The sequence below is a fragment of the Cryptomeria japonica genome, chromosome 11 (assembly GCF_030272615.1).
Source record: "Cryptomeria japonica chromosome 11, Sugi_1.0, whole genome shotgun sequence".
NCBI classification, from domain to species: Eukaryota; Viridiplantae; Streptophyta; class Pinopsida; order Cupressales; family Cupressaceae; genus Cryptomeria; species Cryptomeria japonica.
Window position 1 is genome coordinate 642,674,226 of NC_081415.1, and position 107,075 is coordinate 642,781,300.

A 107,075-nucleotide genomic window follows, 5' to 3' on the forward strand; every position below is an offset into this window, starting at 1 on the left:
ATATAGCAAGTTAATACAAGCAACTTGATATAATGGATCAAGTTGACCTGAGTATTGCTTACGGAACAGACAAGGATTATCTCCGTTCATGCATGACTTGGATCGTCCTCCTTGATCCTAGGCTGATCATATCCTGAGACAAGTGCATACCATACTAAGAAATAAAAACCTTTATCCAAATTGGATGAGGAGGAACCAAAGAATGAGCATTGTACCTGTAAACAAACAGTATATACATAAAGAATAAAGAATATGGATCCTTGGTAATGGTTCATGTCCATATGGTTGAGGTATACGCTGTAGTCAGCAAGTCGTAATGATCTAGAACTGTAGTTTTGCCTATGATCACGTAGCTTGGTGATCTTCCCATGTAGACACCATTAGTACATGCCCCAGAACTTCATCGGAAGTAATGCACAAATGATACAAAACAATGCTGAAAAATCTCGATATAAATAAACAAACAATTGTACTCACAAATTAACCAAGTATTTGATAGCTTAACATAATTTTCTTGTCAAATAAAATGTCACTTTTTGTCTTTGTTTTGGTAAGAAAGGATGCATCCTTGTTGAAGACAGTTTTTGGATTGTTGATGTTGATTGTTTTGGTCAAGTGATAAATGGTCATCGTGTGAGTATTTCGTCAATGTTTGTTTTGTATCTACTTGAATGAATATGTACAAGGTGTTGCCATGTTTTTGTGTGATTTTCGATGGTTTTTTGATGTTTTTGGATTTTGTGTAATAGTTTTTGAATGTTTTTGGATTTTGTGAGTCATTTTTGAATGTTTTTGGATTTTGCGAGACATTTTTGAATGTTTGTGCCAATGAATCACCGGTAATGTAGAATCCACTTCCATCATCTAGATTGTAAGGGCATTGCCCCCAAGTTGGACATGATTTATGAAAAAGCGGGATGCCAGATGCATGAAGTACTTTCTTGGATTACAGATCAAATAACAAGCCATGGTTAGATGGATGGATGTGTGTATGTATGAATGTGATCGCAACGAGCCTGAAAGATACTGGAGCCATTGCCTTTACGAGTGACGCCTGTTTGCCAGGTTTTCGCCATTGCACTTACCCAAGGTGCCACTGGAGTGGTTGTTCACCGTTTGGATGCATGATTTTTATTTACTTTTTTGAATGTTTTTGTATTTTCTTTAGGACATTTTTCTGAATGTTTTTGGTGTTTTCTGATATGCAGGGTTCACCTTAGGTATAAAACCGTTTGAGGTGCATGCTATTGATTGGATCTGCAAGCGGTTCTCCTTCTGATGTAGCCAACTGATATGCCCCGGACCCGAACACAGCAGTGACAACATATGGGCCCAACCAATTTGATTCAAACTTGCCTTGATGTTCTCTGTTTGGTTGGTTGCGAGGATTTTCTCGAAGAACAATATCACCTACCTCAAATGTACGAGATCTAACTCAGTGATTGTAGCTTCTACTCATGCGCTGCTGATAGGCTTTGAGGTGATTGTATGCAGCTTGTCGCTTCTCATCAAGTAACTCCAAGTCCTGAAGGCGTGAGACTCTGTATGCTTCATCATCGATGAGATTATGCAAGGAAAATCGTAATGATGGTATCTCAACCTCAATAGGTAAGATAGCTTCTGCACCATAGACCAATGAATAAGGAGTTGCACCTGTAGGGGTTCGAATGCTAGTTCGATATGCCCATAGCGCTGGATTTAGTTGAACATGCCAATCACGGCCGGCATCATTGACTGTCTTCTTTAGGATCCTCAATATGTTTTTATTGGATGCTTCGGCCTGACCATTGCCTTGTGGGTAATAGGGGGTGGAAAAGCGATGTTGGATATGAAATTTCTCACAGAGCTCACGGACATCCTGATTTTTGAAAGGAAGACCGTTATCTGTGATGATGGACATGGGTACACCATACCGGCAGATGATGTAGTTGAGGATGAATGAGGCGATCTGCTTGCCAGTGACTTGGGTAAGTGGAACAACTTCGATCCACTTTGTGAAGTATTCGGTAGCGGTAATAATGAATTTATGGCCATTGGATGAAGATGGATGAATCTTACCCACAAGGTCAAGGCCCCATTGACAAAAAGGCCATGGTGTTGTGATTGGTTGCAGTTCCTGGGCTGGTGCATGTATCAGGTCGCCATGAACTTGACATTTCTTACATTTCCTGATAAAGTGTAAAGCGGAAAATCGCGATCGAACCCTAGTTGTTCTCCCCTCTTCCAACTCCGAGGAGAGAGAAGGGAGGTTTGCTAGGATTCGATGGTTTTCACTTAGGGGAGAGACTTTACATTCAAAAGAGGGGTTGAAACTCATAAGATCCAATCCCACACAATGTAAGATTGGATGCTAAATGAATTTCAAGGGTTAGGAAAGCAAGGCTACCCTCTTTTGTAAAGAATGTGCATAGGAGAATTAAGCTAAGCATGCATAGAAAGTGATAAAGATTCGCTTATAAATTGAGATAGGAATATAGTATGAAGCTGCGGACCTGGAATTAGCAGTAAAATGTCGATACGGCGCTGTCTTGCAAATTTGAGCAAAAGTTGTCGGGACGATGGCGCCCGGCGCCACGGTCCTCCGAAAAATCCGTCAAACGAAGGGGGATCGGTTCGTCTCTGCACAAGGATTCCAGATCTTCAATTTCAGCCGCGTACCTGCAACCTACACACAGAAAAGCGAAGATGATTGGGGGGTTAGGGATTAGGGGTTTGCCTTTAGGTCAAACCCCGGTTTTGGAATTAACCAAGAAATGAGCAAGAGCTGTAAATGTAAATGACTGTAAAACAAGTACTAATACCTTGTTCTAAGGATGTTTGTATCCTTATGTGCAAAGGTATAGATGTTGTATGTTGTATGTTGTATGTAACATGTAGTATATGATCTCCTCTTCAATGGTTGAATCCTTGACTTGAATGCAACACTTAGCCTTGAATGGAGACTTAGAAGGAATGCTTGAATGCTTGAGTATAGTTTCCACGCTTTTCACATATATCCTCCTCATACCAAATGAGAGAGAAAAATGTAGTTTATATACTTGTCATTTAGGGCTGATAGACTGATTTTCCCGACCTTAGGCCGACCAGGAAAGTTAATTCCCAAATTGCAAACAAAAAGACCCGAGCCCCTTAGGAGACCGGGCCCAAAATAGGACCCAGGGACCAGGGCGCTGGGCGCCATGGTCCTGGGGCCCAGGGGCGCCATGGTCCTGGGGCCCAGGGGCGCCCTGGTCCTGAAGGACCAGGGCGCTGGGCGCTCTGGTCCCACCTCCCGGGACAGCAGGGTGCAAGGAGGTTCAGGCCAGGGTGCTTGAAAAATGCAGTTTTAAGTGTCGTGAGCAAGTTTTGGGGTCTCCATTCAGGTTACGTGTTGCGTCGCCATCGTGAAGACCGAAATGCAGTCGAAATTGCAAGTGTCGCAATTTTAGGACGCTACACAAAGTAGTAGGAATCCTTTTCCATAGATGGCCAATAGTATCCAGCTCGCATGATCTTCTTGGCTAGTGATGGACCACTTGAGTGAGTCCCGCAAATTCCTTCATGTGCCTCTTCCAAAACCTTTGTTATCTCATCCTGTTCCAGACATCGAAGGAGAGTACCATCAAGACCGCGTCGGTATAGGGTTTCGGCAATAATGGTATATCGAGCAGTTTGGCGAATGAAGGTTTTACGTTGGTTATTTGATTGGTCGGGAGGAAGGGTGTGATCGCGGAGATAGGTGTAGAACTCACCGTACCATGGGGATTCGGAACCGACAAGGCGACATATCTTTTCGGATTCAGGGATATCATAAGCGGGGATCCAAAGTTGTTCTACCAAGAACTCGTAGCGTGTTGAATTTTGTGGAAGATCTAAGAGAGATGCGATGGTAGCCATAGTGTCAACAGCTCGATTCTGATCTCTTGGTATCTGCTCAAAAGTGATAGTAGTAAATGATGTCTTTAGAGTGTCCACCATTTGCTTATATGGCATGAGTTTATCATCTTTGGTCTGATATTCATCTGTTGCTTGTCGAATGACTAGTTGGGAATAGCCATATACTTGTAGTTCTTGTAATTTCCATTGTACGGCTAACCTGAGTCCTGTGATCAAGGCCTCATACTCTGCTATGTTGTTTGTGCATGGAAATGTGAGCCTGTAAGACTTCGGGATGCTGTCACCTTGAGGTGTGATAAACAAAAATGTCTGCCCCTGAGCCGTGCCTAGTGTATGAACCATCAAAATATAGTTTCCATGGTTGTACTTCTGTGATCATGAATATCTCTTCATCTGGAAAATTGGAAATAAGAGGATGATCGCCTGTGAGTGGTGCATCGGCCAACTGATCTGCAATAACCTGACCTTTGATAGCTTTACGGTCTACATACTCGATGTCAAATTCACTTAGAATCATCACCCATTTGGCCAAGCGGCCTGTCAATGCTGCTTTGCTGAGTAAATACTTGAGTGGATCAATCTTTGCGATGAGTTGTACCTTGTGCGTCAACAGATAGTGCCTCAATTTAGTGGCTGCTAAGATTACTGCTAGGCAAGCTCGCTCAATAGGTGTGTAATTGAGTTCATAGCCCACCAGTGTGCGAGAGATGTAGTAAACAGCACACTCTTTGCCTTCTGCATCATGTTGTGCCAATAATACACCTAATGCTGTATTTGTTGCTGAGATATAGAGTAACAATGGTCTACTTGGATCTGGTGGCATCAGCAATGGTGGATTCATGAGATAGTCTTTAAGCGCCTGAAATGATTGTTGGCATTTGTCATCCCACCGAAAGCGGATGTTCTTGTGTAGCAGATGTGTAAATGGGTGACACTTATTAGCCAATTGTGCAATGAATCTTCAGATGGATTAAAGCCATCCTTGTAGTGTCCTTAGTTGACTGATATTCTTTAGAGGTGGCATGTCCATGATTGCTTTTACCTTTGCTGGGTCGACCTCAATACCTTTGCTTGAGACAATGTATCCTAGAAGCTTCCCGAAGGTCACTCCAAAGACACGTTTCTTTGGGTTGAGTCGAACATGGTATTGTTCCAATCTATCAAAGATTTTATCTAAGATGTGGAGATGTCCTTCTCTAGTGAGTGATTTTGCTAGTAAGTCATCCACATAATCTTCCATCATGGTATGCATCATGTCATGGAAGATGGTGGTCATTGCCCTTTGATAGGTTGCTCCTGCATTCTTGAGACCAAAAGGCATTACATTCCAGCAATATGTGCCCCATGGACATGTGAAGGTTGTCTTATGTTGATCTTCTGGTGCGATCTTTATCTGATTGTATCCTGAAAAGCCATCCATGAGTGAAAGCATGGCATGTCCTGCCGTTAGATCCACTATGATGTCGATATTTGGTAGGGGGAAGTCATCCTTAGGACATGCCTTATTCAGATCTCTGAAGTCAGTACAAATGTGGATGCCCCCTTTTGGTTTGCCGACAGGCACAATATTGGAGATCCATTCTGCATAATCAATCGGCCTAATGAAACCAACATCGAGGAGTTTCTTGAGTTCTGTTTTTACTAGCACTGCAATCTGGGGATGCATCTTACGAAGCTTCTGCTTGACAGGTTTGGCTCCTTCTGCTACTGTGAGGTGATGCATGACTAAATCCGGATCAAGCCCAGGCATGTCTGCATATGACCATGCAAAGTTGATCTGGCGCTGCTGGAAGAACTCGATAAATTTAGGCTGTTCCTCTGGAGTGAGAAGAGATGCCAGATGTATGATATGAGGATTTTCAGGAGTCCCCACATTGTATTCTTTGGTTTCCTCGATAAGAATCGTTGATCGTTCCTGCTGTGCATTAGCAGGGAGAATGTCAAACCCTTCATCCTCAGGCGCCTCAGAGAGGTTTTCACCGTTGGATGCGCTCTTTCTTTTTACTGTTGTCGGATCAAACAGTGCCACAGTGTGGTTTTCACTGGAAGATCCATGTTTTAATGTTATATTTTTGCAGCTGAAGGGTTTGGCATCCGCCCCGAAGTATGCTGCGCTATTAAGTTGAATGGCAAATCTAGCTTTGTGATCCCCGCTTGGTAGATTATCCCGTAATTCCAAAAAGTCAATGATAGCCTTATCATTTTGGAAGAGGTCAAGACATGGAGGATTTGATTGGTTCCATTCGATGAGTTCAGGGTGGATAATGGGCATTACTTCATCGATTAGGTTAAGTGCGGGAGATGTATCAGTGAGGGTTAAGACGTTCACCAAATGATGCCCTCCTAAATGGCACAAGGTTAGTCTATGATCAAGTAACACAAAAACACACAAACATTAGTGTTAGTCAATCTAAAACTAAACATATGAAGGCATACCAAAAGAGACATGCTAATACATCTAATAAGTAGAACAAAGATCATGAGACATCTCCAACTGCCTCTTAGCATGGCCTTAGCTTCTTCTCCCTTGTTCCTCTCCTCTCCAAGTTCCAAAATAGTGTAGCTCTCAGCAGCTTTTTGCACTATGGATGCTTATGGAGGATTGAGATTTGTAGTATAGCTCTAAATGATGAAATAAAAAGCTAATACTAATGCTAAAATGATGTATTTTAACCAAAATGATAAGATGTTAGATTTCTTATGCTAAAAATGCTCTCTAAAATGTCTATAGTCTAAATGCATACAAGTTTTCAGGATCTGGTTTATGAAGGAATGGGCTCTATTTATAGGAAAAATGGAGCAATGGATGGTCAGGATTGAAGGGTTTAATCAAGGGTCAAGCTTGAAAGTTGGGGATCCATGTGCACAATTTGTACCAATGAAATGGTGGCAAGTGTCAACATAGGGTTGGGTTGAAAGAAGGGGTTGGAGGCATTGAATGCCTGAGAAGACTTCATAGTTATCTAAAGGCTAAGGGTCAAGTCTAAATTAAGATTACCCATTGGATTAAGAGTTAATCCAAGGATAAACCTTTGTGCAAATGATTAAGAGATAATCATGGTCAAAGCATTAAAGGCTTGATGAGACCCTTGGGTTGGGTAGAGGTTGAGTCAAAACAAATGTTTTAACCATGTAGGAGGGTTTGGGTTAACCATTAATGGTTTTTGAAGACTTTGTGGATTAAGTGGTTGAAGGTTGGAAGCCTTCAAAGGTTATCCAAGACTTTGAGACATTTAGTGGTTGAAGGTTGAAAGCCTTTAATGGTTATCAAAGACTTTTAGGCTTTGAGAAGTGACTTCCCTTTGCTTAGGAATGTGACAATAATTAGGGGATGGATTAGGCTAATTAGGAAGGGGTTAGAAGAATCTAGAAGGGGATTAGATTTTGCAAGTGGATTTGGTGGGTGAGGGAAAATAGAATTTTATTAAAATAAAAATTCATTTATTTCAATAAATGTGTGCAAGTTGCATTTGTAGGAAAATGCAAGTGGGGTGGGGATAATGATTTAAATAAATGTTTTATTTAATTTATTTAAAAGAGGAAAAGTGAATTTAATTAAATAAATAGATTTTATTTATTTAATTTGAATGGAATTTGATTTAATGAATTAATTAAAATAAATTGAATAATTTATTTAATTAATAGAAGAATGTTTGGGGATGAATTAATTAAATATTAATTTAATTAACTGATGGCTAGTAGATTTTTAATCAAATAAATAGTGAATATTTATTTAATTAAGCTGGACAGATTTGTGTGACTACAGTATTAACTTTACAATCAACAACATATGTAGGATATCAAAACAATCTAAACATCATGATCTCATCATTGTCTAACTCGGTAATAGTTGCCCATTGAATAACTTATTTCTCCCCTTATTCATCACAATCTTTCTGTGTCTTTTACCGACATCTTTATACTCACCAAATCATACTTCTTAAGATATGGCAACATCATACTGAATTAGAAAATCAATTTCTTGACATCAATGACAAAATAATAATATTAAGACAATAAACATCCTTAATCAGTTATATCCATAATCATCAACAACCTTCTCAATATCCTTATTGAAATGCCAACAATCTCTTATTGTCTGTTATAATGCCAACAATCTCCCCCTTTGGCATTGATGGCAAAACCAATTGATTTGACCTAATTGATTTGGATTCAAATTGCTGAACTGCTGAAATGCTCTCCCCCTATCATCAGTCTTCTCTCCCATACATTAGTCTTCTCCCCCTTTCTTCAGTCTTCTCCCCCTTTGACAACAATGCCAAAAAGTAAAGAACTAAAACAGAATTTCTTCCTGTATGAAATGATTTCCTGCTGTTATGTGTCAACATAGTCTCAATCAAAGCATTTTGTCTTCAATTCTTGTTCCCTGTTATTGTTTCCTGCACACCTTTAGAAAACATCTTAAAGTGTGTAAATCAACATCAATCCACACATAATATTCTGTAGATTCATTGAATTGATGCTTTCACCGAACTTGGTTAGTGAGTAGAAGATAGGGGTAGGACCCCTAACTTACTTCTGAAATACTCAAAAGTGTCCCTTGGTAGTGGTTTGGTGAAGATATCTGCTATTTGTTCCTTTGTGCTAACATACTCCAACACCACTTTCTTCTCTTGAGCTTCTTCTCTAAAATAATGATATTTGATAGAGACGTGTTTTGTCTTAGAGTGCATAACAGGATTCTTTGAAATGTTAATGGCACTAGTATTGTCACAGAATATAGTTACTGGCTTGGTAACTTTCTCATTTATACCATCCAATAGTTGTTTGATCCATGCTATATTGGTACAATTCAATGTTGTAGCAACATATTCAGCTTCTGTTGTTGACTGTAAAACACGTCCTTGTTTCTGTGCTAATCCAACTCACTAGTCTTTCTCCTAAAAAGAAAGCTCCTCCACTTGTGTTTTTTCTGTCATCAATGTTGTCTGCCCAATCAACATTAGTATAAACTTTTAAATCAAATTCATTTCCTTTCTGATATACTAAGCCATAATCCTCAGTGCCTTTCAAGTATCTGAAAATTCTCTTGATTGTTGTCATGTGTGTTTCCTTGGGATCTGCAGAGAATCTTGCAACTATACCTACTGCATGTGCTATGTCTGGTCTGCTGTGAACAACATATTGTAGCTTTCCAATCATGGATCGGTAAACTGTCTCATCAATAGATGCAGATTCATCATTCTTTGATAATTTACAGTTGGTAGTCATAGGAGTACTTACTGGTTTTGAATCCTCCATTCCAAATTTCTTCAAGATTTCCTTTATGTACTTGGATTGAGTAATGAAAATCTGATTTTTCATTTGCAGTATCTGAAAACCTATAAAATACTTTATCTCATTGATTAATAACATCTCAAATTCTTTGCTCATTTCATTTCCAAAGTTCTTGCATAAAGAGTCATTTCCACAAAATATAATATCATCAACAAATATGGCTGAGATCAGTATTCCATTTTCATCATTCTTCATGTACATATTGTTGTTTTCACTTGTCCTTATAAAACCAATCTTGATTAAATAAGAGTGCAATCTTTCATACCATGCTCTAGGTGCTTATTTCAGACCATATAAGGCTTTGTTCAATTTACATACCTGATCTTTATTCTTGTCTTCAACAAATCCTTCGGGTTGTTCAATAAAAACTTCTTCTTCTAATATGCCATTCAGAAATGCAGATTTGACATCCATTTGATATACCTTGAATTTTTTGTAAGCAGCATATGCCAATAATGTTCTTACTCCTTCAAGTCTTGCTACAGGTGCAAAAGTCTCACCATAATCAATTCCTTCTTCTTGAGCATAACCTTTGCAAACTAGTCTTGCTTTATTTCGAATGACCTCACCTTTTTCATTCAGCTTATTTCTAAAAATCCACTTTGTACCGATTACATTTTTGTCCTTCAGTCTTGGGATTAGTGTCCATGTGTCATTCTTCTTGATTTGATCAATCTCTTCTGTCATAGCATTTATCCAATCTTCACTGTTAAATGCCTCTTTTACTATCCTCGGTTCAAATTCAAATATCAGACATGTGTTCTATCTCAGTTTGTTCCTTGTCATCACTGGATCATCCTTATCTCCTATAATCTAACTTGATGCATGATGTCTTCTGACATACTTGGCTAATACAGGCTGGGTAGGCTCTGTATGATCTTCTTCATCACTCGATAACTGGATATTCTCTTCATTTTCTTCAATAGTTCTCTCGGTAAGACTTGTCGATTGAACATAGACAAATTCATCATAATCTTATGGTTCCTTGGAATTTCCTTCATAATTTCTTTCTGCAAATTCATCAATTTTCATATTTGCACTTTCTACTATTTTGTTAGATGACTTGATCAAACATTTAAATGCTTTGCTTCTAGAGGAATATCCTAGAAATGTTCCTTCTTCACTTTTCTGATCAAACTTTCCATTTCTATCATCTGTGTACATAGCATCTACTTCCAAAGATTTTGAAATAACTTACATTAGGTTTCTTGTCATACCAGATTTCATATGGTGTCTTCAAAGTTCCTTTCTTCAGTTGTACTCGGTTTAGGGTGTAAACTGTTGTGCTTATTGCTTCTCTCTAAAATGTTTGTGGCACTTTCTTTTCAATCATTAAGGCTCTGGCACAATCCACAATAGATCTGTTTCTTCTCTCAGCTATCCCATTTTGTTGTGGAGTTCTCGGTGCAGAGACTTGTCTTTTTATACCATGATCATTGCAAAATAAGTTGAACTCATCAGATGTGAACTCTCCTCCTCTATCTGATCTAAGACATTTCAGTTGTCTTCCTGTTTCATTTTCAACTCTTGCCTTGTACCATTTAAACATTTGAAAAGCTTCTGATTTTTCTTTTAAAAACATGACTGACATCATCCTTGAATAATCATCCACAAATAATATGAAATATTTATCACCATAATAACTTTGAACTTTCATAGGACCACAAAGATCAGTGTGCACAAGATCTAAAATTCCCTTAGAAGTGTAAGACTTACTTGTAAAGCTTGATCTTGTCATCTTACCCATCTGGCATCCTCGACACGTAGCATTCTTAGGTTTTTCAAGACTCGGTGGACCTCTTACACAGTGCTTCTTACTTATTTTGATCAAATTATCAAAATTTACATGACAAAACCTTTTATGCCATAACTAGGTATCATCTATCTTTGCATATAGACACTTATTCTGAGTTGAGTCAAGGTAAAATGTGTTACCTTTTGTTTGTGTCCCGGTAGCAGATAACTTTCCATTCTTGTCATGAACTTTGACAATTCCTTTATGAAATTCTATTCGGTATCCTGTATTGTTTAGCTGTGCTACACTCAACAAATTGTATTTCAAACCTTCAACCCAATAAACATCATTACATTTAGCACTGTCAAGAAGTGTTGTGGATCCTTTACCTTTTACCGGACATGGTGCATCATTACCAAATCTTACATAACCTCCATCATAATCTTCTAACATAACAAACTTGTGTTTATCACTTGTCATGTGATGTGAGCATCCACTATCTATGATCCAAGAATCATTAGTATTTATGTGAGATATTAGGGCTTTTTCTTCATATCTTTCTTCATCTGATCCATCTTTGATAGCCACATAAACTACTTCCTCTGTATCAGTTTCATCTGATTTATCATCATTAGATTCCTCATCAGCTATTAAGTATGACTTTCTATCTCTTCTTCTGAAGTCTCAGTGTCCTCTGTAATGATTATCTTTCTGTTTGTCATCTCGGTAATCTCTCTTTTCAGTAGCATCTTTGTCATGACAGTTAGAAGCCATATGTCCTATCTTATCACAATTGAAACATTTCAAAGGTAGTTTTCCTTTATACTTATCTTTGCCTCTCGGTAACCTTCTGGCTAATAGTGCTTCAAACTCTTCTTGCTTTCTGATTTCCTCATACAGTTTGTGTACTTCTTCCATGTTCTTACGAAATATTTCACTTGCTCCACTGGAATCTCCTTTAGAGTACTTACTCATTCTATCATTGTAATCATTAGATTCACCAAGATGAAAAGAATTAAATGCAGATTCAACTTTATTTACCGATGACCCACTATTATCAAAACTACTTAACTCAAATGCATGTAGCTTACCAATAGTAGCATCCAAAGAAACTGGCATATTGGGTACATACCTTAATTCATTGATTGCAGAGACTCGGATTGCATAAGCTGGTAGAAGGGTTCTTAACAACTTACTTGTTATATCCTTTTCTTCAATAGTTCCACCTGCTCCTTTGATTTGATTGACAATCTCCTTTAGTCTTGTACTGTACTGGGTTATGTTCTCACCTTCATTCATTCTCATAGATTCAAGTTGTCCTCTTAGACTATCCACTTTTGCTCTTTGAACATGTTCATCACCGCCATACACAGATATGAGCTTGTCCCACATTGTCTTAACATCATTGCAGCCTTCTAGATCATTAAACTCTGAGTCAGTCAATGCAGATGTAATCTCAATCATTGCTTGGATATGTTCTTGCTTTGTCTTTATCTCTTCCATTGTCAATGGATAGGTGCTAGGTGTAATGAAATCATTCTCTAGATAATATACAACATATTTTCCAACTCCTAATAGGTGCAGCTTCATCCTTTTCTGCCATGTAGAGAAACTTGACTTGTTCAACTTCGGTGCATCCCTCTTATACATCTTTGGATCTTTGCCTCAAGTACCTTTAAACTTTTCTTCTCGAGTCCAAAGCTCTGATACCAATTGATAGTTCTGATGTACAAATCCAATAGCCAACAAGATGAGAGGGGGGGGGGGGGGGGGGGGTGAATCATACAAACTTAATCTTCCATAAAAACAACAGATTCAACATCGGTAACATATACTTCAATAATATAACCAAAACTGCTAAACATGCAAACTCATAAGCATATAAACATCATAACGCTCATAACACCAGATTTAACGTGGAAACCCAAATAGGGAAAAACCAATGTGGGATTTCAGACCCACTAAGAAATATACTTTTCTAGAGTATGCTCGGTTAAAAGCAAATCCTGTTAAAGATTACAAACACATTGCTAGATGTGACCCGGTTAAGGGATTTCCCTCAGATCTATTAGGATCTTCACCTTGTTAGAGGTGACCTTGTTAAAGGATTTCAAACACTCAATTAGAATGTCACCTTGCTAGAGGGTTTTACAAATAAGACTGTTAAGTCCACTCGGTTAAGAGATTTTCTGTCACTTCACAAAATAACAATAATACAAATCTATCTGCAACTTCACATCTAGAATGCTAAAGCAGATTCTTATTTGCTCGATACAATATAGGACTTATCTTGTCCCTCTGTTGGGCTCTATACTCTATTATTCAAACAAGTCTTCAAGCTTCTGTGCTCGGTAATCACTATGTAGCATCCCTGTGCATACACTTGCCCGCATACATTGTTTATCAACAGTTCCTTATTTATAAACAATTTGTCAACCACTTAAACTCTTTGATCACATATCCCATGATCAATCATAGCCATCAGATCTTCAAACTTGACCAGGTTCAATGTATCCTTCGATCTGAAAATGTTTTACCCCGCCTTGGAACTTGCATACATTTCTTGGAACTTGTGCTAGGGTATTGCTGTTCAATATGAGTTGTAGATCTTCCTGCCGATTTTCCTTTGCCATAGATTCTTTAACAAACTTCATGCACGACATACCAATCATTTAATCAGTTCCAACTCATCAGCTTCCTTCATTAAATAATGCTTATATTCATTCAATGCATTCTATTATTACTCGGTTGCAACTTGGTAAATACTAAACTTCACTCGGTAGACATCCTGTCTTCATTAACCGATAGCGATAACCTTAGGGTTTACTGACTAGGTTCTTTGCTCGGTAACATAGTATAGTATTAACCTTACAATCAACAACATATGTAGGATATCAAAACAATCTAAACATCATGATCTCATCATTGTCTAACTCGGTAATAGTTGCCCATTGAATAACTTATTTCTCCCCTTATTCATCACAATCTTTCTATGTCTTTTACCGATATCTTTATACTCACCAAATCATACTTCTTAAGATATGGCAACATCATACTGAATTAGAAAATCAATTTCTTGACATCAATGACAAAATAATAATATTAAGACAGTAAACATCCTTAATCAGTTATATCCATAATCATCAACAACCTTCTCAATATCCTTATTGAAATGCCAACAATCTCTTATTGTCTGTTATAATGCCAACAGGTCCTCCTTAGGACCATGGTGTGGCACCCTGGTCCTCCTTAGGATAGGGGCGCCATGCCCTTGTCCTCCTTCTTTGTGTGGCCCCAAAATGGGTCCATCCGACCCTTAGATCTAATTTGCTTCTCGAGGACTTAAAACCTTCGACGTCGGCCTTCAGTGAGATGAAATTAATTCTCCTAGGCAAGTATAAAAGGGGATCTAGTCCTCTCATTTGGCATAAGGATAAGAAGAAAAATTCAAGCAAAAAGTCTTCATCAAGCATTCAAGTCTTCAAGAATCCATCAAGTTCTCTTCTTCATGTGCCTTCTTCATTCATCCATTGGAGCAACATTACAACATTCATTTGCAAGCATGTGTGTGTGTTAGGGTTTTGTCATGTTACATGCCATTTCATGCAACACTTGTGATTACCTTCAAGAAGCAAAGCAATCATCATCAACAAATTGCAGATCTACAAGGTATACACTTCCATTATTTACATTTTAGCATTTGCAATTACTTTCTTTCAAGGTTGATTCCTCAACTGAGGTTTGACTGAGGCAAACCCCTATCCACAACCATTCTCCCCTTCTTTTCTATGTGTGGGTTGTAGGTGCGCAGTTGTATTTTCAGATTTGGAGTCCATTTATAGAGGCGAAAAAACACTTTTCATTTCACGGATTTTTCAGACAACCATGTACACTTTCACCGCGGTCCCGACAAATTTTATCCAAATTTGTAGGGAAGATCCGTATCAGTCCAACTAGCTCAGATCCAAAGTTATAGCGTGATCCCAAACTGATAGCTCCTCATTTCACTCATTTTCTCTCTCTTTTCTACATAATAAAAAAGTCAACTTTCCAATTTACAAAAGAGGGTAAATCACACTTCAACCCTTGCAATCCACTTGGAATTCACATCCTTGTATCTCTTGGATTTGGATCTAGTGGATTCAAGCCCCTCTTTTGAATGTAAAGTTCTCCCAAGTGAAAAACCATCCTAGTGACTTCCTTTCTCTCTCCTAGGTGGGAAGTCACTAGGGTTCAATTTTCCACTTTACATTTTGGTGAACTTGATGTCTTACACATTAATTCTGATTTCTCATTATTAGATTTGATTAATTGCAATTTGGATTTCAAATTTTCATTTCCAAGTTTCATCTATTTGCCAATTTTAGAGGTTAATTGCATAAAAACCCTAATTTTTCATTTTGAGCAAATTAAGCTTGTGAAGTGCAACTTTTTAATTGTTTGTTTTAGATCTAATTTTCATCTCAAAATTGCAATTCAAATCTGCCTTTTTATTCTGAAAATTCAGTGGTTAAATAATAAAACCCTATTTTTTAAAGATATTTCTATTTTTTTTTACCTTTGATTGCAAATTTGACTGATCTAAACATCCCCAAATCAACTGCTTTTTTGGATTCTGCAATAATATCATAATACCTATTATCCCTAAAAAATTTGAAAAAGTTGGTCAGACCGTGTGCACTTTCGCCATGGTCCTTGGCTTTTTTTCCGAAATTTCGGTAGATTGTTATGACTGTATTTAATAACCTAAATCCAGAAGATTGACTGATTTTGTTGATTTTTTTATCCCTCTAAACTTGAAAATACCTCCAAAATTCAAAATTTCAAGTTTTAAGATTTTTTTTTAAATTAAGAGGTTAATTACAATCTGCCCTGATTTTAAATTTTTTGTTTTTGTTGATTTTAAAATTAAGTGGTATCCCCTTGGCCCTAATTTTAAAATTTCAATTTTCTTTGATTTATTATAAAATTATTTTTGGAAATTATGTCATTTTCTCCCTCCAACAAAGTTCAAATTGTTTAATCATTATTTTATTTAATTTTGCATTATTCAATTTTTGTAAGCTCGTGTTCCCATAATTCAAATTTCAAATTTCAAATTTGCAATTCAAATTCCATTTTCCCTCCTTTAGTCAATTTTATATGCATGTATGGGGTAAAAATTATTAAATGACATGTGAGTTTCTTGTTTGATCATAAGTGCGTATGGAGTTCTTATCTTATTTTGCTAATTCAATTTCAAATTACTTTAAAGATATTCATGATGTTCCCTTTCACGCATATGATGATAATTTAGTTCTCCCTTCCATTCATATCTATGATTTACCCTCTCCCAAATTTGATCTCATTAATGAGGGCACATTGGTGCAAAAAGGGAATATGGACACTTTTTCAAAGATCTCCCTCCTAAAGATGAATCTTTGGAGAATTGTGTTTCTTCTTCTCCTAAAAAGTACCTCCCTCGTAAGGATTATTTGGTGCAAGAGGATGCTATTATGGCTACTTATCCTAGTGATATTGTACCTTCTTTTCATGATCTTCCCTATAGGGATGAAACATTCATTACATATGATAGTCCCTTTCCTAGTCATAAAGATGCCTTAGAACAAGAAGATGAAATTATTAGCAATTTTCTTGATTCTCTTCTTTCTCAAGATGTATCCTTGGATAAAAAAGAACCTAGTCAAGTCAATACCATCCATGCTTCTAGTTATGAGATGCCTAGACCTAACAAACCTCATAATATCCTAAACGTTGCAAAATACATATGTAAAAGAGATGTTATGGAGAGACAACTAGAACAAAAATATGGGTCCAAAATACATCAAACATTTAATGCTTTTGTCAAAAAGAAAGATCCTATTATTATTCTCACTTCTCTTTCTTCCCCCCATCGCCCTAAGAATGACACTGATAAGAATCTTATTGAGAATCTCCATGGTATCTTAGCAAGGATCTCCCATTGGGACTTGATTCAAACTCCCCCTTCATACCATACGTTGATCCAATAAGCCTTTGATAAAGTGGTTCCCCATCATTCTTCTAAACCAAATGATATCACATTCTCACAAGATGAATTGCCTTCGATAGAGGTTACAAATAGAGATGATCCCGTTATGATTACTTCTTGCATTTATGAACAAAAGATAAGAGGTACTCTAGTTGATAATGGGCCAACTCTTAACATTTGTTGTGTTGACTTATTAGATAAGATAAATTGGGATTATTCTTTTATTCAAATCGATCATCTTTGTGTGCATGGATTTGATAATGTTCCTAGAGAGTCGCTTGGTATAGTCATATTACCTATTAAAGTAGGGCATGTGACTTTGCCTACTCCTATTCATGTCATGCCCAACCATCTTAATTATAACCTTCTTCTAGGTAGACTGTGGATTCATGATATGAAAGTAGTCCCTTCTACCCTTCATCGCACAATCAAATTCATATATAACAATGAACTTCACTCAATAAAGGTTGATTCTAGTCCTTATAATTTTACTTATGACGAAGTGGGATATGTTCCCCCCTTTAGTACTATGATTCCTTCGGCAACACTATCTCCTATCAACGATGCTTCTAAAAAAAGGAATTGGGGTACAAGAGACTTTACACCCTCCTCCAATGGATACATGACCTCTCAATCTAAGATTGAAGCCTTCACGAAGCCTTTTGTGTCTTTTATCCAAGCTTCTAAACCAATTTCCACTTCTCCTAACACATGTCTTGGTAAGAGCAAATACAATGGACGAGTTCCAATATATGTGCAACAAAGTCTTGAAAGTCATGAGAAATCACATTTTCCTTTGTCAACATCTTCTTCTCCATTGTCTTGTAAATCCACGCCTTCTCGTTCTAATTTTGAGTTACGACAAGAAAATGTGTTGACCGATCTTCTAAATTCCAACTTAATATCTCCTCTTTGTCCTAAACGAAGAAGAAAACATAAACAACATTCTCAAAATTCTTTTTTTTGTAAATATCATCAAATCCATGGCCATTCTACTAATGAGTGTCAAGCTTTGAAAACAAAAATATAACATTTAATTGATTTGGGCATCATAGAAATAACATCTAACAATGAATGGCATGTTCATTGGGATCATTTAAAATAACATTCATGTTCCTATTATGTTGCTCCTCACTATGTGACATTGTTAGCCTACTTCTTGGGGGCTCTTTGTCATTCATGGTGGTACAATTTCAGGTGCAATCATACTTAGTGAGTAACGCAATAGTCTATTTATTCTTGCCTCTATGCTTGGGGGGCAATAATATTCCCTTTCTTCTTTCTCAAGTTTCACTATTTTCTTTATGAAGTGCATTATTCATAACCTTGATGTCCTTTCTTGCATGGAGTTTTCCTTCATGTGAGCTCATGTTTGTTCCATAAGTGGGGTCTTCCCCTTGCTTGAAACAACGTCTATTATGAACAATCTCTCCTCAAAGAACTTTTGTGAACCTTCTTCTTCCCCTTTCTCTCTCTTTGAAAATTACCTCTTCTATTATGTTATTCATAACTTGATGTCCTTTCTTGAATGGAGTTATCCTTCACGCGATTGCATGTCTGTTCCTTGGTTAGGATGTATTCCTTGCTTGAGATGGTATGTATTTTATGAGTAATATCTCTCTAGAAGTTATGTAATTCTTCTCGTTGTCCTACACTTGAAAGGCAGTGATCTCTCTCCCTCTCTCTTTCTCTGAGGTTCCACTTTTCCCTATTGTGCGGATGGTGTGAGTTTTATTACTTGATGTCACTCCTTGTCCGTAATTTTTGGTTGTTTGCTCAAGGATTCTCTCCTATACAAGAGGTGCAACTCTTTGACTACAACCTCTTTCACACGTGGTAATGTAAATCTATAATAAATCCACCCATCCTCCATAGGGCTAAAGGTGCTTCATCCTTCATCAAGAATCTCTTTACCCTAGCAATAGGATGAAGGATCGAATTCTTGTTCTCTCCTTTGCATTGTTCTAGAAGACATTATATTTGTCTAAGACAACTTCTCTTGGAGGAAGATTCCTTTTGAACAAAGATCTCTTCTCCTCCAAGGATATCCTTTACCCTTACAACACGATATCTCTTTTCAACTATCTTATCCTTGCTTGAAGAGTATTCCCTCTTTTGCTTGGATTTATGACATTGTTGCATAGCGGATATCTTATTTGTGATGAAGGTAGGTGTCCTTGTTCTACTTTCCTTAAGATATCAACATCAATCTATGTTGACATCTCAAGGGGGGGGCACACACACTGCTCCTTTATACTATACTTCTCTTGTGCATTGTACAATGGGAAATTCTTGGAACTAGAGCACAAAATCTTAGAGCAAGATGTCATCACTTTTCTTTTGTACAGTGGGTCATTCTTGGAACAAGAGCACACTCTTAGAGCAAGATGACATCACTTTTCTCTTATGCGGGGTGATTATTCTCAGGAACTAGAGCACAGACTCTTAGAGCAGGATGTCACACCTTTCTTGACACTTTTATACAAGTTGTAGCATACTTGGGCATAGACTCCTATGAAGCACTTCAAACCTCACTTGCACACACACGCATGAGGTTTGAGTGGAACTAACAGTGTTCTCAATCTCCTCCCTTGCATGGATCACCCAGACAGACTCTGGGGGCTAGACTTCCATGTACTTCTCTCCATGGATCACCCAGTTCTAGGGGCGAGATGTCCATGGATTCTCTCTTCTTCGCCTTTCTTCTCATGGATCACCAAAGTGCGTGTTCGTGTCCTCTCTCTCCTTCCTCTCATGAACCCATAGTTTTACTATTGATGGTTCATGGACGATGTCATCTTTTCTCTTTTATGTGATTATATGTGTTCATGAGGTGACATTTTATGTTTCAAGAATGATATTAGTTGATTGAGATATTTTTCATTTCGAGGTCTCTTCGACTAGTTGACTTGAGGTCTTAAGATATTAGCTTTAGTTGCATGCCTTTTTATGTGCACTTGCATATGTTTGAGTGAGTTAAGATCCTAAGATTGGGGGCTTGGTTCCTCAAGATTAGTGACATCTTATACTCCTTGTGATCTTGCTCTGCATCTCTCAGCTTCATCTCTCTCTTTCTTCTCCTTTGTCGACAATATTCACATAAGTCATACTCTCGCTAAAGTGGGGGCTAAATGAAGTATCATAAAATTGAACCCCTTGTAATTTTGACCATGTTTTAGGCCCTTTACCTTGGTGAAATCATCTCCTATGCTTGATCAGGACCCATTTATGCCTCCACCATGGAATTGGGCCTCATTTCTACACTTTGGAACTTGTTTAGACCTTGTTTTGGGGCCCGAAAATGGGTAGGACCATGGCATGGCGCCCTGGTCCTCCTTAGGACCATGACTTGGCACCATGGTAGGACCATGGAGTGGTACCCTGGTCCCCCTTAGGACAGGGGCACCACGTCCTTGTCCTCCCTCTTTGTGTGGCCCCAAAATGGATCCATCTGACCCTTGGACCTAATTTGCTTCTCGGGACTTAAATCCTTCGATGTCGGCCTTCAGTGAGATGAAATTAATTCCCCTAGGCAAGTATAATATGGGATCTAGTCCTCTCATTTGGTATAAGGATAAGAAGCAAAATTCAAGCGAAAGATCTTCATCAAGCATTCAAGTCTTCAAGAATCCATCAAGTTCTCTTCTTCATGTGTCTTATTCATTCATCCATTGGAGCAACATTACAATATTCATTTGCAAGCATGTGTGTGCGTGTTAGGGTTTTGTCATGTTATGTGCCATTTCATGCAACACTTGTGATTACCTTCAAGAAGCAAAGCAATCTTCATCAACAAATTGCAGATCTACAAGGTATACACTTCCATTATTTACATTTCAGCATTTGCAATTACTTTCTTTCAAGGTTGATTCCTCATCTGGGGTATAACTGAGGCAAACCCCTATCCACAACCCTTCTCCCCTTCTTTTCTATGTGTAGGTTGCAGGTGCGCGACTGTATTTTTAGATTTGGACTCCATTTACAGAGACAAAAAAACACTTTTCGTTTTGCGGATTTTTCGGAGGACCATGTACACTTTCGCCACGGTCCCAACAACTTTTCTCAAATTTGCAGGGCAGATCCGTATCAGTCCGATTAGCTTAGATCCGAAGTTACAACGCGATTCCGAACTGGTAGCTCCTCATTTCACTCATTTTCTCTCTCTTTTCCGCATAATCAACAAGTCAACTTTCCAAATTACAGAAGAGGGTAAATCACACTTCAACCCTTGCAATCCACTTGGAATTCACATCCTTGTCTCTCTTGAATTTGGATCTGGTGGATTCAAGCCCTTCTTTTGAATGTAAAGTTCTCCCAAGTGAAAAACCATCCTATTGACTTCCTTTCTCTCTCCTAGGTGGGAAGTCACTAGGGTTCAATTTTTCACTTTACATATATATAGAAATATATATAAAGAAACCCAACATATATCGAGGCTTTCATTTATTAATTTATTAATTTTTATTTATTTTGATTGGTAGAAATTGTTTTGTTAATAATAAGCCGGGTTTTAATCCTGGCCCAAACCAGGTGGGGCTACAAATAGAGAGCCACCTCCCCAAAGTACAAAGTACCAAAGATCCAAGACCCATCAACAGGTCAAAAATACTAGATCATCCACTAACTCCACTAGAAACAAGAGGATGAATTGATTGAAAAAGCGACGAGACATCCTTCATTGCTATCATGTTCTTCTTCTCAAGCACCTTTATCCACCCCTCTTCCTCCTCAATAACACCCTGAGGCACCTTGACAGATTTACTAGAAAATGCCATAATACCCTGCCTTTCACCAAGTGAAACATCATGACTACCTCCCTCGGTAGAAACACCAACAGGTTCATTGTTTATAAATACATGCATCAACTCTCCTGGTTCCTTATCCACCCTACCTAACTTTTTCTTCTCAGGTTTATCAATAACCATCATGGCCGTAGCCTGGCTTGGCTTAACCTTAGCTCTATTGCCATCGTCCTTCCCAAAATGCCCTTCCTGAATGATACCATCTTCCTTATCCACAAAATAACGATGGGGAGAGGCCTCCCTCCACCAAGAAGCCACATCCTTTGATTTCTACTCGGCACAATTAGCTGCCAAGTGACTAGTTTGAAAGCATCTTCTACATCTAAAAGGGATATTCTCATAATCTACTGACTGCACCCAAACACCGTTTGCAAGCTTCAAAGATATGTCAGCAAGAGGAGCAATTGAGCAATCCATCTCAACTAAAATGCATGCATACGTGGTATGTAAGTAATCCAAAGAGCCCTCATCCACCCCCAGAAACTTACCTACAGTGTTACTAATAACTTTGAAACAAGCTTCAAACCAAAACTGTAGAGACAAATTAGGTAACCTTACCCAAACTGGAATTTTATCAAAGGCCTTTGTCGTAGGGTTAAAGACATGATACCTAGGTTTTAATAAGAACATATGCTTCTCATCCCACCACCATAACTATTCACACATAATTTTCTTCTTGTCTAGTTCATTGTCAAAAACCACCACAAAAAAGCCTCGAGCACTCGGGTAAATTTGCACATCACCTTTCAAAATGGGCTTCCAATAATCTGTAATCCATTTGTGTAGTTCGGACAAACTTGGCCAAACACCATGAAAATGCCCAATCAACCCCATCTCTGCAAAATAAAGTTCATTCTCCTTCACTTCTTCAAAGATCTCGACATCAAAACCCACCAATGGCCTGTTAGGGTCTGGACCAGTCTAAAAAATAGGGAACATAGAAACCCCTCTGTCACTGCTTCCTGAACTATCAAGCCCCTTGCACACCCTATTAACCAGAGTTGAGCGACTGCCTTTCCGCAGCAACATTTTCCAACCATACAAATCCTGCTTAAACAGAGAGGCGAACTTTGCATTCCCACCATGCGATCCATTCCTAACAGCAAGGGAGGCACCGTCCGTACCATTGGAAAAACACCCCGAAGCTCGCCCAAAGCCCTTAGCCTGCACGGGGAAAACAAAAGTCGCTCTTGTAGAAACCCTAACAGTCGCCAGAAAAACCTTTGTCTGCATCGTGCCTCTCCTCGCTTCAATAGTCTCCTTATTAAATTAATTTTTAAGTAAAAATGAAAGCCCCGATATCTCTCGCCTTTCTTTATATATATAAAATAGGAACCGAAATCCAAACCTTAAGATAATTTCTATAATGTTCCCACATTATGTAGTAACTAAATCTTCATTATTTCGAAGGTTTTCAATAGATAAAATGAATCTCTATACAAATTTTAAACGAGATACAACAATTTATATTTACTATTACAAAATATAAAGATTCATATAAATTTAATAATCCATCTTTTGTTTGTTTCCATCTTGTTATTAGGAAATCAAATACCTATAATCTCATTCAATTTACGAAAACCTGATTCTAAGCCAAAAAGTTCTTTAGTTAAAAACCCTACACATTTACATGCAACACCAGAACAGTTCGAGCGCCATTCTGCAACGCTAATATTTTTCGTCGCTGACGACTGACGCGGAGGGGAGGGTTTCTCAGAGGAAAGAACCCATTAACAAGATGGAAACAACGGCAGATTCAGCTGCGGCCCAGTCACCCATTTCACCTGCACAACCACAAGCAGAAGCTCCCAGCAAAAAGTCAGTCTAAGCCTCCCTGAAGAGTTCTTTTAAAGATTATACATTTTATTCACTATCTGGTTGCAAACATATCATGTTAGAATGTTTTCTGATTTTAACTGTCTTGAATTGATTTTACTTTTTCAGCGCTTTAAAGAGGGAATTAAAACTAAAGCAGAAGGAGGAAGAGAGGCTCCGCAAGGAAGAGGAGAAGAAGAAGAAGGTAATGCTCTGCTTTTTATTTATTGACGGCAATGATTATTAATTGTTTGATATGTGTAGCATTAGGCTATAAATTAGCTTTGCAGAGGTAATGCGCTGCATTTTTTTTTGACGGCAATGCTTGTTAGTTGTTTGATTTGTGTATTATTAGGTGAAAAATTAGCTTTGCAGGGTATTTTCATTTTTTGGACGAAATGCGGTTCGCCTTCCTTAAATATTTAAGCTCTCCAATTTGTTTTGGGTTGGATTTAGGGTTTTAGAGTCTCTATTGCGCTTAAGTCGGGTTTTGTAGTTTGACGGAGTTAATCTCAGGACCATAGACAATTTGAGGATTGAAAAGTTTTTACCAGTGTTGAATGGTAGCTGAATCTTTTTAGTTCAAAAAATAGGAAGTGTATGCACTGCAACACATTCTCAGGAGAACATAGAGTTTACAATAATTATATGCATATTTTTAGGTTCTGGTACATTTTATATAAAAGACTTAGGTGAATGTTCTGGAAAATCTGATTAAGTGAAAAATTAACTAATGGTGAAAAAATGCCCACAAAAATACTCTGCCTAGGACCTCAGAAAACATGATAGGCTATAAAAATGAATAACAGTGTACGATCTAATACACGCATCCATGCATTTCATGGGATAGATTTGATATGTATCTTCTTTCATGAAATCCTCATAAGTCCTCTAAGCCTCTTTTTTCTTCCTACAGAATATTCGGACTCTGGTTTACTCGATTGAGTTATAGATTGGCACTTACTTCTCATGTTACACCTTTTCTATCTGCCTACACAAGGCGTTATTTGCTGAGTTTGGTCATGAGATCAATATTAAATACCCGGGTATAAATTTTCTGCCGTACTACATAAGCTCTGGTTTGATATTTGGATTGGTCTTGACATCATAAATCAGGGTTACGGATTTATCATTTTTTTGTTATTGCCTGGATTGGTCATGAAATCAAAACTCAGGGTTTCAGAGTTTGGAAAAATTGTGAGGTAAATGGAAAGAAATTCTTAGCCGAATTCTATAATAGGGATCTCATATTTAAAATTAAAACAGGCTTGTGAATTCACCGTGAAAGAAGAAGCAACTTGCACCTTTATTTATTGAAATTTGAATTCCATTGTAAAATAAATTTATCCATTGATAAAAGTTCTTTATTCTTATTTCTATTTTTGTCTCTTCAATCATATTCTTATTGTCTATCTCTATTTTTTCAAAGGCTATCTTCTTGTTTTATAAGACTGAGAAATTTTTTCTAGCTGTGCTAATTTCAAGATGCTTTTGCATCATTAATGCAGGCTGCATCTGCCCAGAGTGTGAATGCACAGAAACATCAAGCCCTGGACCACGAAGAGGAAGACATGGATCCTACGGTTTGTATCAAACTCTGGAAACTAACAATTGTTGTGTCATTCTACTTACAAAACACCGTAAAACTGTAGTGTCCAGCAGATACACATAAAACACCAGAAAGCAGCCAGAACATTTTGTTCTGTTTTGTTTTAATTGAGTAAACCATTAAAAAATTTGAGGGAAAACATGACCCACAGGGTCTGTATCCTATTAATGCAATTAAAGGTTCGAATTTTAAATTAACTTCTTTTACTTGGATATTTGAAATGCTTACTGTTGAAAAAATTGTACAATATATATTGGAATCTTTACAATAACGGTGGAGAATGGCTTTTATGAAGGAAAGATGAGATTGATCAGATTAAACAAGCTGTAGAATGAAGTGTTGAACTAATTGCACAATATTTGTCAAAATCTTTGAATCTTGGTGGAGAATAACTTATGTGAAGTAAAAAGAAATATGATGAAATTAAGCAAGCAGCCCTAGCATTTCCATGGAGAGGAGCTAACATGGTTACCTCTGTGAATGCTTCTGAGAGGTTTTAGGGGAGAACCTTAGTTGATTTTTGCAGAAGTTAGAATTACTTACCAAACTGAAATATATTTTTTCTATGCAGCAATACCGCGAAAACAGATTGAAAGTTTTGGCTGCACTGAAAAGTACTGGAGAGAATCCTTATCCACATAAGTTTCCACCTGAGCCTTCTGCTGCTCTATTACCAATTCCTGACTTCATAAAAGAGTATCAGAATATAAGCAAAGGACAACATCTTGATAATGTAGAAGTGTATATAGCTGGTTGGTGGAGTTGCAATTCTCATCTTTGTCATCCTTTCTTTTGTCATCGTCACTGCCAATCTTGATGAGAATTTCTGTGGGTATTTTTAACAGTTCTTTTTCTATTTTAGGGAGGATAATGAGTAAGAGGAGCTCAGGAACAAAGCTGAACTTCTACGATTTGCATGCTGATGGAGCAAAAGTGCAGGTTATGGCGGATTTAAGGTACTTATGGTTTATTAAATTATTGTAGGCGTTATTTTTTTTTTTGGTTAGTGCTTCTGATTTTATTTTATAGGATAAACAGAGTTTCATACTCCACAAAAACCTTGTATCTTTCTCTAAATGTAGAAACAATTTGAATAGATGGTCTATTGCATATTATATATGTTCTTCCGTAATATTAAGTGAGAGCTTCTATTGGGGCCTTACCCGTGAATAACATGGTTATGCATACGTTTGGAAAATACCATAAAAAAGACTCATGCTTCTTTGATCCCAATAAAACATTAAATAAAGACAATTTGAGACAACTTACAAAGTAACTGAGCCTAAGCTCTCTATCTGAGATATATCAAATGTGGATAGGCCAGAAAATCCTAATCAAAGACAAAAGAGAGACTAAACAACTGAATGATCCAAACCTACTAGACACACAGGTATATAAACTTAACTCTAGCCAGAGAAGATAAGGACAAGAATTAAAAACCCAAATGTAGCAAAAATTAAAAAAAAGATAAGGAAAAGTTTCCATTACAATTCACAGAAGAAAAGCACTGAGGTAAGTGCAGTTGCCAATCTTCATAGGTTTAGGAGAAGAAAATAATCATATGGCTTAAGACCTAATTTGCCAAGACAAGCGTGCAGTTGCTGATGTGAAGAAGTTTTATTAAAAATTAAACTCTTCTCTTATTGTACTGACTACTCTGAATCAGACTGCACAGCAGCTGCTGCCCCCTTTGAATTGAATCCTGCTCATCCAAAAAGGAAACACCTTTTTTTCCCCCTGTCAAAGGACAATAAGCTTACCATCCTTAGACCTAGAAGAAGTTGCAGGACAGCCAGAAATGAAGCCACCCTGCCATCTGACAGAAAGTAGTTAGGGTATCTCCATGTGAAATTCTCATTAGGAATGCCCTTTTCAGAACCCACTTCTGTGAATGAAGGTTCCAGGAAGATTTGAAGGTAGGGAGATGAAGGACAAGCATCAGAAACGTTCTCCTAATCTGACATCTGAAACATTGAAAATGAAGATTTTTATAGCCAATGTACTGGAACCAAGAATTGCTTTCAGACGAGACTCGGATGTTATTACAGATTGGATTGACTGCATAAGATTTGACATCAGGATGAGTTTACAAACCTTATAAAGCTTTGATGCCCTTGTGTCTTTGGGTGAGGCTTGCATGCTACGCTTTTGTTGCTGCTCTTGGTCCCATAGGCTGCTTTGGTTTTGTGGACGTTATTAATATCTTTCATTCATTCATTCATTACAAATATCTAAATGCATGCACAACTTGACAAACCTCTGATGATGTCCAACCTGTTAAAATAATATTAATATCTTCTATAATGGTCATCTTCTATTTTTAGTGGTCATCTTCTATTTTAAGTTGTTGACTTATCTAGCTTGTTAAGTTAGCTTTTTATTATGTAATTAGCTTTTAAGCTTTATTTAGCATTTAGCTTTTTAGTTATAATTAGCTTTTAAGCTTTATTTAGCATTTAGCTTTTTCTTTTTAGTTATTTAGCTTTCACGCTTAATTTAGCGTTTAGCTCTTTAATCTTTTACTTTAATGTTATGTTCTAATTATAGAACATCGTCTTGTAACCTCTATATATACGTGTGCATATCGTTCAATGTAATTATCCGATTATTGAATCATTCATTCAATTTATTTTTCATGGTATCAAAGCGGGTTGATGGGATTCTTTAAAGTTTGGCGAATTTTTAATAAAATTTTGAAGGCTTTTTGAGGGTTTCTGGTTTGTGGGCAAATTTCTTTGTGCTGGGCAGTAGTCCATGTTTTTTTAGGGTTCTGCAGATTTTCGGGCCTGCAACCTCGAGTTTTTTTTTTGCAGATTGAAAATTTACCTAGGGTTTCTGCAATTTTCGATTAGGGTTTTGACCTTTCAGTTCAAGTTGAAATTTTATTCTGGTTGCAGATTCTTGGTGGGTTTTTTGAGACCTCAACTGGGGTTGTCGTCAGATTTTTCGAGGTGCATTGTCTTTTGTGCCTCGATTTGTGAGTCGTCATATCTGCATTCTGATTTCAAATTCTTGATGGGTTTTTCGAGAGCTTTTCTGGGTTGGTCTCAAATTTTTATGGGTGCCTCGTTTTCCATGCCTCAAATTTTGTGCCAGCGAATTTGCCTTGGAATTTAAAAACAGTCAGCGATTTCTGCTAATTCTGTGGACATCGGGGATTTTGGCGTTTTCTGGGCGCCGTTTATGTTGTACATCCGACCTAGGGTTTCTGCCCCTATTTTTTTTTTTTGGAAAAAAATCGTCAATATTTTTCTGTTTTTTTTTACAAACAATCAGAGGTATTTTTATATTTTCTGCAAATTATTTTTATTTTCTGATTATTTTCAGGAAAAATTTCAGGTCTTAAGTTTGTAGAAAATTTTAATTTTTGGGTTTCTTCCAAACCTCGAAATTCGCACCTTAGAATTTGTGCTAGAATTCTTCTCCAGGGTTTCAGATTTTTTGTGCAGTTGCTTCTATTTTGATTTTTGAATCAGATTCTTCTGTCTCATGCTTTCACTAGGTTGACCTTATTCAACCTCCATTTTTGTGATGGCATCTTTGACCAACATCATGTTGGAACACAGTCAAAAGTTCAACAGCTGTCACAACACCTGGAAATAGTGCATGTTCACGATATCTGAGTATCGTTACCTTTATCAGATTGATTTAGGCCAGACCTTGTCTTACAGGTCCTAGGGTTTTCACGATTTTTTCTTGAAAAATTGTCTGTCGGTTTTTGATTTCTTCCACAAAAAATCATGGGAGGGTTTTTATGATTTTTTCCTCAAATATTGTTCGCAGGGTTTATAATTTTCCCTTAAAAATTATTTCATCTTTAGTCCATGATATTCGCGTAAGATTTCATTTATCTGGGTTTTACCCTTTTTTTCCACAAAAACATGATTTGTTGTAACCTCACATTTCTTGGTTTTCACATTTTTTTCCTCAAAAATTGTTTGCAGGGTTTCGATTTTTTTTTCCTTAAAAATTGCTATCTGTCATTCGCAAAGCTTGTGTGGGATTTCTAGGTTTTCACGATTTTTTCTTCGAAAGTTGTTTGCTGGTTTTTACGATTTTCTCCTCAAAAATCATCTGTAACACACAAAGTTCTCTGGTTTTGATCAATTTTTCTCCTAAAAAATCGAGCTTTGTTGCAGTCAGTTTGGGTCACACCTGTCAGGGTGTACATCTGCAACCGTGGTATCTTGCAGTCAGTTTTGGAGTTGGTACTCTTCTGCAAAAAGGTTTGCTGATTTTTTCCTCAAAATCATTGTTTCAGGCTTCCGTAATTCGTGTGTGCCAGATCTCTAATTCGCGTGAAGGCTACATTTGCTTGGATGGCTTTTGGTACTCTTGGTCATTTACATTCTGGAGATCCTGGGAGGGTCTCCATAGTAGCAAAGTGTGTTTTCTGTAGGGTATTGAGTACGATGACCATTAGGGAGGGTGTTAAAATAATATTAATATCTTCTATAACGGTCATCTTCTATTTTTAGTGGTCATCTTCTATTTTAAGTTGTCGACTTATTTAGTTTGTTAAGTTAGCTTTTTATTATGTAATTAGCTTTTAAGCTTTATTTAGCATTTAGCTTTTTAGTTAATTAGCTTTTAAGCTTAATTTAGCTCACACTTAATTTAGCGTTTAGCTCTTTAATCTTTTACTTTAACGTTATATTCTAATTATAGAACATCGTCTTGTAACCTCTATATATACGTGTGTATATCGTTCAATGTAATTATCCGTTTATTGAATCATTCATTCAATTTATTTTTCACAACCAACTCTGGATCAATCCTCACAATATGTAATTAGCTTTTAAGCTTTATTTAGCATTTAGCTTTTTAGTTAATTAGCTTTTAAGCTTAATTTAGCTCACACTTAATTTAGCGTTTAGCTCTTTAATCTTTTACTTTAACGTTATGTTCTAATTATAGAACACCGTCTTGTAACCTCTATATATACGTGTGTATATCGTTCAATGTAATTATCCGTTTATTGAATCATTCATTCAATTTATTTTTCACAACCAACTCTGGATCAATCCTCACAATCTTGCCAGCTGTCTCATTCAGCAATATAAATAAACAATCATTCTGCTTAACTAGCAAAATATTATAAAAACAAGTCCACACTTATCTTGTAGAGCAATTCCTATAAAAAAGGCTTCCAATGGCCCAAAAACAGCTTAAATATGCATCTAAATCAAGGGCCATTATTCCACACAAGTTTCCACTCTTCAACAGCTGTAAACTGTATTTTAAAATTTCTTCACATGGTTAAAAGAACATATTAAGGAAAATCCAACCAGTTTTCTTTCATCCAATGCTCTATCGCTGATTGGACTATTACCATGAAACCAACATATTAGAGAGCAGAGTCTGTGCGGTTTAGAAAATTGTTCTGTGCAGCCCATCAAGATATGCAGGTATATGACTCCAAGAGAGAAATGTTCCAATGGAGAGGTAGAACCCGTTGAGAGATTCCCTTTCCAGTAGAAACCCTGTATTGTTGCTGAGCCTTACAGCTTGCAGAATCCACTCAGTCAGTGAATCCCTTCTAGATATCTGCTGTGGCTGCTCTTGAAAAGCATAAGAAGGAGCCTAAGACAAACTCTGAGAAGCCAAACCTTTCAGCTGTGAAAGACAGAAAACCCCACATTGATGGTATGGGTTGGAGGCATTACTGCAAACCAGCTTCTCCCTTTCATTATGGTCCTTCTCCTTGTGATATGATGAAGAAACTGCTGCTACACTGTCAGATGTGAAGGCTGTAAAAATCCTTCTTGCAAAATGGGGCAACCTCTATTCTTGTCATAACGAGCACAGCGTAACCATGAATGGCATCACCTTCAAGCCAATCATCGTGCAGAGGTTTGGTATGTGATGGCTAAAATTCCAATCTTTTTTTATATTATAGAATACTTTCGCTTGAATATAATTGCAGAGAACTTTTATGATGGAATGCTTTCGCTTGATTGAGGTTCTTACTTCTTATTATCTTCAATGCACTTTTCTCTTTTTGGAAATGAGATTCTTTTGTAAGAGTAAAATAACTCTAGGTATCATATAGTAAAGTGGTACTGCAAATATCCAGTTGAAAGTCTTCCATAAATCTTCAAAGCCACATTGATCCTTCAAGAGCTACTTTTGTATTTTGGGCTTTTTATTAAAAAAACATAGAAGATAGCTTTTGTTAAAAGTATTACACCATCCATGTAAGATCATCTGTATCATTTATTATGAAGACATAGTCTAGGTAGATGTCCTATAAGATGAAACCACCAGCATAGTCAGTAACACAATAATCAAATAAAGTTGATTGTTGATGTAGAAGAAATATTTTTAATATGCATTTGTCAATTGCCAATGAGCATATAGTGTTCATAAATCTAGAATATAGTCAATTTGATCATAAATAAATTGATGATCATTAATGAGGAGATCATTTGAGATTTCCATGAACTTAAATATGAATAATTTTTCATGTTTTTTTTAAGGAAAAGAAGAAACAATCTTGATATATAGCAATGATCCATAACGAATTTAAGCAAGGGGTGAGCTGTCCTTTCCAAGTTTGCTCCCTCACATAATTTTTTTTTTTTTGCTCCTCACCGCTCTTGCACTTGCAGGACTTCAATCACACTCTTTCGCTCCTTCATTCCCTCTTTGCCACGCTCTGGGGACATCCTTGTTCTTGGAACGTGGGGTACTATATAGAAACCATGTATAATAAATCATTACAATAGAAAAAATAAAAAGCTATCCTAACCTGAAAGCAACCACCCTAACTACACGAACAACATAAAACATGAAAGAAAACAACTCTTTACACCTTTCATTCTACATACATTCTAAACTCCATTGCTGGTCATTGGTCAAGATAACACTTCCAGTTGCTCCATTTTGGGGCAATTGCAGGTTTTACAACCTTGGGTGTCAAATACCACTTGGGTAGATGGCTTTACCATGTATGAATTTTCTAACAAGATCTTTTTTGGCTTTACCATGTATGAATTTTCTAACAAGATCTTTTTTATGTTCAACATCAATTATCCCTTGGGACGCTGTTTGAGAATAATGTATGTGACAATGATCAGGCTTCATGGTACATAATTGTGGTCAGCTCAATTGCCTAATGGATAAGGCACTAGTTTGGTATTCTACTTCAAAGGTCGATCTTCATGTACTGTCAAGTTATACAGTGCTCTTATCGTCTTGTTAAAGAGGTTAAGTGTGCTTAGGAATGTCTTATTATTTACTTTGTCACTAAACGGGGCCAATTTTGAATTATATTTATCTTTGTATATAGTAAGATTTACTTAATTTTTCTTAGAATTAAATGTGTGCAAAGACGTTTTATACATAGAGCAAGGACGTGAAAAATTGTAATTTGTAATTGTGGTTGTAATTAGAGAAAAAGGTGGAGAATTAGTTTTTTAGATGTTAGAAGTCTTTTCAAGAGCTGCTTGGGTTTGAAGTTTGTGTCAAATAGACTCTTCTCCTTTTTGATGGTACAGCTTTATAATTTTCTTATCAACGTTAATGAAATGCATTTTTACTTCTAGTGTTGGTCATAAATGGATGTGGTAATCTTCCTTTGTACAAAATTGTGATTTTCAGCTCATTGAATATAATTTAATCATATTGAATAATTTATTTTCTGCTGCATATCATTTTATCTCTCTTATCTTTTTATACTTTGTGATGCTAGGGTTTGAGATGTTGAGCTTGGTATTGCTTGGACGTTGCTGGATCTGGTGAAAACTATGTTTTTATTAGATTTCAGCTGATCCATCATGCAAATCGTTCTATGAAGTTTTAGCTGACTCATTATGCAAATTATTTAACCATTTCCATTTCCATTAGGGAGGAGGTGCTTTTGATTTGCTCTATTTTTTTCTTTTATCAGTTATCCAGGTGTTTTGAATATTCTGTTCATCTAGGGTTTCACCTTATCTCTTTTTCTGCTGTTTTCCCATTCTTTGGTGCTTTTTTGGAAAACGTATACAAAACTACAAACCTCCCATCATATGTGGGAGCCAACCTCTCAAATATAGAGGGAAATTATTAAAAGTGATTCTTTCATATTTTTTATGAAATTCATTGTTATTGATTGAGCGAGTCACTCAATTTTTCAGAGGTTTGAGGTGACTATTAAAAATGTCGACATACCTTTATGGCCAAGGATCTATTCACCTGCAACCTCTTGCCTTCAAATCGCAATTACAGATATGTGCTTTTTAGTTCTAGTTAAATTTCTTTAACCACCTTAACTTTTATAATTTATTATTTGTAAATTTGTAAAATAAATTAATAATTATAATTTTTTGTTGGCTGTTTTGACTCTTAATTAGCTGCAATTTCGGAATTTCCGCTTCTGATAAATGGAACTGTTGTACATATTATTTTATTCACTCAGAAACGTGTAGCTGGTTGGCAGTGAATAAAGGGAGAGGAGATTGTCTATGTCCATTGCAAGCTGGCTCTCATCTCACACATGCAAGTCAACTACAAGGAGGGGGCATCGGAGCATTGGGATGTAGTGCTAAAGCATACTAATTTGAATGCTTCCTTTGCACAGTTTCCTTTACTCTTGATTAATGATGAGGGGCATGAGGTTCCTACATTAAACATGTATAACACAGCTAGTGGAAGTGCATTGGTGTTGCTTGTTCGAATGGGTTAATTGAGGATGTTGATGCTCTCAATGAAGAGTAATTTGAAGGTTTATCTTGCATTTTCCATGTGTAGTTATACAATCTTGATGTACTTTGACAGCCAACTATTATTCTATTTTGAACATATGTTATAAAGATGAATTGTTTTGATTTATTGTTTAAGATTTGATTTTGAATAATCAATTGCAATTGTGTTTTGTGGTTAGCTTTTGATGTGGCACAAGGATGGGGGGTTTTGTCAAACAACCCATTCAGGCTGCCATAGACCACACGAATCTTCATAACACAATTTGCAAGCATATGCAATTGAAATTTAATTTAACAACTTAGACTTGTTTTTAAACAATTTTTAAACCCATATTGTGAAAACCAGATCTTTATTTAAATAGAAAATAGTAAATATCATTACAATTTTTTTTATTTTGGCACTACAAAATCAAAACTAACTCAAATCAGCTTGCAAATGTACCTTTGAATCCTTTGCAACCCTCAGTTTTGGCGTTGGGATCTTCCTCTGCAATCTCTTTCGCGATCTCATTTCTGAAACCTTTCATTAGATTTTCTCCTCTTCCACACTTGGGCATTGGATTTATCCATGCTTGGACTACAATTTTATCTATTAAACAGTTGCAGTAATGTTGTTTTTCCCTCCTTAATGCATTTTTCAAAATTTGGCAGAAGCAATCAATTTTTGTAACCTCTGTCTTTGTAATTCCTCTTGCCAATAACTCCCAGCATGCTTGACACCCAAAAAATGGCTCCTTGACATACATGGGTGTTGCAATCCCCTTCAAGGCCAATATTCAATATCCCAACATTCAATTTTCAAATTTTATCATTTTTCTTTTTTTTACATATCAAAATTTGCATTTTATAAATCATCAAATTACAATGTTTGGGCCAACAAATAAAATGTCAGTTACAATAATTTAACCCCATTTTTCACCTTAGGATAAAATTAATGCTATAAAATGCCCAGCCAAATGAATAAATAAGTTTTCTTATGCTCCGAGGGTGCCCAGAAGCTGACTGCAGCTGAAAATCACAAACAAAAAACAACATAAAATAAATTAAAATTTGGTAATGCAAGATTGCCATACACCCCTGGATGCTTCTGCTTTAGTTTTGCATGTTTTTTGCAAGTTATAGGTGTTTTTTAATACTTTTTATGCTTTATATATTTGTTTGTATGACCATACCTAAATGGTGGTAAACCTGGGTAACTTTTATTTTTGTTGATCTGCCATACCTGAATTCCAAACCCAAACTCGATCCATAATTTAAGTTCAAAGCATGTTTTAACTGTTGCCCAACTTTATTGACCATGCAGAAGTTTTTGTATTGAGATAATTGTATGCATTTTTTTAAAACATACTTCCATTGCTTGTTATCTGTTCAGTGATCATTATGTCATGTATTATCAGCTTGCTTTGTCTTTTTCAACTTGGAGGTGCCAAATATACTGCTGAGAAGTCAACCAGAGCATATCGGATTGATTAAGCTTTTGCTATTATGAATAGACAAAGAATGGATTTAGGGTTCATATGTCCTAGAAAATGTTTGTTAGCTCATATTTTTAGGTCATCTACGGTTCATCTGTTTCATCTCAGGGATATGGGAGATTCCAATATGGGATATCTTATATTTCAAACAGCATTGATTTTTGTTCAGTGAAATATTTTTCTCAAGCATTTGATTTGATTGTGAATTCAATCTTGAGATTGAAAGTTCTATCTTCTAATTCATCTTAGCACTGCATATAGCTGTTCTTTTTGCATTGACATGCATAACCTGTTATTGCTTTTCAGAAATTCAGGATTGGAAGAGGCTGAATTTGTTAAGCATCATGCTGGTGTAAAGCGTGGTGATATTGTCGGTATTCGTGGCTTTCCAGGTGTGTGGATCTCCTTACATAATTGATCACTATTCCTTACATAATTGATCACTATTGTTTGAGACATATATTCAGTTTGAATTTCCATCATTGGAATAAATTTTCTGTGCCTATGTGAAAAGATTAGACAACATTAAAGTAAGGCTTCTGCTTTAGTGACAAAATGTGATAGCAGTATTACAATTACAGCTTATCACATTTTCAATGCAAGGAACAATAACAACATGGCATTTATATACTTTGCAGTTGCACAGACGATTTATTTTCAAATTACAGATTTATGTTCTAGTCTTTGTTTTTTCAACATGGTTCAATGCATAATGCTTTTTATTGACCTGAACATTTTTGTCAGGCAAATTTGCTATCTGGTGTATTTAAACAAGGCTGGAGTAAATATTAACAATAAACCCTATGTAATTTGAAGGCATACTTTTGTAGCGTTCAGAGTCATTCAATTTTAATTTGTCAGTAACACAAGTTTAGGGCATGCTAGAATTTATTTTGGAGATGCTTTTGGCGTTGAAAGCATTTTTCCAAGTTTCATATAGTTCGTTCACCTTAGATTTATTTACATTATTTTAATATACACAAGTTTTGTACTTGTTTGATCAATTTTAAAGTCTACAAACCTGAGCTGTCAATATAACAACGACTGATTTTTTTAACACCTTAGAATCCGTATCTAATTGCTCGCACAATAGGCTCAATGAAGGAGCAAACATATCTACAAGTTCAAACAAGTTACAAAATTAAAATCTTAATAAACAAGTTAATAACATTAATAAATTATTAAATCAACTTTTAAAAAATTAAATAATAAAATCAGCAATTTTCTTACATCATTATTGACCATCAGTCATCATCAAGGATTTTTTGTTTCACCCTTCTTCCTTCCAGTGTGCTTGTGTCTTGCTATCTAGCCCACTTTGCATTGACCACCATTAATTGTAAAGCCTCTTGGACCTCAAGTATCCTCTCTAACAAAATGATGTAGTTGGCACATCTAGTGTCCATGGGCTTGAGCAATTCCTTCCTTGAAAATGTCCTGAACAAAGCAAGTGATGTAGATGGTTGGAAATGAACATCTGCAGATATCTAGCCTCTGACACCACTGCCTTCACCTGATCTATCTTCGCGATGTCCTTCAAAGTGTTGTCCAATACGCGAACACAACAATGGGGTCTAAAAAATGTACTCATAAGCACCCTCCACCATCAAGCCAGTTAACATACACACATGGGCTGAATCGGGCACTACCTGTACACCATTAGAGGTTTCAATCTCTTCTATGGTATCTTTCAAAATTTGAAATTGGAAGGTTGCATCTTTCCTTTCCCCGAACAATCAATAGCTTGAAGAAAATAAGAACTAGTTGAACTTGTGACAATAATATTCGATGAGTGGCCGATGTTTGATATTGGTCCCACCCATCCATGATGATGGAGTATCCATCCTTTATCCAAGTTTATCTCATATCTTCCATCAGCACACTCATCTTGGAATATTCTCTATCAAGGAGGGTGGTGCATAGCTTATGTTTTGCAGGTGGAAAAAATGAAGGATCAACAATTATCACATCTTTGAATATTTGTTTAAAATATGGTGAGCATGCCACATGCAATGGTATGGCATGAGCATAAAAAAACTTAGCAATAGATGAATCAGCCACATCTCGTACTTGTGTATTAAACATAGTTGCAACATTAGTAGTTTTCTTATTTCCTCTAGTAGAAGTAGAAGTAGAAGTAGAACCCTTTCTCCCATGAAATCCAACATCCACGAATCCTGTAGGCTCAATCTCTCCAATGAAATTCTTTGCTTTTTTGACTACCCCTCTATATGCAATCTAGTTGCCTCAATCTCTTCAGCTGGAGTTATAGCTTCACAACCTTTCACCCCTTTACCACCTATCCACAAAAGATGACATCAACTTGTGTTGCGGATTGCAATAGAGGTTTCTTGGTGTTAAATGGGTCTTTTGCATAGGTTTTGAGGAGTTTGGAAGGAAATTCAAATGGGTTTGAACTAGCTGGCTTTGGTACACTCCCACTCCTTGAAGGACCTCTAGTGGCTGCCATACTTCTAGGTCTACTTCTTTCTTCCATTTGAATCTCAACCAGGTCTTCTACTTTCTTCCATTTGAATCCCAACCTCCTCATTATCATTAGTTGCACATTATCTCATTATTTTTGTTGATTAAGAATTTTAAAGAAAGCTGGAAGTTCAAATAAAATGAAAAATAAACTCACAATGACCTCCTTATGTGTTAAAATATTTGAATTTTTTTGAAAAATGCAAAACAAATTGAAAAAGCAAAAGTATAATGAAAAACCTACCTCTAATATAGTCGATTTGATGCCCCAATCTCGCAATCAACTGGTGTTCTTCTCTTGCCCCTTAAACACAAGTTTGCAAATGTCAAAATGAAAATGATTTTTTTCTTTTTGGTTGTTTTGATAAGTGAAATAGGTTTAGGTTTTCTTTGAAGAGGTGGGGGATCCTTGTGGTCCACCCATCCCTTTTTTTGAAACATGGTCGGGCCGTATGGGATAGCTACCTTTTCTTGTGCATTTTTCGGGATGCCATCAATTTTTGGGGCTAATAGGGGATGGCGATGTTTCTGAGGTGTCCCAGAGTCGCCAAAATGTTCCTTGTAGGGGCCAAGGCTAAAAACATAGGGGTCTCGTCCCCAGGAAGCATTGCTTTATATTTATGTATGGAACCTGTGTGAATATTGATTGTTGTGACTGGAGTTTTTTCTTCTCCATTTTGCTCACTTCTTTGATCATAAGGATTATTGTATATACTTGGTTAATTGTAAGGGTCATTCATTTTAGTCATTGGCATTTTTGTATGTTGATTTCCTGTATTATACACAGTATGAGGTATGAAATATTGGGAAGTATTGAAATTTTACAGTAGTATTTAGTATGTATTTTCCCGATTTTCTTGATTCCTGATATAATATCATACAAAGTGTTTTAGTGTGATTCTATTGATAATAGTCTTGGTAAACTGGATTGTTGATGTTGTGCTACAGGAAAAAGTAAAATGGGTGAGCTTAGTATATTTCCAAGGTCTTTCACGGTTCTATCACCTTGTTTACACATGATGCCAAGACAAAGAGTTCAGGAGAGGGTTAAGGATGATCGTTCTCAGGAAAAGGTTAAATGATTACTCAAAGGATATCATTACATACAAATCAAGAACCTTTCCCTCCCATATCTAATGTTTTTTTATCAACATGCAGGAAAGTGAGGGAGATAAAATTATTGGTACATGGGTTGCTGGTCAGACCAGAAACCCTGAAAAATATGTCCTGAAAGATCAGGTATCTTAGGTCTTTTTATGTGAATGTGCTTGAATAGCTGTCATTGGCGAAATTTTTTTAAGCACACGTTTCATAATCACACTGCTATAGATTGTTTCTTATGAGCTAGTAGGTTGTTGGAATGTCATGCATTCCGATTTCTTATTATTTTGTTTGGCATCTCATTGGTAGTCCCTGAAAATCAAAAAATATTGTTCTATGTTCTGATTGATCCACGTAAAGAGAACTACAAAAGTCTCACTGTTCTTGAAAATTGCATTGGTCTGGTGACCTGTGGCTTGATTATTTTGAAATTTTGAGTGACAGGAAACAAGATATCGGCAACGTTATCTAGATTTGATGGTTAATTCAGAGGTTAGAGATATATTTAGAACAAGATCAAAGATAATATCTTATGTACGGCAGTTTCTTGACAGGCTCGACTTTCTGGAGGTAGTGATCTTGTCTTTTTTTCTTGTATTAGTTATGAATTTTTAATTTATTTCAGTATTGTTATGTATAGCTTGATTTTGCTGCCTTAAGCTAAATTTGATATACAGGTGGAGACACCAATGATGAATATGATAGCCGGTGGAGCTGCTGCAAGGCCGTTTGTTACTCACCATAATGACCTTAATATGAGGTTATACATGCGTATTGCTCCAGAGCTTTACCTGAAACAACTTATTGTGGGTGGCTTGGATCGAGTATATGAAATCGGAAAGCAATTTCGAAATGAGGGCATAGATTTGACTCATAACCCTGAGTTTACCACCTGTGAATTTTACATGGCTTATGCGGACTATAATAACTTGATGGAACTCACAGAGCAAATGCTGTCTGGTTAGGACAACAATGTTTATTATCAAACTTACCATCAATTTTATGGTTTTTTGATATTATTTTCTTCACCATTTTGAACATGACAAGTAGGGACTTGTCAGTTTCTACTTTCATAAACAATCAAATCTTCAATATCTCCAGATTTATTGTTTCTTGCTTCCCATGTTTCCAGGAATGGTCAAGGAGTTAACTGGTGGTTATAAAATCAAATATCATGCTAATGGTGTGGATAAGGATCCCATAGAAATTGATTTCACTCCTCCTTTCAGGTGATTTTTTGATTGTGATATTATCTAATGGTTTGTTTTGTGGTATATATTCTTGTTATCGTTTAGACTATTTACTTGAGATGATTTGATAGCTTTGAAGTAAGTCTGTATAGTTTACATCTTTATTTTAATTTCAGGAGGATAGATATGATCAAGGGGTTAGAAGAGGTTGCGTGTCTCAACATTCCTAAAGACTTGTCATCCGATGAGGCAGCTAAGTATCTTATAGCTGCTTGTGAGAAGTTTGATGTGAAATGCCCCCCGCCACTAACAACGACTCGTTTGCTTGACAAGGTTAGATGATGCATTGAATATAATCTTCTGAAGGTTGCATGATTTTTATTCAGATTCTGGTCTTGCTATTTCTGTGTCATGTTTTTCCTTTCTTGTTTCCAACTTTTATTTTATGGTGATGATGAATACAACTATTCAAATAGTTATATGGTTTTTTCCAAATTAGTATATAGAGAAGCTTGTAGGTGCGTATTATAAAGCTTCTGCTTCTATACCAGGCCATTAAATAGTTTGGAATTTTCTTAGCATTTTCTTTTTGTAAACTAAGAAGAGTAGAACTATAATGTATTATGTAAGTAAATGGTATATCTGGTGTTTGTTAGCTATATATCACAATGTAATTTTCCTTTTCAAGTGGTTGTTTTTCTGACACACTGCCTTTTCCTTATGTAGTAGACACTGAATTTCATAGTGGTTTGTTAGATTTGAACAAAGAAAATTAAATACTCATTCAGAAAAGAATGATTTCTGCAAATGTTTTGTATCAATACTCATGAAAAGCTACGCTTTAGGAAGTTTTAGGCATGGTTGGACGCAAATATAGTTTTCTCTGTATTTTGGAATGTTTTGGAGAACTGCTTGATTTTGGGGAACATGGGGCACAGGCTGAAAAAAACAAGTAAATTGTTAATGTTCAGCTCATAATAAAATATAAGAATGAATTGACAGAAATTAACTAATCATACTGCAAAGCCTTACCTGTCTTTCATAATGAAGAAAATAAGAAAATTTTCAAATCAGATATCCTGTGCAAGCCAAAAAATCATCAGAAATAGATTAATCAATTCATTAATGCGGTCCCATAGAATTTTAGGGCGAGTTAATTAATCAGTCCATTAGCTTCCTCCCACCCACCCCTAGGGTGAGAAATGAATTAATAAACCTGCTATAATAAGGGCTAGAATCTTGCAGGGCCATAGAACTGTAGGGCCCTTCCTTATTCTAGCGTATTCCTGCCCCCCCGCCGCCCAAGCTATAGTTCTATGTTCTAAAGGGCTGGGGTCTATCCATAGAAAGAGTAGGGCCACATAGAATAGTAGGGCTAGCGAGCTGATTCCCCCTACTATTCTATGAGTCTATGGGCATGCCCTACAATTCTATGGAACTGATTAATTAACTGAGGGCATTAGCCTGCCTTTAGAATAGTAGGGGGCATCAGTTCATTAATGACTCCCCAGCCGGGCCCCCCCCCTCCACTCGATAGTTGCTAGCCTTCCCCCCAGCCGACTCTGTCGAAGAGCCAAATTAGAATAGTAGGGGGCTAGAGTAACAATTATGGTTGCGAATAAGCTATAATAAGGGCTAGCGAGGTTGGGGGGATCTATAGTTGATCTTAGTTAAGGGTTGGGTGGGAACTATAGTTGAGATAGTTGGGTGCAGATTATAGATGCATTTAGTGAAGACATGACGTGCGTGGGGTGTCAACCTATATGAAACGGCAGGGGTGGAAGCAACTAAAAATCCCTCCCATTGACCCATAGATTAAAATTACAATTCAGCAATTAAAATGATCAAAATCCATAACATCAGAGCATATTACTTTAATGAAAGTGTGTTTAGAGATCCCTTATATGGGGATGCCATCTCCTTGATATGTTCATTGTGGTTTGCTGACATTGGGATATGTTCTTACATCCGTAAGGCACTGGAAAGGAAGGATGAAATATACCAGTGTAGAAAATAATACAAATCTCCTAGTGACCCAATCTACAGCAGAGAACTTACAACCGCTAATCTAATTTTCAGATTAATATATTGACTCATAAAATAATGCCCACAGAAAGTAATCAGCTTTCTTGATTCATATCATGAATTTGATTCACATACAGTCTCATAGTGAACGGATACTTATTGTTTATGAACAGTAGAATATACAAAACCATTATAACATTTTTTTCACTTCAGATTATCCAGTTAACAGCCAATAATATTATCACCATTCTAACATATAAAATACAATAATATCCTTAGAATAGTTTCTACAATGCCCATTGGTGCGAAGAGCAGCAGCAATGGTATTCTCTGAATGTGCCTCTTGTATTGTCTCTTAATGAATGGCTTTGCTGATGTCGGCAGACATACAGCAAAGTCTGCACTGAGTAAATGCAGATAAGGCACTCTTAAAATTGCACCTGTGATCGCTTTCCTTCGCTTTATAATTCACTAACACTTGGAATAGTGAAAGACAGAAAGTAAACTTGCTAAAACTAAGTAGATGACCATTACACGCTAAATATTACAATATTACTTTAATACCCTCCCTTAATGGTCATTCTACTAACTAGCCTACAAAAGACTTGACATAATCTGCAGGTCATTTGGCCACGAATGCATAGAAGGCTGACTCCTCTTCAAAACGGTTCATGCCGAGACCCTCCCTAGTTGGACTTTTGATCAGCCAACCGCTTTGTGTAGAACTTCTTCACATGACCAAGTTTACCAACCGTTGAGTGCCTTTCAACATGATGTTGGGTAAGAAGCCATCCCTCCCATTATCCATAGACATGGAAACCAAGATAAAATGCAACTTAAAGATTTTTGTTGATAAAATATCAGCAAAAAACTCAAACCTACGGTTTGTCCAAAAATTGTCAAAAAACTGTTGTAAGACAGCACCATGATTTTGTGGAAAATTTGTTAAACCCTCAATGCGATGCTGAAATCACACGGTTTTGTAAAAAAACGGCAAAAATCACAATATTTCTCTCCAAAAAACCTTTCTGTGATTTCTCCCAAAATGAAATCCTTCAAACTTCTGGAAATAAATCCGAGGTAATGAAACCACAAATTAAAATTTCATCAAACGGTTACCTCTGCTTTGATACCATGGAATGATAATTCGTTATTTACAAAGGAGATGAAAACTCCTTAAATAGAGAGTACAACCAATGTTCCTACAAAACGGTAAATATTACAATAGCACTTTAATAAATAGTAGTTATGACACAGTGGCAAGTAGATATGAAGCAGATAACAATGGACTCAGTGGGGGTGGCGTCCTGCCCAGGGTCATTTTCGAAGCTTTTTGTCTTAGAAAAGCAGAGAAATGCGTTGGATTCCCAAATAAGAGATGCATAGCTACCCACAACAGCTCCTATACAAATCTGTTCCTTCTTATGTCAGCTTCAAAAGGATAAGTGCCTTAAGAGGAAACTGTCACTAACAAGACAGGTAGGCTTATAGGGCTGACTTGACAAAATTATTTAGTAATTGCATTTATTTATAATTATTATTTATTTAAATTAAGAGCAAATAAAGGGGCCGACAGAGATTTAATTGGGGACTTCACAGTTCGCCTGTCCCATTTGTTGCTTATCCTCAAGCAACTTCAGATTTGGATCCACTCCTTCCCACATTACATCGTATGTGTCCTCATCGGAGACTATCTCTATATAGTGTATTTGTCCCTTCCCAAACACTTGTGCCCTAGTTGCCATGGTTCTTTGTATTAGAATATCCTTATTTCTATTATTTAATGGTTAATTATGTAAGATATTGTAAATATTAGGAGTTTCCTTTCTTGCTTCAGTTATCGGTTGTTTCTAACTAGAAACATCGATCTTTGTAATTCAATTTAATGATCTTCTCGATCATTTGTAAATAGTAAATACAACATAATTTACCAAATACTTCAGCGTATTATGGTATCAGAGCCAGAATAATTAAAAAAAATTCGTCAAAAACTTTTCTCAAAAATTTTTGAAAGAATTTTCTGAAAAGTTTTTCTGTTAGTCGGATTTTTTTTTTATTTGTATTTTTTAAATTTCTGTCGTCCTTGGCTCCAGTTTATGAGTTTTCGTGGGCAATATGTGGATTTTTTTCGTCCATCTGCTTCTAATGTGATTTGTTGTTGTGATTATTTTTCACGACTTGTGTTCATCATTTTTTGCGTTTGAAATTGTGCATGTGTGACACGATTTTGCAATGTTTCGACGTCGATGTATGTGCGGCCTTTGTTTGCACGCGATTTCTTTTTTGCGCGACCTCTCTCTGCGTGCTTGGCTTCTTCCCGCACAACGATTGTGTCCTCTCAGCTCATTCGCGACCTGTTCTGTTCAAACAATGTCGACCGATAGGAGGGTTTTCTCCATTTTTTCCCAGCACGAAAACTCCTGCCCTCGCACAATCTGTCTTCTCTTTCACTCGCGAATGGCCTGATGCTTTATGCAGTTTTTTCTTGTTTGCGTTGAACTCTGTATCAACGCTCGTCGGCTAGGGTTTTGTCTCACCCTTTGTGTTTTCTGATGGGAGTTCTTGGAGCCTGTTTCGTGGGTTCAGTCTGCTGCCTAGGGTTTCTCAGACTTCGGCCAAGGTTTTGAACATACATCCTCAATTAGAATTTTTTTTTGATTTCAGATTCGCTCTGGGTTATTTGAAAGCTCAGTTGGGTCGCTGTCATAATTTTTTTGGTCTTCCATAGTTCATACATTGGGATCTGTGCTCGAAAATTTTCCCATTTTGCCTCAAAATCAGTGCATACTTTTTGCCTTAGTTTTCTTGCACGCATCACGTTTACGCGATTACATGCATTGATATCTCTTGCCTCAATATTCGTGCCATCATTTGGTTAACCAACTTTATCATCAGTTTTTCCGGATGGCATCTTTGACGAATATTTTGCTCGAGGGGGGTCAGAAATTCAACGACGAAAATTGTAACACTTGGAAATAGCGGATGCTCACAATTTTCGAGTATTGTGTTATGGATCGGTTGGTTCTTGGAAAAGTCTCACGTCCCACTGCAACCTGTCCTGATTAGACAAAGTTTGATGAACAGAATAGTGAGGGTGTCATGCTCATCAATCTTTTAGTGACTGATGATCAACTTCCTCAGATTCCTTTCGGCAAAACACCTATCGAGATATGGGAGCATCTCAAGACGCTGCATGAGACGTCTAATAAGAGCAGAGCCTTCTTTCTGAAAAATATGCTCTTCTCTATTCTCATGAGTGAAGAAAATCCCTTCAGGATCATCTCAATTAGATCAAGGAAATCCATGACCAGTTGGAAGCCATCGATCGACAGATGGAGGAGGACATGGTCATGATCACTTTGAAGAGCTTACCAAAGTCCTACGAGCATTTTGTCGAAACACTCAACATCACTTCTACCAGTGTTGATGTGAAGTTCGCTGATCTTTGCACTAAACTTCTATAGCAGGATTGGTGGAAGCAACAGTTCGGTAGCAGTACAAGCTCATCCTCTACAAAACAAGCATTTGTTGCCAAATCCTTTTAGAAGGATAAAGGCAAATCTCAGTCTTGTCAGTCTTCTCAACAAAAACCCTTTGCTCCGTCATCAAAAGTCTCAAAGAAAAAGAATGTTTGGTGCAATTACTGCCATAAGTATGGCCATATGAAAGTTGAGTGCCGTAAACGCTTGGCTGTACAGGCTAGGCAAATGTAGCGGAGCACACTGAGCAGAGTGAGTCTGCCTTTTACGCCTTCATGGCTAAAAGACTTGCAGACCATGTCAAATCTTCTGCCTGGTATATTGATTCAAGTGCATCTCGCCACTTCACTCATCGCCGAGATTGGCTCACTAATTTTCAGCCTTACTCAGATTTAGTCATTTTTGGAGGCAGGGAAGAGTACACAGTTGTCGGAAAGGGCAACATGCAAATTCAGTCTTGAAGGAGGAAATTAATTTTCCTTGATGTGTACTATGTTGTAGGAATGGAACTCAACCTCCTCTCAGTCAGTCAAATTCTAAGACATTCTCCTCGGCTCAATGTGACCTTCAGCTCACATCAGTGCAATATCTATCATTGATCGGGAGACTCAAACAACTGTTGCCGTGGGTCTTGAGGATCATGGTCTTTTCAGACTAGTTGACTCAGGGATTCTCAGGAGCTTGCCATGGCAGCCAAATGCTCCTTTGTTAGTACACTCTGGCATTGTTGGGTGAATATTTTTTCACTAGCGTACTAATGACAAAATATATGATTCACACACAGCTATGTTGAGAAATTAATCTCTGCTCTCATCAAGGGGAGGTTCCCTTTGAAATTTCTTCTCTAATTAATAAGAAATCAAAATCTGTGGGTTGGTGTTGGGCATATAACTCTTTTTTTTTCTCAGTCTATGTATTCTCCCTCTACCTTGTTACAATTCCTCTATCTCTTTAGATACTTAAAGAAAAGAACAATGAATCTAACAAACTACACTAAAACTTACGATCAAGTAGCACAAAGTCTCCCTTGAATGTAATACTAACTCAAACTGATTATTACAAATAATTAGAAACCTAACTTGCAGCTCAAAGTCTTCAAATATAAATTCCTAATCCTTTAAACTACAAGCAACTGTAGTAATACAAAGCCTACTACTAATCACTCAATTATCAGAAGATTTTCCAAATATGCTAGGAGCACACAATCTATTTGCACGATTCAAGAGCTCTTTTACCCACATAACAATATCTCCAATATCAAAGAAGTAAAGAACATATACAAGTCATGGACATAAGAACATTAACTTATATAAACAATTTCCTTGACACAACACAAAGTTTGAGATCAAACAAAATTGCTTTCTTTATTTGCTTGATAGAATTTTCACAACAAAAGCTCAAAGTCTTAGTTGAGGCAAAAATTCTACAGAGTTTTGCTTAGCATGAAAAAGATCAATATTTACAAATGAGGTCCTCCTTAAATAAGAAAAGAATGGAGAAAAATGTGGGCACAGTTGACTAATTCAACTGCACAGTCCCACTTTACTACAACTACAACATAAGGAAAATGTGCAACTGCAAGAAAACTAGCAGCATCTAATGATGCAATTGCATAAAAAGAAAAAGCTAAAAGGGGCCGCTTTGTCCATCTTTCTCCTCCTCGTTCGATTTATGGAATTCTTCGAACTTAGTCAGGATGGCTTTCATCTCTGCTTCGTCCGGCATTGGGGTAGAACTTGTGATCACACGAACACGGGAAATTGCATCTTCAATCTTTACCTGTTTCTTTTCCCATCCTTCAGCATGGATGCAAGGACTTCAAAACTGACCTGGATCTCCAATAGCTTATCAAATGTATCAAGTGAGAAATCCTATCTCGTGCAGTGATCCATTAAGAAAAGGAATTCTTGTGTGATAGCTTCACCAGTAACGAGATTCTGATTGCTATCATATAGATAACAAGGAAGATCGGCAACTTTGGCAAAAATGAGATCAATCTCGTCATCACCTTCTTTCTTCTCTCGGTCCAGCTCCATAATCATCAACCTCATTGTCTCTTGCTTATGAGACAATAATGACAAAATCTGGATATATTTTTCCCTCGTAGGAATTACTTTATTTTCAACCAGGACATCTATTCTGAAGTCCTCCATCTTGCTCCAAAAGGTCATACTTTTCTCAACTTCCTCAATCTCTTGCGATAATGAAGTTTTGAGTCCTTGCACTTGACTTTGGATTACTTCAAATTCCGCCAATAGTCCAACTGTTGAACTCAAAAGATGAGAGCTTTCTGACCTTAGCCGTGAAATCCACTCATCCATCACTCGGCCCTTGGCTCCTACCTGTTCAATTTTCTTTAGAGCTTCAGTATCCATTGAGGATCCTATGGGCTCAACTTCCTGAGAAGATTGTGTGACCTTTAGAAGAACATTGGTCAATTGTTCACATTTCTGCTTTAATTCGTTCTTCTCATCCCTCCCTTGATCAAATCTTCGTAACAAAGAGTTGAAGGTTGTCCGAGAATCCAACTTAACACTCTCATGTGTTTCCACCCCGAGCTCTATGGTTTGCATGGTGTAATCCTTAGGTCGTATTGATCTTTTTCATGCTAAGCAAAACTCTATAGAATTTTTTCCTCAACTAAGACTTTGAGCTTTTGTTGTGAAAATTCTATCAAGCAAATTAAGAAAGCAATTTTGTTTGATCTCAAACTTTGCGTTGTGTCAAAGAAATTGTTTATATAAGTTAATGTTCTTATGTCCATGATTTGAATATGTTCTTTACTTCTTTGATATTGGAGATATTGTTATGTGGGTAAAAGAGCTCTTGAATCGTGCAAGTAGACTGTGTGGTCCTAGCATATTTGGGAAATCTTCTAATAATTGAGTGATTAGTGGTAGGCTTTGTATTACTGCAGTTACTTGTAGTTTAAAGGATTATGAATTTATATTTGAAGACTTTGAGTTGCAAGTTAAGTTTCTAATTATTTGTAATAATCAGTTTGAGTTAGTATTACATTCAAGGGAGACTTTGTGCTACTTGATAGTAAGTTTTAGTTTAGTTTGTTAGATTCGTTGTTCTTTCCTTTAAGTATCTAAAGAGATAGAGGAATTGTAACAAGGTAGAGGGAGAATACACAGACTCAGAAAAAAGAGAGTTATATGCCCAACACCAACCCACAGATTTTGATTTCTTATTAATTAGAGAAGAAATTTCAAAGGGAACCTCCCCTTGATGAGAGGAGAGATTAATTTCTCAACATAGCTGTGTGTGAATCATATATTTTGTCATTGGTACTCTGGTGACAAAATATTCACCCAACAGGCATCAACGGTATGGGCACTTAAATATGCACGATCTTTTTCAGCTTGTTTGTGAAGATCTTGTCATCAGATTGCAAGAGATCCAAACCCATAACCTTGGAGTTTGCATAGCATGTCAGGCTAGGAAACAACATTGGACTCCCTCTTCAGATGGCGACTCCTGGAGAGCTTCTAAGGTACTTCAACTGGTCCATGCTGATATTTTTGGACCTATGGCTACTCCTTCTGTTACTGGGTCCAGGTATTTTCTACTTTTTGTTGATGATTTTAGTAGAAAAATGTGGGTGTATTTTCTTCATCAGAAATTAGAAATGTTTTGCTGTGTTTTAGAAGTTCAAAGCATTAGTAGAAAAAGAGTTTGGTAATCCTATTATTACTCTTCGGTCTGATAATGGGGGAGAATTCTGTTCTTCTACTTTCTCTCATTTCTGTGAACATGGCATCAAGCGCCAACTCACTACACCCTACATCCCTCAGCAAAATGGTGTCGTTGAGCGGAGAAACCGCACGATTACCGAAATGGCGCGGTCTATGCTTAAACACAAGAGTGTTCCAAAGAAATTTTGGGCTGAAGCAGTTAACATTGCAGTCTATCTTCTGAATCGGTCTCCTACTGTGGCTGTGAATAATAAGACTCCAGAAGAGGCCTGGTTAGGCCTCAAGCCCAAAGTTAGTCACCGGAAGGTTTTTGGCTCCACTGCTTTTGTTTGGATCCCTGATGCTAAGCGCACCAAGTTGGATGCCAAGAGCCAAAAACTCATGCTCACCGACTATAGTGATAATCTTAAGTCCTATCGAATGATTGACATCGAGACAGGTCGTCTCATCTTCAATCGTGATGTGGTTTTTGATGAGGGTCGAGGACCATTTCAGCTCTCTCCTCTAGTTGTGGATTCTGAGGATCAGCCTTTGAAGGCTTCGGATTTAGGTGTCTGTCTTCCATTAGGTCCACCTGATGGGAGGGCTCCAACTGTTCCAACTCTTGCACCTACACCAATTCCATCTCCTGCAGGATCACCTAGACACACAGCTGCACCACTTGACTTTCCTGAGGATTCATCTGATCTTTTGTTAAATGAATCTGATCCTGTTCCACTTCCTGCATCTGATGTTGGCACTTCTACTCTCCGGTGTAAATGGTGGGCTAAGACACTTGCTGATCTTCATGATGATGAGCTCATCGAGGGTAATGTGCAACATAGCTTTTTCCTTCACAGTTCGTTCGTAGACACCTCTACTTGGTTTGTCTTAGTGGGTAATTCTTTGGGAGGTAGCGTGCTCTTTTTAAAAGATCTCTTTGATAGCATAGGAGATGCTTCCTTGGAACTCAATCTGTTTGTAGTCATTGAATCTTCATAGTTCAAGGCTCTTTTTATGGCTTCTTGCAATGAGCTTGGATCAAATGCCCTTACTAAACCTTTAAAGGGTTCAGCTAGGCCTTCCATTAAAAAGACTATAAGCCTTCTATCTGACATATACATCAAAAATCATTATTGTAAGCCTCTGAAATTCCACTATAGGTGTGCCAACTCTCTTAAATGAGTTTCTGGATCCCTCCTAAACTTTCTATCAATCTTTGGCTGAAGTCGTCCAAGGTGGTCATTGAATCATGCCCTTGGGTTACCATGCTATGGTACCACCATACATGAGCCACTCCTTTAGATGCAAGGTGGTAAATTTGATGGCCTCTTCTTCAAACATTGGATTGAAGGAAAAATGTGTCTAATTTTTGCAACCAAGCCCTTGCTAAGGAATTACCGACACCATCAAAAGTAGGAGTGGCGATTTTTCCCAAATGGTGCTGAATGTAAAATTCCTTACTGGATTAAATGTTTATGACTAGATTATGCAGAGATGTTTTGTTTAACTTAGGCGGTTGCTCATTGAGATGTATATGAATTTCATTCATTGATATATATTGAGCAGACCAACATTAACTTTCAAGCCTACTGAACATTTTACCATTTATTGATCAGACATTATACACATTCAACATAGTATAATCAAATGTTCATGGTGCACCTGTTAGTCGTGGGGTTGGCAGTGCCAAAGATCATTGCGATAATCCTTCAAAAGAACCTCCGTATGCCCATTGATTGTCACGTGGAAATACACCTGTGGATGCCAATGCTTCACCACCCAAACTCCATCCCACTGTTCTTCTATGGAATACCACTGCGTGTAGTTTGCAATACCACGCGGTAGGGAATCGATCTGCACTCCCGCCACAGCCACTGCAGTGAATGCCAACGCTTCTCCACTCGATATCGGCCTCTTAGCCACGACAAACAAAATGATAATGTTGTCTCCTCTGCGCTGGGACACCACACCCTGTCACGGCATTAAATTGGTATAATTTGGGAACTCCATGGCGTATATCAACCCGACTCCACTTCACCGTTTACGTAGCCTCCACAATAAACCAGTTATCACGGTTTTCGCAGTTGAATGACAACACACATATACCATGCGTGGTCTGCGATATTTACCCATATCAACTCCCTCCAATGCCGTTAATATTCTCCCAATCGGTGTGTATGTTACACACGCCTATGCAATTTCTTTCCAAAACTCCAGTAGGCCAGTTGATGGCTTGCGAAAGGAATTTCCTAATCAAGTGTTGATATCTCAATGATAATCAACTTTCACTTCCAGGTTTGTTTTAATAAAATCCCATGTTCCTCCTTATGCACCAATCCTCATTTTAAAGAACAGAAACGGGTAAAATTCTCGTAGAAACCAACTCCCACCAACTCCTGCAGATTGGATAATTAAATAATAGTTTAAACAAAGTATTTAGGCAACTAATATTTAAGTTTAATCTTTATTGAGAAATCAAAGAACTCTTATTATGATATATTAGTCAATATTAGTACTAATATAAAATAAGGAAAGTTCACTTTATTTATGGTTAATACCAAATAGTATTAATTTGACGGGGACATTACAGTCTCCCTTGCCTCGTGTTGCTTGCCCTCAAGCAACTCCAAAACTTGTTCATTTTCCCAGGTGGCATCATCCCGAGACAGATTTTTCCATTTGATGAGGTATTCCCTGATAGTTCTGTTCCGTAGTTGCCTGTCCTGTGTATCCAAAATTACTTCTGGAATCATTTCAAGCTTCCCCTCATCATTCAAAGGAGGTAAATCTCTGGAAACTGACACATGCTGCCCCAAAGCTTTCTTGAGACAAGATACATGAAATACATTGTGTATCTTGCTATCCACTGGTAATTCAAGTTAATAGGCTACTGCACCAACCTTCCGGACTACCTGATATGGACCATAAAACCGAGGTTTTAATTTTTCAGATCCACTACGTTTGAGAGAAGATTGTCGATAAGGTTGCAACTTGAGAAATACCAAATCTCCTACTTCGAAATGACGTTCAACTCGCTTTTTATTTGCATAGAGTTTTTGTTGATTCTGAGCACATTGCAAATTCTCCTTAAGGGCTGACAAAATTTCTTGGTTTTCTTGAAGCTAGTCACAAGGTTTAGGTACATTGCTCTGCTCAAAAGCAAGGTCAAGAAAAGAGAGTACATCATAGCCATATAATGCTTTGAAAGGAGACATACCAATTGACATATGAAAGGTAGTATTATAGCAATATTCACCCAAATATAACCACTGAACCCAAGCTTTCTGATGACCGGCTACATAGTTACGAAGGTAACCTTCGATCCCTTGTTCACTATTTCTGTCTGTCCATCGGTTTGCGGATGATAGCTGGTACTATGATTCAACTCTGTACCTGTCAATCTGAAAAGCTCCCCCCAAAATATGCTCAAAAACCTGTTATCTCTATCACTGATTATAGTCTTTGGTAAACCATATAAACGAAAGATCTCTTTGAAGAATAACTCTGCAAACTGAACTGCTGTAAATTCTTTAGTGATAGAAAAGAAGTGTGCAAATTTAGTTAATCTGTCAACCACAACAAAAATACAATCTTTACCTTGGGGCCTCGGTAAACCTATGATAAAATCCATTGATATACTTTCCCATTTCTGATTTGGTGTAGGTAGTGGCTGTAATAACCTTGTGGGGTAGGTTTGCTCTGCTTTATTTTGTTGACAAGTGGTGCATTCCTTGATATAGCGTAGAACATTGTTTTTTAATCCTTTCCAAGTGAACCTTTCTCTTACCTGTCGATACGTTTTGAAGTATCCAGGATGCCCTACTATAGGTATATCGTGTATAGCTTGGAAGATTTTTGCTTTCAACTTCGAACCTGGAATTAAATAAATCCTGTCCTTGTAATAGATAACATCATTAACAACTTTATATTTGTCATCTTGTATATTACCATCTAGCAAATCACATGCAAAAGAATCCTTTGAATATTCAACTAGCAATAAAGATTTTCAATCAGCTGTTACTACAGAAAATGCATTGATTTCAGGCCTTCTAGATAGTGTGTCTGCAACAACATTATTTTTACCCTTTACATATTCAGTCTCAAAATCATAAGCTTGGATCTTGCTGATCCATTTCTGCTGTCTGTCATTTAAATCTTTTTGTCCCAAGAAATATCTGAGACTATTATGGTCAGTTTTCACCACAAATCTGCTACCAACCAAATACTGTCTAAATTTTGTTAATGCATGCATGATTGCCAACATTTCTTTATCATAGATAGAATACAATTTCTCAAGCTTATTAAGTTTCCTGCTTTCATAAACTATAGGATGTTTGTTTTGCATTAAAACTGCCCCTATTCCATCACCAGAAGCATCGCATTCCAATACAAAAGGCTGATTAAAATTTGGAAGAGCAAGTACTGGGCAAGAACTCATTACCTCTTTGAGTTTCTCAAATACCTGTTTAGCTTCTTCAGTACATCGGAAAGCCCCTTTTTTGGTAAGATTTGTCAAGCCCCAAGCTGTGAAAAACCTCTGACAAACCTCCTGTAATAACTGCATAAACCAAAGAATCCTCTTAATTCTGTAAGATTCCGTGGTGGTGGCCAATCCAAGATGGCTTTTATCTTTTCTTGATGGACTTGTACCCCTGTTGCACTGATCATATGCCCTAAATGCAAAATTTCAATCATTCCAAATTCACATTTAGAGGCCTTTGCATATAGTGATTGAGATTCCATAATACCAAGAACTATGTCAATATGTTTCAAATGCTCTTCCCAAGTTTTGCTATAAATCAATATATGATCAAAGAACACTAGCAAAAATTTCCTTAGCTCTTTGTTAAAGATATGATTCATACAGGACTGAAATGTTGCCGGAGCATTTGTTAGACCAAACGGCATAACCAAGAATTCATAATGACCATAATGACAACGAAAAGTAGTTTTATGATGTCTTGTTCTCTTAACTTAATCTGATGATAGCCTGATCTCAAATCAATTTTAGAGAAATAAACAACACCATGCAATTCATCTAACAATTCATCAATTCGAGGGATTGGATACCTGTTTTTGATTGTTTTCTTGTTAAGAGCTTTGTAATCAATACACATACGAAGAGTTCCATCCTTCTTTTTTACCAACACTACAGATGATACAAAAGAACTAGAACTAGGTCGGATATGCCCCATATCCAATAATTCCTTAATTGCCTTTTCTATTTCATCCCTGAATGTTTTAGGGTGTCTATAAGGAGTAGTGATAACTGGTTTAGCACCTTCTTCTAATTCAATAGTATGTTCAAATCCTATATCAGGTGGGACTCCTGGAGGAATATCACTAAAAACCAAATGATGTGAATCTAATACTTTTAACAAATCATCTTGATAAGATTTAGATTCAAAGCCTGATACCTTGTTGGAGATTAAACATTGTGCTGACCATGCCACATCTCCATGTCTGAAAATAGCCTCCATTCTTTTAGCACTAACGATCCTGGGACCACTGTTAGACATACCAGGAAAGACTACCTTCTTATCATCAATTTTAAAAGAGAATTCGATTCTTTTAAAACTATGTGTATATTCATCTAATGTTTCCATCCACTATATGCCCAAGACAACATTAGTGTCAGTCAAATCAATCACATAAAAATCATCAGTAACAGTGTAATTGCCAAGAGTAATATTTAATTTAGGAACTTTATGAGTACTAGATAAATTAGTTCCACCTACTACTCTAACATCAAATTCATCATGTTTTTCAGTCTGCAAACCCCGTCTTTCCACAAGTGCTGCATCTATAAAATTATGTGTAGAACCACTGTCCAGCATAACAATCACACGTTGTCCATTCAGAACTCTTCTAACTCTGAAAATATTATAATGGGGAGTTCCTGTCATAGATGCTATTACTCCTCCTTGTTTAGTACCTTTTTCTGACTCTGTGTTCTGTGATGCTTGTTCTATGTTAGGATCAACATTCTCTTCATCTTCACTGTCAGACATAACCTCAATATAATGAATTTTTCCCTTTCCTAAACATCTATGTCCAGGCTGCCATGCTTCACTACAACTGAAACATAGTTTTTTCCTTCTCAGCTCTTCCCTTTCCTCCTTATCTAACCTGGTTTTAGGGAAATTATCTTTGTTGAAAGGTTGTTTGTCTTTTTCTGGTTTAAGAGGTGGTCTTTTATTAAAAAAATTTCCTTTTGAAGATGGTTCTAATTCTCTTGCTCTTTTGACAGTTGTTTGTAAGGTAAGGGGGTTTAAGGACTTAACCCAACCTTTGAGGGAATTAGACAATCCATCTATAACTATTACAATCTTATGTCTTTCTGAAATCTCAGTAACTAAGACTACCAATTTTTCAAATTCAGAAATATACTGCTCAACAGTTCCAGTTTGCTTAAGTTGAGTCAAATCTTTAAGATATAATTCAGGATCTTTAGAATCAAACCTATCAATAAGTTTCTCAGTGAACTCAACATAAGTACCTATCAAATTATGACTTAAGGTTATTTGCCCATGATGCCACCATTCATGTGCTACACCGTCAAGATGTAATGTAGCATATTTGATTGCTTCCTCTTCCAACATAGGGTTTAACTGGAAGTATGTGTCTAATATTTGCACCCATGCCTGAGCAGTTGTTTTACCTGTTCCATCAAAATAAGGAATGGACATTTTTCCAATTTTCCTTTGCAATTCACTGTTGTTTCCTTGCTGTCCTCTTGGCCTATGTTTCATTTTGACTTCTAAATATTCTCTAAATGTCATTGTTGATTTGAATTCTTCTCCAAAACCTAACCAATCCTGATGTATTTCTTTTTGTATTTCTCTTATTGTAGGTTCATTTTCAGGCGGCTGGTTTCTAGCAGTAAATTTAGGCATAAATGGTCTAGCTGTTCCTGTTCTTTTTGGCTGATTATTGACTGACTGTTCATCTCTACCCCCATTGTTTTCCCCATTATTTTGATGTTGATTATTCTGTCTTCCATTATTTTGGTGCTGATTTATATTATTAGCCATAAATTGGGTCATCAAGTTGGTCATTCTGTTAACATTATCTTGCATATCTTGCTGACTTCTGATTAATGCAACCAATAGGTCCCTATTGTTATCGGGATCTCCCATGTTGGTTTCGAAAATAAATTCCTCGTCAGTTTCGGTGTGGCTATCCTCAATTTCAAACGGAATAGATAAACTACTCTGTGCAAAGGGAGAGTTTGGAAATCTGTTTTGACGGGCCCTAGTACTTTGGAAATTATAATTTCCCTGGTGCATACTCAAGTGTGCTTTAAGTTTTCATGAAGTCTCAACTCCCTACAGGCTGGCAGGATTCAAAAGCTCTGATACCACTGTAAAATTCCTTACTGGATTAAATGTTTATGATCGGATTATGCAGAGATGTTTTGTTTGACTTAGGCGGTTACTCATTGAGATGTATATGAATTTCATGTTGATATTAATTAGGGAAGGGCGGATTCATATTGCCTTGGGCAACATTGGAATCCGCCCAAAAAGGGGCTGGCCCTTTTTCCCTCAAACATTGCCCTATCCCTCACGCTACATCAACCAAACATTCAACGTGCTGTCCAATAGGGCCAACCCTATTAACAAAGGCAGTTAAAGAGGAAATAATTAAAAGATTATTTCTTTGGGAGGCCGACCTAGCTAAGGGGTTCGCTCCATATAAATAAAGATTAAGATTCATTATTATTCAATCAAGCAAACATAAGCTCTCTCATCCTATGCGAAAATTCTTGTGTCTACATAGTGCGAACTTCAGTCAACTTCAAGCAGCAACCTCATTCACCATTTGAAGATGCGAAATTCACCTTAGGGTACTTGGCAACATTCAGGGTATGCACAACAAATTGATTGGAGGTCTACCAGCCATACATATCCAGCGAAGTACTAATTGAAGGACTGTCAACTTAAGGTCATACACAGCATAATTCTTAGAAGCCTACAATTTGGAGAAGGGAGCAGCAGTATCTATTCTTCATATGACAGCAAGTGAATGTTGAAGGCACCTCTTGGACAGCAACATCTGAATCTGCAAATACAAGAGATAAGTGTTGTAATGATAACATAACTATAATCCATAATCAGATCTAAGGATCTTTTCTGGTTGGGTTTTTCTTCCTAGGAGGTTTTCCCAGGGTAACTGTGTCTTGCTCTCATTTCCTTTCAGTTAAACTAACTAATTAGAAACTAAGTCTAAATTCTAAGTTATGTCAATCTGAAAGTGTTAAAATTAACATTTCATTCATTGATATATATTGAGCAGACCAACATTAACTTTCAAGCCTACTGAACATTTTACCATTTATTGATCAGACATTATAGACATTCAACATAGTATAATCAAATGTTCATGGTGCACCTGTTAGTCGTGGGGTTGGCAGTGCCAAAGATCTTCGCGATAGTCCTCCGGAAGAACCTCCGTATGCCCATTGATTGTCACGTGGAAATACACCTGTGGATGCCAACGCTTCACCACCCGAACTCCATCCCGCTAACGCTTCACCACCCGAACTCCATCCCGCTATTCTTCTATGGAATACCACTGCGTGTAGTTTGCAATACCATGCGGTAGGGAATCGATCTGCACTCCCGCCACAGCCACTGCAGTGAATGCCAACGTTTCTCCACCCGATATCGGCCTCTTAGCCACGGCAAACAAAATGATAATGTCGTCTCCTCTGCGCTGGGACACCACACCCTGTCACGGCATTAAATTGGTATAATCTGGGAACTCCACGGCGTATATCAACCCGGCTCCACTTCATCGTTTACGCAGCCTCCACAATAAACCAGTTCTCACGGTTTCCGCAGTTGAATGACGGCACACATATACCGTGCGTGGTTTGCGATATTTACCCATATCAACTTCCTCCAATGCTGTTAATATTCTCCCAATCGGTGTGTATGTTACACACGCCTATGCAATTTCTTTCCAGAACTCCAGTAGGCCAGTTGATGGCTGGCGAAAGGAATTTCCTAATCAAGTGTTGATATCTCAATGATAATCAACTTTCACTTCCAGGTCTGGTTTGTTTTAATAAAATCCCATGTTCCTCCTTATGTGCCAATCCTCATTTTAAAGAACAGAAACGGGTAAAATTCCCGTAGAAACCAACTCCCACCAACTCCCGCAGATTGGGATAAGTAAATGATAGTTTAAACAAAGTATTTAGGCAACTAATATTTAACTTTAATCTTTATTGAGAAAAATCAAAGAACTCTTATTATGATATATTAGTCAATATTAGTACTAATATAAAATAAGGAAAGTTCACTTTATTTATAATTAATACCAAATAGTATTAATTTGACGGGGACATTACAATGAATGTCTTTTCTTTCTTCATACTTTCTCCTTCTATGCCTAGTCCTTGTCTTCATCTCATAAAATTTGATGAAGGTCATGTCCCTGCGTATGACAACACTTAAGGCATTGTATTGTCATCTCAACTTCCTGGTCAGGTGACTGCTCCTCACTGCTTGCTGCTCCTCTTTCCGTAAATTTGGCCCTTAAAGTTTTCATATTTGCTGAGGTTTGTTCACCACTAGCTGAAGCTTTCTCACCACCAGAATTGCTCCCTTCAGCTCCATTTTGGATAGCTTTTCCAGTACTTAATTGCTGATTCATTCCTCTTAAAAGTTGAACTATCTCCATCATCCTTCATGCTGATTTGGAACTCTTTGATCTTCCTGATCTGCTCTTGATGATTTGCCTCTTGTATTGTCCTTAATGAATGGCTTTGCTGATGTCGACAGACATACAATAAAGTATGCACCGAGTAAACACAACTAGGGCACTCGCCGAAAATCACACCTATGATCTCTTTCATTTGCCTTATCATTCGCTAACACCTGGAATAGCAGTTGGGACAAAGTGGTGAGTAGATTTGAAGCAGATAACAATGCACAGAGTGGGGGCGATGTCCTGCCCAGGTTCACTTTCTAGGATTTTCGTCTTAGAAAAGCAAAGAAATGCGTTGGATTCCCAAATAAGCGATGCATAGCTAATCATAGCAGCTCTTATAAATACCTGCTCCTTATGTTGGCTTCAAAAGTGTAACTGCCATAAGAGGAAACTGTCACTAACAAGACAGGTGAAAAAAATATTTAATAATTATAATTTTTATTTTATTTAAAATAATAGCAAATAAAGGGGCCGATTCAGATTTAATCGGGGACATCACAAAGGAAATAGCTGGTATAAAACTATGTGACCAGTCCGTTGGGTGGAACCCTTGGGTTAGGGTTTGGTTGCCTTGGATGTGGGTTTGGATCTGATCCGCCTATGGGGCCACCTAGGATCTCGCATTTCACATGCAGGTCCATTCTGGGTGAGCTCATGGTGAATTTGGTGGGTACTCATGCATGTGTATTTCGTTGGTTTTTAATTTTTTTTTATTTTTTTCTTAATTTAAAATGAAATTCGCCTCCAAACCCTTAAACATTGTTTAGCAGCTTCCAGGTGGTGGGGGTTATAGTTGGATTTATAGTGAATGTAATGTTAGATATTCAAGCTCATATAGTTGAGTGAAAGGCCATTTGTGCAAAATTCTCGGGAATAGGCATCAAATTTTACCTAGACAAAGGTGGTAAAGGATTTCTTGAATCACAAATCTTGGCATATATTGATGAGCAATGAAAAGTAAATCAAGCATTAGGTTGTAAATCAAATCATCCTTTGTTAAAGAAAGGATCTCAAAGGACGAAACCCCCTCCATCGCCTTATAAACTTCAACCTACAAAGATCCACTCATTTTTGTATGCACTTGAAGGACCAGTTATTTAAACACATGAGAGATCAAAGGGATCGTTCGAAATGGCATTTCAAAACAAGCCTTGAGAGATTGCCGATTAACACAGTGAGGTGTCTTTAAGTGAATGACTTGGCATTCAATTGTGTTTGCTCACCATTTTATTAACAAATGGTGAAAGAAATCAATGAGGCGCTCCAAAAGGGTACATGGGCTTGGGTTTTGAGAAGCATATCACCTTATTGGAAAAGAAGTTTGTAGAGGAGCCCTTGAACCCATAAGGGAATCGTGGGCCGAAACAAGGTTGTCCGTCGTTTTTAATGGATGGAAAGATGCAAGAAATTTTTCATTGATCAATGTTATTGCATTGTCCCCTAAAGGTGCAATGTTTTTGAGAGCAGTGGATTGTGAATGGGAGGTGAAATATTGTCAAACCATTAAATAAGTGTCATTCCCACATTTTTTTGGACACCTTGTGTTGGCCACACCCTCAACCTTATGCTACAAAAAAATGGCATAAAAAATGATTGGATCAAACATGTGTATGGTGAATTACAATAGTCACTTCTCGCTTATTTAGTGGAGTGCAGTTGCACAAGCACAATCGCTTTAAACTTATTTGATGGAGTGTGCAATTACAAAAAGAAGCAAATATGAAACCATTGCTGGTACTACCATCCAGGGTATTACAAGATATCAAATAAATTACAGAACATTATTTAGAAAGTTAAATTGCTGATATGTAGTAATGTAAAGTTCTGATCGCAAATGCAGCCTGCACAACAACCCAAAATAAATTAAATAACATGAATAAACAATGTACTCAAGTACCCAACAAAGATATACCTCTGATAGATGATAATATTGGCCAATATAGGTCTGCTAACACTTTTTCTTGCTGGTAAACTGGCAAATCAGAACTGAACCTCTGTTGATAATATTAAAACAATATTATATTTATTCTATAATGGTCATCTTAAGTTCTTTTTAGAGTCTTAAAGTTAGTCAGGTAGTCTCTATTTTTGGTGTTACTTGTAACTCCAGTTAACGATTGTTTCTTTTAGAAACATTGTCTTGTAATCTCTATTTAAGGAGACATTGTCTCCTTTGTTAATACATCGATTATTTGAACAGATAACACAGGAAACACTGCATAGAACCATATCGACACTACTCAACTGAAACAACAACTAGTACACATTCCGAAGTCCTCTAATCTCACCAAAAGTCACTGGGAACAGCTATTTTCACAATTTTATCACTTAGGGCGAAATTATGTATTTGGTACATTTTTGTTTATGTGAACTTGGGGTGCTTGGGTAGGAACCTTGGGCAAACTCAGGCTGCTCCTGTTGCAGAACCAGTACTTGGACCAGTTCAATACGGGATCAGGAGCCCACTGGAGTGTGCCTGGTAACATCGTATGTATAGATTGAAGGTTGTTATTATATCATTTCATAAAACTGTTGAAGATCAATAGTGCACATGCAAGAAAGGATTTTTTTGCAGATATGTTAGTATTATGTAGGAGTTAGCTACTTTAAATAGATTGATGATGAGTATTTCATGAAATAAAAGACACTGGAATGGAATTCAACGTTATTGAAGACAGAGGGGGGTGGAAAATCACAGGATATTTCCAGAGTTTTAGTGTGTCTAATTCTAGGGTATTTACAACAATGATATGTTAAGAAGAGTAGGGAAATGCTGGATAAATACTATTTTTAGAGTACTATCATTAGCAACTTTAGTTCAGGCTATCAAATAAAGAATTCAAATGGAAAATAGTATGTAAGCATCTGGTCTTTGCTTGTGGATGTAATTTTTTTTGAGATGCTATTATTGAATGATTGAAAAGCCTTGCAGTTATGTATGGTCTGAATTTGAGAAATTTGTTTGATGCAAATCATTTTTATTTGATCAGATGAAGTTGAGACTGTCTCAACTTCATTTCTTTTGATTTTAAGATTAGTAATTATGCCGAAGGCATAAAATACTCACTTAAGGATGCAAAACATCTGTCAATAAAACCTAGAAGCATTTAATTTGACGTGTTTGTGACACTTAATGCATTAAAAATTAAAAAAAGTTAATTTATTCTTATTTTTTAATTATATATTATTTTATCTTCACTTTCATCTCTCAACTCCCACTCACTTTGAGTTTAACTGATCAATCAATTTTGTCTATCTTCATCATGCAATCAGTTATTTTTGTAATTATCTCAATCAATTCATCCAAGGATAATAGTAATAGTAATACTAATGGTAACAGTAATATAATTTATGATGATGATGATGACAATAGCGGAGGTGGATGTCTTGATGATGATGATGATGTCTTATTAGATTTTCTTGCCTTTTTAAAGTGGAATAATGAACAAATATGATATCTTTGGCATAGGTATACTATTTATTTCTTATAATGTTTTAAAACTGAAGCTGTGTTTTTAAGAATCTCAATAAAATTATATACTAACTGCAATAAATGGAATACACATATTTATTTGCTTGAGGTCAACAATGGTTACTTAACTATTCTGAATAAGAACAATAAAGCTCATTATTAATGTCAAGAGTGCCATTACAGGCATCTGAGATATTTCAATTGGACATGGAAAACTGAAAATGCTTATTTTCCTTTTAGATTTTCACAGCTATTTATACTTCTCATGAATGTTATTCTTGTAGTATGGATGATCTAGACAGTTATGGATTTTGTTGATCAGTTCAGTCTTGTTTGTCTCACGTAAGTTTGTTTCTTGGATATGTAATGTATTTTAATTGCATGCAATAAGGGTTTTATACTTTAATGTTGCATTAGCTATAGAAACCTATGGAATGTTAAGCTTTGCTATATGTATGGATGCACTAGAAATTTTGATCCATTTTATAAATGCACTGGCAGCTTGTTGGGCATTTCTTGGAGGAAATGTGTGTGAATCCTTCCTTCATCATCAATCATCCCCAGATCATGAGCCCTCTTGCAAAGTGGCACAGAGACAGACCAGAATTGACTGAGAGATTTGAACTATTCGTGAATAAGCACGAGGTATATCAGCCAGCTGCTTATTTTGAATTTTGGTTTATTAATTAATAGATTTCATTGGTAGTGTGTGGATGGAATTCATCAGTTTCTATTAATGGGGTGAGGAAAAGATTCATTCTTAAAAGTACACAAGATGAATAAAGTTCATACTGTTGCATTTTTTTTTAACCCTAGCGGGTGTATCTAATGATCAAATTCTACAGAGTGAAAGACTGGTTAGATATTGTTGGTTCAAAGAACAAGGCTTGTTGCATATGCTTTGGTTTGAAGCTTAATTTTTTATCTTTGCTATATGAAATGTTATATTTGTCTTTTGCAGTTGTGCAACGCATATACTGAACTTAATGACCCTGTTGTCCAGCGTGAGCGCTTTGCAGATCAGCTCAAGGTACCCTGATTTTCTCTAACTAGCTTGCTTCTGTATCCATTGCCTTAATTTTGGGCTTAACCTTGAGAATCATTGGTTTTTTGAATTATCTATACTGCATATATGGTAAATTACGGTAAATATTTATAGTGTGACCTTTGGCTGCATTTTTATTGTGCTAGGCAATTTTGTGATTACATGCTAATATAAGTTACCAATTCCAATTCTTCCTTAAGCTTTCAATTACCTTAGAGTGCATTGATTGTTATATATGATGAGAATGTATTTGTCATTCTAGATTGAAACCTGTTTTGAAGGAAGACATATATGTTTCAATAAATGGACAATTACCTTTATCTATCATTTAAAGCAAGTTTCTTTGAAGTCTTTAAAGGGAGCTGGAGTGATCTGATACTTTTACTTGCAATATTTTAATATCCGATTCATGTGAAATGGTACATAATGATCATTACATGTTATGGTCCACTGCACTCCTTTAAAATTGTCAAAATTACATTTGTAGGAGTCATCTATTCAAGATTACCACAATTTTTTTTTTCTCAATCAGTGAGAATTCTGTTTGTTTTGTTACTGATCAATCTTGAACCAGGATATGCATTGAAGTTTTGCATATGCCATGATATGCTTCTCACCTTTGTGCATCTCATAATAAATAAGTTTTCAATTGCTGTATAATCCTTGTTTGCAATAGACACTGATCTGGTGTTAGTCGAAGAGGTTTCAACCTATAGGTTTGAGCCCCAATATCGGGAGGCAAAAACTACTGTGAAGGCCCTCGCTGGGCTCGTGTGCTCGTGGGCTTCGTGCCCTTGTCGTTCTACTATTCTTGCAAGTCTGGACTTCCATTAAAAAAAAAGGATATGATAGTTAGATACTTCACTCTTGTCTTTCTGTTTATAAGTTTAATTTTTTTTAAATAATCATTTAAATAAGCTTAAAAATATAATACCATTAAAAAAAATATAAAATTTGTGAAAAAAATTATTGCATGTATACGAGCAACTATTCTGATAAAAGAGAGAAAATTAAATTTATAGACACTCTCTAAAGTTCTAATTACTAACATACATATTGTTACCAATTTTCTATTAAAAGAAATAGAATAGTGAAACAAAAAGAGATAAATAATTGATCGAAATCTCTTATCAACTAGGATAAATATAAACACTCAATGGACAACATCATTCTTTTATTATTGTTTTACTTTCGTTGTTTTATAGTAAAAATACTTCTCAACAATTTATAAAGAGAAGAAACTTTAAATAATGTATATATAATTATATCTTACATTTTTATTGTAACACGATAGTAGATGGGACAAATCTTAAAAATATATGAGACATAGATACACTAAGGTGTGATGGAATAGCACCCACAAATCTATTATAGCTCAAATTAAAGTTATCAATTTTTCTCAACCTATCCAATAAATGAATCATGTCACTAAAAATATTATAAATAAATCTAATTTACCTAATTTTTTCAAGCTATTCAAGGAATGGGATATTGATGGCATAACATCCATAAGCCTATAAAAATGAACTTTATGCAAAGCCTATGGTTGCTTTAAAAGCAAGTATACATGAGATAAACCTTATTGAGTTTTGACATGGCCACCAACTCCCCAATATATACCTCAAACCCCAATTGCTTGCATATAAATCTCAACCTTTGATAACCATGGTTGGCATGAAATGGTAAGGTGGATTCCCAAATTCATTAAGAATATATATTAGATTGGACATCAAAAAATTAATCACTAAATATTGGGTAACCTTACAAACAAAAGTTCACAATAAACCCTAGATTGTTTTCACTTAATTAAACAAGACTTTGAACAACCCCAATAGATTGATTCACTAGAAAAGCGTAACATCATAAACATGAAAACGAGTAAAAATTGCACAAATTACTTTGATTCTTTAAATATCTTACAGAAGCCATCAATTATATCTCATCCTTGGTATCTTGGGTAGCTATCCCAAACATTATGAGTATGTTATCTGAATCTTTCAAGTGACAAGTTTTCTTTAGTTAGCTATTCATCCACTGTGATTTCATTAAAATCTCAAGCCAATATAGTAGTATGAGTCAAGAATCAAGATCATGAAGGTTCAATATGTTTTAAGATATGCCATGTTAAAATTCTAAGCACAAATTGTATGTGACGAATCATTTCTCTTATATGTGTTCAACTCCTCATTGTTCTTTTCACACTTTCCCATACTTTGCAAACAACATTATGTTAGTCAAATTCTTCGTTCATTTTTTTTTTGTTTTCTCTTTCTTGATAATTGTTGGAAATACACTTTCTTTGTACCCTAAGAGTAGAATATCTTCTATATTTGATTAGGATTAATTTATGCTTATTCAATACAAACCATATGAATATATTTGGGATTACTTGTGCATAAGCGAGATCAAAAATTGCTAAATGACAAATAAAAATAATCAATTAATAAAAAAATTGAACCAATAATGCAAATGTTGGTTAAATATTATATAATCTCTTATTACCAATATCTTTCACATTGAAATTATTTTAAAATTTGATATTTCTCGACATCTTTTACATGAATTTTTTAAAATATAGACATGCTACTATATTTAATAATTATACAATATTATTGATTTAAATAAGAATATTTTGTGGTATAATTCATCATATATGATTTATATGGGGTATTTTACCATTTCGTCATCCTCATTTGATTTCTTGGGTATCCATATCTTTTCTTTTTATGGAAGTTCTGTGATATAAATATTTGATAGTATAGATGCTAGATGATATACCGAGATAATTATTTCCATTTTATCTCCTGTACTAGTTACCAGTCACAATCTTCTGGTAACCATTCCTAATATATGACGAGATCAGATCTCATGAGTATCCATATCTTGCCATCTCATGGAAGTTCTATGATATAAATCTTTAATATTATAGAGCCTAGATAAGCTACAAAGATAATTAATTCCATCTTATCTCCTGTACTTACTAGTCCCAGTTTTTTGGTAACCATGGCTAATATGTGACAATAGATCAGATCTTTGTTAAATGCCAAAGTATCAGATGCAAAACCAAGTACGAGTAAAAATTTGTGCTTATGTTATGCAATCCATTTACGACCAGAACCCAATAAATAGTGACCGATATTTTGTTGGAGAGTTAGAAATGACATTGTTTCATGCACATGTTTATTTTCCTACACTTCATTGACAAGTCACCTGAATCAGACTTGGCAGCCACTTAGGCATTGTTGAAGAGTAAGAGTTTAGTAAATCATTGAAAAAGGTTCAAGGCCCAGTGTTTAGTAAGTAAACAAAAAAGAGTCAAAACCCAGAAAATGAGAAAAAATTAAATGGACTTTTACACATGTAGATGTCAATATCAACAGAAAACTACTTTTAATAGGCAAGCCGCAAAACAATTGTAATAGAATGTGTATCATCAATAGAAAGGTATTTGTCTATTTAACACGTTATTAGGTTTTATTTGGTATCATCAATAGAAAGGTATTTGTGTATATAACATGTTATTAGGTTTTATGTGATGCTTATGCACCATAATCAGGCAAATCAGACATCACAAACTGAAGATCAAATTTAGATTGGCATTTGATCAAAACTTTGAATATAATTACTCTTCCTGTTTTTCCACATCTTGTACTTCAATATCATGACTGTGGTCTGGCATATTAGCCAAACATTAGAAAAAATTGGTCGATTGAATTTTAATTGCCCTGTATAAACTATTCTTGACTGGTTCAATTCTAATTGGTAACCCTTTGTGTGATATCTGGCAATTATTGGGAGAAGATACCCAAAATATAAATCAATTGTCAGATATCATGCAGGGAATATCTTTACCTGTTTGGTTCAAAATTTTATATCTTTAATAACTGCTGATTCTTTTGACTGTTGACTCAAGGATCCACTCTTATTGTAAGGCATCTTGCTCTAGGGACCTGTGTGTCTTCTAATGATTGTCAGTGGTTTCCTATTTAGCCTACTTCTCATCTTAGTTCTTTGTTGATTCTCACCGGATTCTGTATGGATGTTCATGGATTCAATCTTTTTGCTTATTTGTTTGATTTGAACCACTAAGTTTTCTTCTTCACTTCAAAAAATATATTTTGGTGAAGAAAAGTACCAAATACTTATTGTTATAGGCCATGTATCGAATGTCAGTGCCTCTCTACTAACTGCTCTTTCAAACATCTATCTTCTGGCACAGACTAGCTGTTTTTTCACGTTGGAAAGGCTTTGTGAACTACCTAGCATTGACCAAAGAAGTTGGCTCCTCAAATGTGTTGGAAGCTGCATGTGATGGATTTCAAGGGAGAACCTTAGAAACATTTATCTCAGATATTAATGTGACATCATTCTTCTCCACTAATGCCCTTATTTGCATCATATTGAACATACTTTCAAATTCCTACAAGGAACAAATTTATGATGTGATAACAAAAATATCATTGATCTTTAGATGTTTTCTTATGAGAAAGGAATTTTCTCCTCTTGTTTTAACCCATGTTCTAGGTCATATTTTCAACTTTCTTATAGATTCTTAGAGAATATAAGAAATACAAAAAATTCTTATTAGTAGTTTCATGTAAATTTTAGCTCTGTATATTCTTAAGATGGAAATATGTTTTTGTCGAATGAAGATATAGAAAAATGGTTCACTACAATCTAATTATTACTTTGGCAAAACTGATTTGTTCATTTTGATCTCTTTGTTTTCTCTTCCAAGTTTCCAACTATAGATGTGGATATCTCACATGTATAATGAGAATTAACAAACACGATGAATTATATATGTTAAAAACTTATAAATACTAAAATAAAGAACAAGTAACTAATGGCACTAACAATGTAGTAAACAAATCTTCATTTTATTTAGAATAACTAGGGTTTAATATATGGGTGTAAGAATTCTCAATCTATTTCCTACACAAAAGGACATTATATCAAAGGGACAAGATGTGAGAAATAAATATCTAATCTATTCTATAATGGTCATCTTCTATTCTTAGTGGTCATCTTAGTTGTCGACTTATTTAGCTATTTAGCTATTTAGTTGACTTATTTAGTTTGTTTAGTCTTTTAAGTGTAACTATTGCTTCTTTATTAAAGATGCATAGTTAGCTTTTTATTATTTAGTTTTTTAAGCTTTTATCTTTTTAGTATTCACTTAAATGACTAGTTTTTAATTTAGAATGTCGTCTTGTAAACTCTCTATATACGGTTGTATATCGTTGAATAAATCATCCAATTATTTTGAGCAATCAATTTTTCATGGTATCAGATCATGGATGATTTATAATTCTAGAGAAAAATTCAGAGATTTTTTTTAGTGAAAACTTTCCATAGTTTTTTAATTTCTTGGGCAAATTTTTTAGGGTTTTCTAGAAGAAAAAAAAATTTCGTTTTTTTCGGATCGTGATTATTTTTGGTGCAATGTTCGTGGGCGAAGTTTTTTTTTGTAGGGTTGCTAGCGTTTTCTGTGCGTTGGAAGGAAAAAAACGCAATTCTTATTTTTTCGCGATTTCTTGTGTTATTTGTGTGGTGGCGGATAGTTTTTCGACGGGTTTTTTTTCTTTGGCAAACCCCCTGCGGATTTTTGACGTCGCGCAACTCATCCTGCGCTTTGTTCGTGATTCTTGTAGGTGTTTTTTCCACGCTTTTTTCGGGTTTCTTCCACGATTTTTTGGGTCGAAGTTGGGCACCGACTAGGGTTTTAATCGACCCACGCCCTTTCTGTCTGCACAATCTAGTTTTTATGGACAATTTTTGGCGGGATTTTTTGTGTGCTAAAGGCAGACACGAACCAAGGTTTTCAAACCTGTGTTTCTTCAGTGATTCTTTTAAAATCGTTATTTTTTGCTCACACAGATTGCACGACTAGGGTTTGTAGATTATTTTTTGGGGGTTTGCGCCAGTTCAGTTTTATTTATATTAAAGAAATCAATATTATATTTTGCAGATTATTATTTTCCAGAAACTTTAGGGTTAAAATCTGCAGGAAATTTAATTTCTTGGGTTTTAAAAAAACCTCGAAATTTGTGCATGGGGATTTGTGCCTCGAATTTTGTTCCAGGGTTTTTAATTATTTGTGCAACTGTTTCTATTCTGATTTTTAATCAGATTCTTCTGTCTGCTGCCTTCACAAGGTTGAGCTCACTCAACCTCGGTTTCTGTGATGGCATCTTTGATCAACATCATGTTGGAACACAGTTAGAAGTTCAATGGCCCGCAACTACAACACCTGGAAACAACGTATGTTAACGATATTTGAATATTGTTGCCTTGATTAGATTGTTCTTGGCAAGGTTCCTCATCCTACAACAATAGGTCCAGATCAGGATAAATTTGATGAACGCACTCTAGAGGCTGTCATGCTCATCAAGTTGTTCGTCACAAACAATCAGCTCCCTTAGTTAAAACAGCTAAAGAGATCTGGACTCTCTTGAAGGATCTTCATGAAACATTCGACAAGAGCCGAGCTTTCTTTTTGAAGATTATGCTGTTTTCTATCATGATGGATGAGAAGACATCTATCCAAGCATATATTACAATGATCGAGGACATCCATGACCGGTTGCAAGCTATTGGCCGCACCATGGCTGAAGAGGATATGGTAGCGATCACGTTGAAAAGCCTTCCCAGATCCTACGAGCATTTCATTGATATGCTCAATATCACTTCTACTAGTGTTGATATGAAGTTTCCTGATCTTTGCACCAAACTTCTATAGCAGGATCGATGGAAGCAATAGTTTGGAAGCAACACTAGTTCATCCATTGAATAGGCTTTCATAGCTGAAGTTTGGGATAAGAACAAGGGTAAAGCTCAGTCCTTCCATCAGAAGGGTCAAGGTCAATCTCACTTGACTTCGAAGAAGAAAAGTGTACAGTGTAACTATTGTCACCAGTTTGGCCATATGAAGAAATATTGCAGGAAATTGTTGGCATCTATGCATCATGTTGCAGAGCGTTCTGAAGAGGAGTCAGCCTTCTATGCTTTGTGATCAGCAAATTTCCTGTTTGGTAGGTTTTCAAGATTTTTAACTTGAAAAATTGTCTCATGATTTTTACCTAAAAAATTGTTTGAGGGTTTTCACGATTTTTTCCGGAAAAATTGTTTTTTTTCGATTTTTTCCTCAAAAATCATTTGTTATACATAAAGTTCGCGTGGGATTTTGTGATTCGCGAAGTTCTCAGGGTTTGACGGTTTTTTTTCCACAAAAATTGTGCTTTGTTGTAGTCAGTTTTGGGTCGCACTGCTAAGGCAAACATCTGCAACTGTGGTATCTTGCAGTCTGTTTTGGAGTTGCTGGAGCAAACGGTGCTCAGTTTCTTTTGCAAAAGGATTTGCCGATTTTTCCTCAAAATCATGGTTTTAGGCTTCAATAAATCACGTCTGCCAGAACTCTAATTCGCGTGTGAGGGCTACATCAGCTTGGATGACTTTTGGTACTCTTGGTCATTTACGTTTTGCAGGTCCTGGGAGGGTCTCCGTAGCAGCAGAGTGTTCTTTGCATTTGTGATCAAAACACTTGTAGTGTCTTCTGTAGGGTATTGAGTATGATGACCATTAGGGAGGGTATTAAAATAATATTAATATCTATTCTATAATGGTCATTTTCTATTCTTGGTGGTCATCTTAGTAGTCGACTTATTTAGCTATTTATCTTTTTAGTCAACTTATTTAGTTTGTTTAGCCTTTGAAGCATAACTATTGCTTCTTTATTAAAGATGCATAGTTACCTTTTTATTTTTTAGTTTTTTAAGCTTTAGCTTTTTAGTTTTCACTTAAATGACTAGTTCTTAATTTAGATCGTTGTCTTGTAAACTCCTTATATACGGTTGTATATTGTTGAATAAATCATCCGATTATTTTGAGCAATCAATTTTTCAATATCCAGAAAGATGACATGGATTCACCTGAGGAGTTGTCTATTGCTGACTCAGATTTGGCTAACTTAATCCTAGGAACATTAAACTATTCTTTTTCTTGGAGAATTAGTGATATTACTATTTATTCATGGCACACATTTTTCTAGTTATGATACTAATTTTATCATGCATTGTAAAACATAGGTGCACTATTTTCTAGGCTCTATGATTTTTGGAAATTAAATGTTTAAGAATGAGAATCTCTTTGTGTTCGTTTGAACTTATATCTTTCTTCTCTAAGCTTAATGATTAGCTTTGAAAAGTGGCAGGTCTGTGTTAATTCAAACTCCACATTTTTTGATATATATTTTTGTGCAATGGAGAGAACCCATGTTTTTATTGTTTGGTAATATTTGTTGCTTGAGCATTGAGATCATTTTTTGCAAGGTGAATATAGATATAACTGTTGGCTAGGTTAAGGTTTGACTAGTTAAAAATTTAAAATTGAGGGATTAAACCTGTCAGGTTGCTGCAGATGAATATTTTTTCTAAATGCTACTAATAAGTTTCATTTTGTACGCTTTCAAATATTTCAGGACAGACAATCTGGTGATGATGAAGCAATGGCTTTAGATGAGACATTTTGTACTGCATTAGAGTATGGGTTGCCACCAACTGGTGGATGGGGAATGGGGATAGATCGTCTTGCAATGATTTTGACAGACTCCCAGAATATCAAGGTCAGTTTTGTTTGCTTGATTGCTTATTTCTGAAGATACACAATTGTTTGATATAAGAGCTAATAACTGCATGCCATTTCAGGAAGTTTTGCTTTTCCCTGCAATGAAACCTCAAGAAGATTCTTCCTCCAAAGGTTAGTTTTTTGTTGATTAATCTTGGCAAACACACCGAGTCTTTATTAATTATTTTTAAACAATTAAAGGAAATTTATTGTTTACTGCATAGGATGCGAATTTTTTTGAAAACATACAAGTGGAAGAACATTTGGCTCCAAAATAAGTTCTGTAGAGGGAAGTTGGATTTTTCTTTGGTTTGTGGTAATTCTTACTTTTAATTGAGCAGCATTGCTATAGTGCTGCTAAAATGAAGATCGAGTGCAATATAGAATTTGTGCAATATAAAGGCAGCTATTTAGGTTGATGCCTTGTGAGGCACCTTTTTTTTCATATGCCTTACAGAGCATTTAAATTTTGTACTTCTAAGTTTTGACATCATGAACATGCTTGGTGGCAAACTTGAACTTGCCAATCCACCTACACCTAGTAGTAGACTTGCATGGGAAGAGAAGGGAGGGACTTGTGTCAAAACATTGTGACATAATGTGCTCTTAAGATGTAAAGCCATGGTCACCTGGAAACTTAGGTTTGTGTTTTAAATCTATATTATTGGTTCATTCTCTGTACGCCCTAGTTTTGGATCCAGTTTGAACCCAGTTTGGATTCTGGGTGGGTCCGGCCTGGGATTCTGCTAGTGTGCTGCATTTTGTTTGTGGCTTTGTTCTGAATGAGCCCAAACTGAGTTTTGCAGATCCAAAAGCAAACCCACTGATTTTGATGTTTTTTTTCAAAAAATGGGAAAAAGTATTAAGTTTTACTTTTTTTGTTTTTTGGAAAAATGAGGATTCAAATGGGATTGAAATTGAAAGGCATTCCAATAGCATATAGATATTCAAATGTCTAAGTTGTTTGATGCTTGCGATCTACAACACAATTTCAAGGAAATGTCTGAGTAGAAGCCATACATTCTAAGTGAGGAACTTAGACGTTAGATATTCAGAAATTGCGTGATGAAGTTTTTACACGTCTTAAAAGTAAATTGTACAAACCATATGCTTAGCTAAAAGTTGTGTATCATATTGTTGGGCTATGCAACTGCAAAGATTTCCCTTAATTAAGATCGCACCTTTTAAATCAACCATTTCTGATGTTGAAAGATTTTCTGATAAGGAGACCTCATTTTGATCTCACAGTTAAGAGTTAGTAGTCACGAAAGCAAATTGTACAAGTCTTAAAAGTAAATTGTATAAACTGTATGCTTAGCTAAAAGTTGTGCATCATATTGTTGGGTTATGCAAGTGCAAAGATCTCCCTTAATTAAGATCTCGCCTTCTAAATCAACCATTTCTAATGTTGAAAGATTTTCTGATAAGGAGACTTCATCTTGATCTCACAGTTAAGAGTTAGTAGTCATACAAGTAGAAATCTCAAAAATATTGTGATTAATCGTAAAAATTAGAAAACTTAAGGTTTTTCAAATTTCTCCTCCATTAAATTGCGATTTTTATTTAAATTACTTTGACCTGAAAGTTTTCTAGAGTTATTAAAAATCTCATGATGGCGGGAGTAGATTCTAGTTATTTTTGTGAGCTGTTGGCTTCCCAGAGAGCCATAGTATCCATGACCTTATTTTTATTTTTATTTTTCATTTTTTAAATTATATTTAAACTATACAATAACATAATATAATATAATAATTATAGTATAATTATAATCTATTATTTTTTTATAATTGTTATATTATTATTATATTATAATTATAATATATTAATATAATAATAGTTGCGGTGACCCCAACCCCCTACTCAATGATAGTACACTGCCTTCGTCAGGAGATCCGGTTAGGCAACAAGAGGAGAAACCGCTGCTTTCATTTCACCAAATTATAACTAAGATAAAGGGGTACTTGGAGGTGGCGTTCCCTGGCATTAAGCCCTTTCATCCTGTTGAGATGGGCAATCTCTCTCCAGTTCTTCTATGGTTGGCAGATGAGGTCACCCTTGATCCTCGGCCTTTAGGCGAAGACAACTTTTGATTCAAGGGGAAGGGCTTCTCATTGGCGAAACTTTACTATTTCACCATCTCGCGAGAGTGGTACGGATATTTCACCCTCACACTTTCTCGCATTTCAGCTATCCTATTCTCGCATTTGGATCTTATGGAGGATGCCATCTCCTATGTCAATAGGGCATCTTGGATAAAACTACTTGAGGGCACACGCTGCCTTCTACCCTATAGAAAGGGGCTTGATTTTGATAAAGGGACTAACATTCCCATGGTTCTAACGATGAGCGGCCCAATTGGAGTACAATCATTTATGAACCAAGGAACCGGGGATACAACAATATAGTAATTATATTAAGTTAATATAATAATATATTAATAATTAAAATATATTTATATATTATAATTATTATAATATATTTAATCATTAATATAATATTATAATTTACTAATTACATTAATTAAAATATATTAATACTCGAAAATAACTAAAATATTTATAATATATTAATATAATGTAGTATATTAGTAAGTATATAATATTATAAGAATATCTTAATACAATACAATAATATAATAATTATAAATTATATATTAATATAATAATTATATATTAATATAATATTATTATAATTATATTAGTGTATTATAACATAACTATTATATTGATGCTATATAATACACCAATATAATTATATACTATAATTATATTATTTTTTGATCGATTAATAGCAGCCTATGGGGGCTGCACCCATTGTATTAATTATAAAAAAAGATTATATTTCTGCTTTTCAGTCCATGACTTACTGCTGTATCATATGCCATGTCTGGCTAACTATAAACATTAACACCTAAAACAGTAAAACCTATTCGTAGACACCCATATCAACAATATGGTGACCTGCAAACCTCAGCTATTTCTAAAACATAAATCCCTAATACATTCAAAATTGGGGCAACAATAGCTTTATACAACTGATATCCTAAACATCTATACCTACCTTCCTGCAGTACCCACATTGTTGACCCTTTTGATTTTTCTTGAGGCATTCACATGTGCTATGATCTTCATCCGCCTTTTCCTCTTCATCATTCGGCTGTGAGTTGTTATCCTCCACGTTCCGCTCCTCTGTCGAATTGAACCAAATTCTCTTCTCTAATATTCTCCTAAAGCCATCCGAACCCCTCCTCTGGAACCAGCTCCAACATCCTTTTCAAAAAGAGTGTGCTCTTCCCCACCATTGCCTAGTGTTTTGGAAGGCAGGATGGGAAAAAAGGAAATATGAGCATAAATTTATCCATCTCACAACGGTGCACTCAAGTTACATAGAAATCTCTTGTAAAGGGATCCCCGACCTCTCCACTACATTCTCCAGCACATCCTCCAACTCCCCTATAAAACTGCTTCCAAATTAATTTCTTGCAGAGTGTTCCTGCCATTTCCTTTTGACTCCTCCACATTCAATAGTGAGGAAATATTGGTATTAACTCTATACCGATGATCTGCCCTCGAGAACTCTCACAAAACTCCTTTGGCAGTGTGAAGCATGAGGCTGTGGTTAGTCTTAAAGACACACCTCAGCCTCTTCTTTGTCACTGATCCTAAAAACGACATCTGCCTGCATAGGCAAGTAAGCCTAACTCCTTCTATTCCTTTCTCTAGATGTATTTGTGTCGTCTGCAGAGGCCTTAAAATAGAGTCAATTTATTATTTTCCACCCTTTGCTCTTGAAACTCATAAAGCCTCCTGTCCTCCATCATTGAAAACTTGTCACTTTGCTGCGTTTGCTCACCTCCAAATGTTGCCAATCTGTACTTTTTTTTCTTCTCTAGTCTAGAATATCTCCCACCCTACTCCCTTCCATAATTACGTTTTCCTTGCAAGCTTCTGACGCCCCTTTTGCCAAATCGTTCACCTCCCTAGACACATGCGATATTTTAAAATCGGAGTTAGTCATTTTCTGAGCTTCCAATTTGGCTTCTGATTCTGCTGTATAGCATTAACTGTTGGGAGTGAGTCTCCCTCCAAATGTATTTGGTTCGCCTTTTCCTTTAGGTCTTTGCAAACCTAGAAGGGCCGCCTGAAATTCCGCTTCGTTTTTTGTTCGAACTCCTAAATATTTTGCGTTTTCCCTCAGAATGGGTCCTCTTTGATCCCTTAACACAGTCTGCTCCACTCTCCTGGATTGCCTCTCGAGGCTCCATTGAAGTTGATCTTTATACACCCTTCTTTCAGACGGTCTTCATTTCACATGAAGCTCGGGATTAACAGCAAGATCAACCTGCTTAGCCCCATGAATAGGGATATTATAATTATATGATTACTTTATTATAATAAATATAGTTATATAATAATATAATTTTATAACTATAATATATTATAATAGAATAATTATAATACAATAATAATAGAATTATAACAATAATAATATAATAGTTATATCATATTTATCCACCCTTCTTTCGGACGGTCTCCATTTCACATGAAGCCCAGGATTAACAGCAAGATCAACCTGCTTAGCCCCATGAATAGGGATATTATAATTATATTATTATTTTATTATAATAAATATATTAATATAATAATATAATTTTATAACTACAATATATTATAATACAATAATAATAGAATTATAACAATAATAATATAATAGTTATATCATGTTAATATAAATATTGTATAATAATTTTTTATAATAGTAATATATGTTTTTTAATTGGATTTTTCCTGATTAAATCCCGATTTTTCAAAAAATCTTATACTTTTGATTTGTCAACTTTTTTCCCAAATGACTTTTGCTGCTATGGTTAAGGTATCTTATATTAACCAGCCAGGGTTCCTATAACTCCTTAATTTTGCAGACCGTATTTCCCTGAATGATATTCTTCCAGAGAGATGTGGATGATTTAAATAATGCGTGCTTGACACTTTCTGAAAGAGTTATCTGCAATGGAAATGACAATCAAATGCTTGACAAAAGTCTATCACATTTCATTTCTACACCTGATTTAATAACAGTAGTTTACAAGCTTTGACAATGCATAGCTGAAGTAATAATTGGTGTCTAATATAAATTGATATATCTTTTTCTTGCCGCAAATCTACATTTGAGTTAACCAACGAGTAGACTGATTTCTCACAACACGTTTTGAATCTATGTTTCAGAGTAAGTTGTTAGTGGCAAACCAATAATTCCACACTTTTCTTAGGCAATAGAGTTGTAATTTTGTTTTTTTAGTGTCCCTTCAAATTAAATAAAAGCTCTCAGTGATTAGCTTTGACCATATTACTCACAAATTACAAGGCATTATGTTTGTTTTATTGATAGTTCAAGTTACCTAGGTAAAATAAGAAGCAAAAAATATTCATGTTTATCTAATTGGAGAAAATTCCTTTCCTGTATTTTGTAAATTTGAAGACATTCTCTAGTTTTATCTGTTCAAAGTCCCAAATGAGATATACAACCATTTTTCGAGCATGGCATACTTTGAAAACTGGTATTTTCTGGCTGTTAAGCTTTTTTTTTTTAATTTTTTTTAAATCAAAGATTGAAGACATAAATAAAGGTATTTCATAAAGAGAATTGTATACCAACCAAACTTACAGAAATGAAAATCTACTAATGATTAGCAGCAATCTTCAATTTAAACACGTTTGCTCATGCTGTGGTTATTTGGAAGAAAACCACAGTTGGTGCAAACCCTAGGGCATAGACAAAATAAAATCCTGCAACTGCACCCTGATCAATCTTTTTTTCCCTTCTGCAACTAGAGGAAGAAAAATAAAAATTAATGCGAAAATTGCAGGTAAAAAACCTACCAAAAATGTCAGGCAAAAGTGCTACTGAATATCATTGGTAGAAACCCTTGAAAAAAATCATGATTATACATAGAAAAATCAGCGGAAAATGGATATAACAAGCCAAAAGCAGCAGTAAATGATATTTCATAAAAATCACATTGTTTAAAGGAAAAAAATGGGAATTTTGCCATTTCGCAATTGATCACAATTTCTCCAATATTTTCCTGATTTATGCTTCCATGAAGGAATAACTTTTATGGTTTAATATGGTAATTTGGATTGAACAAAGGTGATATATATTTTTTGATCAGATGAACCCCAAATGAACCCAACCCCAATTTTATTTTGCCAATTTTGTGAATTCAACCAGAACCAGAATTGGTAACTTAGTTTTAAATAAGGACATACGAGTTAATGCGTACAAATATCTAAAGAGATTAATGACTTTACAGATGGATACACTTCATCTATATCATAGACCATTGCTTTGCATTACCAATCGCCAACTCAAACCTTTATTACATGTCATATGGTAGTGATGGTTGTTATATGAATCTCCAAATTCTACTCAAAGTGAAAAACCTCTCCATGTAGGATATGCTCAAGTTGAATTTTGATGGAGTAGCTTGGGGCAATCTGGGAGCATCAGGAGCTAGTTGTTGAAATGTGGCGACTGATCGGCAAAGTATTGTACACTCAGCAGGTATCCTCGCTGGGGTCCGGGGCCATGTCGCCCCCGAGAAATTTTTTTTTGCCGTTTTTCGTTGATGAAAACCGACATTGTAATAAAACCCTAAAAAGACCGACTTTGTTTGTTGCCCTAAAAATGCATGTTATAAGTGGCTGGGATGCTTAAGGCATTGTAAGGTTGATGTACTGTTTTTGCTGGATAATAAGAAAGATTAGACGGCTGTGTATGGTGGACGTAACCCATTCTGGGGGAACCACGTTAACTCTCTGTGTTATCTGTGTCCTGTTTTATTTCTTTATCTTTTGTATTTAAATTTGCATATAATTGTTAGTTCATATTTGCTTTCGGATCTGCTTGAAACCCTAACAATTGGTATTAGAGCGAGGTTTTCTGTAAATTGGCAGGACTTTTAGATTTGAGTGGGAGCAATGGAGGATTCCAAATTCAAGGTCGAAAAGTTTAACGGCCAGAATTATCAGTTATGGAAAATGCAGATGGAGGATTACCTGTATCAAAAGGATTTGTGGCGGCCATTGGAAGGAAAGGCAAAGAAACCGACCACAATATCAGATGAAGAGTGGGACATTTTAGATAGAAAGGCATTGGGATCCATTCAATTGTGCCTTGCGTCGTCTGTAGCATTCAATATAACAGAAGCAAAAACCACTGTAGATTTGATGACAACATTGGCTAAGTTGTATGAGAAACCTTCGGCTTCGAATAAGGTATTTCTTATGAAGCGTTTGTTTAATTTAAAAATGAGTGAGGAAGGATCTGTAGCGGAGCACTTAAATGAATTTAATACAATTACCAGTCAATTGTCTTTGGTAAAAATTACCTTTGCAGAAGAGGTTAGGGCTCTCTTGATTTTATGTTCTTTGCCAAAAAGCTGGAATAACTTGGTTATGGCTGTAAGTAACTCTGTCTCTGGTAAAAATACTTTGGTATTTGATGATATTGTTGGTGTTATCCTAAGCGAGGAAATGCGAAGGAAAAGCACAGGTGAGACTCCAACATCATCGGGTAGTGTTTTGAATGTGGAGAACAGAGGAAGATCAAAGGAAAGAGCAAAAGGCCCTGGGAATGAGAAGTCACGAGGGAAGTCAAAGAAAGGACGCTCTCAATCTAGAGGAAAGAAAGATTGCTGGTACTGCGGAAAGCCTGGTCATCTAAAGAGAGACTGTTGGTCTCGGAAAAAAAATGAAAATGACGGTAAGGAAGCTAATATTGCAAGTAATACTTTACAAGATGCTTTAATCTTATGTTTGGATAATGTTAATGATTCCTGGGTAATAGATTCTGGGGCTTCACTTTATGCTACACCCCATAGAAAATATTTTTTAGATTATGTTCAAGGTGATTTTGGACAGGTATATTTGGGTGATGATGAGCCCTGTCAAATTGTTGGAAAAGGAAAGATAAAGATCAAGTTGCAGAATGGTAATGACTGGTTTCTGCAGGAGGTAAGACATGTTCCTAATTTAAGAAGAAATTTAATTTCTGCAGGGCAACTAGGTAGTGAAGGTTGCATAGTTACCTTCTCAGACAGTATGTGGAAGGTCACTAAAAGATCATTAGTAGTAGCTAAAGGTGCAAAGGTAGGCACATTATATCTGTGTACTGGTAACACTTACTCTATCTTAGCTGCTACAGATAAAGTTACTGCAGGGACAACAACAATAAATGTTGCAAGAACAGATTCGATAATATGGCACCATAAGCTTAGGCACATGAGTGAGAAAGGGATGAAAATCCTTCACTCCAAAAATCTATTGCCAAGACTAAAGAAGATTGATTTAGAGTTCTGTGAAAACTGTGTTTATGGTAAACAGAAAAGAGTCAGATTTTTCAAGGTTGGGAAAGAGAAGAAGAGTGAGAAGTTAGAGCTTGTACATTCAGATGTATGGGGACCGGCTTAGGTATCATCTCTTGGTGGCTCTTGTTATTATGTTATTTTTATTGATGACTCAACCAGAAAAATATGGGTATATTTCCTAAAACAAAAATCAGATGTTTTTGAAACTTTTAAGAAATGGAAAGCTTTGGTTGAGAATAAGACAGGAAAAAAGTTGAAGTGTCTCAGATCGGATAATGGAGGTGAGTATTGCAGCAAAGGATTTGAAGATTACTGTTCCTTAAATGGGATTCGAAAGCAGAAGACAGTTCCAGGAACTCCACAGGAAAATGGTGTGTCAAAGAGAATGAATAGGACCATCATGGAACGTGCGAGGAGCATGAGATTGCATGCTGGATTGCCCTTACATTTTTGGGCAGATGCTGTACATACTGTTGTCTATTTGATAAATAGAGGACCTTCAACCCCTTTGGATGGTGGTATTCCAGAGGAGGCATGGACTGGTAAAAAGATAAATTATTCTTTTCTAAAAACTTTTGGTTGCGAAGTTTTTGTCCATGTTGATAAAGAAAACAGAACCAAGCTTGATGCTAAATCTCAGAAATGTACCTTCATTGGATATGGGATAGATGAATATGGCTATCGGTTATGGGATTTTGAAAATAAGAAAATAATTAGAAGTAGAGATGTTATATTCAATGAGAAGGTTATGTATAAAGAACAGATGCAGGAAAAGAAGCATGAACAGGACAAACAAGAATATGGGGTGTTGGATGAGATTCCTGAAAATGAAATGCCACAGGTACCTGATGCTCAGCAACAACAGATTGTCCCACAAACTCCTGCAAGTGTTAGACGTTCTACGAGGACAAGTAGACCCCCTGAAAGATTTTCTCCTTCTTTGTATTCTATATTATTAACAGATTCTGGTGAACTAGAAGAATATGAAGAAGCAATGCAGGTAGATGCCAAACAGCAGTGGGAGCTAGGCATGAAAGAGGAGATAGACTCCTTGATGAAAAATAAGACTTGGGACTTAGTCCCTTTACCTGTAGAAAAAAGAGCCTTGCCTAACAAATGGGTTTATCGGCTGAAGGAGGAGGAAGGAGGTCAGAAAAGATATAAGGCCAGACTTGTGGTAAAAGGTTTTGCACAGAAAAAGGGTATAGATTATGATGAAATATTTTCTCCAGTTGTAAAAATGACTTCAATTAGAACTGTACTTAGTCTTGTGGCTGCAAATGATTTACATCTTGAACAATTAGATGTCAAAACTGCTTTTCTCCATGGAGATTTGGAGGAGGAAATTTACATGTTGCAACCATAGGGATATGAGGTCAAAGGTAAGGAGAACTTGGTGTGCAGGTTGAAGAAAAGTCTGTATGGCCTAAAGCAAGCACCCCGACAATGGCATTTAAAATTTGATAGTTTCATGGCTGAACACGGTTATCATAGATGTCATTCTGATCATTGTGTATATTTTAAGAGATTTGATAATGGCAGTTATATTATCCTGTTGCTTTATGTTGATGACATGCTTGTTGTTGGGTCTAACATGCAACATATAAATGATCTTAAACAGAAATTAGCCAGGTCATTTGCTATGAAGGATTTGGGTGCAGCTAAGCAAATTCTCGGTATGAGGATTACACGGGACAAGAAAAATAGAACCTTGAATTTGTCTCAAAGTGAGTATATAAAGAAGGTGTTGAAAAGATTTAACATGCAGGATGCAAAAGCATTTTGTACACCTTTGGCTAGTCATTTCAAATTGACTAAGGAGATGTGCCCAAAGGCACAGGAAGAGGTTAATAAAATGTCTAACATCCCGTATTCATCAGCTGTTGGCAGTCTGATGTATGCAATGGTATGCACAAGGCCAGATATTGCACATGCAGTGGGAGTTGTGAGTAGGTTTATGAGTAATCCGGGTATGGAACATTGGAATGTTGTGAAATGGATTCTTCGGTATTTGAAAGGAACTACGACGAAGACATTATGTTTCAAAGGATCTAATGCTGCTTTGAGTGGATTTGTTGACTCTGATCTGGCAGGTGATATTGATTCACGGAGGAGTACTACAGGGTATGTTTTTACTATAGGGGGAACTGTAGTCAGTTGGATTTCTAGGCTGCAAAAGGTTGTTGCACTTTCAACCACTGAAGCTGAGTATGTTGTTGCTACAGAAGCCAGCAAGGAGATGATTTGGTTGCAATGTTTTTTGAAGGAATTGGGTTAGACACAAGAGGATAGCCCATTGTATATTGATAGCAAGAGTGCCATTCATCTTGCAAAGAATTTTGCTTTTCATTCAAGGACAAAGCACATTCAGCTCAGGTACCACTTCATCCGGACTGTTTTGGAGGAGGGTTAGTGACGGCTTGAGAAGATTCACACAAGTGAGAATCCTGTCGATATGTTCACAAAGGCAGTTCTACAGGAGAAGCTGATTTCTTCATCAGTTTCTGTTGGTCTTCTTGATTGATAGTTGTGGAATTTATACCAGTCAAGTCCTAGTGTTTTATCCAGCGGATGTTGCATGTATAGTGGTGTCGTGTAGTATCAGTCTCCAAGTGGGAGATTGTTCGGTGTGGAGCCTGATCAGTCTCCAAGTGGGAGATTGTTGAAATGTGGCGACTGATCAACAAAGTACTGTACACTCAGCAAAGTTGATGAAAACCGACATTGTAATAAAACTCTAAAAAGGCCGACTTTGTTTGTTGCCCTAAAAACGCATGTTATAAGCGGCTGGGATGCTTAAGGCATTGTAAGATTGATGTACTGTTTTTGCTGGATAATAAGAAAGATTGGACGGCTGTGTATGGTGGACGTAACCCATTCTGGGTGAACCACGTTAAATCTCTGTGTTATCTGTGTCCTGTTTTATTTCTTTATCTTTTGTATTTAAATCTGCATATAATTGTTAGTTCATATTTGCTTCGGATCTGCTTGAAACCCTAACACTAGTTGTGTCATAGGAGATTGGAAAGGGGATGTAGCTTGGGTCGCTTCCAAAAAAGTTAATTGATAGGACCTATAATGAAGCTAAGGCCAAAGCTTTACCATTTGGCCTCCAAGTTCATATTGGCAACAAGATTTGAGACATAATCATAGAGGAAGATTCAATGGTAAGAGTAAACACAATTAAACATAAATGATCATTTAGCTGGAAAATCAAGAATTTGATGGAGCAAGTTTGGAAAAAGCTTACATTGTTAAATTCTTTCACAGTATGACACAGTCAAAGAGAAGATAATAAATTTGCTGATAGGCTAGCCAATTTTGACATTGATCATATGGAAGCACGAATCATTAGTTAAAATGTATCTGCATGCGAGGATTTAAGTTTGGTGGCAGTAGTACATGTTTAATGCTTTAGCTAAGTCGGTTACGATTTGTTTTACTCTGTATTCTCCTCTTGCTTGTCTCAATACCTGAAACAGCCCCTCAAGGCAAATGCAAGGATGCAAGTGCTTCTTTTTGAACATTCATAGTTCAACAGCGGGAGTGATAGATATGGATTTATGTTTGATTTGGATGAGAATTTCCATTTTGGGATCAGGTGTGGGATCTGGTAAAAGACAAAATCACTTCATGTTCTTAAATTGTGCTGGCTGGAAAGGATAGTTTGGCATAAAGTGGAGTGTGTGTTCCATAGATATAATCTAGTCTATACGGTGATGGTATTTTAAAATAAAATTGAGCCATCATGGGAGTTGTTTGCAACAATGAATTTAAGATTGTCTGCAACAATGACTAAGACTACATCTTATGCTAGGTAAATAAGGGACTCCAAACTTTGTCAGGTTTGATTTGGTTTATCTGAGGGGAGTCTTCATCATCAGCTCATCTCTTGTCAAAAGCACCGGCTGAAAGGTGATAGCCCCATGATTGCTTCAGGGGTTTTCCCAATGTCACCTCAATGGTATTGTGGCATTGATTTTTTGTCAGACATAATGGACATTTTGTTGGGAAAGGAATGGTGCAGGCCATTGGTAAACCTTTTATGTCCATGAGATATATGTCATGAAGCCAAAGTTAGCAGAAGCAAATGCCAGATATGACACAAAAGTTGGATCAGCTAATGTGGGAAGGAGGTCATGGGGGGTATTTTCATGGGATCTTTTCACTACTAAAGCTGAGGGCAATGCCATTCTTCTGGCTGCTAGGAATTTTCTTGTCATTGGATCTTTTGGTGGATATCACGTGATAAATGTCATTTTTTTCTATTGAGAATGCAAATGCCCAGGGAAAGGTCAATGTGAAAGCAAAGGTGCCACTGGAGCTGTAGGACAGCAGTTCCAATGATAGTAACTAGGGTGTTTGTCTGTGTCTTTCAACTGCTATGCTGAATCAAATCTATCTAGGATAGTGTTGGGGCGAATCCCTTGAAAATCATGCATTGCTTTCCATATTCTTTTAGGCAGCAACGATTTTTGTAAATTGTTTGTTCATATATGTTAATGGGCATGGTTCCCACGGCCACTCTTATCTATCTATAATATACAGTGAACCTAGGAAAAATCCATACCCAAACCGGCAACTTAGTTTTATATTTACATGTCTTTATAAATTAATTTTGTGATTTTTTAATTTTAATGATTATAAAGTTATAAACTAGTTTTTAATCTTTATATGCTATTTTATGATTAACGAAATAATATTAATTAATTTTTAAAAGCTTTTATGGCAATTAATTATGAATATTTTAAATTATTGATATATAATTATATTCTGTGTTTTTCATTAAATTTTATTTTACTTTATGTTATTAACTTTAATTTTATAAAAGAGGTTTTATTTAAATTTGAGTTTTATTTTTTACTAAGTTGCCGGTACGGGTACGTGGGTACGGTACGCTGGTACGACATTTTTTTAAGGGGGGGCCTGGGTACGTATGGGTACGTCCGTACAAAAAAATGTAAAAATCATAAATATATACATATATACACTCTAATAAGTAGAAACAAAAATTAAATTTAGAATCCCACATATAATCCATATGCTAAACAAAACTTGGAACTATCATACATGATTCATATTGATATAACTATAAGTCTATAACAAAATTACAAACTTTGAATGTTATGATAGATATCGAATTCATTGTTCACTGGCTCAACCGTTCAACAATAAAATGACACAACTAATAATCAGCAATAGCATCATATGGGTCACTAGGAAGATCAAGATCAACATCATCATTGACATTAGATGATGTAGGTAGAGTACTGGAACCACATGCAGCCTCACTGCCACTTGCACTAGCAGCACATTGGCTATCAGACTCCCCATAAAGTAAAGATTGTGTGGCAGCTGAAAAATCCAAATCAGTTCGCTTTGGATCTACATCCCAAAACTTTGTGCTCCCATCCTTATACTCATTTTGTTTATGAGTAAGAAGGCGCAAGTTTGAATGCACATAAACGAGCTCTTCTGCCTTACTTGCTGCCAGTCGGTTGCGTTTCACTGAGTGGATGAAGGAGTATGTGCTCCAATTTCGCTCAGATGAAGAGGAACTAGCAACCTATTGAATAATTGACACAAAGTGAGAGGGTGACAATTATAAAATAGTAAAAAATCTAAATTTAGAGAGCAATAAAAATTAAGAAACTTGCGATAAAACTTTGATTGCAAGAGTTTGAAGGTTTGGTGATGTATGGCCATTGAGGTACCACCAAGCATGAGAATCCTTTTTATACTTGTCACGGAGAGCGGAAACACTTTGACCATTGGAGGCTACAAAATCAGCAAACTCACTTGTCATTAAATCCTCCATTTCAGAATCTGGGAAGAGTTTAGTAAGTGCTGTCCTACACCCTTCACTGACTTCTGAATCTCTATATGGTGGTACCCTTGATGGCTTAGCAAGCATTTCATCACTATAAAATTTGGGAGTCAATGCAAATGCAAGAAGATGTAGTGGGGTGGTCATTTTGTTCCACCGCTCAACACAAATTGATTGAACCTCTTTGAAGAAAGTTTCTTCGGGATCTTGCTCTTTTGCATTGATGATGGCTTTCATTTTCTCAATCATCGAGTCAATGCCATCATATACCTCTCCCAAACATGGGTGATCCATGTCAGTATAACGGATCATACTCATGATGGGCTTAGTGAAACTCAAAAGATATTCCACTCAATCCCACCAAGTGTCATCTAGGATCATGCGCTTTACATTTGCTGCCCTTTCAGTATTGGATTGCCTCCATAGGGACCAACTTTGACTAATTACCATGCTAGCAAGTGGCTGTCGCACCTTCACAAGTCGCCTCAAGACGATTGTGTTGGATGCAAATCGGGTCTCGGCAACCTATTCAAAAATTAAAAATAAAAATTAGAATACAAAGAAGACATGATAAAAAAATAAAAATTAAGTAACCATCAAAGTGAAATGTAGATTTTAAAAATTGAAGTGTTTCAATTACCTTTAGCAACTCCAACTGTGAAAATGATCTGAAAATGGCCTGTGACATGTTATGGTTTGTGATGAACATTTGGATCTCTTCAGCCTCAACATAAATTTGTTTGATCCAATCTATTTTCCTGCCTATCTTTTGTAGCATGAGGTTGAGAGAGTGGACAGCACAAGGTGTCCAAAATATGTGTTCAAACCGTGTCTCAATCAACATACCTGCAGCTCTACAATTCTTTGCATTGTCCGTTATTACTTGGACAACATTTTGAGGTCCCACATCCTGAATGCATTGTATAAGGATGTTAGCAATAAATTGTGCATCCTTCACCTGTCCCTCACAATCCACAGCTTTCAGAAACATTGCCCCTTTAGGGCACACTGCAATTACATTAATTAATGGCCGATTTTTGGTATCCTTCCATCCATCTGAAATGATGGACACCCCTGTTTGTTTCCATGAATTTCTAATGGGAGCCAATGCATTGTCTATGTTTTTTACCTCCTTTGCTAGTAAGGTGCTACGCAACTTCTCATAACCTGGCCCTGTGTACCCTTGTGGAGCCTCATTTACCTTTTTCAACATATCCTGCCAATATGGTGATCGTACCACATTAAATGACAAACCGTTTGCATATAGACATCTTCCAACGGATTGATCTGCAATCTCTCTAGCATCATTCTTAAATGCTCTCTCTAATGGTCCCCTGCTTCTCTTCACAATAACAGGTTCTTCACTAATTGGGTCCAAGAATGGGTGGCTCTCTACCACGATATCAGGAAAATCGCTATAAGATGGAGAAGTAGGGGGCCTCTTTGATTTACTTCCTCTTCCTGTCAACAAAGGATGGTTTGAGGCACGACCAACTCTTGCATCTGCTTCCTCTTGCTCTCTAATATATCCTGCTATTTCTTGAGGTGACATCCCATTTCCATTCTTTCCTAGACATGGTTTGATTCCTTGTTAGGGAATGGCACAAAAATGGGCTTTGACACGACTGTAGGAGCTAGTTTTTTTCGTACTACAGAAGTTGCATATCCATAAAAATGTTCCACCACCTTTTACTTGGTCTATTATTTTGACATATTTCCATAAAGGTGAATTTGGGTCAGTTTTGAAAGTCCGTTGAGGAGTAGAGCTAGTAGTCGTTGCCATTATGATTTCTACAACAAATTAAAAAATAATTATTAATATTTAATAAATTAATAGTAAACAATAGATTCTAAATGTTAAATATATAAAATTAAATTTAATAATTTATTTAAAATGAAAGTAATTAAATTTTAATTTTTAATTACACAAATTATTATAGACTATAGTTTGTTTAATAGTTTATTAAACAAACTATAGTCTATAATAATTTGTGTAATTAAAAATTAAAATTTAATTACTTTCATTTTAAATAAATTATTAAATTTAATTTTTAAATTTTATGTAAACTATTAAATAAACTATAATAAAATTTTACAAACTAATAAATTTTTTTAAAAACTATAATAAAATTTAATTTTTTAACAAACTATGATCATTATTTTAACAAACTTAAAAAAAATTAAAAATTTAAAACCTGCGCTGGTCGTCGGTCGTCGCCCTCTTGCCTGGCACCTCCCGTCTCGCCTCTCTGTGCCGTCCTCGCGCCTCCGTCGTGCCTTTGTGGCGTCGCGCCTCTGTGCCGTCGCGCCTCTTGCCCTAGCGCCTCCTCTCACCTCTGTCGTCGCGCCCCTCTCAAACCTGCCCCTCTCAAACCTGCGTTTTTCGATTTTCCTTTCACTGTTTCGCGTGGAATAATGGTTTCGCGTTTTTTAATTTTAGCTTTGCTTTAGGTTTAAAACGTGAAAAGACATGATTCGACCCGTAAAAAAACCCTCGAAATTTGTGACCAATGCGGATTCGTCAAAAAAACCTTATGGAATCGCCACGTCTACACCGGATGCGTCTGGAATCGTGACTCCAAAAACGGATGCTTTTTAGGAGGCAAAAATCAGTACCCTGTCCGAATCCACAGGGATTCCGGGGCGAATCCGAATCCGATACGTATCGTATCCGGATTCGGGGGCAAAACCTGAAGTACCGGTAACTTAGATTTTTTATATTTTTTCATATTCTTATCATAAAAATTAAAATAATAAAGAAGGCAGATTTATATACTTTTTAACTTGTTCATGAATTTTTTCGGAAGTTTATTAGCTGACAATCTTGTTCCCAAAACTTTGCTCGTTGAACTTGAACACAAACATGGACCATTGTGACTATTAAAAATGTTAAATAGCTGTATCCTTTTTACCTTATTTTAAAATAACTTTCCTGTCCATCTTTGTACATTTATCCATGTCTCTAGGGGAATATTGGCAGAACTTTACCTACATACAAAGTAATATTTGAAGTGACAGTTTGCAAATCAATAAATAAGAATATATTCAAATTCTAAGTGATGTGAATTTGAGTCCAGAAACGGGTCCTGATAATGATTTGGTATCCAATTGAAATAAACCAGACAGTTTGGTTTAACCTGGGCCAAATGCTTTACCTAAATGTAATATATCGGAAACAATTGATTCTGATTATACAAGTTCACAAAGAGTGACGATTATAATGAATCTAGACCTGATTTTAATCTATTTTGTAGTCTCTGTAGATGTTTATGAAGCATAATGTGCTGAGTACCATAATATGAACCATGGGGAGAGAAAGAATGACACCAAGGTCAATATTGATTCCTAATTGGATGTCTTCTGTACTGCTATGACCTTGTATGACTACAGAAATCGGTAGCTTCATCTTGTATCCTAGAAATAATTACATCTCCCAGCTACTAACCAGAGATTCTAGTTACTGATACCATTTTTTGGCTTTAAGGCTGAATTATGTAAAGTTTCAGAACACTTACTACCTTGGGAGACTTGAAAACTGGAATTGTGTGTGTTTAAGTTTGTATGGAATATGTACATCCTTTATACAGTTACTTACCGTTTATCTTGATTGTAACTAACATTGCATTCTTTTGTACAGCTTGAAGTGTTCCATCAAAGGTCAAAAGTCATACGGAGTGTCTATTGTGCTGCACAAAAGTAATGGATGAGTTCTTGTCTTTGCTTTAGTTTTCTAACTGCATTATAGTACATCACAAATGTTAAATGAGGGGCACAAGTATCATAATGTTCCTTGTAATAGTTGAACTGGAATTATGATACAAGTATTTCTTGATTTATCTCCCTATTGTTCAGAATCCAGATTGCTAGATGGACGATGTGCAATTGACTCGTCTGTTGTAAATTTAGTTGGAGATTCTACATGTTTTCCTCGATGATAGCTAAATACTTTTTCTTGGTAAAGTAATGATGTGAATCTGCTGTCAGATAAATTTTTGGATTATTTTTCAGTTTTGCTCGGCAAAAGAGAAGTTCAATTTCCTTTATTCCTTTTTTGTGTTATTGTGAGAAGACACAAGACTTGAACAGAATCAAGTTCAGAAATTTTGTTGTAAAACTGCTATTACGCAATGTTTCCAAGATGGGAACTGTATTGAGTTCCAGGAATTTCATAGTATGATTGCCTTGTTCAAATATTACATTTTATAAAACTCTAAAATATCGGGTTACAAAAGTACTGTTTGTAGCAAATAGTAAAAAAGACAAAATAATGTATGCTTAGTACCTACCGTGGCCCCTGGCTCTAGCAGAAATATGGAAGCATCGACATATGATTTACCGAATCTGTTATTCTGTATAGCCAAACGAATTATAAATAGCACCCAACAATCCAAATTGCTCTCTTGATGAACATAGGATCTCTGTGTTTCCAAGATTAGAACACTGTAAGAACTAAGAGAGTTAGATCCAAATGGCACATTGTTTGGAAAGTATCAAAACATATCGAGCAAACTGTTATATCTTTCTTGGAGTGCCTTTCTTCCCACTGTAGATTTAATAGAAGTCACAATATATGGCATGGGGCAAAGGAGTGTTTAAGTTTCATGTTTGTGAGCCATGATTTCCATTTTGAACAATGTGAATATTCAAAGATGACTAGTCATAACTATGCCAACTCCCTTCCTCTTTGTGAAAGGGGAGTGGGTTACATATAGGGTGTTTTAAGGGTTTCGGAACGGGAGTGAGATGGGTGCGCCATGCGCACATATTTGTCTGTTTTTCTAATTGTTACCCTATGATTTGAGCAAATCTTAGGCAACTCTCAGTGGATAATTAGAGAAATTGGAAAATATGACATACATGATCTTTCATTTGATAAGGGGATGTTATGCATACGGTTTCTAAATCATTTTCAATTAACACTATTTAACTCTCTGAATTAAATATTTTCATATCGTCCAAAATAATTAACTAGAAAATAAATTGCACAAGTCCATATATATTATAATAGAAATACAATATTATGAATATTAATATTAATTAAATTAAATTAAATAATTAATATAATAAAAATAGAATTTTATATAATGACTATAATATGGCATAATATAATATAGTAAAAACATAATATAATAATAACAAGTTAAATGTAATATAAAAAAATATTTTAATAAAATAAAATATGATATAAAATATAATTAAGTTAAATAGTAATATAATTTTAGTAAATACAAATATAGTGTAATATAAAAATTTAATAAATAAAATATAATAATAATATTAACATATATATATAAAGATGGTAGTGCCACTTAATATTTTTTTATTTATATAAAGCTGATTCAAAAAGCTCTCGGAGAAAAGAACGAGTAAGAAAAACTTCGATCCTTGCTCTACAATACATAGAAAGGTTGTGAGACTTAAATCTCAAATATGCCAAAAAATACAATATCTTATAATGTCTAGAATATCGAGTGCCACATAACATCTCCCAATATCGAATGCTTTCTGGAATATATTGAACAAGGTGCAGTCCGAACCAAAACATCACGAGAGTTGCACACATTTATTATTCAACTTACAATCCAACACGCTTCTCAAATCGACATCCATTCACAACATATAGATACAACAGAACCACAAGACCCTGCACTTATAATACCACACATGCCAATTTATATCATTATAAAAAAGACCACTGCATAGCTATATGTAATATTATCCTGTACCCATATCTTCCAAAATTTTCCCCTTGAGAATTGGATAAGAATCGAAATCACAATTTGGACCCATCATATTAAGTTCCTCCTTGGAACTTACCATATTTGCCAAATGATCTGCAACCTGGTTCCCTTCTCTATATACATGTGAAATGGTAAAGTTTGTGCAAATGTATCAATTAGTATCCATGCTTGTTCAAGTAAATATCTTATCTGCCAATTATCAATCTCTCTCTTTATGCAAGCGTTGATAATAATAACTGAATCGCCTTCAATTATTCGAGATGTTCAGTTTTTTTACTAGTAGAATGCCTTCAAGTAAAACATATACCTCTGCAAAGTTGTTAGTACCCAGTGGAATAAAAACAGATTTCAAAGCAAAAACACATCTTGTGTAAAACACAACCTGTGTGATCCCTTAATCCAGAGGACACCATTTCACTTTATTTCTATCAATTTTACTAGTTCTCACTCTCAGAAGACAAGGTGATATAATATAAAAATATTAATATTGATATAATATAAATATAATTTAATTAGGATTAAAATATAAGACTAATATAATTTAATTTAATATTTATTAATATCATAATATTTGATAAATAATTTACATATTCTAAAAAACATATATATTCTATTAATATATATCCTTACATTCCTTGTTCATAAATAATATATCATATATTACATGCTGAAAATAAATTGTTTCTATTTCATATATATTAATTAAATTTATTATAATATATTTATAAGACTAATATTCTATTTATTGACATACAATCCCAATCATAAAATCTATAACAATATAATAACAATTTTTTTTTTTTTTGATCGGTAATTGGTCGAAGCCTGAATGGGGACACAGTAGGGGGCCCCATCCCCATTATATATCTTATTATTATTATTATTATTATTATTATTATTATTATTATTATGTTTGATTAGATTGACCCCAACACCTTCCCCATCCCATGGAAGGCCAAGAGTCACAACTTAGAATTCCACTTCAGATGTCCCACACAGTGAAAACCCAGTGTTTTAACCAGTTAAGCTCAACCCCTTGGACATAATTACAATAAATATTAGTGTGAATAAAACATTATATTGTTATTATTATATTATATTTAAAATGTTTATTAAATTATAGTATTATTGAGACAAATAAATTGTTTCTAATTCATATATATTAATTAAATTTATTATAATATATTAGAACATAAAAAATGAGGTTTCAAAATCCTTTGCAAATGCCTCTGAGGCAGAAACAATGGCTGAAGGAGCAAGATTGGTTAAAAGGGAAAAACATAAATTTGTCTACGAGATCAAATTGTATTCCTTTGGGACAAGGAAGACAGAGTCCATCGATACCCATTTGAAATGGTGACCCTAGAACCCAGGTGGGTGGAGGGATAGGGTCGGGTTTTCAAAGAACTCAGGATGCCTTTACATTCGTCCCTAGGGTTTGGAATGATCGAGGGAAGAGTTTCAAGATTCAATAATAGGAACAATTTCGGAAATTCAAATCATTGGGCCGAAGGCAATCGATGGGTCACAAAGGATTCGAGGGCAGTCAATGCTGGGACGAATTCAAACTTCATCAAGAGATATGGAAGCAAAATGATTGTTCTTCCTCCTAATCTTCTTAAAACATCTTTAGAGAATCTAAAGGAGAAGGCACTCTTTGTGAAATGGTATGGTTCAGGGATTGAAGCAAGAAATAATGACCTAGTGGAGAGATTTGTTTCTCGGTAAGTTAAGTCTCAGACCCCTTCAGAACATGTTTTATCTAGTCATATGCAATGATGCCAACTTGAAAATGGATTTACTACATGGCTTTCTTATGTTTTTCAAAGGTTCTAGTTTCTACAGGCGAAATTGGAACTTAGGGTTTGACCCTATCAAACACACTATAGTTAGGAAACAAATGTTGATCAGTTTGGTAGGGCTTCTAGCCGAGTTTTGGCCATTAGAAGCATTGGTCAGGATAGGTGACACTTTAAGAACTTGTTTAGGCATAGAGGAGGATTTCCCAAAGGGGCAAGCATGAGATATAGCTAGTCTGCTTGTAGAGGTAGATTCTAACTCTGGAATCTATAAAGAACTAGAAATCCTCTTAGAATTTGGCAGGTGAAAACAAAGAATAGAGATATTGAAAGATAAAATCCCAGGGAAATGTCTAATGAGAGAGGAAATGATAATAGAAAATTCTACAACCCCTATAGGTTGTAACAATCCACAAATTAGTAGTGAAGAAGTGAGTAATCCAGAAGAGCATCCAGAATCAAACAAGGATGGAAGTTTGGGGATAGAGGATAAGATCCCAAACATAGCATTAGGAGGTTTGGATAGAGGACTCTCAAAAATCAAGACTATCGGGGTAATCCCAGATGGTCAGATAGCCTTGGAGCTAGATAACAATAAGGAGACCCAAATAGAAGCAACTGCAATCATAAGAAATGGAAATACTCTTATAGAGAACTTGGGCACGACTAAAGAAAATGAAGAGATAAACACAATTAAGAGTGTGAGCTTGGAGGCACTAGAGTCTCAAGAGTTAGACTCACTTTGTTGTGCAAAAAAATCTCTAAAAGAACTGAAGATTCTAAAAAATGATAGTGAGACCCTAAACAAAGAGATTTCAGACCAACTGAGTCTCCTTAGTGATCAAGGAGTTCCAGAGACATTGAATACTACAAAGGTAGAGAGGGTTTCATAAACATTAATGAACTCTAAAGACTAGGGGTCAGGCTCTTCCAAGCTTGAGGTAGTATGCAAGTTTATGGGCCTTTTTGCATCTGCAAACATGGACATAGGGGCTCTTAGACAAGCCAACTTTGAAATAATGCAAAGAGTCCTGGAAAATGAGGGTTTAGAGGAGATGGAACAAGATGAATTGGGTGAGGATGAAAATATATATAACTTGGAGGAGGAACTCGAAGGAGGGAAATGTTTGGGATTATGCATGCGTTGCCGTCAGAAAGACAAACCAGATTGTGCCAAAGTAGAAGGAAAAAAGAGAGGCAGAAAATCATTGGTAGAACTTAAGCTAATAGATGGATATGCAATAGATCAGACTAAAATAAAATCCATGTTGAATGCAGGGAAGGGGAAGATCCTTCCCAAAGAAACATGAAGCTCCTCACGTGGAATATTAGGGGTTTAAATGCCCCTAACAAGAGGCACTTAATCAAGGGCGGGATCAAAATTTATCAACTTGAGATAGTGTTTATTCAATAAACAAAATTGAATAGGGAGGAAATGGAAGGATTCAAGAGGTCGTTGGGGGTATGGGTAGTTCAAGCGGTTGGGGCTATAGGAGGTTTGGCAATATTATGGAATCCTAATAGGGTTGTAGTGGATTCAGTAGTAGAAAAAGATAACTGGATGTCAGGCCTACTGAAAAGTATAAACAATGATCTACGTTTTGGAGTGATCAATGTATATGGTCCAATACCAATTGATAAAAAAAGAGAGCTCTAGAGGGAATTCGATATATTTTGTAGCAATAATGACTTCCCTCATACTGTTATAGGGGGATATTTTAATGCGATATTGCATTTATCAAAAAAGAAAGGTGGCATTCGAAGAGAGCTACAAGGTCAAACAGACTTTAGTGAATGGGTTCAAAGGAATAACCTAATAGACATAAAATGTGGAAATGAAATATTCACATGGAATAATAGATGCAAAGGATTCAACAATATAGCAGAAAAGTTAGACAAATTCTTCTTCAAAGGAGATATGCTATAATTCAAAGGAGAGATGATTGCGAATATATTAACTGAGGTAGGATTAGATCACTATCCGATGATTCTGCATATTGGGGAGGAACAAAAACCGAGGCAAAGTCCATTTAAATTTGAAAATATGTGGTTTAAGGATGATAATTTTTTTGATATCATAGAAAAGTGGTGGCAGGAGGAAACCTTCGTAGGGTCAAAATTGTTATGCTTTGTCTCTAAGATGAAAGCTTTAAAGCATAAATTATTAAAGTGGAACAAAGAAAAAATTCAAATTATATTCACAAGAAAAAAGGAATTGGAAGAGGAGATGAAAAGTCATAAGTAGGGGGATGGATACCCAACTTTATGAACAAGAAAAAATATTACTAGGAGAGTATCATGAAGTTTTGGCCAAAGAAGAGGTGTTTTGGAGGCAAAAATCCAAAGAATCTTGGTTGGAGGTAGGGGACAACTCAAATTTCTTTCATGCCAGCACTAAAATCAGAAGAGTTTCTAATAAGATGTTGATCAAAGAGGATGGATTGACAATGGATACTCCAGAGGAGATAGTGAAGGAAGGTGTTAATTATTTCAGAGAAATTTTCAATAACTGGGATGGATCGAATTTAAGTGATCAATTAGAGATATTAGATTGCTTACCACATATAATATTCGAGAGACAAAACACCATTTTGACAGGGAAATTCTTTGAAACTGAGATCCATTCAGCTTTGTTTCAACTTCATCCGGACAAAGCTCCTAGCCCCGATGGTTTCCCAGCAAGCTTTTATAAAAAATGTTGGCATATACTTGGCAAAGAGATGACAATAGCACTAGAAGCTGCTAGAAATGGTGGCAGATTTTTAAAAGAAGTAAACAACACCTTCCTGGTTTTGATCCCCAAAAAAGAGAATGTCAGAAGCTTTTAGGATTATAGACCAATATCGTTATGCAATACCTTGTACAAGGTAATGATAAAAGCCTTGCCAAATAGGCTAAAGTTAGTTTTGCCTCAAATTATATTAGAGAAGCAATCCGGCTTTGTGCCTGGACGATCAATCTTAGAATGCATTATTATAGCTCAAGAAGCAATACATTTCATTCAGTCAAAACAGATCCCCAACATGCTAATTAAACCTGACATAAAGAATGCATACGATAAAGTGGATTGGAGATTCCTATGCAAGTGTCTAAAAGCTTTTTGATTTTGTAAGAAATGGATAGATTTGATCTACTACTCTATTGCAACCCCGAGGTCTTCAATGATAATCAACGAGACCCCAGAGGGATTTTTTGAAGCTTCCAGAGGGCTAAGACAAGGGAACCTGATCTTGCCATTCCTATTAATAATAATGGCAGATGCATTGAGATGAAACTTACAAAAGGCTCAATCCATGGGGAATATTGAAGGCATTAGCATTACCAATGCGATCTCGAATGTAACTCATCAACAATTTGCGGATGATACAATGCTTCTGGGAGCGGGTTCTGCACAAGAGGCCACAAACTTTCAAACCATTCTAAAGTGATATACCAAGGTCTCAGGTCAACAGATCAGTATGGAAAAATTTGAAGTCTTTCTTTTCTATGTTCAACCATGGACAAAACAAGAAATTTTGAGAATCTTGGAGTTCAATAAGGGAGTTTTATCTTGTAAATATTTAGGACTTCCTCTTGAAAGTGGGATTAGATCTTCGAAACTTTGGGAACCACTCAAGGAGAAGATTGAAAATAAATTAACCTCTTGGAAAGGTAGATGGTTAATTTGGGCAGGTAGGGTTGTGATGCTCAGAGCAGTATTGTCAGCATTGCCCATATATCTTATGTCTTGCCTAGCACTTCTCATTAGGGCTATTGATAAGATGAATAAGCAGATGAGAAGTTTTTTTGGGCAAGGGTTAGCATAATTTTTTTTGGCTCTAATAGCTTGGGATTCAATTTGCAAGCCTAAAGAATTTGGAGGAGTGGGGTTGAGGTAATAAGGGTGGCAAAACAAAGCTCTTGGGGCCAAATTAGCATGGAAAATGTATGAGCAACCAAATCTTAAATGGGTTAGGATATTACAAAGTAAATATTTGGTTAGAAGTGAAGCGAAGTCTATTTTTAGAACTAGCAACCCCCCTAAAGGGTCGAGAGTGTGGAATTTCATCTTGTCCCGCAGAGAACTGATTATGAGAAGATTGACTTGGGATGTAGTAGATGGCTCGAAGACACTATTTGGGGCCATAAATATTAAAATTTAGAATAGGGGAAGTTTGGGGCAACCTATTGTAGGACTTTGTAAGTTTTCAAAATAAAGACAAAACTGGAACATGGGAGTGGAAATCCTTTGACAATCTATATGTTCCTAGGATAGAGGTTATCCAGCTTCAAGAGATTCTTCATAGTAGATGAATGGCTTTCAGGGATATTAGAGACAGACTGAGGTGGGATGGTTCTAAATCAGGGGTCTACTCGACAAAGGAGGGTTAAATTAGAGCTCCCTCTGTATTTAACCTGGAACAAAGGATTCCTTCCAAAAGTGGGGATTTTTTCTTGGGCTATGCTTAAAGGGAGAGTTCTTACAACATAATGGTTTCAAAAAATTGGTTTTAATGGACCCTCAAGATGCGTTCTATGTGAACAGGAGGAGGTTGCCATTAATCATTTGTTCCTCCATTGTTCTTTCTCTCAACAATGTTGGCAATGACTGTGTGCTAAATTAGGGTGGGCCTTTGCCTTTCCACAAGACATCTTAAGTCTATTCAAGAGCTGGCCAAAGATAAACAATTTAGGGTTATTTAGTGGCTTGTGGATTGCAAGCCCATCTATTTTGACTTTGAAAATTTGGAAAGAAAGGAATAGAAGAATTTCTAAAGAATCCAAAATGAAGATATAACTTTTAACCAACAAAATTGAAGGGGCCATTGTAGAGGTGGTGAACAACAAGAATGAGCAGATATCTCATAAGATCTCTTCATCCACTCATTGCGATGGAGAAGTTAGAGGGAGATGGACTAGCCTTAAAATCCCTCAATTTTGTGGTAAGGGGTGGATGGCTAGTAACATGCCAGATTGGATTGTAAATGGGAACCACAAAGGGAGGGGTAGCATAAATTTTCATGCCAGATGTGATTGTAAATATTCACTTAGGAAAGTGGTCATTTTTATACGTCTACATTTTGCCCCTCTTTGAAGTGACGTGTGTGCACATGTTGATTGAAAGAAAATTGTCGGATATGTCGCCAAAAATTTGATCAATGTGATGTCGTATATTGAGATGTTGATGTCATGCCCCAGATTTGATAATGATATTGATGATGCCCCCTCAGGAGATGAATCAAAAAAATTGAAAATTTTGTTGAGTTGATAATCGTTTTTGAATTGATTGCATTTTACATTTTTGTCTTTGTTTAATGCGTGTTAATTGATTCATCTCCCGAAAATGATGTTTGCTAGGGTTAAAAGCGAGAGAACGAGCAAAATACATGCCCCAACTACTAACTCTAATTGACTTTTACCTTATAAAAAGGTAAAAGTGATTTTATTTGTATCATTTGCACCCATTTGACTTTTGTGTGAGTGACAAGATGTCAGTTCCCTATGCTTTGCACTGATTTGAGTGCGTTTTTCGATAGCGGAGGCCCGCCGCATATGGTCCACCTGTAAGACATCCTATTTTTGTTCTGTTTGTTTATGATTTGGTCAATTTTGGTCGCATTTTTAATTTTTTGCTTTTGAATTTCACATTTTAGCGTGTAGGGTTTACTCCGTAGCACATATGATAGACACCATAGTGCATAAGGTTTTTTTAGCTAGGTTAGGGTCTAGGAACCATTAGGTAGTGCATCGTAGGCTTAGGGTAGTGCACAAGATAGAATGGCGCATAGGGCTAACATGGTAGCGCATAGGAAAAAGTTTTTAGCGTGTAGGGTTGACCTAGCACTTAGGGATTCTTGGTTAGCCCTGTGGAAACTTTGGATAGCGCATAGGGTTAACCTAGCACATAGGACATATAGGTTGGTGCGGTGGAAGATTTGGGTAGCACATAGGGTTAGAATAGTGCATAGGGTAAAGGTCTTAGCACATAGCCAAGTTTAGTTAGCGCATGGGTGGCAGCTTAGCACGTAGGGTGGATACCTTAGCGCGTGGGTAAGAAAAATAGGTAGAAAGGTTTTTGGATTAAAGCGTCGCGGGGGGATGAGTGAGCTAGATGGCTTAGGAGGGGGTAGGTGTCTGCTAAGTGCTTTGGGATGGGTTTTTAGCCAATTTTGTGCTTGCTGTGATGATAGCTGAGTCTTGATAGTTTGTAAAATTGCTTTTTTGCTGTTGAAGTGCCAAGCTGATTGATTGAATGATGATCCTGATTTTTCGTGTGATATGGATCTTTGATTTTTTCCTTGAATTTGATATTTGATATCAGTTCCAATTTATGATTTCCGATATGGTTCATGATGTGCTTACGTTAAGGGTTGTTTTGATTTTGATATGAGACTGCGATTTTCGAGATGGGATTTTGATATGGAACTTGTTTTGATGTTTCGTTGTTTCAATTTAATTTGATGTCGATATGGAGTTTTTATTTTTTGATATGAAACTTGATTTGATACTTGCGTTGTTTCAAGTTTGATATTGATATGATTTTGATATGAAATTCTGATGTGTAACTTGATTTGTTACTTGCGTTGTTTCAAGTTGATATTGATGTGATTTTGATATGAAATTCTGATATTTGATATGAAACTTGATTTGATACTTCATTTTTTTCAAGTTGATATTGTGTTGATGTCGATATGGAATTCTGATATGGAACTTGATTGGATGATTCGTTGTTTCAAGTTGATATTGATATGAAATTGTGATTGTTGATGTATTAGATAGATTTGGGTACTAATGTTTGGATATGTTTTCTTGTTACAAAAACGGCTTGGCATACTTCAGTCACAAGAGTGATTTCCTAGACCATGGTCTTTGATTCCTCGGTTGACACAGGCTAATAGGGATATTATTGAGAGGTGTGGGTTATCCTCTTTGTTGGACATGCCTTGGTATATCATTAACCGGGGTTTAATGAGAGCTTTGGCAGAGAGGTGGCACAGTGACACAAACACCTTTCATTTGTCTATTGGGGAGATGATAGCTACTCCTGAGGACTATTATCAAATTTTATGGATTCCAGTGATTGGAGCACTATTTCCATACGAGCGAACGTAGGAGGATGGGACAAAGGCTCTTCGTCAGATATTCCATGATGATCAAATATGTGGATATGAGATCCCTTGGCAGTAGTTTATAGATTTTGATTATGCTCCACTACCTTTTGTACTGGTAGGTTTCGTAGGTGGCTTCTTGTGTCCCGACCGTAGGTCGAAGGGACTGGCAGTGGGTTGGGGATTGGTGCTAGAGGATATGGTGACTCAGGGTCATAGGTTTGCATGGGGGTCCTGTATGTTGACCCATCTTTATAGAGAGCTTCATCAGGTGGTGTATCCGGGATACATGAGTTTATCAGCGGGGGTCACTTTAATACAGGTGTGGGCTTGGGAGCACATTCCCGCAGTGAGGCCACTTGCACACAAGGATAGGCCAGTTGGTCGGGCTTATGCATATGGGTATACAAGGATAGTTGTCCAGTGTAAGCTAGGCAAACTAGAGCATTGGAGGAGGGTGTTGGATGACATTGATACGGTCATTTGGAGATCGTATATGGATTGTGAGGTGTGGGCGGAGGACGGGATAGAGATGTCCTATGTATATATGTCCCGATACTTGATAGGGCAGACAAACTTTATTATTGAGAGATTCCTGCATAGCTGTGTTCAACGGCAGTATGGTCGACAACAAGGTATACCACAGGGAGCATGCTTATATGCTCGTCGGAGACAGGATGTGCCTGAGTGGGGTCCGGTTGTCGATAGTGCAACGACTGTGGAGGAGTACATATATTTGGCCGGACAGATATGGGATTACGCATTTGGAGTGGTAGATGCTGGGATGACAAAGGAGTTCTTCGCTTACTTTGTGGCGCATACCGTAGCACGAATATCAGATCCAATAGAGATGATTCCCACTTTTGATGATGATGGGGATGAGCAGCCAGAGAGGAGAGGGGATTTAAGATGGAGAGAGGAGGTGGGGGAGGATATAGAGGAGGGAGATGATGGAGGAGATGGGAGAGGAGGTGGTTAGGGGAGATAGGGAGATAGAGGAGGAGATGGGGGGAGGAGAGGAGATGGAGGGAGAGATGGGAGAGGGGGTGGAGATGGGAGAGGAGGTGGATTAGTTAGGTGGGCAGTTGGTGAGGGAGGGAGGGAGGTTTGGCGGTTGGAGTTGGTGGAGTTGGCCAGGTTGGTGACGTGATAGAAGTTGTGGGTGGGACGAAGGAGTTTAGGCGACCGACCCAGAGGAGGAGATCAGATGTATTACCTCCATCGACGCCTAGGAAAGGTATAGGGATGGGTGGGGCCACAACATATGTACTCGTTCAGGTTCGAGTACCCACCCACCGACAGGAATCACAGATTAGGCCCCTACAGATCATAGTGCAACAACTTCAGGCACAAGTATTGGCTCAACAACGCCAGATTACCCAAATTACGACAAACCGAGATATGATGACAAAGCCCCTAGGGCGGACAGAGGAGCTTGCAGAGAGACTGCAGAGAGTGACGACCAATGCCCCTATGAGGGACTCACTGAGGGAGATACGATACACGACCAAGGAGGCTGAGTACTATAGGCAATTATATGAGGAGCTAGTCCCTAGAGAGCACAAAGCTCCTAGCTATACAACCAGTCGATCTGTTCGGAGCCAGATGGGGACAAAGAGAAGAGGTGTTACAGGGCCGTCTCGACGTGATCCACTTGGAGATCTAGGAGCTGGGACATCGACTGCGAGACTCTCAGCCTCAGGAGATAGTCACACCTGAGAGACTTGTCTCTATTGTATTTTGAGCATTTTGTTGTATTTTGACAGACATGACATATTTTGCATATTTTGACCATTTTTTGATATATATATGACACCGATTTCTGATCCTCATGTGATGTGTTTATGGATGATGATTTATGCATTGATGTGATGCTCATGATTTTGATTATATGATGTGAATGTGTGATTCTGGATTGTGATAAGCGAAAATGTGATGATGCATTGCTGTGATTTATGTGATTTGTGAGATGTATCTTAAAAATGAGATGTATGATAATGATGTGATATGAGATGTATCTTGAAAATGAGATGTATGATAATGATGTGATATGAGCTGTATCTTGAAAATGAGATGTATGATAATGATGTGATATGAGATGTATCTTGAAAATGAGATGTTTGATAATGATGTGATATGAGATGTATCTTGAAAATGAGATGTATGATGATGATGTGATATGAGATGATATGCAACTATTTGATAAAATGATATGTAACTAATTGATAAAATGATATGCAACTAATTGATCATCCTCATTCTGTCGTTTGTCATTCCTGTGTAGTCACATGTTTTTGCTCTGTTTTTGTTTTATCATCATTGAGCTTTTGATATGTTGAAAGTGTATACAAGCATAATGGTATAATTGAACCATAATGACTTGAGAAAAACTTACATGGATTTTGATATTGCAAGATGGCACAAGCGTCGAGGTATAATTGAACCAAGATGACTTGAGCGTTGCTTGCTTATAAACAGACAAGATTGGACCATTTGTATGTGCAAAGTGGAACCATGTCTTCAGTGATACATTTTGAATCATGTCTCGAGACAAAATTTGCACAGTACAAGTGATCAACTCACAGATAGAAAACTAAAAATATCAGACTCTCCGTCTGTTTCCTCTAGCTCGATGCATCGTTGAGAAATTTTTAGGAGATCCAATGATTCAAAAAGTTCAAATGCAAAATAGTCAAAACTTCATGCGAGATGTAAACAAATTATAATTCAGAAAATCATCCATCATGTGTTTGTTGAAATTGTTAATAGGATCAGTGTTTTGTTTTCTTGGCTAATGAGCTGTTGTTGACACGATTTTCTCGGCATGTTGCAATTCTTGTTTGCTTTTTGTTGGAATGCTTGAAGTCAAAGGAATCTTGCCCCTAGCTATATCTACCAATTGATGTGGATATTTACAGTGATTACCAAGCCATGGTGGGATACAATGAACTGATCTTTAGATAATCAAGGACGGTGACTACGCTAAGTATGTCCGGGATAATGATGTGTAAAAAGTGTTGGGCGATGGCCATTAGCTTTGACTTTGGATGCAAAAGATATGAGTAATGATAGATAGAGGAGCTGCTCCCTCACAAATAGCGCCTGTTGCCAGGTTTTCACCACTTGTTTTTATTGCACTTTTTTATTTTTCTGATTTTTTTATATTTTTTGATATTTCAATTTCTTTTTGTTGTATTTTTCACTTTTTCCGTGCATTAGACCATTCAAGTATAGAATTTCTTCAGATGGATGCTATTGGTTGGTTCGTCGAGCACATCTCCCTTTGTGGTTGTAAGTTGATAGGCATTTGATCCATAAGCTGATATGATAACATAGGGACCCAACCAGTTAGGTTCAAACTTCCTTTTCTTTTGTCGATCCTGTTGATTTCTGGGTTTTTCTTTGAGTACGAGATCACCGAATTTGAAAATCCTAGGGATGACTTTGTGGTTGTAGCTTCTGCACATGCGCTGTTGGTATGCTTTGTGGTGATCATAGGCATGCTGCCGTTTTTCATCCAGAAGCTGTAGTTCTTGCAATCTGTTGACCCGATACTCCTCATCTGGAATGAGGCCTTTCAAAGATACTATGAGTGATTGAATCTCTACCTCAAGAGGTAAAATTGCTTCTGATCCATACACCAATGAATATGGCGTAGCTCCTATAGGTGTCCTTATGCTAGTCCTATATGCCCAGAGTGTCGCATTGAGTTGCACATGCCAATCCTTTCCTGCATCATTTACTGTCTTCTTTAGGATTTTCAATATTGTTTTTTTTTATGCCTCTGCTTGACCATTCCCTTGCGGGTAGTAAGGTGTAGAGAAACGATGTTGGATTTTGAATTGTTCACATAGTTCTTGCACATCCTAATTTTTGAAGGGACACCCGTTGTCTGTGATGATGGAACTGGGAATGTCGTATCTGCAAATTAGATAATTGAGAATAAAAGAGACAATTCGCTTTCTAGTTATTATGATCATTGGGACTACTTCAATTCATTTTGTAAAATACTTTATTGCAATGATAATGAACTTGTGTCCATTTGAAGAGGAAGGATGTATTTTTCCTACTAGATCAAGTCCCCATTGACAGAAAGGCCAAGATGTTGTAAATGACTTCAATTGTTGTGCTGGTGCATGGATAAGATTGCCATGGATTTGGCACTTAGAACATTTCTTTGCAAAGTGATAAGAGTACTTTTCCATTGTTGGCCAGTAATACCCCATTCTCAGAAGTTCTTTAGCGAGAGTAGGACCACTTGAATGTGTGCCACAAATACCCTCATGAAGCTCATGTAAAGTAAAGTCAGATTCATTACGATCAAGGCAACAGAGAAGAGTACCATCTAAACCTCGACGGTAAAGGGTATCAACAGTTAAGGTATAACGGGCGGATTGCCGGATACAATTGTGTTTTTTGTTACGAGATAGGTCAATGGGCAGGGTATTGGTTTTAAGATACTCATATATTGTCCCATATAAAGGAGAGTCTGAACCGATTAAGGCATAGATAACATGGGATGCAAAATTGTCATAGGCTGGGGAAAACAGTTGCTCTACCAGAAACTCATAACGACTCTGTTGCTCTGGAATTTGTAGTAGTGAAGCGATAGTAGCCATTGCATCGGCTGCTCTGTTGTCCAACCTTGGTATTTTCTCGAAGGTGATGTGTACAAAATACTGTTTGAAGTCATCTACCATTCTTTTGTATGGCAATAGCTTGTCATCCTTTGTTTGATATTCATTGTTGATCTGATTTATAGCCAGTTGGGAATCTCCACAGACCTTCAATTCCCCGATTCTCCATTCCACGACCATTTTGATTCCTGTGACTAGTGCTTCATACTCAATGTTGTTATTTGTGCATGGAAACATGAGTCTATATGATCTTGGAATGGTGTGCCCTTTAGGAGTGACGAACAAGATGCCAACACCTGAGCCATGTTGAGTGTAGGAACCATCAAAATACAAGGTCCATTGTTTGGGTGTAACAGTAATGATATCCCTGTCTAGAAATTCCACTTTCATTGGTTGCTTATCAGGTAGTGGTGCTTCAACTAATTGATATGCAATTATTTGTCCCTTGATAGCCTGACACTCTGTGTAATGGATATCAAACTCGCTGAGAATCATGACCCATTTAGCTAATTTGCCTGTAAGAGCTGCTTTGCTGAGTAAATACTTGAGAGGATCAATTTTTGCTACTAGCTTGATTGTGTGAGCTAGCATGTAATGTCAAAACTTTTGAGAGGCGAAGAGTACAACTAAGCAGGCCTTCTCAATAAATGTGTAATTGAACTCATAGCCATTTAATGTCCTGTTGATGTAATATATAGCTCGTTCCTTGCCTTCTTGATCTTCTTGTGCTAACAGTGCCCCCAATGATATGCCAGTTGTTGATATGTAGAGGATGAGTGGCTTCCATTCTATTTGTGGTACCTGAACTGGTGGATTCATTAGATATTGCTTGATTTGATAGAATGATTCTACACACTTGGCCTCCCATATGAATGGTATGTTCTTATGTAGCAGATGATTGAATGGTAAAATTTTATCTGCTAGTTGGGCTATGAATCGCCTGATTGACTAGAGCCATCCTTGTAGAGATCTGAGTTGACTAATGTTCCTGGGAGGTGGCATCTCCATGATGGCCTGTACCTTTGCTGGATCTACTTCAATGCCCTTGGCTAACACAATGTAGCCTAATAATTTGCCTGATGTTACCCCGAAGACACACTTCTTAGGGTTTATCCTGACTTGGAATTTCTCTAATCTTTGAAAGATTTTATCTAATATGCCCAAGTGTTCTTCCCGGGTAAATGACTTAACTAGTAAATCGTCCACATAGTCCTCCATGAAGGTATGCATCATATCATGAAATATTATCGTCATTTCTCTTTGATAAGTTGCCCCTGCATTCTTCAAGCCAAAAGGAATGACGTTCCAACAATACGTTCCCCACGGATAGGTGAACGCAGTTTTATCTTGATCCTCTGGAGCAATTTTGATTTGATTATAGCCAGAGAAACTATCCATTAAAGATAACATTGCATGGCCTGCTGTGAGGTCTACAATTATGTCGATGCTGGGCAAAGGAAAGTCTTCCTTTGGATAGGCTTTGT

The 107,075-nt window shown here is 36.4% G+C and overlaps 3 protein-coding genes across 3 annotated transcripts; 1 reads left to right on the forward strand and 2 right to left on the reverse strand.

Annotated features, from left to right (window-relative positions):
• Nucleotides 1-23,267: 23,267 nt before the first annotated feature.
• Nucleotides 23,268-90,369, forward strand: LOC131055871 (lysine--tRNA ligase). Its single transcript, XM_057990190.2, has 17 exons — nt 23,268-23,539; nt 23,666-23,741; nt 25,045-25,119; nt 25,717-25,897; nt 26,008-26,101; nt 35,614-35,699; nt 38,740-38,864; nt 38,950-39,030; nt 39,337-39,462; nt 39,570-39,852; nt 40,025-40,121; nt 40,259-40,415; nt 62,963-63,106; nt 63,423-63,491; nt 71,986-72,129; nt 72,212-72,263; nt 89,964-90,369. Exons 1-17 carry the CDS (start codon nt 23,460-23,462, stop codon nt 89,966-89,968), a joined length of 1,875 nt encoding a protein of 624 aa, XP_057846173.2. The 5' UTR covers nt 23,268-23,459; the 3' UTR covers nt 89,969-90,369.
• Nucleotides 85,615-86,446, reverse strand: LOC131055872 (uncharacterized). Its single transcript, XM_057990191.2, has 2 exons — nt 86,153-86,446; nt 85,615-86,065 (listed from the first exon to the last, which is right to left on the reverse strand). The coding sequence occupies exons 1-2, from the start codon at nt 86,411-86,413 to the stop codon at nt 85,685-85,687; spliced, it is 642 nt and encodes a 213-aa protein (XP_057846174.2). The 5' UTR covers nt 86,414-86,446; the 3' UTR covers nt 85,615-85,684.
• Nucleotides 86,522-87,467, reverse strand: LOC131859833 (uncharacterized). The gene is made up of 2 exons (XM_059213993.1): nt 86,967-87,467; nt 86,522-86,851 (listed from the first exon to the last, which is right to left on the reverse strand). The coding sequence occupies exons 1-2, from the start codon at nt 87,315-87,317 to the stop codon at nt 86,678-86,680; spliced, it is 525 nt and encodes a 174-aa protein (XP_059069976.1). The 5' UTR covers nt 87,318-87,467; the 3' UTR covers nt 86,522-86,677.
• Nucleotides 90,370-107,075: the final 16,706 nt, after the last annotated feature.

Coding starts and splice junctions, on each gene's coding strand:
- LOC131055871 (XM_057990190.2), top strand. CDS start 23,460: ATGGAAACAACGGCAGATTCAGCTGCGGCCCAGTCACCCATTTCACCT. Junction 35,700..38,739: donor CGGTATTCGTGGCTTTCCAG/GTGTGTGGATCT, acceptor GTTGTGCTACAG/GAAAAAGTAAAATGGGTGAG. Junction 39,853..40,024: donor CACAGAGCAAATGCTGTCTG/GTTAGGACAACA, acceptor CCATGTTTCCAG/GAATGGTCAAGGAGTTAACT.
- LOC131859833 (XM_059213993.1), bottom strand. CDS start 87,317: ATGTTTCTGAAAGCTGTGGATTGTGAGGGACAGGTGAAGGATGCACAA. Junction 86,852..86,966: donor CACAGTTGGAGTTGCTAAAG/GTAATTGAAACA, acceptor ATTTTTGAATAG/GTTGCCGAGACCCGATTTGC.
- LOC131055872 (XM_057990191.2), bottom strand. CDS start 86,413: ATGCTTGCTAAGCCATCAAGGGTACCACCATATAGAGATTCAGAAGTC. Junction 86,066..86,152: donor CAATCAAAGTTTTATCGCAA/GTTTCTTAATTT, acceptor ATTATTCAATAG/GTTGCTAGTTCCTCTTCATC.